Genomic DNA, 135,073 nt, shown 5'->3' with positions numbered 1-135,073 from the left:
GGCGCAGGGTATTGAGTCCATCCAGTTTTCAGTCAAAGGCCCACGGGACGCTGCTTGATGAGGTTTCTTTCAAATGTGGAATGTCCAAGCGGCAGAAAATAAATTGGGCGATGGTAAATAGACTCATGTAGGAGTAAAGAGACACCCAGAGAGGGAGAAACAGTGGGGGGTGTTTTGTGCCGCTCTTGAAAAATGAGTTAAACTCTACTTCCTCACCTCTCGCTCTCTCTTTCTTTCTGGCAAACCCGTCAGCCCCCCTTTTTATCTGATGGCTCTACTGGTGGAGGTGGAGATGGGAGAGGAGAGAAAAACAGACGGGGAACTTTTCATTCCCAGTCCAAACCTTTACCTCAGAAAAAGCCCTTTTCAATATGAATGGAAGAGTTGTCCCTCCCTTATTTGAAAAATAGAGGACAGCTTCAGCAGTGCAATTGAGATAGAAAATAAAGTGTTAGTCTTCTATCCTGTGCTGCGTCTCTTTCAGAGCAGAACGCCTGAACCTATGAGGAGGACAGCTTGAAGCGATGGGAGACCAGCTACAGGGGGCCAGCCTGCAGCATCTCTCTGGGTAACGGTGCAAGATCTGAAAAGTTACTGCCTTCAGTTATTCCTAATTCCCATAAAATCCTTCCACTTGTCCTTTCCACTTTCTTTCTCATCTTTCCTGTTATCACATACTGTGTTATGTAAAATCAACCTGCAAAAGACCTGTAAATAAAGTACACCGAAAGGCATTTCATATATATTCCTGCAGATATTCTGCTGCTACAAAGTGCATATGTTGCTAGGGTCTTATTTTCCACACCATCCGTGGTAGGCATAATAGCAAAGTAATGGTGGACTTGTTGAAGTGTCATGAGCAAGACTCTAGGGAGGCAGCATGTCTCAACCCTCATCTCATCTCATAATTTAGCTGTATCTCAGCGTCATATTTAAACTCCATTGCAGAGGCAATAACTGAATTAACGTAAAGCTATAGTCATCTATTATATTACTTTATAAAATATAACAACGATGGTACTTGTTAAGATGACATCTCGTTATATTGTATGTCCTAATTTTGTTCCATCATTTCTGATAATTGTTAGGCTGCATGGATTGCTCCATAATAAATCATATTTACATATAAACTGATGATATACTCTCTGTACTAAGTCTGAAAGGTAATTTAGCTGTTAATACTTTCTTTAAATATGCCGCTTTTTTGTGGTACTCTTTGGTACTTCTTCCTTCCTTGGAAACTCGTGTCTGCGTGCGTCCATATAAACAAAGGTTTGGATGTCGTGCGTCTCGTCGTGCAGGTGCCACGCCTCTGCCACTGGGGGGCGCTGTTAAAGCGGTCCCTCGGTCCCGGAGCGGAGCGGGGGCCCCAAACGTTTAAGCGAGTAAAGTTTGATGGGCGGCGGAAGGCAGGGCCCAAAGGCACTGCGGCCAGGAAGCGGCTCGAATTACACTTGGGGTGCTTGGGGGTGGGGGGGAAGGGGGGGGGGGGGGTGGTGACACCCACTGGAGTGAAGGAGGAGTGCAGTGTGTGGAGACGTATGGGAGGAGAAAAATCCTCAGTAAACCTGAGCAGCGTCTGAGGAGCAGTGCGAGGACCGTCGGCGGAAGGACAGAACGCGGCTCTTCACACCCGAGGGAACGCACACTGATGGGATTTAATGCAATTTTCCCCCGGACGACTACACCCCCCGCCCCCCACCCCCAGCACATTTTTGTTCTGTAAACCCCGTCTCGCCGCCGCAGCGGCTGCGAACTTTCTGTCCCGTTAAGACGTGCGCCGCCCGGGGAACGCTGGGCATGTTTTGCGCCCCAGAAGGAACTTGGTGACGGCGAAGAAAGTTTCGAGTGGGGGTTGAGGGGGAGCGGGGGTGTGTGTGGGGGGGGGGGGGGGTGTACAGCGGTGTGATTTTTCCAGAGGTGTTTTGATGGATAACTAACGCGTGTGAACTGGGATTTCTTTGCATGGCGTTGGACTACGCTGCCGGTCGTTTGTGGAATATATCCTGTGATCGGATTGGATGCCGGCTTGATTGTGGAATAATAAACCGAAAGAAAGACAGCGCCTCGCAGTCCCTTTTTTTATCCTTTTTTTGGTGCATTGTCCATTTGGAGACATTCCTCCCCACAGATTCAGCTCATGCTTTCTCAACCCTTGTCTGCGCATGCTAAAACAGAGATCTCCATGATTTCTTCCTCCCTGGTAAGTCTTTTCTGTTTACGCGCTCTCATCTGTCACTGTTTGGGCTGTCATGGCACGCGGGCTACGTGGTTTTACAACTGCGTTGCGTCTTCCTGGTACTTGTCTTACTTTACGGCTGATTTGTGCATCAAAAAGGATTTCACTCATTCTAGTCGAAATAAAAAGTTTTGTCATCGACAATGTTTTTATTTCACTTTTTTGTAAAATGTAAAGTTGTCCATCAAGTTTTTTTTTTAAACTTCTGGTTCCATGAATTTAACAAAACACCCCAATGTTATTTTCTACCATCCTCCATTAAAGTGGATTCAGAGAAATCTACCCTTGAAGTAGGCAAGGGACGTACACAGCTCTTTGCACCATCACTTTGGGGCCGATTAACAAGTGCCCTGGTTATTTATTACTTTGCTTAATTTTCTACATTGCATTTCTGGTGCCAATTATCCCGTGACCGCAGTTGTTTTTTCACTGCTCGGTGCCGGAGCTCTAAATCACTGAGCAGCTCCAAACGAGCCCCCCATTGTGGATAAAGCCAACTGATTTGAATGTCAATAGGAATTCAGTCAGTGCCAAGAAATGTCATTCAACAGCCGGTTTAAATGAAAAGCGGTGGGCAAAGTCCCTCATGTGTCCAGATGTCATGCCGTCAGCAAGAGGACAAAATACGTTAAGCAGCACATTGTCAAGTCAATGAAACCTTCTCTTCAGTGTTATGTTAGCTTATTTATTGATATCCTCCTCTTTCTTTCCCTTCACTCATTCAGTACTATACGTTTGCTTATATTGAAATCTTTTTTTTGCACTTTTAAATGATAAGACGCAACAAACTAATGGAGGTTTCTAGGTTATTCTGGTTCCTACTCCTCCTGCTGACGTTTCCGGACGGAGGTGAACTCACTGGTCGATCCCTGCACTGGTTTACAATTAGTTAATAACACATACGTGTGCGCTTTAACTATGCGGAATTGTCTTGCTTTAATTGTAACACTAAGGCGGTGCAGTACGTCATGATAGGTTCACTGTCCTCCTGACGTCTCTGCGCGCGTGTCGCGCGTGGTCCCCGAAGGCAAGACATCACCAGAAATCAGGTTGCACGCTTTCAGAATGGGCTCTCTCCAAAAGCTAAGATACATGTGTCCTTGCGGGTAAAAAAAAAAGCATCGATCTGTCCAGCTGGAGCAGGAGGAGCGCCGGGAAGCGTGACTTCACCAAACCTCCAGAGACGCGGTTGTACCGCAGATGTCTGGCTAAACAGATCCCTGTGTGTGTGTGTGTGTATGCGTGCGTGTGTTCAATTTACAATATTGCTTTTCAATTAAAAACTAACTGATTCCACAATCAAGTCACGCACAGGCAAAAAGAGCCTTTTACTGATACAATTGACACGGATGCAGCCGCGCGGGCAACAGGTCTGGCGCATCTGTGGCGCACGGGCTCACATGCTGTCCAATCAGCTCCAGGGATATTTCCAAAACATATATTTCGTCCACAATACAACATATATTTTGATACGAATTTGATGGAAATAATAAATATGATAATGATGGAGAAGACACTTCATTTTACTTAACTTTAGGGAGGCTCTAAACTGGTTAGACTGTGAACTGCTTTCTCTAATACATATTTCAGAGCATATAATTATCGATGAGCACAAAGATAGTTGACTGCTTGTGCCTCACACCTTCGGTATGTCTGATGGTGAAAGGCTTGTTTGACAGCGTTCTGAAACACCGTCTCTCCGTTTGCTTTCTCTTGCTTCATTTATCTCACCTTGCCGAAAAATGAAGTAATTAGTTAAAATGGTGATGAAAAAAACGACAAAAAAATAAATGATTCCACACTAACAAATGCCCCCCTTCTTCTTCCCGTCTTCTGTCCACTTCTACAATCATCACTGCGCCACCACCTCCCCATCCCTCTGTATCCCTCTCTCATCCACCTCTCAGCCCAGGTGATTGGGTGAATTCTGCTGAGTGACAGGCTGACCGACAGCAGTTGATGGTTGGGCAGACCCCCTCAGATGGGATCAGTGTCCAGGGGGAGGTGGAGACGGGGAGCATGGGGAGCCTTTGCCCCCACTAACGGGATGGCCTTGTGGACCTGGCTTCTGGCCGCTGTCCTGCTGTCCCTGCTGACCGTCAGCGTGGCCCGGCCCCCCCTCACCGCCACCAAGGAGGAGGAGGCCGCCCTGAAACCTGAAGGTAAGCAGCGGGGGGCGCGAGGGGACAGAAAAGAAGAGTGTGGGAGGTGGAGGAGGAGGACTAGCCATTTGTTTGGGTGGTGTTGGAGAGCAGTTGAAGGTCTGTCATGGTTGTTTTCCCTCCTTAAATCTGACTTCAGAGCTTTGACAAACTTTTATTGGAATTCCTTTCTTTATCTCACTTTAATGGGAATGGATTGGCCTTCAAATGAGGGATATTTAGCTTTCTATGTTTCATCCCTTTGAAGATGGAATAGTAACAAATAACATGTTTTCCTATCATGTTTATACATTTACATCACAAATGTTTTCCCCAGACCCTAACCAAGTGGGAGGAATAGAGATTATGTAAGATTTCAAATAAACCAACCAGGTGGAGAAAAATAACTGACCTCAGCATGACTGGTGTCTGTTCACAGTGAGGCGATTGATTGACACTCTCTTTTCGCCCTATTTCTCTAGCTGTCTGCGGTAGTTCAGGGCGTGCTTGAATAGTGCAGGCAGGTTTGTGACCCCCGAGTGGGAGGACAAGGGAGAGCTGTGAAGGAGGGTGGGACACTGCTTATGCTGCCATTTCTCTCATGACTGGCTGGTCTGGGAAGAGGATTTCTTAATTTGACCCGTAACACGCCCCGTTTTCTGCAAACTCACATTTTGTTTGGACAGAAGTAAAACTTCTTCAGAAAAGTTTTTGAGAGCTTTTCTGGGGGTCATAAAAATGAATGTTTCCCCTTTGTATCTCCAGTCTGGTCAGAGAGAAGCTGATTAGAGTTGTTGTGATGGATGGTAACTCACATTCCAAAGCCCTTTGTTCCCGGGCTTTAATCAGCATGCTAATTGTAAGTTGGGCCAACAACAGAGCATCACTTTTCTTAAGCCACCGAGTCGACCTCTGTGTCTCTCAGTTTCTCTCCACACGCATTCATGCGCTCTGTAACACGTCTCGACCTTTGCCCCACGGGTCAGGTCTCATCCTTTCCTACCTTGACGAGAGCTCTCCTCTCCTGCTGATGCTTTAGTCGGCCTGTCGCAGACAGTGTGGCTCCGAGCCCCACATGGCCTTAAAGCTGCATTACATGGCCACAGTTACACAATCCTCCAGGAATGGTCTAAGAGGATTTGTGCATATTTGACTTCTCCTTTAGATGGAGAGATTACTGAGCAGCGGTGAAGTCATGTGACTGAAGATTAAGTGGCTGGACCTAAGGGGTCACATGATGAGGAATCAACCGGGCACACAGAACCTGCCTGCTTATCTGAGCCTGAGTCAGTTTCCTCACTGCACATAGCTAAAATAGATTTGACCGCAGCTGTGTGTGTCTGTGCGTGAGCGAATGAATGTTTGTCACAGTCTCCATTCGTTCACTGCTCCTGGTGGGCTGCCCTGTATGTGTCAGCTGTAGGTCATACAGTATATGTTAGCTGGTCCCACCCTCTACAGAGATGTTTAGGACCTCGCCGCTGTAAATTCATCAAATAGCATATCAATGGTGTCTCTACAGAGCTAGTTTGTTTACCTGCGGCTGCTGTAACACTGGAAGGGAAGCTCTACACAACAGACCTATTGTTGTCCCTTTGGCCACTACAGAATCTACAGTGTTTACCTTGTCGCCGTCTCTGTGATTATAATAATCGGACCGACCAACAATAATGGCAAACACAGCAGGATTCCTCAACCCTTTGGTTGGATCACGCCAAACTCTGTTCTACAGAAAGATCGCTGACTGGCTTCAAAAGAGTTGCGTTGTTAAATAAGGAAAGGCTACAAGGACGTATCTTTCACGCTCAGGGATTCAAAAGAGGAGGAAGGATGCTTGTTAACAAATGGTTGGTTTCTGGGCACAGTGCAACTGTAATTGCTTTCCTGGCACGTTTCTCTATTGATTTGCTTCATGGTAGCTACTGTTAATCAAGTTTTTACTGCCTTACTTAATACAATTTAGTCAGCTCGTGTTGTATTGTGAACACGGCAGCGATTGACAAGACCATTTTACCCGACTGTTGATAATCCGATGTTAAGTGGGGAATCGGAAGGAACTGCAAGCTGTGACGCTGTGCTCTGTACACAGTGGGAGAGGGCTGCTAAGGTATAAAAGAGTCACCTGGCAGGTTAGCGACACACATTGAATGTGGCTGTGGCGATGGCAATGGACCTGAACTCAAACGAATCGCTGGTGTGACTGAATCCTCCGGCCTCACACAATGACTTTTAATAGCCAGCCGTTGGCCGCTGTTAATCTTCAATGTAGGGGCTGGTTGGGGGTTTGTTTGCGTTGCTGATATGCCAGAAAACACCTTTTCACTCCACCCAGATCTCACAGGCTCGTATCAGCTGCTACCTGGCTGAGCGGGGACCTCTTGAGTAAAACCAAGCACGCCTTTCAAGGCTGGCACTCTCCAAACTTGGTTGTTATTATTTGGTGATCGAGCGATCATGGGCGTCACCTTTTAAGTCATTGAGCAAACATGTGCGTCAGGTTTAAAATAAAAAGTCATAAAAAACGCTGTGTGTGTGAGGATTTCCTGCTTCTCTCCTTCTCCCTTCTGTTTTGTATCATTGTAAGCAGAATATCAAAAGGAGCTTCAACTGTCGGATTCATCTAAACAAGACATTTTCAGGCGTCAGCCTGAGCTCTGCTGTGAGAAAAAAAAGCATTGGCAGATTCACCAAAAGGGAAAATAGAAAACAGATTCATATCTAGACGCCAGAGTAGCGGAGCTATAATCGGAGGGCAACTCAAGCCTCAACCCGAAGAGGATCCTTGGAGATAAGAGGTCAACCAGCGGGTTAAAGGGGTTGGGTGGGGGGGGTCGCGATGAAGGGGTCGCTGAAAGCAAAGGGTGCAGTTGCCATGGATGCCAGCAGCAGCCAGTTCACGGAGCTGCTCCTTTGTCACAATAAAAAAAGCCAAGGCAGGATTTGAATGTGAAAAGACACTGCCATCAGAAAAGAGGGAGAGGCCAAAAAAGGGGTGAAAATTTGCGGGATTTGACTATGTGAGGAAGATACAGAGGAAAGAGGAGAGGGAAAAAGGAGCGAGAAGTGTTCATTTCCAGAACAAGTCATTCAAATACTATCAGTGGCCATCTCCTTTTAATATACACATCTCTTTTCTCAAACAGCCCACGTGGATAAACTGGGTTTCCTTTCATCAACACAATGTGATTTGGTGTTATTGGCTCAAGGTCATTAGGATCATCAGTCAATTGTGTAAAAGGCTGATCAATCTGTATTGATTCGACTATGCATCAAACGTATGATGCGCTCCCAAATGCTGCCATGATGGGATCTCTTATATTATTATATTCTATTTTTCAATCCCCTTGAGGCTTCATCTGCTGGATTTTGAGCTGTCGGTTTCATAAACATTGTAACAAACAAACGGCTGGTTTAGTTAAAGGAATCAGCTCGGGAAGTTTCATTTTTTTAATCCTTTTTCTTTTTTTGTCTTTATTCTGTAGCGAGTTCAAATCTATGAAAGAAGGAAGGCCTACGATATCATTTTTTTATAGCTGTTGACTGCATTTTCTGCTTTATATAATATAATGAAAAATTCCCTCTGGACTAATCTTGGGTTTTGAAAAGGCATAAAAGTTTCTCACCTGTTCTCATATATTTTACTCTATCGATGTGAATGAACGTTGACATCCTCTCCAAAGAGCTACTAACTGCTGACAAGTCAAACGTGTCAAGTCAAATTCAAGGCATTTAAGATGGGGAAGCAGGGGAGGGGCGAACCATCTGATCCAACAGATTTCAGAAAGATGGAGCAGGAGGAAAGGCAGACATATGGGAGAAGTTTCTGCCTCTTACTTTCTGCACTTCCCATCTGTTGATCCCTCTCTTCCTCTTGCACCCATTCACTCTCCCTTTTGTAGCTTTCCTTCTTAGATCCAAGACCTCCATGTCTGACCACCCCCCCCCCCCCCTGACCCACTTGCGACACACACGTACACCTTGAGGCTTTGTTTTGGAAATGCAATGCAGCTTCCGAAGCTTAGTGATGTCATTTGGTGTGTGTGGTGGTGGTGGTGGGTGGTTGCTGTCAGCGTGGGGGTTGTTGGCCTCCTCTCTTTGGTTGTGAGGTTCGGGTAGAGTTTTTTAAATGAGGCATTGTTTAACAGGTCTTCCTCTGTTTGGATTTTCAGGCCAAATGTTTGCTTGTAAAATAATGCAGACGGTTGGAGATGGGTTGCTACGAAAGTGTTTTTCCTTCCAAAGCTGGCACCGTTTTTTGAGACACCTCCCCAGCTGGTCGACATATCTCTTTACTCGACCAACCGGGCTCCTAAAGGTCATATCCCCTTCCCTCTTGACAGAACGGTCCCCCCACCGGCCCATTCTCCAGGCCGGTCTCCCGGCCAACATCACGGTTCACGTTGGGGAGGACGCCCGCTTCGTCTGCAAGGTCTACAGCGACGCCCAACCTCATATCCAGTGGTTGAAGCACATCAGCCGGAACGGCAGTCGCTACGGCCCTGACGGACACCCATATGTCCGAGTGTTAAAGGTACCTTTCCGCACTCCCTCTTTTAGTGGTTTTTCTCTTGATTCAGACTTTCTGTTTTGGTTTTTCTGCTCTGTTGGAGTTGTCAGATGGAGAAAGTAATCACCACATTTCACCCCTCATTGCTTTGATAGGTATTTTTCATGCTGCCTCGAGGTGCTGGTTCCTGCTCTCTCCTCTTTCCTTTGTATTGATACAGTCACAGTGTTTTCATGTTTGTATTTGTCTGATTTCACTAGTTTCTAAGTATTTGTGTGTGTGGATTTCAGCGCTCAGGCATTAACAGCTCCGACGTGGAGATGCTCACCCTCACCAACGTGACGCAGAAAGATGCCGGGGAGTATATCTGTAACGTCTCCAATTATATAGGCCACGCCAGCCAGTCGGGCTGGCTGACTGTCATTCCAGGTAAACCCTCGAGACCTGACCCCGACCTACCCTTCCTCTCTCCCCGGGGTGGTTTCCTGGGCTCGGTCCCTGACCTGCTGTGCTGTTCTGGTCCCGCTGTTGGTCTCTTGGTGGTCCTGGGGCTCACGGACCTTCTCTCCCGTAGTGTTTGTAGGATGTGATCCAGCTCTTCCTATTTTCTCGTATGGTGTTTTGGGTTTCATTTTTTTTCTCTCTCTCTCTTCCCCACACCCCAACCCCTTCTCTGTGCCCCCCCTTCCTTTTTTGCTCTCAACCTTCACCTCCCTCCTTTCCTGTTCCTCCTCTTCTCCTTCTCACCAGATCGCAGGTGTTAACACCACAGATAAGGAGATAGAAGCTCTCGACTTGCCCAATGTAACATTTGAAGATTCTGGGGAGTATACGTGCTTGGCGGGTAATTCTTTTGGGATCTCCTATCACACTGCTTGGTTGACGGTGCTTCCAGGTACATACACTCGTCTACTGTCCTTTCTTTTCTTTTTCTCAGGCTTGTCTAAAACAGTTTCATGTCAATGACCTCAGTGAAAGGCATCCCCTGCCCCAGTCTAGAGACTCACAGCTCACACTCTAAGCCCTGGGTGGAGAAGGAGATGAAGGAGGTGAAAAAGAAGACAATACAAGAACTGTACCCTTGTGTGTCTACTTGCCCATGTGGAACGTTTAGAGGCTTGCACACATGCCTCCACCGCTTGCTTGTGGCGGAATGACTTTCCCTTTCCAGCAAGCCTGGAGTGTTTCTGTGTGTGTGTGTGTGTGTGTATAGTTTACATTTAAAACACACACCGGGCAAATAAAGGGGCTGGAAAGTTGTTAAAAAGGTGCATTGAGTCACAGGAAGGGCTCGGTGGCACGCCTCTTTAATTACACCTATCAGACTTTAGTCAAACACTACATACAGTATACCTTCATTACTGGCTTTTTTTCTTTTCCATTGGTGCAACTTACCTCCCCCACCCCCACATATCTTTTTAATCCATCTCTTGTTTGCCCCACTGCTTCAGTTCCCTCTGAAAACAAATGTTTGGGACATTTTTGTACTGCATTAAAAATAATTAGATGTTCTTTCTCTTTATGGTTGGTGGACATCTGAGCACATTGATGGACACATTTGTGCGTGTGTGTGCTCAAGTCTACCAGAGCCTTGGCTTTTTTTTATGTGGCAGTCGCCATGTTTCATTTCAGGCGGGTTTTCACCCCTTCTGCTCAACATTCACTCACAGTTTAGAGTTAACGCATAAAATGTGTGCTGATATGAAAGGGCCACCTCAGCTCCAATCTGCCTTTGATGTATTGGACATTCACCTCGTTTGCTCCGTCGAGCTGTACGAGTGAGGGGACACGGTGTACACACATGCACACACAGACGGACTTGGATTTTGTCCCAGAAGTGAAGGTTTTATGCACTTTGGAGTCGACAAAGGCTTCTTGCTGTATTTGTAGAGCATCCATGGCTGTGTTTTAAGAGAGAACCAGGAGGGAGATGGAAAAACAGGAGTCAGACCCAAGCGCCAGGCTACAGCCAGGTCAAAGTTTGGTCTAAGCTTTAGTGCAGAACCAAATGATCGTCCCCACACCCTCCCAAAAAAGTGAAAGTTCCCCACCTGACACCTCTGCTTTCCTTTCTTACGGACAGCCATGCTGTAGTTACCTTGTTGTTTGGGGCTGCAGAGATCTGTCTGGCTGCTTGTAATCTCTGCTAAAAGGGATGCGGGCTGGTACTGGTGGTGGGACACCGTCTCTCAACACAGTGATGTCCAGTTCACACCTGCTCTCAAACCACCCTGCACATCCTGCAGTGGCCGTAAATGCATGCTCTGAACCTGTCAACAGCAATCACACTGCAAACTTGACCACTGAACAGTGGTGTTTTCTAAGGGGTTTCATTTCAAAGGACTGATCTGTGGTTACGACTTTTTGCTGCTCTTATGTAAGTTGATTTAAGTGCCTCTGGTTATGTCGAGATTTGTTTCTTACACTATGGTTTGCTCCTCTCCCACCTCTTCCTCATTCCTGTGCACCCTTCTCCTTCTCCAATCCTTTCTTTGCCTTTCCACCCTCCCCTCCCCATCCGCTATGCAGAGGACGCAAACCGAATTTCTAAGCCCACGGTGTGCTCAGTGCACCCAGGGGAGTTGCTGAAGCTGAGCTGCCCTCTGCCGCCGTCTGGGACCATCACCTGGACCAAAGACGGCAGCTCTGTGGGCACCAACAATCGCACGGTCATAGAGCAGGAGCTGCTGCAGATCCGGGATGCCACGGCCAAGGATTCAGGCCTGTACACCTGCACCAGCGTGGGCAAAAAAACAGTCTGCTTCATAGTGAATGTCACAGGTGAGTCAGGGAAGAGCCAGGTGAAAATGGCACAGGGAGTTAGGAAGGTTAGGCTTGGACAACACAACTCGGCCATGGAGTAGATTTGATCAAGCATAAATAGACTGTATTATGTTCTTCCCGAACGACACGGTTCCAGGGAGTGTGTGTGTGTGTGTGTGTAAAGACAGTCAAATACAAGACGCATACAGGAAAATTTAGCATTTTATTTACAAATTCGCCGGAAACTGCAGGAACATTTGTGCATGCGATACAGTACGTACAGTATCTGTACGCCGGAGGTGAAACGGATGACAGTAACCATGGTTACTCTGTGCAGATGCCATCTCGTCGGGGGATGACGAGGACGACACTGAGCGATCGGAGGACACCGGGGTGGACAGAGAGCAGATAAGTGAGTATGGGAGGAACAAAAAGAGGGATAAAGCAACAATAGTAGGCCAGTGGCTGTGCTGGTCTGATCATTTTTTCAGGAAACGTTTCTATCATTAACTCAATCCTCATTCTCCTAGTAACTACTGCACATTTTTTAGAAGTTGCAAATGCATCGTAATGAAATGAATCCTGCTTTACTTTCAGAACATTTGGCAGACAAAGGGAAATATTAGGAAAATAGATAATGGTCTTTATCAGCACAGTTAAGGGTTAGCTATTATGATCAATACAGACAGCTGCAATGGCGAAAAAAACACATCTTTGCGTTTATATACCTTAGCATTTCTGTCAAAGCCTAAAGAGTGAGCTATCGGAGTGTGTGTTGTATTGAGTGAGTGAGTGAGTGAGTGTGCGTACGTATGTCTCCATGGGATACAGAGATTCCTGAAATTCCTTTAGCTGGTGTCCCTCAGGTATAGTCAGGCCTCATGGAGCCATCCAGCCAGTCAGCTGGGCTCATCCATTATAAAAGACAATCCATCTGGACCCAGTTACCCACCTGATGGGCCTGTGCATGTGCGTGTGTGTGTGTGTGTGAGTGAGTACTATCGGTGTATTCACACGCACACATGGATGCATTCATGTGCACATACATTCACTGAAGTAAAGGGCTTCTACATCAAATTCTCCACACGCATCTCATCTCACCGCGTGTCCTCCTCCTCCCCGTTTGTCCTGACTGTAATTGCCTGAAAGCCATTAAATATGGGGGAGAGAGAGGAACTCCCCCACAGGGAAAAGATGCAGCCAGTTTGGTGATAAGAGCTGTTTGGAAACAAAGGTGAAGCTGTTGAGCTGTTGAGGTTGCATTTTCTCGCTGTGTCTGTTCCTCAAAATTCAAGAACCCAAGATTTTTATTTAAAGAAAAGAGGGAAAGAAGAGGAGCTGGAAAAGAGGCGGGGGAGGGGGGTTGGATCCCAACCAGCACTTCTCTTATTACGGCGTGGAGCCTGGGCCAAGGCCCCGTGGACTTGAGCGAGGGAGGAGGGTGGACGGAGGCGTGGGAGGGAATGAGAGTGGAGACTGCGGGGTGTAGCTTTGTATTTGTGGCTTTTCCTTCTTTTCTTGCACTCAGAAGTGATCGGGCTTCAGGCCACTGCAGAACACAGCGCTTTGGTTGGACTTTGTATAGAAGATTGAACCACACAAACTGTTTAGAGGAGACATGGGAGAGCCTCCACAGGGATCCGTGAGGGGAGCTGTGTTCTGAGGAAGGGGGAGGGGGGGTAGCACTGATGCCACTTGAAGGCGTTAGAAAGCCACATGGAGTCCAAAGCATTGCTTTGCATTACTGTTGTTTCAGAGCAGGTTGACTCTGATCTCCTTATTTTACATCGTCAATCATCATGGAGGAACAGATCTATCTACTTAAAAACATTAAATCCTCACTAATGTTCTGTTGTATGATGTTATGGACACCTAAGTGGAAATTTGTTCAAAGGAATAAATAATTGCTTTTCCAGTGTGCTGTTCCAACTTTAAATTGGAAAGATATTTCTAAAATAATGTCGGACTATTTTGTAAAGAAAGTTTTATTACTGGAAAAAGGTTTGAGAAAAATATCCTAATATGATGTTGCATGAGATTTTAACAAAAACATTTTAAAGGAAACCACATTTATGTCAACTGAGCTTTTAGGATGGTTAATGGCACCAAAGGGATTTAAATGTTTTATTTTGTCTGAGGTCATCCCACTTCTGTGAAGTGGGTGGGACTCAATCAGACACGAAGTCCTATATATCTATAAACCGATCAGGATTATTTGTCAGGGGAGAAACAGAATGTTGACTCATTTAGAAGTTTGATAACCTCAGCTCACCTCAAGCCAGCTTTGGATAAACAGAGGTGAGTGAGGATCTGGATGTTTAGGATTTTGGGGCTTCCTGAAGTTCACAGCAGCTGGGCCAACTAGAGTTTGGCGTCATCTGGAGAGAGGTCTGGGGGTCGTCTCGTTTGAAGTGCTGCCCCTCCGGACAGAGAGCATGGGAAACAGTACCGTTCACCTTTCATGTCCTAACCTCATCCTCCAGACCCGGCTGCCAGTTTGTAAGAGGTCAGAGGTTGTTTTGAAGAACCAACCGTGCAATGGGCCAGTCCCCACCTAATCTGTCCCTGATCTGACAAAGGGATGGCAGAGAGAGAGAGACTGAATGGGGAGAAATGGAAGGGGGACTGAGAGGTGAAGGCGGAGGAAGAGAAGCACATATAGTGAAAGTAACAAGGCAAGGGGGCGGGACTAATTATAGTTTGAGCACTCACCGTACTAATCAATTCAGGAATGAAGCGCCCTGTTTACTGAATTTATGTATGTGCAACTTGAACGCATGTGCGTGCCAGAGAACACGCCGGGAGGTGTGTGATAGTATGCAGATGCAGCGGGAATGAGAGTGAAGGAAATATTCCCCACGGAGGTTATCTCATGTTGGATGGTCGTTAGTGCTCTTATCTGTGGGTATTCCCAACATCGCTTGTCCTCTCGCTACACGGGGAGGACCGTTTTTGGTTGTTGTCTGACTTAGAGTTTTTCTTCCCCTCTGAGTGCCATCTGCTGAGGCAATCACACACCCAGGTGCAAAGGGAAAAGAAAGGGGGGGGGGGGATCTCAGAGGGAAATCCAGCTGACTGAAAGACATTGGGAGCAAAGACTAAACCTGAGAATGGAGGAAACACAAGGAGCGTGACAGGTTTCTACAAATGCAAACACAAAACTTTTGACTTTCTCCCCTGGCGGCACATCATTCCGAAGGTGATAAGCATGCCAGGCTACAGATAAACAGGGGAGCTACGGTAATTGGAGGAAGTGGGAGGGAGAGAAGAAAGAGCTGAGTTGAAATTGAATGTGATGGTCTAGTTACCCGCTTGGCAACGCCCAGGCACCATCTCCCTCCAGAGTTGTGTGTTTTCCCCCCGTCTGCAACACCCTGCTTAGCCTACAGGGAATGCGTGCGTTTTTATGTAACTGTGTGAGAGTGAGCTCTGGGTTGTGTTATGGAGACAGCGGATCAGTCAGTGCTGCCAAGTAATGGGGGAGGGGGTATTAGGAATGATTCAGGTTTTGCTCCTCTGCAGTCATGCTAACCCAAGGCCCTGGAGCCAGGCCATTAATGCCGAGGGCACCTCAGCCTGACTGAACACAAAGCGTTCTCTGATTGTAGGCGCTCCGTTTTGGACCTCGTCAGCGAAGATGGAGAAGAAGCTGCATGCGGTGCCAGCTGCCAACACAGTCAAGTTCCGCTGTGCCGCGGGAGGCAACCCCCGGCCCAGGCTGCGCTGGCTTAAAAACAGTAGGCCTTTCCGCCAAGAGGACCGCATGGGAGGGTATAAGGTAGGATAAACATTACACGTCATACTTTCTACGTGGCTTTTTACGTGCTTTCTGTGCTACTGCACCTCTGGCTGTTTTGCGAATGCATTTACAAGGTACGTCGATCTGTCCTTCTCACAATCATTCTCTGGCCGTCCTTCCACCACTTTTCCACCCTTCACTGGAGAGACGGGAGGAGAGTAGACTTAGAAAAAGAGGGCAGGGTTCTGGTGCCAAATTGGAATTGCTCATCCGTGCGCCTCTTCCCACCGGGACATTGTGCAGAGCCTCTCACTGCAACTCCAAATGGTTCTTTACCCTCAACAATTAGAAAGTCTAGTCAGCGACTTAAGGGTTAAATGGCGCCAGACAGTCACGTATAGACACGCTGGTTAGTGTCAGAGTGGAAGTGAGTTGAGAATGCTGAGGTAACTCAATCGGGGAGAACAGGTTCCACTGGCTCTGGTCGGGAACTTGTTTGTGATTCTAGCATGCAATTCTTATGTTGGTGAATTGTGATTGACAAACACTATTACTGAGCTGGTAGGAGCCTAAGCTGAAGGAGCTCAGTGTGCTGCTTCATTTTAAACATTCTACATACAGAGTTTAGTTATTTTGTCTTTAAATGCCTCCCTTTGTCTCTGTAATCAAATGGCATTTACTGCATATGCTTGTGCCGTGCTGATAGAGTGGAATAACAGTGGAATTAGACAGCTATGAAATAAAACCACTGCAAGATGCAGTGATGCTGAACAAGTCGGAGTTTCCTGGTTAATGACTGACAGCTAATGAGGAAACACACCTCCCTGCCTGGAAAGTTTAGGAGCAGATTATGTTGATGTAGTTGCTCATGCCGCGTCTCTTTCGGCGCGATCATTACAGCGTGACAAAAAACCGCCACGACACGACGGAAACTATCCCGTCGGGCTGTCAGATACACTGCGGGCAGCTCATTTCTCTCTTTTTGTCAACAAATGCTGGACAAAGGCGTACCTGAGCCCAGCCCTGTGGCATAATCTCTCCATTGTGTGAAATGTAGGCCTGTACAAGCAGCAGCCAGTCTCTCTTCAGCATTCAGACGGAAGCTCTTTTGTTAACTCACACCTGTGGATTCCACAATGGGCGAAACCCTTTTTCCTTTGCAAATACCTTGTTGTGCGTGAAACTACTCCGTTTTCTCTTCATTCTTCATTCTCTTTATTCTCATCTTCATCTTCCTCTCTAGCGCCAGCTCTCCCTGCCTTAGCATGCGCATTAGCATGCGTAACATTGACTGTGCCGGTGTAACCCCCTGCCTCTTGTTCCCAGGTGCGTAGCCAGCACTGGACCCTGATCATGGAGAGTGTGGTGCCTTCGGACAAGGGCAACTACACCTGCCTGGTGGAGAACGAGTTCGGAGCCATCAACCACACCTACACCCTGGATGTAGTGGGTCAGTACAACACCGCCTCAAGCTCCGAGTACGCCTGCATCAGGCAGGGGTTCGTCACAGTGAGAATGGTGTCTGTGCTGATTGATGTCACTATGTGAGGACTCATCGTGCTGACTACTGTATTACAGCAGGATCAGATCCAACACTGTGACCTTTGGATCGCACCAAGCAAAGCAAAGAGTGTTTTTCTGCTCAGTTTGCAGAATCGATAGACAGTCGGGTCAACAGGGGGGGTGGCATGAAGATGGATCAGTGCGTAAGAGCGCACAGCAACTTTGGCGTCCAATGGTGGCGAGGGCGCTCTACTTTGGCCTCATTCAAATCATAATACAAACAATCAAAGTTTAATTTAACGGCTTTTCTTTTAAAGTAAGCTCAAGAGGAGCGTTCAGGTACCAGAGCTGTGTGTCGGCATGATTTCCCCACTGTCACCATTGTTCTGAGCAGACCTACTGTAACAGCACACTTTGGTTTGATGAAGTGTTTCCTTGGTAATACGTATAGTTATTTTCCTTATATAGATATTCAAGATGCATTACCTGATGCTTTTTACACAATGAATTCATTCTTTAGAACTGAGTTTACTCCCCGTCAGCTCCTGCATTTACAGACATGGCAACATGAATTACAAAGGGATCCGTTTACGTAGTACGGCAAGTCGAAAAAGGCTTAAAGAACCATGCACACAAACACGTGAAGGTCCTCGCACGCACACATGTGCTCCCCAACTGCGGCCCCTGCTCTGCTCCCCTCTGGAGTAAACTAAAGCTCTCCTTTAGACTGCATATTTCAGTTTTTTGTTTTGTTTTATTGCAAAGCAGTAAACCCCCGCCACGCTCTGCAGCCACTGCCCCCTGCAACTTCTTGCCTCATTTTCCTCCATTATAGCGGCACGGACGGAGGAAGGGGAGAGGGAGGCAGGGAAAAGGAGGCAAAACGTAAAAAAAGGCTGTTCTTATCACTCACTCACTTTTTTTTGTCCAAATGACCTGCTGGATCAGCTATTAAAACCAAGAGGAACCAGTTCAAACTGGCCGTGATAGAAAGGGCCACAGTGGAACGCCCACGAGCAGACACACATGATGAGTGGACACAAACGAGGAGTCAAAGCTCATTGGCTCTTTGGCACCCAGTGGCCGGGCGGCCCTTTGTTGGGAGCCCCATGGCATCCTGTGCCGTGCCCTGCTCTCTTCCTCTGCCTCGGATCCTTAGGGCCCTGTGTGCCAAGCCGCTAGGTTACCCAGAGTTCAGCAGTCTCGCATGGGACACCATGGAATGCCCCTGGGTTTGCCTCCCCACGCTTCTTTCGACCTGCATCTCACTGCCGCTGACATGACATTTCTTCACTAATGACTTAATTGACAGATGGATTCGGTTTTGAAACGGGTCACAGCAAAAGAGGAAAAACCTGCGGCATGGCCTTCTCTTTTTTTTTATTTTTAGTTCACTCCATTTCCTTCATTGAAAATCCACAAACTTACTTTGTATCAAAGTATCCAAGTAAAAGTACTCATTCAGCAGTAAAATGGCCTGTGACTGATGTACTGTTTGCATGTTTACTTTGGTAATAATAATTTGGTATAATAACATAATATTCTCTATTCCACTTTTTGTGGAAAATTGGATGACTTAGCCTGTTTAAGCAATTGCATTTTTTAAATGATCTGAGATGTTTAAAGGGGCTACAACCCCCCCCCCCCCAAAAAAAATAATATATATATATATATGCACCCTAGTAACTCTGGTAAAGGTAAAGGATAAAAAAAAAACATGCACTAGTATTTCACTTTATTACATTCCACCTGTGTGCTGTTTCTTTCCCTCATTTCAAGCCTCAGACGGAGAGGACACGCCTTTCTTGACCATTCATTTTCCCGTTAGTTTTTTTGTGTGGTTGATGGCCAATGAAGGAGCACCCGCCCCTCCCACCCCCCTCACAACAGTTTGTGGAGTTAGTGCTCCACAAACTTTTATAGATTTGCGGTTTCTCCATATTCATGATGTGGCCTGTTTTATCGCATAACACACACATCTGGTCTGAGGTGTAGGCCAGGCCTCTCTAAATGATCAAGTTACCATTTGAATCAGCTATAACGACGGTTAGAATGAAAGTCTCATGTCCATATTTATATTTTGTGTTTTAGTTCATCTATAACATATCTTAAAGTATTCTATGGTTGACATGACAAAGATTTGGAGATTTAAGTTCAGCATCTCTCTCTGTTTGCGAAATATATAGAATATGAGGAGATGGAGATTGGGGCGGGGCAAAAACCAAGGCAGACCCTAGGAATGTAGAGGAAGGAGGAGGGAGATTGGGAAGCAGGGGAGGGAGTGGGCCCAATCATCTGATCCAACATATTTCAGAAAGATGGAGCAGGAAGAGAGGCGTACAAATGGGAGAAGTCTCTGCTTCTTACTTTCTGCACTTTTTCCCTCATCGTGTTTATTCACTTTCCCTTTTGTAGCCTTCCTTCTTCAACCAAGCCTCACCCTCTGACCCTCCCCTCCTGACCCACCCGTGACCTCACACACACACCCACACACACACATACCAATTCACTGCACCTACCTTGAGGCTTTGTTTTGGAAAGGCAATGCAGCTTCTGAAGCTTAGTGATGTCATTTAGTGTGAGTGGTGGTGGGTGGTTGCTGTCAGCGTGGGGGTTGTTGGGCTCCTCTGTAGAGTTTTGAAAGGGGGCATTGTTTAACAGGTCTCCCTCGAAATCTGTTTACTCGACCAACCGGGCTCCTAAAGGTCATATCCCCTTCCCTCTTGACAGAACGGTCCCCCCACCGGCCCATTCTCCAGGCCGGTCTCCCGGCCAACATCACGGTTCACGTTGGGGAGGACGCCCGCTTCGTCTGCAAGGTCTACAGCGACGCCCAACCTCATATCCAGTGGTTGAAGCACATCAGCCGGAATGGCAGTCGCTACGGCCCTGACGGACACCCATATGTCCGAGTGTTAAAGGTACCTTTCCGCACTCCCTCTTTTAGTGGTTTTTCTCTTGATTCAAAGTCCTTCTTTCTGTTTTGGTTTTTCTGCTCTGTTGGAGTTGTCAGATGGAGAAAGTAATCACCACATTTCCCCCCTCATTGCTTTGATAGGTATTTTTCATGCTGCCTCGAGGTGCTGGTTCCTGCTCTCTCCTCTTTCCTTCGTATTGATACAGTCGCAGTGTTTTCATGTGTGTATTTGTCTGATTTCACTAGTTTCTAAGTATTTGTGTGTGTGGATTTCAGCGCTCAGGCATTAACAGCTCCGACGTGGAGATGCTCACCCTCACCAACGTGACGCAGAAAGATGCCGGGGAGTATATCTGTAACGTCTCCAATTATATAGGCCACGCCAGCCAGTCGGGCTGGCTGACTGTCATTCCAGGTAAACCCTCGAGACCTGACCCCGACCTACCCTTCCTCTCTCCCCGGGGTGGTTTCCTGGGCTCGGTCCCTGACCTGCTGTGCTGTTCTGGTCCCGCTGGTGGTCTCTTGGTGGTCCTGGGGCTCACGGACCTTCTCTCCCCTAATGTTTTACCCTTGCGTTTCAGCTGTTCCCTCCACTGCTGAGACAAGCGCAGCCATGGAAGCACTGGTCCGATCTGCATACCTAGACACAGCTGGCATCTCAATTTGCCTCCTCTTAGGTCCTCCCTATCTCTCCCTTACAAACTGTGTCAAGAAGGTGTTGCAGTGCAGTGCTTTCCATGCCTTCTGCGTTTGTTCATGCATGTTTCCAATCCAATGAGTGGATTAGACTGGCTTCCCTTAGCAGGTTCTGGTGGTGATGGGAATGTGTTGGTTTCTTTTTTTTCTTTTGTTTTGTTGGTGTATTGGTGTATTGGTTCTCATGTTTTGGTGGCATATTGGGCTCTATCTGTGTTCATGAAGCCTCTTCCTTCTCCTTTTTACCCTTGGAATCTCTCAACATCCTTTGCTCTAGATTGGACCTCAACAAAGGACGTCATCCAGCTTTTCTTATTTTCCCTTTTGGTGTTTTGGGTCTCATTTTTTCTCTCCATCTCTCTCTGCCCCCCAACCCTTTCTCTGTGACTTGTACTCTTTTCTGATTTCTGCCCCCCTTCCCCTTTTGCTCTCAATCTTCATCCCTATTTGTCTTCCCCTTCACCTCCCTCCTTTCCTGTTCCTCCTCTTCTCCTTCTCACCAGACCGCAGGTGTTAACACCACAGATAAGGAGATAGAAGCTCTCGACTTGCCCAATGTAACATTTGAAGATTCTGGGGAGTATACGTGCTTGGCGGGTAATTCTATTGGGATCTCCTATCACACTGCTTGGTTGACGGTGCTTCCAGGTACATACACTCGTCTACTGTCCTTTCTCTTCTTTTTCTCAGGCTTGTCTAAACCAGTTTCATGTCAATGACCTTGGCGAAAGGCAGCCCCTCCCAACCCCCCAGAGTAGGCACAAAGCTCAAATTTTACAACTGTGAACTAACTCGTCAACATCCGCGACTATGTAACATAAGAGCAGGCTTATATTCTATAATATTATCTGGATTGGCGAGCTGTCGAAAGCTCAGAAAGATAACGGGCTATTTTGCAGATGACTTATTATTACTCTGAGACAGAAGTGGAGATCCCAGAGCAGCTTGAGTGTCTCGGGACTCCAAAAGGAGGGGGGGGTATGTCGTTCGCCTTCTCTTTTCCTTCTCTTACATCTCTCTTCTGCACCTTGGGATTTTGGTTATGCATTTCAAATAAAGTATTTCTCACCCTCCACCTTTTCTATGGCTCTGATAATTGACTTCTTTTAAGATCCTTATTTCAGTTTGGAATAAAGATTGAAAGGTAAAGCTTCATGTTGGCTTGCCTTTTTCAATTATCAGGGCCAAACCTCTCTACACGGCTACACACTCAGGCACTCATGCATGTGAATGTTCATCCATAAAGTGTGCTCTCATATATCAACTTCTTGACTGTCGCTGTATGTGTGGCTTGTATTGTAAGACCTTAGTGTCAGCCTCCTCACTGCAGGCTGCAGAGTGTAGGGTAGGCTTCAAACCAATCGGTGAGAGTAGTTTACTGTCTGCAGGTTGCAACAGACAAGTGGTATGAACCCTCCCTTAATGTCGCAAGCAGGCAATATTTTTGTTTTGTCTGTAAACAATACAGTTAATAATCACTGGCGTGCCATTTCCTTTTTGGGAGCAATATGTAATCTTATGTTATCGATGATGGAGCCCGTCTGTGCGCTTTGGGTTTTGGGTCCAGCAGCTCCCACAAATACACACAAACTCAGAACAGCCCATTTCCTCGACAGGAAAACAGGGCCACATGCAACCACGAAGGACACCGCTCGCCCTTGTTTGGCGCAGAATGCAGACATGCACAGGCCCAGTTGTACTGAACAAGTTAAGATACAGAATCTTAGTACCTGGTTTAGTCATGCTGCTGTGCGAATAGGAGCAAGAGAAGGATGTTACAAAATAATTGCTGTTTGGTGTGCTTACATTTATGCACGATCCATCTTCAAAGCATTAGTGTCTGTGCTTGCCTGCCTGATACCTACGTTCTACGGTCGATTCGAATGGAGAACGCCTGTCACCCATATGTCTGTGTTTGTGTGTGTATCTGTAGGAGTCTTTCCTTCTGTCTCACTGCTCACCCTTCACTTTTCCCTCAGCACTCGAGAAATCCATAGGGCCCCTTTCTCCGGACTATGTGGAGATTGCAATATACTGCGCAGGCGTCTTCCTCATCGCCTGCATGGTGGGCATTGTGGTGGTTTGCCGAATGAGGAACACCGCCAAGAAACCCGACTTTGGGGGCCAACCAGCTGTCCACAAACTGAGCAAGCAGATCCCTCTGCGCCGCCAGGTAACAGAAAGTAGATAAAGAGTTCTAAAGGCATTTAACACCCCTAGAGGAGAAAATCACACAATGCAGAAATGCAAGACTATAAACTATAGAAGATTTAACGTAAAAACACAAGAAGCTTAGGTTGCATGGTTGATGAAAATATTGAAAATACTTTACTGTTAAAAGTGGTATTTCAAACAAGCCACCTCATTTAGAGGGCATGTATTTCTGTGCAAGTTAGCACTGTTGGCCAAGTTCTGTTTTTCTCTGTATGAGCCATGCTTTTCCCCTCAAGGGAAACCAAAGCATATGCTCCAAAAGGTACTAAAAGTATTGGATTTCATTCTGCGGAGAGACGGATTCCTGTGTCAAGGTAAGGTTAGGTCGGAGAGTCGAGAGATGAGCCCTGAGGACCACGGCAAGGCTGGATGATCCACACACATTCATCAAAAGGACTGCCGTCCCTTTCTTCTCAGTGATCAATGGAATGTATCTCTCTGGTCTAGAGTATAGGATCTACTGTAATGTTAAAGCGTGGACACTTAGGATGTATTCATTTGAACAAAAATACCTTGTAATTCCAGTAAAAGTACCACAGTCAATCACTTATATGCACATCAACCCTGACTCCTCTAGTGATGCCTTGGAGCTTTATCTGACCTATGTACCAAGACTCCGGTGATCAGCCAATCTCTCCCCTCCATTAGGTGTCGGCAGACTCCAGCTCTTCCATGAACTCCAGTACGCCGCTGGTACGCATCACAACGCGGCGGAGCTCAGCGCACGACGAGCGGATCCCTGAGTATGACCTCCCTGAGGACCCGTGCTGGGAGTTTTCCCGAGACAGGTGAGGAAGATCTGTCTGTCATGTGTATGGTGGCTTGCTGCTTGGTCCTGTGTTGTCCACTTATGTGGTGTGGTGTTTTAAAAATGATGACTTTGTCCTGATTTCAAGTTTTAACATCTTCAAAAATTCTGAATATATATATGTGTAAATCAGATTTAGGTCCTGCATAAAGCATTAAAATACTTTAAAATGTGGTTGTACTATGCATGTATTCATAAGAACACACTCATCCATGGCGCAATACGGTTCCTGTTTGACAGTATACATTATAACTTTCAGCTCTACACACAAAGCTATTGTCTTCCATGCCCCAAGATTCATCCATAAAGCACATGTGTTTAATATTGTGTTGGGCTACTGAATGATTAGATAACGGTTGCTTTAAGCGAAGAGGACTATTAACGCCACATCGACAGCAGGCAATAACGACTAACTGCTGGATAATGCTTGTGGTGTCTGAGATAAAGGCTGCTGATTCATCTGTTGGTGCGGTAGTAAAATGACTTGAAGCTGGCACCGTGCCCCATGCCTCATCTTTACAAGTGCTGCCTGGTCACGCTCTCGCTCACACACAGTCGCACACAGGCTCGGACGCTAAGTGAAGGGACGGTGCTAATTACTGTGTTGCACTCGCAGCCTTCGACAGCATGTTTAGAGCTAGGAGTGCTCGGCTTCATACCAGAGGAATTAGCACCACGGAGGTTTCCATTGGTCACAGTTTTAGCGGCCGGTGAAGCTTTAGGGTGGAAGTCTTGTAATCCCTACATACGGTCTCTGGTTTTGAAAGAAAAGGGAAAGTCCTTAACTGTAAACACAAAGGCCTGTTATTCATTCAAAATAGTTAAATGTAAAAAGATCCCTCATAAGTATAAACATTTTAGTGAACATCCAGGCAAAGCTAGACTTCCTTGTGCGTATAGAATGGCATTGTGGGAAAAGGTTATGATTCTAATTGATTAGACCAGCAAACAGGATGTTTTATCTAGGCTGAATGGATCTATGTGTGCCTCTTTGTTGGGTCTTTGTTCCTCGCCTGTCATGCCTGCGCCTGAGGGATCAGCAGAACGCAGAGGAATGCTAACATTTGCGGTTTGCACGGAGGAAAAAATAACATTGATTATGTGTGGCTGGATGGACAGAATGGATGCCATTGAGCGTGGCGAGCGTGTGGACAGATAGGGGATTGTGTTTCTACGGCCGGGCGCCGGGCCTCGTACTCTCGGCCTTGCGGCATGCGGTGTGAGTGTTTACACAGCCATAGAGGAGGGCTTACACCTGTCAATCACACCAAAAAACACAGAGGTACACTGCTTGCTCAGGGTTCAGATGGGTGCTGCGGCTCTCATGGATAGTTGTAGAGTGAGGCTCATTTTTTCACCGTATGAATCAGTGTCACATAGTTGGACATAAACGTCGAACACACCAGCGACTGTGTCATGGCTGACTATAAAAGAGCGGTTAATATTCCATCTGGTATTGTATTCAGGCCCACCAGTACAAAAGAAAGCCAACATCTCATCTGTCACAGGCCGGTGTGTCAGGCTAAGCTAAGCTCTGTGTAATGACTTTTAAAGAGTGTATATTGGAACATGCCAAAGCGAGGTAAACAGTTTAGAAAAGAGCACCTCTCCCTGGCTTTATCAGGTGATTATCGTTGCCATGTCTTCATTCGAGTTCCTACCTACTGCCCTGGCACGGGCTGCAGTCACCAAGCCAACAAAGCACTCTCACACACACACACAATCTGATTGAAACAGAAAGAGCGATGCAGTAAAAATATTAAACAGGTGCCTAATTTCATTACCCCCGTGGCACGATCTAACCTGTTTTATTCCTGCGCGTGGAGGGAATCAATGCTAGGTCATGTCATGGCATTTCAGTGTTTGTTTCAGCAGCTAAACAGGTTCCTGTCTGTTCTTCTTGTCCCTCCCTCTTTCCACGTCTTCTTTATGCTGACTGCAGGCTGACCCTTGGCAAGCCCCTCGGCGAAGGTTGCTTCGGTCAAGTTGTAATGGCAGAGGCCCTGGGCATCGACAAGGACAAAACCAAGGACGCTGTAACGGTTGCTGTCAAGATGCTGAAAGGTAAGCAAGGTCTCCTGCAGCTGCACAATCACGTCGACCACTGGGATGAGACCCATGGTGCTTCATTAAGACTTGTGAGCAACCCGAGAACATATCATAGGCCGTTCATGCTACAGTGGGGGTTCAGCAAAGGTGCGAGGCGAGGCGGAGCCCGGGGCTCTCATTATGATTCGTTATTGGTGGTTGCTGAGTGACGGCCAGGGGGAAGCGGGTTGTGTAAGTGAGGGTTAGGGGCGGTCACATACCTGACCCCAGAGCAGCAGCTGGCCGGAGCTCAGTCAGCACCCACACAAAGAGGCAAGTCACACTAGCAGCACTGCTATGATTAATGAAATCAGGAGGAGGGGGCCCTGGGTTTGGGGTGCGGGGCGGGGGTTAGGGGCTGTCAGAGCAGGTACAGCAGCAGACTGCTCCAGGTAAGGTAATGGCCCACAGGAATGCAGGCAATGCCATTCTGCCCTTCCTGATAACCTGCCCTGGCTCAGTCTGTCCCATGAAAAAGGAGCCTGTGGAGCAAATAATGAATTGTGATTGAGCGTCTTTAATTCCTCCCCCTGGCTCCCCCTGTCACTGAAAGGATGCCTCTGTAGTCTGTGTGAGGAGCTTTGCTTGCTGCAGTAACTTAAGCCCACATTGTCTGTCAGCCGCGTTTAATCAGAAGCACCTACAAAACAAGGTGTTTTCTCCCGGGGCAGATACTGGCTCAGAGGATTCAAAGAAGGGGCCGAGTTGTGTTTGTTTTGTTGAGGTTTTCCTGACCACTTTCCATCCTACTCCTTCTGTTCTTAGATGATGCCACTGAGAAAGACCTGTCTGATCTGGTGTCAGAGATGGAAATGATGAAGATGATCGGCAAACATAAGAACATTATTAATCTGTTGGGGGCCTGTACACAAGAAGGTGAGTAGGATGTGACACAGTGTGACACATCGTAGAGGGCCTTAAGAGAGGGGTCCACTTAGAAGTGTTAGCTAGTTTAGTATTCAGTCTTACCGCCTCGTTAACTTTGTTGCAACGCTGAGTTTAAGTTCACCACACACTTCTATCACATGAAAGGTTTCCTCGGATCACATCAGACACGAGTGAAGGACAAGGTGGCAGCAGCTAGAAGCATTAGTATCTCATTTGGAGAGTCTAATTGGTTGTGAAGGGTGGATGATGAAAGGCAATCTCATTTCCCTTGATAAAGATCATCAAAATTGAGAAATTAGAAGATATGAAATGCGGTACACTTGCAACTAACCTTTTCAAAGGCAGAAAGACTACTACATTGTTAGACTTAATTAAAAGTTCTGTTACCTCAAGTACTCAAGTAATGTATCGTATAAAAAGTAGGTCAGTTAAATTGTGTTGCAGCAACATCAAAAATGTAATGCTGCAACACAAGAAAGGCAATTTTCCAGGTGCCTCTTTATGTACAGTCACCTTCTTTCATTGATTGCAATCATTTATGCTCATGAGGTAATGTGGGTCCTACTCTCCATCTCAGGTCCTCTCTATGTGATAGTGGAGTACGCCTCCAAAGGCAACCTTAGGGAGTACCTGCGGGCCCGCCGTCCGCCCGGCATGGAGTACTCCTACGACATCGCCCGGGTCTCAGATGAACAGCTTACTTTCAAAGATCTGGTCTCCTGCACTTATCAGGTGGCCCGGGGCATGGAGTACCTAGCATCCCAGAAGGTAACAGCCGACACACAAACACACACACAATACATCTGTTTTCCTTCCTCATCTGGCTGCCAAGACAGATCTCAGATCAGCCGATGCGCTGCACCCTGCAACTTTTGCATGTGCGTCACGGTGGGAATGTTGTCTCCTAAAAACACTTCACTGACCCCCCCCTGCCAGGACCCGTGCATTGTCTCTCGTCCAACCACAAAAGCCCCTCTGTGTAGAAGAGCTGCGAGGTCACTGCCAGTGGGGGGTACAGCCATGTTGGCCAAACGCAGCCTCACGCTCCCCCTCACTGTTGGAATGTGACAGAGCGTACTGTCTCAGCCACACACTCACACGCACACAACACACACACAAACATACGTTTGTGACAGATGCACCGTGATGCACAGAAACCACTCATTTGCACTCAAGTATGCAAGGAATGCTTACGTATCCTGACACGACTCGGTGATGATCGTGGCGTGGTATGCAGTCGAGTGGCTCTGTGCAGGAGCTTTTCTTAACACCATTCCTGATTCAGCATACACCTGTTTCACAGTTTGTTTATTAATGGAATGAGCTAACAAATCCTCTTCTCTCACTTTTCCTCCCATCCCAAATCTTGTCTCACTCTCTCCACAACAGTGCATACACAGAGATCTGGCAGCCAGGAACGTCCTGGTCACAGAGAGCAACTTCATGAAGATTGCTGATTTCGGCCTGGCCAGGGACGTCCATAACATCGACTACTATAAAAAGACAACCAATGTGAGTCCTCGACCTGCGCATCAAACACTCGAGGGAATAGTATTCCACTCTTCCCCTCGGCTGGTGTATTGGCAGAAGCTGCAGGTTCCCAGGCCGCCTGTGAATGCAGTGATTCGCGAGTCCTGTTTATCCCTCTCTTGTTCTTTTGGTTCCACAGACACTTGTACAATTAGCCAGAAGAAGAGCGACAGAGCGAGAGTGAGAGGGGAGGGGCTTAATCATAATTGACATTTCCATGGTGGCCCAATGGTGTCTTTCTTTCCCACCGCAGAGCAGCATTGCCTGCACATCCTCATTTAGTTGGCATGGGTGCCTTCTCATCGCATGCAGAGATCTTGCTGACAACAATAACAACAATATCCCATGATGTTGATGATAATGATGATTAGGACAGTGACAGCAGTGGCAGTAATGATTGCGTTAAACTAAGCAGCGCTGTCATTGTAGTGACACAATTGTTTCATTTCAGTTTCCTTTCTGCTGTCTTTGTGTGATGAATGAATAGCTAGAATATACTGTATATCTATATATATATATATAGATATATATTTTACATATATATTATTTTGTGTTCCTAACCATTTTCCTTCATATTTTTGTTGAGCTTAGTATTTAGGGCCGAGGAGGGCTTATCTCCCCATCTAGTTACTTGTGTGTCCGATTGTCCTTGCCATTAGTCGACCACACTGATACTGACCAAGGTCGCCTTGTCAGCAAGCTCACTTTCCCAGCCAGTATTTTAACAGCACACAGAGATAAACTCTCCTTTATTTGTGACCCTGTTTATCAGCTCTATTGCTCTAACAATGTAAACGTTCCTCTGGGAAATCCTCCTCCCAGGCTGCTTTTACGTATCAGCATTTCCTGCAGTAATGAGATCTCCCTGCACCAAACTGATTAAAGCGCCAAGCAAGACATGAAGAATTCCGGGGATGGGTTGTGCGTTGATTTCAATTGAGCTCACATGGGTTTGTTGTCCTCAGGGCCGCCTCCCGGTGAAATGGATGGCTCCGGAGGCGTTGTTTGACCGGGTCTACACACACCAGAGTGACGTGTAAGTATATGGGTGTTGTGTGTTTGTGTGTCCCACAACCACAAGTACATGACAGAAATTCCACACCAGTGATGCAGATGAACCTTCGCATTCATTAAAACACTCTTTTCACTGCTGTTCTCAAGATTTCATGGAGTTTGGCTAAAGCCTGCAGTCACACTCGGAGGGTTGTTTTTCTGGGGGTGGTTGAGGTGTTTTGGTGCAGCACTTGGTGAGTGTTTGGTGGGGTGGGGGCTGCCTATAGGGGGCCGCTCCGTGGCAAAAGTGAGGATTTCACGCCAGACTTGAAGCCAATGCCGTGTTACTAATCTGACCGGCTTCAAAGGGCAGTGCAAGGAGCCCCGAGCCCACCAGCGCCGCCTCCCCCACCGACTCACCCCTCGCCCCTCCAGCTCAGCTCGGAAGTCTCCCCTCTCGTCGGGGCCCCCGCACATGTCTAAACGCAACAATGCTGCGGCCCCCATCCTCCCTACGCCCTCCTCCTTTAACCCCCTGCCATCCCTCTTCACTCTCCTCCACTCATTCTGCTCAACACTTTGAACATGTGACTCATCGTTTTGGAGCCGTTCCATGATCAAAATAATCCCCCCCCCCCCCTCCCTCCTCTTTTCGCCCCACCGTTCTTGTTTTCATTCATTTGCTATGTGAATTGCAGACCCGTCTCTTTCTTAGTCTCTCTCTTTTTTCAAGTCCAGAGCGCTCATTCTAAAAACAGAACAAAGGCAGAGCCTCCCCCCTTTTATTTGCAGTCTGAGTCTTATGTGTCCTGACAGCGCTGTTTGAAGTTTGTGCTCCAGACACCGGCGGCAGAGAGCGTATGTGGCAATTAGATAAATGCCTTGCATGCTGACCCTTGGAAAGGAGGATTCTTTGTGTGTGTGTGTGTGTGTGTGAGTCAGACAGCAGTAGCGCACTAAATATAGCGCACATCCAGTTAAGCACTTGGATTGAGGATCTCTCTGGAGCTACTGTCCATGCTTGTGTCTGCTCACGTCCACATCGTGCCCTTCGGGTTTCATGGTGCAGGATCAATCAATAACCTGGGGGAGCACAGAGTGGGGGGAGGAGGGGGGGGGGGGGGGGGGGGCAGACATGAACTGCCTACTGTGGTCCTTTCTATCAGCTCGCTGCTAATTACGTTTCGTCACTCACTTTTAGTAATTGGCTTTTCCACATGGCGCATGGAGGCATAAAAAAGAGGGGGAGAGACCGATGGGAGGGGGAGGGCGGGTGGCCCGCACTCAAACCGCACCAGAAGCATGGTCGATCCATACATGACATCAGATTAAATGAATACATGAATTCCAATGGAAGTTGCCGCTTGCCGTTTTTTTATAAGTGGCCCAAGGTTATAGGGAATGGCTCAAGCACCCGGGCCAGAACTCACCTATTTACCCAAATAAAACCAGCACTAATGGACATTGAGTATTGACGGGTTATCTGACATTTTGTTATTGAGAACATAGTGCTTGAGATATGAATGTAATAAGATGTGAACACGCCTCCGGAATACAGAGCCACTTTTAAACTGATAGGTCGTTTTCTAGTAAGGTTGTCTCTCTAGTAAAGCCAGATGCCAGGTCAGTTAAAGTGACCCGAAGCATGTTGGTCTGCGTGTTTATTTGTCGAGTCAAGGTTGGTTGGAGGCCGACTGCGGGGATCAACAGCTTGACGAGCACTGACAGACGGTTACAAAGTATCACAGAAAGGAGGGATGAGTGTGTCAACAAGTGGAGAGATACAACGCAGTGATAGGAGAGAGAGAACGAACCCTGGGCTGGTTGTATAAACAGATGGAAGGAGCTGATAAGCCCCATGTCTCCCTGGCCTAGATGAACCCCTAAGGTGGCCTGAAGGATGCCGATTGCATACACAGCAGCGTGGCGCTGGTCCGCTTGTGACAGTCGAGCGTGCTTTCAAGGATAGAATGATTCTCATTGTTTAACATGAACATGAGGTGGTAGAGAGCGTACAGTGATATTTTACGGCCAGGACACAGAGGATGAGGAAGTAGTTAATGGTTAAGTGTCACTGGCCGTCTCGAGGCCTCTCCCTCCGGTGTCGTTGGCTGTGGGTGGTCTACTATTTGTTTTGCTGTGGTGTGGCTGGACAATGCCAGCCTTTGTGTGCGGCCAGCCGCCTACAAAAGCCATCATTGATGTGAGCGCCCGAGTGGCACTGGGAGCGGGTTTGCCTCACAACCCACCGGATGGCAGAAAGAAGGCTTTGACACCACTGCGGTCCCACTGTTTAGGTTCTTTTCCAATCTCTTGCCAAGTGACTATGTAAATGATCTGAAAGTTCAATGAAACAAGAGTCATATGGCCCACTGCTATTTAAAGTGACATGAAGCTCCTGAACACTATTCTTTGTTTTTTGGTCATAGTCATAGTATCTGTGTTTATCTGTCTCATCAGCTGGTCATTTGGGGTGCTGATGTGGGAGATCTTCACCCTCGGGGGCTCCCCCTATCCTGGCATCCCTGTCGAAGAGCTCTTCAAGTTGCTCAAAGAGGGACATCGCATGGATAAGCCTGGCAACTGCACCAACGAGCTGTAAGAGTCCTTTCTCTCAAAGTCACATCCTCGCTGATCACACAGTCGCCCAAACAAACACTAGCTTGTACACACAGTCTCTAATGCCACCCCAGCCTTTCTAGGACCCATGACACCAGGGCTCTGTGTGCGGGCCGTTGCACAGCTGTGACTGGCTGCTATCAGTGTCCTCATTCAAAAGAGACAACGGCACAGCTCTGCCAGGGTGCCACACGAGGAGAGTTGATGGAGAACAAAGTGCAGACAGTTCAAGACACATACACACACACACGCACACACACGCACCAAAAGACACACACGCACGGACACAAAAATACTTTTAAAATGAGATGGTTCACTCCTGCTGCTTCGATTTATTCAATGACATGAATACCGGAGTCCAGAGGCATAAAGCCTTCAGCCAGCAAATGTTGAAACTTGAATACAAGTTAGATAAGGAGAGGCACAGGTTGAGTTTGGATGGGCTAAATAAGGTGTGCAACACTGTGAATGAGCAGCTACCATTTCTTTTCTCTCTCTCAGGTACATGATGATGAAAGACTGTTGGCATGCCATCTCATCGCACAGACCCACCTTCAAGCAGCTAGTAGAGGATCTGGATCGCATCCTTTCCCTCAACACAAACGAGGTGAGCTCTTCATTGCGCTTTTATTCCATCCAAGTTCTGGGATTCAGGGTGGTCAGAAAATCACGCTACGCGAACCTTAACTTTTCCTGTCAAGTGTGAGTACGGTAATAAAACTGAATAATATGATACATTCCTACACAGAGTAACATGCTTCTTAGTCCAAACTAAATCATTCTTGTGCCAGTGCATGCAGGGTTCAGCAGAATGTTTAGCATCTACAAAGCTGACAAAAGACCTTTGTGGTGACCGAAAAAATGTGCAGATGGTTTGATGCAGACCCAACATGGCCGCAACGGCCCAGCGAAGTTGCCCAACTGTCCCATTCTGGCCTCGCTCCTTTCAATGGCCAGAGTTTCTTTCCATTCCCCCCTCTTGTCTCATGTGATATCCGAGTGCAGACCTGAGAACAGCTAGTCGATGGAAAGCTGTCAAGACTCGTCTGCTCATGGAGCTGGAACTCCATGAAATGAAACCAAAAAAAAAAGCCAAGTTTTAGTTTGAACTTTTGAAATGTAATTGGGTGGCTTTTTCTTGCCTTCTCCTCTCCCTTCTCCTTTCCCTCTGCCCCAAACCGCTGGCAGATGTGGAGGACTTCAGTAATATGAGACTTCTGTGTTGAGCGGGGAAAATGGAAGCCAGCGCTCATTTTCTAGAAAATCCCAAGACACATGTAACAGAGATGAAGAGACACATTACAACCTCACAACATTGAGAATCAAAAATGAGTAACAGGATTTCTTGAGGTTTTCATTTTCCTTCATCTTCATTTTTGTGGGGGAGGGGGGGGGGGGGGGGTAGTGGGTGGCATTGTGTTCCAGCTTTTATTGTTTACGTTGGATGTTTCATATGTCAGATTTGTTTGGACTAAACTGATGAGAAGGGATGTCGTAAAGGCTTGAGTGCCATTTCCCTGGTCTAAATGTATCCCCCCCCCCCCCCCCCCCACCACCACATTAGACCACTTTGTAAGAGGCCAAAACCCCAACTCGGCTGATCCTGCTATCCTGACGTTCCAATTTAATTTACTCATTATTCATGCAAATATTTCCATACATTATCCAGATTAAGGTTGTACGGTTCTGTTGCATGAAACCCTTCCAGGGTGATTTGGCATGGTGTAGATAAATATCCTGATGAAGGTGATACTCTCTCACCCTCCTCCTCTGGAAAGTCCCCGGTCTTGCGGACTTGGTTTGAGAACTATATTTATGTTCTCTGGTCTTTTTCCTCTCCTGGAAGCCTCTCTCCCTTTTTGTAACATACAAGCTTACGTCTGAGTGTCAATCCTCTCTCCCTTCCTGGGTCTGTGTTGCAGGAGTACCTGGACCTGTGTGCCCCTGCAGAGCAGTATTCCCCCAGTTTCCCCGACACCCGCAGCTCCTGCTCCTCCGGTGACGACTCTGTGTTTTCCCACGATCCCTTACCGGAGGAGCCCTGCCTCCCCAAGTACCAGCACGTCAACGGGGCCGTGAAAACATGAGCCCCCGGGGGGCCCGCCCCTCTCTACCCCCACGGTCGTACCCCTCGGCGCCCCTAGACACGCGGAGCACAGACACCCTCTCCCAAAACCTCCCAACCACCTAACTCCATCACTCCAAGTGGACTAATGGACAAGGATGGGAGGGGGGGGGGGGGGGCAGCGCTGCTGTCACACACTCGTACTGCCATGCACACACACTACGTTCTCACAAGAGGTCTTAAAGGAGAGGACGGGGACCCTGCAGAAGCTGTTTGTTTTTTTAACTGACTGAATGATATGACTTTCCCAAGGGACCCTCCTCCTCCCCCTCCTTCCATTCTCCCTTCATAACAACACACAGATTGGAGAGTTTGGTTCTCACGTTAGGTTGCTTTTTTGTTGTCTCAAAGACCTTACTCACTGAGTGATCCCATTCCAACGGCTGGCATTCCAAGACTGTTGTTTGCTCCTGGAGGGACGTGTGGACCTAGAAGAAGATGACGAATAGGAAAAGGACCAAGCTCCAACTAACAAAACAGAGGAATAGAAGAAGAGCACATATAGAAACTGTTTTCCTCTTTATTTTGTAATATTGATGCATTTCTTTTTTGGTTCTCTTGATAAAACCTTCCCAATTATTCTGGAGAGAAATACACAGTATAATGTATAGTGCTGGGTATATTTGTAAATATATTCAAAATGTATAAATATATATTATATATTTACAATGAACTATTTTTTGTATGGACTCTGAAATAACCCCAACCCTCTACATCCTATTTTGAGTCTGAGGCAAGTATTCTAACAGGTTATGTGTCCTCTTCACACACAAACTCACACACAGACATGGATACACAAACACCTGTTTTACTCCCACTCAGTAGCACAGAGTATTGGCTTTCAGGGACTGAGGTAGCATGTTAATTTATTGACTTATGTTTTTTTGAAATGAATCAAAAAGAGCCTGGAGAAAAAGAAGAACAAAAACAACATGGTTTAAATGATTACATTAAACATAATAACCCATTCAATTTATGGTAATTTAAAATGATCTCTCAGCAATAACAGAAAAAAGCTATTTTAGTGGGTTTGAAAGATCCAGGTTTTGTAAGTTTTATATATATGAATGTGAATATTAAGTTAAATTTCAAACAACTGTACATTTTATAGTCTGCTAATCCCTTTCTTATGTAGATGTTGATGCCATTTCTATCCAGACATTTTAATCTTTCTAAACTTTCTTGGTTTAAGGAAACAAGATTTAATCCTGGATATTAATATACGATTGATGGAAAATAATGGAAATGCCTACTAGCAATCCACTCTCTCATTTTGACAAAATATAGACTCCAAATTGACTCAACAGAATTGAAAGCTGAAAAACAAAGTATTAAATCACTCAAGTGTTTTTTTGTCTTTTTCTACTGGACCAACTTTAAGATGCCCTTTTGCAAGTGTTCATGCCACATTTGCGAAATAAAAGATGGAAAATATATATCCTCGTCCTAATCTCTGACTAAACTGAGAGTTGTGCATTGTTGCAGTGAATGGCAGAGATAATCCAAAGATAAAGCTGGATTTGGTTTTTTTGCTCAAGCAGGAAGAATGTGTAATCATTAAGTGCACATTTCTCCCAGCTACATTTATTTTTCTTTGTGTTTGATATGGACGCTGGAAGATTTTGCTACTTTTTCTGAGAAACTTTTATTTTCCTAGTATGCTTAGATTCTTTACTATATGGCTTTGAACTGGAAAACTGGACGACTCGGTAGGGGCTCTAACCCTTTTTATTTACCTCGGACTAACGTATCTTATATAGGTGACGTACTTTTACTTGATAAGTCAGGGCTTAATGCTAAACTTCTAAACTGCTTGACTCAGCACAAACACACATCAATGTGATCAGGTTATGTACTGAATTCATGCTCCCGGCCAAGGCAATCTTGTTAATGAACAGGGAACTCGTCATCATCATGATAGTATGTCTCTGTGAGCCGGTCTGTCTGACTTTGATCACACAAAGAGTCTTTGCTGCACTAATAGGTGCTACGATTAGCTTATCAATTTCCTGTTTCTCTCTTATCAGAACAAAATCAATTCTGTCCTCTTTTGGTAATTGATTTATCTGATTTAATTAAGTTAATCAAAGTTAATCGATGAGCGAGGGCGAGTGATAGTGGCAGCTGTGGATGCATGTAGTAAAGGCGAATGCTTATCAACCGTGGAGCAACAGTGTTCTCAGTACACGACAAAGACAGAGTTTCCATCACACTGCAGAAATAGCACAAAATATACAACTCATACTGGGAGGAACATGGATGTCCACGAGAAATTTTTCGGCAATCCGTCCGACAGACATCAGAGTCAAAGCAACAATGTACTGTAGGTAATGATCATGAAACGGTTCTGTCACGAGCATTCTGTACCCATGACTTCTGTTGCACTTCCGGCCATCCTGATAGAGGGATTCCTCCTTGGTTGCTCTCCTGAAGGTTCATTTCCTCCTTGTTTTTTTCCGGTTGCAGAGGGTTTTCTGTGCCTATACAGTATTTAAGGCTTCCAGGACAGAGGGTGTCACATGTGAACAGACTGTAAAGCTCTCTGAGGCTAATTTCTCAAAGTCAAAGGGATTATCAAAATGATCAGAGTAAGCACTCTGGGATCCATAAATGTCCAAAATTACATTACATGTCATTTAACTGATGCTTCTTTCCAAAGTGATTTACATTGCATCTATTTAACCCATGGTAGACATTTTGCATGAGGAGCAATCAGGGGTTCGATGTCTTGCTGAGGGACACATCAACATGGCACATGGAGCACCCAGGATTTGAATCGGCAACCTTGTGGTTCCCAGCGCACCGCGCTACTCCGTGCGCCACCATCGCCTCATGAATGAAAACATAGTGATTGATAATCTGGCCATATTTGGCCAGTATGGGGTTTGAACCCATGACATTTGCGTTATTAGCACAATGCTCTGACCATCTGAGCTAACCGGCCTTTTCAAAAATGTTGTGACGGTCAATTAGGTTGACATGGAGATGAGATAAGTTGGACAATTCACAGCCTGCTGGTGCTAGATAAACCGTCTGGGGATACCCACAGTAAGCAGGGTTCATGCTCAGATACGATGAATGTTTCTGCAATCAATCCAATAGTTATTGACATATTTAAGTTAACCAAAGTGGTGGACAAACCGAGAGACCAGCTGAAGATGACAGCATGCTGAGAAATGATGGTTAGAAGTACACTAAGAAATACAAATCTGCAAGTAAAAAAACAGGATACATATTAAGAAGAGCAACAAGTTGAGTAAGTTAAGTAAAAGAAAAAAGAAGAGCTTTAACATAAATCTTGAGTCTTTTCATTACCTTGTTTTAACTTGTTCTAAATAAACACACACACACATACACATCACTAAGTCATCCTCCAGTAGACGTGTCCTCTCATGTCTCCGGAACCAAGAAAAGAGGATTGGGGGCAAAGTCAGTCAGAAAACATTCCTGTTTTTTCCATTGAGTAAGGAAGGGGGATTGGGAGCAGAGGGGGGGGGGGGGGGGGGGGCAGAAAGCAGCTACAGCCCTGGAGGATCGGAAAGAAAGAGTGGCAGGATGAAACCACAGCACCATACACCCTCATTAAGGGGGGAGTGGAGAGAAAGGCAGCCGGATATCCACACTGGCTATTGCAGCTCATCTCAACGCTGGTCTATTGTGCTGTTGGCTGTTGGCACACACGAGCAGACAGGGAGGGGTGAGCTCCTGGGGGACCAAAGAGGGGATTAGTTTATTCCTTCTTGACAAAATGCCCTCCAAGGTGCCATTGAGTTTATGTGAGACAAATACACTTCATCCGACATCAGTGATGTGACGCAATGGATCTTAATTTAGATCAGAGCTGGCTCCTTGCAGAGACTCATTATCTCTTCTGTTTACATATTGATTGTGAAGTTAAAGTATATAAATAGACAGTCAGTCCTCATGTGAAGGTAACAAATGGCTTTTTTGGGGGGGGGGGGGGGGGGTAATGGTGCAGCGAAGCAGAATATTGATCGTATAATGAATATTTAAATTGCTATATCTGATTGCATTATTAAACATAACATTTCAATTGGCTTTGAATAGTTTTGCATAACTTTCCTGTGCCAAAACAAAATTATAGTTCAAGTTTTGCTGTCATGTATTCACTGCAACGTGAATACATTCTGATGTTGTTCTTTACACATCATGCCAATGCCCCGAGGACTCATGGGGCGGTGACCCTCGTCTTATAAACACGGCCCACCACGCTCAGTCAAAGCACTAAACGACTTTTTCATTTGGAGGGGTTTTTACTCCACGGTTTCCCTAATGCCCTCAAGATTAACCCAGTGACCCTCAAATATTAGCTTTGACTGGCTTCAGGGAGACGGGGCATGAGCTTGAGGACAGAGGAACACTATTTGTTCATTCTGTGTGTATTGAATTGAAGCCCTGATGGATTTCAGCGTTTTTTTGCTCAAGAATTGTTTGTCACTGGACGGAGGGACATCTGGCAGTGGGACAGAGTTATGGACTGCTAGGGCAGCCTGACATTTCTGGCTAGTAAAGCGATTTTCATTCTGATCCTGCTGTTTCTTCCTGTCCTTCCTAGTCCTCCTCTGCGTCCTTGGTCCTAGCCCTGTCCTCCCTCGCCTAGCCATCTGGTGGGGCCTGGTGTGTTTGCACAAGGCCCGGCCCTCTGGAATGTCAACACAGGGCTTTGTGTGAAGCCAGAGGAGCCCACATCCACTGGAGATAAGACCCCACCAACCCGGGGAGAGGAGGAGGGGTCACAGGGTGGAAGCCTGGGGGGTCGTAGTTAGAGTGACTAAAAGTTTAACAAAGCTGACCAATTTGCCCACGGCTCAATCCTGCATGGAACTTTCCCTCTCGACAAACTCTCAGATTTGGCAACAACTGAGAGTAGAAAGAGTAATTCCGCGTTCAAGACGTCTGCTCGCCAGTGTGACCCTAATTCTTTTATTCCCTGCGTTCGATATTTCTCTAAACTATTTACCACCGACCAATGAGGTGAGAGTATGAATCTCCTCAACCTGCCATTTGCGTCGAGTAGCAGATAATGAATGGTTCATCGCCAGGTCAGTGCTCGTGAGAGGGAGGGGTCTGCTTGTGTTTGATGGGCTTGCAAGGCCCCATGTCTGGTTCTGCATGAAGGCATAAACAAGACGAGTGTGTGTTTTGTGCGTGCGACTGTTGCAACGATGTGTGTGGTTTGCTGCCCCCTGGGATCCTCTAAACATTTGCTAATGGCGCAATTGTGTCTGAGCGATTGTAATTCACTTCCAGTCAGTTTATGTACTGACTTTTGCTATGTCTGAGGGTCTGAGGTAACCGACCAATGGGGTGAGAGTATTAATCTACTAAATGTTTTGTAGGGGATAACAGGGTAGACTTGCCAGAGCTCAATAACTGACATCTTTGAATGACGTTTAGAGAGATTTTTGTTTATCAACTAAGAGCAAGAAGGAGTAATGTGCCCCCATTAGTAGTGTTTAGTCAGTAAGTAGGTTAAATATTCTACACACACACACACACATGCGGATCTATTAACACACAATGGAATTTTTTACACCTCTGGGTGTGTTCTATAAAGCAGCTTAGTCATAATGTTCCCTTCCCAGTTATGCCAATCACAACACTCGCCCCATCAGTCAGCCCTGTTCCCTGCGTGATGATGTCACTGGTAACATCTAAAACCATGAACCCTGACGCATGCTAATGATGCCCTGCCAAGGGGACAAACATTGGCTGGAAAGATGTTTTTATGATCCCCACTCTTTTAGTACAGACTCATTTGCGCTTACGAGTAAAGCCAGAGGCAGAGATGTTATGTTTCATATAAAAACCAAGCTCAAAAAAAGCACACGCCCGATCAATAACTGTACTTTCACATAGAGAAAAAAAGAATGGTTAAAATGAATGTAGTAGAGGTCCAGAAAGGGTTGAATGCAACTGAATAATGTCCATCGTCCTTGCATGATGGAAGACAATGTCCTACCCTCCTTCCTACCCTTTACCGGATGGTGACACAAAGATCGGGACGCCCAATGAAGCCACTTGAGTCAATGTCTCAGACTTTACAATGAGGTTATACAGCTGTTTTCACAGACTGGAACTACTCTCTGTGAGAGGTACTTTCCTTTATGTGCTCAGATTTAATAAAGGAACAGGATTCCCATTCCTGTTTTTTTTATTTACATGTTTCAGTTATTGGACTTTGCACTCAATGTGTTGAAAAAAAAGTAGATAATAGCAAACAACTGAATCAGAGATAAGCTGTTCTTCTCCCCTCACACAATTAGAGCCGTATATATTGCTGGCAGGAGGACAGCGAGGTGACAGTAAAGAGTCTGTTGCCTCTTCTGGCCAACGTGTCAGGAGACGCACCGGAGAGAGATATATGGCACGCAAGACAGTTAACCACTCCAGCACTGTTACTGTCAGGAGTAAACACAGGCCAGTGAAAAATAAATAAAGGGTGCCCATAAAGGATGTATGATTTAAACTGTGCAGGAGGGGCAGTCAACCAGAGCTATTGCACCCAAGAGTCCACAAACTGTAGCTGGGAGGCAGAGGAGAGCAGAAAGTGGAAGAAGGGAGATGGGAATTGATTGGAAAGGTTGGTTAGGATTGTTTTAGTCTAATTTATAGTAATTAATAATGTATAGTAATTAAAAATTTAGTCTAGTTTATTACTTTGTTCAGAGCAAAATAACTGCTTCCTAAGGTGTCATTCAAATATAAACATTCCTAATGGGGTGAATAATATCCCGATCCCATACCATAACGCATTGCACCCATCATTTCTGAATGGTGTGAATATAATGTTCCCTGCAGTAAAAGCACATGCACACTCAGCTGCTAAAGATTGGCGCCTACCTTTTGTCAGGGGGTATATTTTCACAATTTAAATGACGGACGATCGCCATGACAACGCCATGGTGACAGACGGGATATAAATCACACAGAAAATAAATCACAGGCAGACCCTCCTCCCCTTTTTATTTGCATCGCTCTTTCCATCTAACAAGAAGACCAGTGTTCCTCTGAATGCCAACACAGCTCATTTCCCCCCCCCCCCCCCCCCCTCTACTCAATTTGTCAATTTCAAATATGCTTTCAACGTTTTGTTGGTTCTTTCTGTGCCTGTGTTTACATAGCCCCCTACCCCCCCACACACACTCTTCACTTTTTTATTTACCCTGGTCCGTCACCTCCTCTCTCTCTCTCTCTCTCTCTCTCTCCCTTCTCTGACTTGAATATCTGTAATTGTGTGCTACTCAAAGTTTGGCGGCAGGTAAAGGAAAACTTCTTTCTCTTTCGCATTCTGTACATTTAAGGAGGTTGTTAAATAAAAGTGTGCATTGAGTGACGTGCCTCTACACCTTCCTGCCTACAGAGATTCAACAAGAGCCCGCTTTGTCCTGCCCGGGCAAGACGGTGTAATTGCAGCTACCAAATAACCTCAAAGCCTTTAATTTCTACAGCGTCTTTCCTCTCTGCCTCTCTTTCCCTTTTTAGATTTGCCCGCCACTTTCCTATTGTAAAGCATTGCAACATCATGGCTTGTTACTGCTCTTTTCATTCGGATACAATGATGGGCGTGCACAGGGTGTTGCGGTTGAGTTTGTGCATGCACAGCAAGGGGCAGGTGGTTCAAGGTGTGCTGCAGGCTTAAACTCACACACTATGAGTTTTGGGCTCACTTGCAGGTTAGACTCCATCTCCTCCACGCTTGACACATTTGTCCATTTTCTCCCATTTTCCCGGAAAGAGGTTGGGTTCTGGAGCGAGGTAAAGCCGCTGCAGTGAGCCTCACTCTGAGTCCTGAATCAATGCCGATCAATAGCACATTGCTGCTGTGCTTCTACGTCCTCTGCTCACTAAATGTGTACATATTTCAATGTATTGTAGACATGCTCTGTAAACTTATTTAATGATGGTTTTCTCCATTAGTCCCATCTGGGAACATGTCAATCTGTTTGTTGAACTTCAGCAGGTTTCTGCTTTTTCGGCCGGGCTCAGACACACCACAGAGGGCTGCAAAAATAAACCTTTGGTGCTTCGCTGAAATTCCTTGGCTCCGGAGCCTCAACTTCTGAGGATCATTCCTATGGGAGAGTAACAGTTTGGTCTCACTCTGAGCGCCCCGAGTACTGTGCTCGTAACCGCATGGCGTGAAACTCCTCTGCAAATCCGTGTAGGTGACCTGGATTGTTGCTGAATCTGTTGGGGGATGATAATGATGCGTGAACTGCACACAGGAATCCGCTAAGGTTGCATTTGGCTGGCCGTGGGGTAGAAGACCCAGTCAAATGACGAAAAGAACGAAAAGGAAAAAAACAGTATTGGTGTTGGAGTCACCATCATCAACAGTGATTTATTATGTTTACAGAGAGTCTGTGCCCTAGCTGTCATCAGCGGAGGCAAGTGGGAATGATCAGCGGTCCACATGGCGCGGCAAACACAATCAAGCAGAGAGGGAGGCAGCGACAGGCCGACTCCTGACCCACTCACTTCTTTCATGGGGTTTGTTTAAGTTTGAGATGTAGACCTCGGCAGTGCAGGAGTACGTATGCCCATCTGGAGAGAGAGGGAGAAGTGTAGCAGGGGGAGATGCCTGGCGGTCGGAGTCACACAGACTCAGGTCCGCTCTGTGGAGTGGACATACCGCGTAGCTCTGTGCTGCGTTGCAGCCAGAATATAAGATAAAATCAACGTTTTTTCCCCCCTCGACTGGACAGCGAGATAATTCACGGTAGAACGATGCAGAAGAATGTGAACCATATTGTGTCAAGGGTTTCATTGGGGCAGGTTTCTGTTTTCACACATCCCCCCCCCCCCCACTCCTGCAACAGAAGAAGATTCCTCAGCCTTTCTGGAGCAGGCCCAAGCAAAGCAAACTATAGACTGCTGCAAAAAAAACTAAGCCTCATCTCCAGCTCTGCGGCTGCTGGATCGGGCCCTGGTAGATCCCATTCCTCCGAGCCAGGCCATTATATTGAATCCTTGAGGCCTCTCCCTAATTGAAAGGGAGAAAACACAAACAGAAGAGCACAAGCTCAGACCCTGCAGAGACACTTTAGAGACTTTGATGAAGAGCAACAAAGTCCCAACGATGGCACGGACATTGCAAGCCAAGTAATTGATCAACATATTAATAGATACACGTCTTTCCTCCGAGGCTTTGGGATGGAGTCACAAATCCCTGAAGCTATCATAGCTAGAACCGTCAAGAGGTCCAAAATATCATACAAACAAATAAATGAAGGAAAAATATAAGTAGGTAAGTTGTTTTTTGTAGTTCCATCACTGAAATAAAAAAAAAGAAAAGTCCAATACTGAGCAAAAACATGAGCAGTGCAAAGATGAGACTGAGTTTTAGTCAAACCATATGGATAGGAAAGCGTTTGAAAGAGAAAATTAGGTCAAACAGGAAAAAGTAACTTAAACTGTACGTTGTAAATATCCACGACACTGTGGAAAATTCTGGAGGGATCCCTAAAACCTGCTCAGTCAGAGATTCAGTAGCTAAAGTAGTAATTCAGTAGAAAACTTGTCCTCCTCAATGCAATGGATTTTTTATTTATCTGTAATCTTCATCCGTCCCCCAGCTTTCACCCTCATTGTTCAGCGTGGTGTGAGCCACTCAAATGGCCCCGTTGTTTACAGTAGTGTTAAGTGCGTCCCCCTCCAGGATCAGTCGGAGCCAATATCCCCTCTTCATTCCCACTGGGGCCCAGAGTGTGTGTAAGTGGACATGGGTGATGGCAGACAACAAACGGCTCAACAGCCCACCCATTGGAGCCAGCACCGCAGCTTCAAACACACATTCAGAGACGCACACGAACACACACACACACACACACACACGAACACACACACACACACACACACACACACACACACACCACGACAGAGCACAAGCCCAGATAGTAGACGGCAAAAGAGAGCAAATAAAGAGTTTTTGTCTTTTTTCCTACCATGATATTATCCCCTTCCCTTTGATTTTATGTCATCTCACCTTGTAAAAAGGCTTTATGGTCTTCCCAGACCTCATGACTACCACTGTGGCAGGGGGGATTGTGGGAGCTTTAGAACTCCTCAAGGAACAGCACTTAGTGCGAGTGACAGGAGAGGATCTCCAGAGAGCTTTAGCTTGCAAACCTGGAAACTCTTTAATCTGACTTCATCTACACAAGCAGCATTACAGAAAAGTCAGATACACAAAGTGCAGCCATCAGAGTCATACAGTCCAAAAAGATACATTACATGCAATAGAACGTACCGATGGCCTCCAAAAAGCAGAAATGACTTCAGAGAGGTTATTGTCACATCAGGGAGTGAATTCACCTGCAGCGCTGAAGTGGAGAACACTTGCCTGGCCACACAACACAGGACATCATTTATATGACTACATGAATATAATGTAACTACTAAAAGACGCGTAATGGGAAACCCATATGATAGTAAAGAGAAAAAAAGAGAAAGGAGGGCCTTCAGTGGTATGGTAACCTAATCAGGTGTTATCCATTAGCCCTGAGGTCTCGTACCAGCACTGGAACTTCCTTATACCTCCATGTCCACCTCCTCCTTCCTCCCCCCCCTTTCTATCTTCCGGTCCGTGCACAGGTCTGCCTGTATAATGTCCACAAAAAGGCACCTTGGGGCCTCTCCGAGATGTCCAACAGCTATGCATTAAATCAAGGAATTAGTGCTCAGGCGGGGGATTCTTTCTTCTTTGGCAACAGCACTTCTTTAGCTTATACGTGGCCTTGGGGAGACGACCCTTTGACAGCAGTGCAGAGGTGAAAAAGAGGAATCTGATTTCATGTCACATCTCACTCCGTATTACATACCGTATATTGCATGTTGTTAGGGTTAAGGTTAGTTCTGTTCTTGAACAGTTTTGGGTGAGACTGGGTTTTTCTGCACCACTATTGGAACATAAGTATGAAGTATGATAGTTCTGTTCCATGTATTTTGACCACCTTAGCTGCACCCCTAGATTTTCTCCTCTATCCTCTATCCCCCCCCCCCATGTATGAGGCCTCAGTCCTATTTCGTGTCTTTTCTCAGGACGAATAACTAAATCAATATAATCAAGAGTAAGCAATGACTCAATCAGCAAAACTGAATTTTCCGACATGGATGTCAGGTGTGTTTTCTAACTTTAGAAGGAAATCAAACACAGCAACAGCCTCGGGTCCAAAACCAAATCCAGGAAACATACAAGAAATTGCAAAACAAAAAAAAAGAGATTCCATTTCCTGCACATGCGCGCACACACATTACCTACTATGAACTAATTCACAGTACCAATCCACAGAAGGAGACCCTGTGTGGAGACAAAGACGGCTGTCACACGAACACGTTTCGACCAAATTGAATCATCATAATGATCGTTGTCCATCACAGTTGAGGTAAATAGGAGTTTGTGTTGGGGATGAATCACGTCTGATGAATTGAATCCATTTAATTGGGCAGGCGTCCTGAAGATGAGTAATGGGCTAATTCCCCAGATTTGATTTGCCATTGGCCTGCTGAAGTGAATGGGAGGGGTCACAAGTACCAGCTGGAGAGAGCTCTACAATAAAAACGTATGATTCACATGAATGCAAGTAAATGTAAAAGGGCCTGTCTAAAAAATTGACTAAGTAAAAGTAAAAAATAACACTTTATTCTGAGTAATCGTCACTGCCTTATAGAAAATGGGTAAGTATGATGATATATAACACTGTTAAAATAATGAAGATCTTTAGGCTGGAAAGTAGTAGTACATTTTATTCAATTGTGTACACGTGGAACCACATCGGCGACAAGATCATTCTCTCCAAATTGATTATGAATTATATAAACATCTGAAATCCTGATCCCAATATGACATATGCCTAGTCGCTAATAAGTTTAACCAATTCATCTGACCTATCTTTCCCAGTACAACCAGTCCACTGGGCCTCGTGTTCCTGTATAATCCATCTGGCCTCTCAGTCCCAGTATAGTCAATCCCTCTGCATTATATAAGCACACAAAACAAGAGTAAATGCAATTTGTACCTTCCGTTACTGTAATTAATACTATTGTGATTGGGGGGGATGGGCTGATTTATGTTATCTTTTGTTTGGGAAGTAAAAATAAGGTCATAGTAACTCTCGAAATCATTTTTGTTTGAGTAAGTAATAAATTAGCAAATAGACTGCTGCTATGAAAATCTTCATATGTGCTCATAGTATATCATGCACTTTCTCCCCTTCCCTACCCACCCCCTGTGTGTGTGTGTGTGTGTGTGTGTGTGTGGCATACTCTCCAGGTTCTGCTCTAGGACAAAATTTACGACGGAGGATGTTTGGTCTTCCTCTAGCTCCAGGGCAGGAAAAGTGAAAGCAATAAAAGACACCAGCATGTTGTGTTACCACAGAGCAAATATAGTAATGCAACAGCTGTATGCAATGCAGAACCACACACATGCATGCGGTGAACCACAAAGCCAAGGACAAAGAGCGATGAGGAGAGGATACTGCACAGTACAGACAGTACGTGTATTTCTTGGAACTGTATTCACAAATTGTTACATCCCTCCCACAAAAGAATGCAAAGAGTATAAAAGTCATTAAATGTAGAGGTCCTCTAGCGGCCTAGCCATTTTTGTGTGCTATAAATTACTGCCTTGTTAATTATCTGGCTGGATTAAATTCCAGGTTTTGACCAAAATTGGGACTGGTGTGCTTGAGTGCGGTTTCAGTCTGTCTGAAGGAGTTATTGTGCAAAATGGCTCGTTTTCCATGGGTCATACACATACCTCTTCTACTTCCTTTTTCTACTCGTTGTCAGACGTTGGAGAGTAAACTTCTGAGCCAAACAGACATGAAAAGTCATATTTGTGATGGTGTGACACTGGAAACATTGTTTTTTCAGCAATAAGACAACTGGATGGGCTCCGGTGAAAATGGCATGAAGGATGAGATGGTCAATCTTTTTACCCTATTTTCACGTTCTTTAAGCGGTTGGGCTCACCTTAGTGGGGGGAAGCCATTAAGCACTTTCTCCAAGCTGATGGCAAAAGCATACTTTAATTCCCGAGCTGCCGTTGTTCGGGCGCTGCTTTCTGACAGCTATTGATCTAAAACTGGCCAATCGTATTGAGGAATAGTAACTCACAATGAAACAAAACATTTGTGGGTGAGGAATGACAATGTGAGCCCAGTCAAGCCGCTGAAATCCTTTAATGGGACTTCTGGAGCCCCTGTTAAACCCCTGTTCCCCCACCTCCCTCTTCCCACACTGTGGCATACAGTAAAATTATGGCATAATTAAGTTGGGGAGAGAGGAGGGGGAGCCGGTGGTTGGGTTACAGGGTCTAACTGCTTCTGCTCTTGGCACGATGCTATCGGTTCATGGCTCAGGGGACCAACATCTAGAAGCTAGGGGTGCAGACAGTTTGGTGCCACAAGGCCCGGGAACCAGTAATGGACGGAGTGGGGGTAAATGAGCTCTCTAACGCACAAACGGGAGCATGTAGTGCATGTAGTGCCACATCCCTCTGCTTCTTCTACAGAGTGCAGTGACGCTAACGCTCTCTAACGCTGTAACCTCAGAAGTATATAAGATTGTATTAGATCGTGCTGTGGCATCTTATTGTTTGTGGTGTCTTACTCCTTTTTCTTGTTATTGTTGCACATACTAAATAAAACACTTCTTACTTACCGGATGATAATCTTAGAAACAAAATGTGAAAAGAGTACTGCTGGAACCACAGCTGTGGTTGACACACTTGACATATTTATATGAAAAATGATTAGGAGAGAGGAATCATTTGCTTGCCAGAAGCAAAACAAAAAAGTCCCCTATCCTCGGCTCCACCACTTCCTGGCACGGCCTGGGCCAGCGATCATCAGCTAACCTAAACCCTGATACAAAGGGATTTGGATGACATCTAATAGCGTGTGTGCCATTTGTTGTATCACTGACACCCACAACAAACCAATTCCCTCATCATCTACGCCCTTCAGCGGGCTCCTTCCACAACCCCAAACACATCAGTTCATTCCGGACACAGTCATGACGGATTACAAACCGTTGGCGCGTTTGGGCCGCGTCGGTCAGAGAGCCACATGCAGTGTGTTTGGAGACGAAGGGCTGCAAGCCAAGCTGTTGTCAGAAACAGACTGAGCACACAACTACTGTAACAATGCTGAGATCCACCGCTGACCATATGGTGGCCCTTGGTTGAACTCTTTGTCAACAACACATGTTTAAGTTCATATATTCCTGCTTAAGAAAGAGAGAAATATGTTTATGTTTACTCCACTAATGGAATTTAGGATTTGTGCAATGGATAAATATTTACAGCCCAGATAGAAAGTCGTTCATCAGGCTTATGACGGCTCCTTAGCACGCGGCGAGTTTGGCTCAGCACAGTTGGTGGGATTTCTTAAACAAAATGTTTTATGAAATAGTTAATGTAGACAAAGCTGCCATTGTTTCAACATCTCTGTTTATTTTAAGGTGACATCACTGTGGCTTCATGGCTTTGGTGAGCTGATCACCCAGACTGCAGCCATGTAGTGTATATTGCCACACATCCGGACACATGGACAAGCATCAACGGAGTCCTAATGAAATTCAACATCCCATTTTATTCTCAGCTGAACCCAATCCACAAACAAGCGGAGGTCCAGTGAACCCCGGAGCAGCAATATCTGAGTTTTAGGTTACCAAGTGGACAATTGTCCACTCAACTAACAGAGACTTGATTCATTGAAGGGAAAGAAGGTGATCAATGGTCCATTGCACCAGATAAGCACCTGCCTGGGTGGCTGGATGTATCCTATCTTGGGAGCCGAGGGTAAACAATGCAGTCCCAGAGTCACCCAAAGGCACCTGAGAAAGAAGGGACAATCAGAGCTTTTCAGAGCGGTCAGTGAGGTGAGTGGGCATGTCGTCACGGGTGAGAGGGAGGCATACAGGCAATAGAAGTTCTGTGACTAAAAGGAAAATTACTAGGTTGATAGGATTGAGTGAAAGTTTGCATGTGTGTGTGAGCAGAAGTATTCCTAGGCAAAGGAAGAGAAAGACCGTGTTGGGCATCACTGATGGACGATGTGGTAATGGGTAGAAGATGGGTTACAGAAAGCACTTCAAATGAAGGGATGAACACCACCTACAGTGTAATGCCTCCCCCCTCGAAAACCATGATCTCACACGTGTGAGTACGAACACCTGTTCAGAGCTGGCTGTCCCGGTGGGATCTGAGTACGTAGCTGCAGCCAGAGACGATCTAGAGTCGCTGTACCAAACATCTGCTTAGCTCACGGACGTGACGTCACATTGAAGTGGCATGGATTAAACACATGACTGGGGCCGCTGACATGGAGAGTTGGAACAAGTCACAGTGCAATAATCAGTCCCAGCTGACAGAGTGCAGGACTGACCCAAAGAGCTGGACAGCCCTTAGTGCTCACCTTCTCACCTGTGAATGCACCACTGTGCAGCCCTATCGCAATCCAGTATGAGAAAACACAGGAAAACGTTGCTTCTATTGTTACTGTGTGTACAATCATTTTGTTCAAGGTAACAATAAAATCTTGCATATTGGCAAAGAATAAATCCAACTAAATTAAATGAAGGTCCCCTTAATCCATCTAATAGTTGTTTAATAAAGTACAGTAAAAACTAAACTGTCTATCTCATACCAGTGCAGGTCGGAAAGGTCGGGGAATCACAAGTTGCTGTGATTTATCCTTGTCTTCGCCTCGGCAGAATTTATGAAATGATTATCAAAATTTACATGGAAACTTTTTTAAATACACCTACAGCATGTCATCCACTTCTCTGACAAGAATTATTATTCTTGGAATGCTTAAAAAAACATTCTCTCTAAATAAGTCACTTCGGGGATAGTATGACTGCTATGAGGCAGTTGCCTAAAAAGATTTCAATAAACAGAATTTCAATAATCTTTTTTCATTCATTTCTGCATGTGTTTAATTCAATTCAATTCAATTCATTTTATTTTGTATTGCCCAAAATTGCAAATTACAAATTTGCCTCAAAGGGCTTTACAGTCTGTACACATGCAACATCCTCTGTCCCGAAACCCTCACATCGGCACAGGAAAAACTCCCCAAAATATGAAAAAACCCTTCAATGGGGAAAAATGGGAAGAAACCTTAGGGAGAACGTCAGAGGAGGGACCACCTCTCCCGGGATGGACAGACTGCAATGGATGTCATGTTTAGACATATAGATAATCGGTCCACTGCTTCAGAGACTGTACATTTATATTCCTATCCTTGTATACTGGGTTAAAGGAAAGACATGTGTGTGTGTGTATTTTAGTTATCCACTAACTTTCTTTTCAATTGGCTTTGACGTCTTTGTACACCTCATGATGTGAGAACACACACACATCACACCAAAAAGTGTTTTTAAACACCTGCACTAAAGTCACTATATAAAATAATGACTTGTGGGATGAATACATGATTCAAAATGAAAATAAAATGATACCTATTACCTCTGTGCTTGGGTCAAACATTGTTCCGTCACCTGCAACTTGTTGGCAGGCCTTCCCAGTCACACTACCCTGGGACAGTAGTGTGTGTCATGGTGTGACCTTGTGCATTCCTTTGTATTATGTCCTGTCAGGCCTGAGTTCAGAGGCACGCAAAAGCACAATTACACACAACAACATGGGAACATGGAATCTTAAAAAACGTGTGCCGCTGTGTGAGAATACAAATCCTAGAACAGAGGCCACGCTTTCCTCAAAAGAAGAGGAAATTGCAAGGAAGAGGAAGACGAAGAGGTCAAGCTGCCTGCTAACACAGAAACATGATCTTAAACCAACAGCTTCCTTATTGGGGGGACAGCTTTGTTCACCACTTCACCGCCTTCAGACACCCCAGTAAGACCTGCATGTGCTCATCCCGCTCTGCTACCACAGATTCCCTTTTACTTTCAGGACGTGCTTTTGTTTTGTCTCCCAGAAGCAGCCCCCCCCCATGCCTCTTGCAGCTCTGACCAGAGCCCTGATGTTTGCAGTTAACCCACAGTGGAAGTCTCTCATTTAACAAACAGCCGTTGTGCTCTGGGAGGTTTGGTATTCGGAGAAGAGGGCCTTTCCACATGAGGGCTGATCCTGGCAAGGAAAACCTTTACCGATCCCACAAAAACACACACACACACACACACACACACTCTGGCAAATGCAGCTCCACTAATTGATAACAGTGTAGTTTATCAGTCATACTTTTGCAAGCGGTTTAGCAACTCTCAGCAGGGGGTATGTGCTGGGACACACATTGTTTAATGATAACTGGTTTGAGTAAATCAATTGAAAGCCCTCTTCCCCCAGGGTGAGTGGGGTCAGCAAGCCCTTTTCCCAGCACTCAGTATAAATCTTCCAATCCAGTGAAACAATATACAGAGAATAGTGAATCCTGCTTCCGGTCAGGATGCTGTTGTTTGAAGTCGGAAATGTTTTTTCTCCACTGCAGCGGTAGGGTATTTGACGTGTTTTGATTCGCATTCATTATCATGTGACAGAGAGCAACAGAGGCCGTATTGAAAGTGCTGTAGATTGATTCCACCCACAGGTGTAGTGAGAAAGGAAAGGGCTTTGTAGTGTTATCATCGAGTTGTAAAAACATGTCATGTGTACGGAAGCTCCAACATCTCAAATCATGTAAGAGCAAGAAGCTGTCTCCAAAAACGAGCCATTAGTCATATGTAAGTTAAACATCTATAGTGATGTGATTGACTGTTATGGGCGGCATAACCCTCAGTTTCATTCTGTGACTTTGACCGAGTTTCAGGCCTGCATATGTATTCAAATGTTTAAACATACATAATAAGCGGAGACCACGTTGGGAGTAATGAAAAAATGAAAAAGCATCAAGAAGTCATCCTGGTCATATGACTGAAATTATACGTTTTTTGTATTTTTTCTAATATCTCTCATCATGTTAACACTGAGAAAAGTCCTCTTTATTGCACTTTTACCCTTTTTTGTACCGTGTTTCGTTCTCACATTACATCAGAGCTTTCATATTTTTTCAACGAGTATGCACACGATGGCTCACCTTCTAAACAGCAACAGCAGCGGTAATAAAATACTGTCACATGACAAAAAATGTGGCAATAAGCTGCATATTCTGGGAAACTACTTAATAGTTTTAAGCACAAGTCAGGACATTTTTTACACCATCAGCCCAAAGATTACATTACGTTTCCAAACTGACAGATTTATTTGCTACAGTAAAATTGCTTCATCAGCTCGGGGAACAGAAAAGGATTAGACAAGCAGTCATTGGGAAATATACAACTCCACACCTGCTCACTACTGCATCAGGGGAGAAACTGTTAAGGCTGGTGCATAGTGATGGACCATGAATTAAAACAAGTCCATGGGCTTGTTTCAGCTCTTACACACACATACACAAACACACACACACACACACACACACACACACACACTGAGGTTGGAGTAGAAAAAGATTAATACGGAATAGATGCTGCACACATCCACTGCAAAGTGGATCAATAACCCAACCAGGCAGCAACACTGCTAAAGAACAAATAAACACTGAATCTCCTCCAACTTTCATCTCATATGCCACCATGCAGCCAATTTGTCTTCCTGAGAAAGGAGCCTTTTGTCCCTCTCTGTTCTTTGGGAACCGCTAAAAAGTCCTAAAGCAGAGACAATCTGAAAAGACTCTCCAGCACCCGAGGCGAGACGAGCTTCCAGAGTCCCCCTGGAGTCCCCCTGCTAGACTACAAATGCAGCCTCACCAGCAGACACGCAGCAGGCTACAGAGAGGAGCACTGCTGTCCCACTGATTAAACGCCCATCGGGACGAGGGAGACGACAGAATTGGCTTCAAAATGATCACTGCATTGAATTGTCACTGAATCTTCAAGTGTCCCTTCACCCACATCAACACTACATGTCGTACCACTTATTTTTCTTTGCTAAAATGTTTTTAATCAGACTATGGAGTAATGGGGGGCCAAAACGACACACAAACCACAAGGACACACACACACACACACACACACTCACTCAGATACTGAACAACACCCCTGAAAAAAATACATTTCACACCAATCTCACACCCTGAGATTGAGTTCCGAAAGCGGAACAGAGAGTGGGAGAAAAAAAAAACACTATGACTTTCAATGTCCTTGAGTTAATGACACCTTAAATCACAATGTACAACCAATAGCATACATGTGGTTACGCACACATCCATCCATTACACCCTGCAGCCTCTCAATGCAACAGTCTCAGTACATTCCCAAATCAACCCCACATTTAAGACCACTTTACGAAAACAACTGTCTGCCTGCTGTACCGATCTTTTGCGTATAGCTTATAGAAAAAAAGAGGCATAATGGAAGGGAGATGGACAAATGGCATGTATAGTGTTTCTGTAGTCTGCTAAACACAGATGAGGAATCTCTCTGGTCAACGACAAAGGGAGCTAAAGTTACCTTGTGACTAATGGCCCGTCTTTTCCCTTCACATTTTCTCATCTACTTTCCACCGATCCTTGTATCCTCTCTTGCATGTTATGTGGATCTCTCTTCCTCCTGCTCTGTACACAGCAAACTTCCATCCGCCTCGATGCCACAGATACAGAAGGAAGAGGTGAATGCGAGTGCTGAACCAGGCTCAGGAAAGAGTCAATCCTTCCGACGGTCCGCAATCTCTCTTGTTTCTTGGAAAACACACACATCTTTTTTAAACATGTGAGGACTATTAACTAGAATCATACAGCAACATATTAAATAAAATAAAACAAACAAAAATCGTCTAAGAAGTCTAAGAACATGCCCTCCAATAGAATAGTGTCCCTGATGCGTCACAAAGACAGTTCCCTCGTTCTTTGTTTTGTGGGTACATAGAGGTACTGCACTGCAACAATGTGAATATACTATACATATACAGTCAGTCCGCACCACTATCATGGTGTATTCCTACTATAAAGAAAATCCTAAAACTCCGCCAAAAGGACACGCAAAACCTCCCAATTGTGACCATAGATTAACATGTGCAAGTACACACACAGACTTTCTATTCAGCCATGTAAACATCACACTGTTTTTTTCATCCTCTTACACATAACATTATAAAAGATTATTGGCAAAATACTTTTCTTAAAATGTAACAAACCCTCCACGTAATCTTTATCTTTTTTTCCTTGCTGGAGCCAGAGTGAGGCAGAGACTGACTCTCAAGGATCCACAGAAAATCATCCAGTATGTGTCTGTACTCAAGTAAGACGTCTCTGAGCTGCAAAGAACTGGGGCGAAACAGGCCCAAATAGGCACACCAACCGAATAAACTCCCTTTATAATAATGTCTACAATGTGTGGGGTACACCTTCTGTACCCTGGGGCACACCCTTTCCTCCTGAGATGTTAAACCAACAAAGGTGAGGGGAACGCTCAGTGCTTGAACAGGCACGCTCACTGTCTGAGTCAGGAAAAATCAGTGCAAACATTTGCTGGGTCGATGTGACGAAAAGCGACACTTCTTGTGTCGAACATGTCCCACTACCGCGGTGTGAAAAAGCCAAGCTAATTGTCAGTGTGTCAGGTCGCACTGCCGTTTGCACAAACCAGCGGTAATGGTAATAGAGTTCAAGGTGTGTGTCGTGTCGGGTTGCCCCGTTGTCTTGTGTTTCGATCTCGCCCGTGAATCCGAGGGTTCAGCTCTGTGATCACGTGGCCGGTCCGCTGGGAGGGAAGGCTCGCGATTGGCTGCGAGAGTGAAAAGCGCCTCTACAACAGCGGCTTGAGTGACATTGCACAGTTTTCTCTTGACACAGCTGAATGCACTGAAAGTGGGCCACTAATGTCTCTCATAATTACCAGCATGTGTACGGGTGTAGCCGGGGATGGGGGGGGGGGCGGGGGGGGGTTTAGCAGCATAAACACCACTTCAACAGACAGCGTGAAGTCACTCTCAGGTGTTGTCTTGGAGCTGTAACCCTCCCCCTGGGACTGGGGCAGGTTGAAGCCGTCCTGCCGGTCCTCAGGTGAGCCACCAAGGCAGCAAGGCGGTAAGGCGATCCACATGAGAACTGCCCAGGGAATCGTAGGTCATTGTGCCGAGGAGAAAGGCAGGGCCCTCCAGCGTGTGTCTGCTGAATAAGAGCCACTTGTGCCATTTTGAGCACAACACACAATAACACCACCACAAGAAGGACTAATCGAATCAACAAGATATCATTTTCCCTTTTCCTGTGACCTCGTGTACAAATAGCCGCTATCATCGCTCCCCGACCCAGCTTAACGGCACTGCTGAACAATACCAAGGTAATCTATGAACACGTTGTTGTGCACAGAAACATTCTGCCTTGAAAATATAGATTCTAGCGCAGTGCATATTTTTGTGAGGCAAGGTAACTTAAGCTTTTTGTGTGTGGTGAATACAATGGTTTCTCTAATGTCTTGAAATACAGAAGAAAAGAGAAGATGCTGCTATACCTCAAATCAGGGCGCAATTAAGTTGTTTCATTTGTCTCATTTTCAGCTTTGCAAACTTAATCACCTGTTGCTGTGGGTGGCCCCCGTGATGGTGGCAGTCATCGCAATGGCTTTAATCAGACTAATATTTACCGCTCACAGAAAAGACAAAAGACAAGTATTTGGGTGGGAATAGGGGAATGAGAGAGGTATCACTTTGGGTAGAGAATTCCTGTATAGCCACAGCTGGCACTTCTCACAGTGTCTCTCTTTGATATCAAATAGAGAGAAGCAGGGAAGGGAGGCTGCACAGCCATAGGCGAGCACATTCTCTGCTATTGAATTTCTCGTGTTTTCAGTTCACATTGGTGCACACTCTCAGAAGTGCCTCGGATGCATTTTTGGTCCGTCTTGTCGAGACACTTTCGGGTGTCTGAAGGAATGCTCGCTGCGATGATTTACAATCGGCTTATGAGCGGCAGGGAGGTTCTAAGAGGGGCTTGGGGATGAGTGGAGGGTGTGCTCATGATGGGGGCAAGACCAGACAGATGTAGGGTGGACGTGGTAAAATACATCTTTGTGTAGGTTGTAAAGACCCCGCTGACTCTGGATCATCTTCGCCTCGTACTACAGGCCAATGTGAGGCCACACTTCTCCACACAGACTGGCCTTTGTTTCACTCTTCAACCTGCGCAGGGAGCCTGTCACTCACGACAACAGCACGGCAACACAGAGCGAAAGAAAGAGGGAGAAGGACAAGGGGGGCGGGGGCGCCGTTAATACATGCTGTCAATCTCCCCCCCCGACCTCCGCAGCACATTCCTCCCCCTCTCTGCTTATTACTCATACATTAGCTTTTCCATTTGTCTCTGCTCACCTTCGACAGGGTGTGTGTTGTCCTACGGACAGACGGCCACATGAAAGCGTTTGGGAGGTGGGTACAAAGGTGGCTCTGTTTCGCCAGACGCAAGGCAGCCGGGCAAATTGAGGCGTCGGTTGAGACTGTGACAGCAAAAATGCGCGTTTGCTTGTGTGTGTGTGTGTGTGCGTGCGTGCGTGCAGATGTGTATGTGCAGTTCAACCCCCACTACCCTGAGCAGCCCTAACCCAAGCCAGCCAACACCTGAAGCTTATTAAGCATAAATCTCCACAGCGCCATAGATGTAACTTGAAACTCATATTGACTTTTAGGGGGAGCTTCATAAATCTTTGTGCGTCTCTCCTTCCTCCCTCATCGACATTCCAAACGGATCCCACGCAACGTTGTTCCAAAAATGAAAACATTTGCCACTCTGCTGTTGACAGAATGTTCAAACTTTAGAGGAGTGCTAAACAAACGTAGCACATTCAAAGGAAAATGGATAAATATTTATTCTGTGTGAAACGGAATGTGCATTCATTCAAAGAAGGGACTGATGATTGGAGTACTTTCATATGGAGAACATACTCAACTTTTAATTTTGACTGCATTCATAGAAATGATGTCATTAGAATTAAAAAGGTATTACCACAAAACTACAGCATATTGCTTCTCTGCAAGGAATATTATATTATATATATATATATATATATATATTCTGAGTAAGGAAGATTATATATATATATACTGTATATATATATATATATATATAATCTTCCTTACTCAGAATCGTTTTCAAGTATGAATGATTAAGTATTGTATTAAACACAGTCCCTAGCTTCTAATTGGCTGATCCACTGAACTCGGGGCTTGTTTAATGACAAAGAAAAACAAGCACTATGTTTTCTTCACACTGTCTGAATCACTCTGCAGGCGCCTTCTGCTCAGCAGTGGACCAGTCGCCTGGACTAGCTGAGTTATTTGCTCAGACAATGCGCCTCCTCTCTGTCTTCAACCAAAACAGACATACAGTCTTGGCCACTCAGCCAAAGTTGCTTCTCAGACTAAACGCTATTGCTGGGGCTTGAGAAAAAGACATAATAATCATTTCTGTTGAGTAGTAAGACGATATTGACTCGACTCAAACCCCTTTGGCAACATCCCCACTTCACGCCGAGATGAAGGGGAAAGAAGTCTGACAGGAGCAGGAGGAAATGCAACAGGCGATGACTGGTCGGGGCCTCCAGGAGCATTCAGGGTACTTTTGACATGAATATTTAGCAGAGGGGAGAAAATCTATACCATGATTTGCAAAGTATGCCAATGCATTATAATACACCTCAACATCTGGGTGCTATTCCCATCTGAGTAAGACTCACAGCGGCAGGATGTTCCATGCGGAGGGGACCCGGTTTGAATTTGTGGCTTCATCACAGAGCGCACTGCCAGAGCCCTGGGCTCAGAGCCGCAGAGCTCACCATGCGCTTCCCTCCCTGGAAAGAATGAGCGATCCCTGCGTACAATAAAAAGCAGTTTGATGTGTGTGCATGTGTTTATGAAAGTGTCAGTGGGCAGGGTTGGCAGCGGCTAAAGAGAAAGGGAATGGCGAAAAAAAAGGAGAGCAGTGAAGAGCGAAGGTGTTATAAAGCAGGGCCGTGCACAAAGAGCCCTCTGTGCAGGGGTGGCCAGTGGGTCACACGCTCACTTTCTCACATGCACACACACACACACCTAGGGACACACGTACGCTTTCCTCGACCTGCCGCCACTACCTCCCGGGGGAACCTTCCATTATAAAGCTGCCCAGCGAGAGTGGGGTGAGCTCATATAAATAACACGACAAATAAGGAAAAAGTGAGAACGGAGTGAGGAGGAAAGACATGAGTGGCAAGAGGGGAAAAAGCAGCAGCTTGTTGAACAGGAATTTCTTCTCTCTAGGGACATTGTTTTGAAGAAAAGGGGTGAGTGGAGTGAGCAAAAATCACTGAAATTGTAGAATGTATGAGTCTCCTTCATTACCCTCTTTGAAAAAAATGTCCTGTAATAATAGTTCTGCTCGCACACACAAATACAACAGTGATTTCCTTTGGCAGGCGAAGCCCGTATGACATCCACCCCCAGCAGGGACAGGGAGAGACGTCTGTGTGGGAGAGCCGTGCTCTCACAGACTCTGGCATGCATTTGTGGGCCTGCGCACTGCAGGAAAATAGGTGGTTGGCACTCAATGCTCAGACCTGCTACCACACAGTGCTGCCTCATGCTAATAAAAACCTGAGGCATTAAACAAACATTTTACGGGAAATGAAGAAAAACGTATTTGTCAGTAGATGGTTGTTTTCTTATAGTGACAAAATCTCAATAGCTGTTTCTCTGAAGTGGCATTGTTGTTCAGCGAGGAGCCTCTTCTGGAAAACCACACCAAAGTGAGCCTCAACATCCAAACGTTATGGCTAGAGTCACACACCAAAGAGGACAGGCGTCCAGAAAGCGCTGTTGCCTGACTAGACAAAGAAATAGAACACAGGAGAGTAGGGGGACGGGAAGGGGCGTCAAGTCAAAATGTCTTCTGACTGCCTGTCATGACAGGCCGAGGCGAGCCAACACGAGCCTTTTACTTTGGTAGACAATTTTCATTACGGAGCCCCTCCAACCCGTAAAGATTAACTATCTGAATCTCTCGGGACAGAATGCTTTGTGAAAGGGAAGCACACATGAGAGGTGAGATTAATGGAGCATTACCCAACGACTGCAACAATCCAAATAGTGCGCCGTTTATGGGGCCCCACCCGCCCCCAAGCTCATTTTCCTCTCTTCCGATACAGTAGGCCTCTATTCAAGAGAGTTGGACATAAATATTTACAGTAATTTGATGCAGGCATGTAAGGGCAAGACTTATATCCGCTAAAACTCAAAAACAACCACCAATAGGCGATAATGTTTGACTTAGGAAAGTATCGCCATGGATTTTTCCACATTTTTGGTTTGAAACTTAAAACATGTGAATCAAATGAATGAATTCATGTGGTCCACCCCCCCCCCCCCAATGCTTTGAGACATATTCATTGGGAATGTCTTCTTAGTTCAGGGGTCGTAACTGATTCCCGGCTTTATGGGAATGTCACGAGTTTGTTCTGGCTTAATGGTTTTTTTTTCTGGATGAATACACCTTAGACAAGCTGGGTATGTCTCCAGGGCAAAGAGGCAAATTGCTTCGTTGAGCCCTTTGATAAAGATTGACCTCTGACCTCGTACCAAGATGTTGTCTTGCGGTGCTTGGGTTGGGATTATTTAAAGTGAGATGTGGTGGAGCCTCGGCTGGCTAAAAAGGTTACAGATGAAGTGACTTGCCTCTAATGTCATAATTGATATGTAGAGCCATGAGTCTCAATGAAAACTACCAGAGCTATGAATCAATGCTGCTTCACATAGGTCCATGTGGCTGCAGCTCAGACCCGCCAGAGGAGACGGAGGAATCTTGGGGAATGTTTCACCAAGCTCCTGAATAACAAAACACACTCAGCTGAGGTGGCGGTCTGGGCCGATGATTGCGTTTGTACCAGCGTGGACAGGAAGTGATCTGGAGACAGAGACGAGGGCCTTTTACTGATGCTGACATTCTGGGAGAAGGATGGTTCTGGCGGCCATTAAAGGAGTAAATGGCTATCGACTTAAGATTTTGTCTTATTACAACTTGAGTGTTGTAGTGCTGCTATAATAACCCCACCTGGACAGCGCCACGGCAACACCAGACAGTCCACAAACAAGAGATCAGAGTGCAGGTTTAAAACAATCCACTCCAGCTAGCTCATCTAAACCACTTTGATGCTGATGAACCTGAAAGTGGGCTCAGCATCACTTTATGTGGTAGGTCAAAGGTGAACCACCAAAATTCTATACAGGATTGCACAGTGAGATATAATTGTAGCACACTTCCATGCTACACAGTTAGAAAAGTGTAATACTTGTAAAAAATACTACTAATAAAATATAATTTATATATATAACTTATTCAGAATAGTGTGCAACAGAACATGTAACGTATAGAGCTGAGGATGTCGGTCTTTAATCTGTGATGACAGAAGGAAAAAATGTATGTATTGATATGAATATATTATATTACTGCCTTTGTTTGATTTCTTAATAGTGATAATGTCATAATCCTTGATCTCTTCACTTTTTCAGATTCTGTCTACACTGAAAATGTAGACAGTTGGGAACATTAGGTTTTAAATCAATGAATGAATATTCACATGTAGACTTGTGATTGTTTCCAAATACAAAACAGTCCACACGATAACTAAAATTGTGTTTTTCACTAGAAAAAAAAGTATGATTACATGATCAATAGAAACCAATCAAGTGTGTCGCTAAGGCCTGCAGGGCTGTCTGTCAGCTGATGAATCAACCTGTCTTACTACTGACACTTATGTCATAAGTCATTTCAATCAGCCTTGGCTGGGCTGCTCAAAGGACCAACTCTTAATCGGGCTCCGTGTGCTGAAGCTCAGCCTCTCTCTCTCTCTCTTTCACACACACACACACACACCTGGTCCAGCTCCAGGGCCCTGGCTATAAAGAGCTGTCAGTCACAAGCCTAAGCTCCTGTGTGCAGGCTCGGGGCACCACTTAACCCCCCCTCCAACGACTGCACCTGACTGAGCTTGTGCTGGGACGACACCTTCCCTCTGGGGGATACAACACTGCACCGGAGCCCCCCCCCCCCCCCCCGGGAGCCAACCACCGTGCCACAGAGAGAGGGCTCCTGGTCACTCTTTATCGGTCAGAGTAAGAGTTGGATGTTAGAGTGGGAATAAAGCTGCGCCTCGCACATTATCGTGCACTCCGGTTGCCCCCGCAGATCTTGGCAGTCTACGTTGAAGCGAGATACTGAGAGAAAACAAAACACAGTGCTGGACCCGAGACCTTCTCACTCGCTCTGTGTGCTGCCAGAGCATACACCATGGCTGTTATTGTAGAGGACAATTACAGCTAAAAAGTATTCTCCTCAGCCAGCGCAGGCCCGTTTTAAAACCCACTGTGAAAAGAAGAACAAACAAAGAGAGGAGCGCTCTCTCTCTCTCTCTCTCTCTCTCTCACACACACACACACACAGTCCATGCTTTTAGCTGCAGCCAACTGTGAACTCCCAGGCATCCACTTTCCCCCAGCCTGACTGTTTGTCTTGCGACCCCGCTCTCCGACATCCAAATGGCACAATTATCTGCAATTTATGCTCGGACCAAACGGATCACTTCCCTGGTAAATGAAATTCCTCATTAAGAGGAGCAACAAGGGGGAGGGGATAAGGATAGTAATGCCTTCTCTCGTATGGGACAGGAGGAGAAGCAGCGCATTTCCAGTGCCACCACATTCCCACAAGCACAACCATGCAGAAGTATCAAGGATCAGGTGTTGAAGGGATTTTCAATTTTAAAAAAATGTCAAAAAGAAAGTATGGAAGTGGATCCCCGATGAAAGGTCAGAAAGGCTCGTTAGGAAAACCTTTAACTCTATCTCCCTCTGGGAGAGCCTCAGCCATTACACTGCAGCTGACGTCTCACTGGGAGACAGGAATGAGTGATGCGAGGTTGAAAAGTTGTAGAAATCCATGCTATGCTGCGTTTCCATTAGCTTCTTAGAAAAATCTATTAATCATGTTAATGAGCCTGGAGAAGTTAAAAACCAGAGAGACAATGTTCTGCTCAGAAACTGAGTGTGAATGTGGTTGGGTCAATCTCGCGATTCTTTTTGAAAGACTACAAGTGAAAGTATAGTTGATTCATTCTTATTGTGAATGTTTGTTTTAAATAATTTTTAGGATGTTGCCCAGGCCTTTCAAAGATTCAAAGATTGTTTTACTGTAGCTTTCATCTCGCTGACTCGGTTCTCGTTGGGACACGAAGGCTTTCAGCTTCTTAAGTATATCCCTGGGTGTATTCAAATGTAAACAGAGACACACAGAGACACACAGAGACGCGCAGAGACGCACAGAGACGCACAGAGACGCACAGAGACACACAGAGACGCACAGAGACGCACAGAGACACACAGAGACGCACAGAGACGCACAGAGACACACAGAGACGCACAGAGACACACAGAGACGCACAGAGACGCACAGAGAGCCACAGAGACGCACAGAGACGCACAGAGACACACAGAGACACACAGAGACGCACAGAGACACACAGAGACACACAGAGACGCACAGAGACACACAGAGACACACAGAGACGCGCAGAGACACACAGAGACGCACAGAGACGCACAGAGACACACAGAGACGCACAGAGACGCACAGAGACACACAGAGACGCACAGAGACACACAGAGACGCACAGAGACGCACAGAGAGCCACAGAGACGCACAGAGACGCACAGAGACACACAGAGACACACAGAGACGCACAGAGACACACAGAGACGCACAGAGACACACAGAGACGCACAGAGACGCACAGAGACACACAGAGACGCGCAGAGACGCACAGAGACGCACAGAGACGCACAGAGACACACAGAGACGCACAGAGACGCACAGAGACGCACAGAGACACACAGAGACACACAGAGACGCGCAGAGACGCACAGAGACGCACAGAGACGCACAGAGACGCACAGAGACGCACAGAGACGCGCAGAGACACACAGAGACGCACAGAGACGCGCAGAGACGCACAGAGACGCACAGAGACGCACAGAGACACACAGAGACACAAAGAGACACACAGAGACACACAGAGACGCACAGAGACACACAGAGACGCACAGAGACGCACAGAGACACACAGAGACGCACAGAGACACACAGAGACGCACAGAGACACACAGAGAGCCACAGAGACGCACAGAGACGCACAGAGACACACAGAGACACACAGAGACGCACAGAGACACACAGAGACGCACAGAGACGCACAGAGACACACAGAGACACACAGAGACGCACAGAGACACACAGAGACACAAAGAGACACACAGAGACACACAGAGACGCACAGAGACACACAGAGACGCACAGAGACGCACAGAGACACACAGAGACGCACAGAGACACACAGAGACGCACAGAGACACACAGAGAGCCACAGAGACGCACAGAGACGCACAGAGACACACAGAGACACACAGAGACGCACAGAGACACACAGAGACGCACAGAGACGCACAGAGACACACAGAGACGCACAGAGACGCACAGAGACACTCAGAGACGCGCAGAGACACACAGAGACGCACAGAGACGCACAGAGACACACAGAGACACACAGAGACGCACAGAGACACACAGAGACACACAGAGACGCACAGAGACGCACAGAGACGCACAGAGACGCACAGAGACACACAGAGACGCACAGAGACACACAGAGACACACAGAGACGCACAGAGACACACAGAGACGCACAGAGACGCACAGAGACGCACAGAGACACACAGAGACGCACAGAGACACACAGAGACACACAGAGACGCACAGAGACACACAGAGACGCACAGAGACGCACAGAGACGCACAGAGACACACAGAGACACACAGAGACGCACAGAGACACACAGAGACGCACAGAGACGCACAGAGACACACAGAGACGCGCAGAGACACACAGAGACGCACAGAGACACACAGAGACGCACAGAGACACACAGAGACGCGCAGAGACGCACAGAGACACACAGAGACGCGCAGAGACACACAGAGACGCACAGAGACGCACAGAGACACACAGAGACGCGCAGAGACGCACAGAGACGCACAGAGACACACAGAGACGCACAGAGACACACAGAGACACACAGAGACACACAGAGACGCGCAGAGACACACAGAGACGCACAGAGACACACAGAGACACCCAGAGACGCGCAGAGACGCACAGAGACACACAGAGACACCCAGAGACGCGCAGAGACGCACAGAGACACACAGAGACGCACAGAGACGCACAGAGACGCACAGAGACACACAGAGACACACAGAGACGCACAGAGACGCACAGAGACGCACAGAGACGCACAGAGACGCACAGAGACACACAGAGACGCACAGAGACACACAGAGACGCGCAGAGACGCACAGAGACACACAGAGACGCGCAGAGACGCACAGAGACGCACAGAGACGCGCAGAGACGCACAGAGACGCACAGAGACACACAGAGACGCACAGAGACACACAGAGACACACAGAGACGCACAGAGACGCACAGAGACGCGCAGAGACGCACAGAGACGCGCAGAGACGCACAGAGACGCACAGAGACGCGCAGAGACGCACAGAGACACACAGAGACACACAGAGACACACAGAGACGCGCAGAGACGCGCAGAGACGCACAGAGACACACAGAGACACACAGAGACGCACAGAGACACACAGAGACACACAGAGACGCACAGAGACACACAGAGACGCGCAGAGACGCGCAGAGACGCACAGAGACACACAGAGACACACAGAGACACACAGAGACACACAGAGACGCGCAGAGACGCGCAGAGACGCACAGAGACACACAGAGACACACAGAGACGCACAGAGACACACAGAGACACACAGAGACACACAGAGACGCGCAGAGACGCGCAGAGACGCACAGAGACACACAGAGACACACAGAGACGCACAGAGACACACAGAGACACACAGAGACGCACAGAGACACACAGAGACGCGCACTGCAGCACAAAGAAGAACTTGCTGCAATTCACTTTTGGAGTGTTCCCACTTTCCTTCACTGAGCCTCCTCTTCCCCTGCTAGTTATTTCCATCGAATCCAAGCCGGAATGTGTCTAACTGGGCTTCATTTCCGTCCACACAGAAAGAGCAGTTGGAATATCAATAGCGTAGCTAAAGCTTACCCAGTTTAGAAAAAGTGACAGCTGTGTATTTGAAAAAAGAAAACATGGACTGCATTCTGGTCTATTTAAGTTTAAATGGGTGAATTAAGGCTTTTCCAACAATTACTGTCTCTGTCTGTTATGGTCAAAGTCTAATATTCACTAATCTATAATGTATAACTCTTTTGCAGCAGAATATTTCACCCTTTAGCTGCTGAAGTTTGCTGTCAGTAGTTTTTCAGAAAAACAGCTGCTTCCTAGGGCATTACAGACGGCCTAAACAAGCTAGTTACCACAATCAATCATTTTAAAGTTTCACACAGTCATTAAATCAAATATTAATTTGCAAATTAACACCAAGCATCACAGCTCACTTGTCATTTGAGGTGAAGTGGATGAAAGAGTTTTTATTTGAACAAAACGCACACAAACGCACATTTCCTGCCATCAACAGCCCCGCTATGCAAACAAAGCTGAAAGAGCATCATGGTCATGCGCGTGGATCCCAAGGTCACCTGTCTATGACAGATTAAGAGTATAAATGGCTGCTGTGTGTAATGAGCGATCCGTCAGCAGTTTTCATTAAGCACCACAGGTCTACCAAGGTGAGGTGGCTCCGTCTGCACGGAGACGCCGAGTCGTGGGTCGAGCAGAGAAAGTAGGAGCAGCAGAGGGACCGGAACTTCCAGTAAAACACTGGAGCAGCAAAGGGACTGGTGTGGCGTGTTTGGCATGTGCATACAGAGGCGGGGACTCGGGTCGCTGGCGCCCTGTGTTCTTAAAGACCAATTCCAGCAAAGTCATCTCTTGGAAGAAGAATAACACGCTTCATAAACTCCAGACTGGTCTACAACATGTGCTGCCCGGGCTGATCCTGTCCAATCAGTAGGAGATGATCACAGATAAGAACTGAGGTTGTGTAAACCAAACTATGACAACATAATGAGAAAATGAAAAATGAGAAACACATTTACACATAAACTACTAATTGAGTTATTTATTTAATTAGAAGCTGGCTAGCTGCCTGTGGGATATCAGCAGGCAGCCAGAGCCAAGGTCATGGACAGGAACCAGAGCTTCCAGTGTGTCACCGCAGACAGAACACACAGACCTTTCTCCAAAGACCAGGAACACTGCTGACAGTGTTTAGACATCTGCTTAAGTCTCTGTTTCCCTCAATAACTCTCCCTGCCTCCTCTGGGCTCATCAATCCCGCAAGGTGCCGGAAACCGGAAGGAGGACACGGAGTGAACAGGGGCAATAGATACAAACACACATTCTGTTCTGTCACTAGATGGTGCTGAAATCTCCTGTGGTTTAGTAAACAAGTGTCAGGACTTGTAATTTGTAAATACTGTTTAAACCGTCTGGGAGGAAAAGCTCTCTATAACTCTGCTTTTCAAAAAGAAATTCGTTGGGTTGAGATAAACGGAGATTTGAAGAGAGCCATTTCCTCTTCAATTAATATTAATATTGCAGGCAAATATTCAACATAAATGACTGATCTAGTTTAGCAAATTAAATAAACAACAAGAAGACACCTGGAACAGTAACTATCCTAAAATGCCATTTCATAACTGCACATAAATAACCTTTAAATCAAATCCCTAAGAGCTAAAAAAAAAAGAAAGAAAAGGGAGGAAAAACAACCAGAAACTGAACGCGTCCCCAGTTCCAAGTATAGGCTGTAGTACAAGGTCCAGGATTGGAATTTATGATAAGCCCGCCATATGAGCTTCATTCTGCTCTGACCCGGCTGCATGTGAGCCGCAATAACAAAGGCGCTCGGCAGTGGGCCCCTGGGTCCGTTTACTCAGTGGTGTAATGTTTGTGCTCTCATGGCCCTCACAGCACCCCTTATCAGGGGCTCCGGCCTGGCTCGCCACAGCCCCCTGGAAGGCTGCGCCTAGACCGCACTGTGTACTCTACCACTGCAAACAACCCTCGCACAAAGGAGAGAAAAAAGCATACAAAGGGCTGAGGAGGTAAGGAGGAGGACGGAAAACACAGAGATCTGATGCCTGGGGTCTTGGTTATTTTCCATAAAGGGGCCGCCATCCCTGCTCCTCAGGAGGGAGCGAGGAGAGGAGGGTGGAGGGTCAGAGTGCATTCCTCTCTCCTCATGCCCTGGAGGGGTGTTGGCTTTGGCTGCTGAAAGGGGAACGAAGACAGACCTAAGCCCCTGCAGACACGCAGGCCTCAGCTGGCTGAATCCCTGTTGGCCTAACAGTGAGCAAGCCAGAAGGTTCTCTCGGTCCATCACTGGCCCTCGGACCGAAGCTTTCACCGCGCACAAGGCCCCTCTGGTCCGTCCCTCTCATCACACACACGCACGTGCTGCACCACATTCGCCCAATCTCGACCATCTTTTTTTATCAATAAACCTTTATTTAACCAGGAGAGAATGAAAGCCTTGTTTAAGAAAAGCAAGAGAACAACATGGGGAAAGTGTTTACTGAAACCATTTCCTGCTGCGAAATGAGCTGAACTCATTCCAGTTGTAGCGTGAGTCACCGTGCCACTCCAGCCAGGGGAGAAAAGGAATGTTCTACATTTTCCATCTTTTGGGCTTTTCTCATCGAATGGCAGGCACACAGGCTGGCATGGCCATTCTCATTTCAAGCTCTGTCCTTTCTCAGAACGCCTGAGCTCATAATGTCACTCATTTTCATTTTCATTTGTGTTTCAGGCGTCGAGTGAGTGACAAGACCTTCACACAGAAGACCGCTGTTAGTGTCCTGTGTGAAACCAAAAGTAAACATCGTTTTGTTACATCGGGCTGTTGAGCTTGACACGTTGTGAAAGGAAGTCCACCAGAGATAATTGTCCTCTATTTACAGCCTGGCGTTGAGACATTACAGTATTATATTATCATTTTAGCATCTAAATCTAAAGCCGAACCAATAATTTCAAAATGTTAACTTTGCAAGCTGATATAAAACATACGTAGTCAAACATATTTTTGGTTCGGACACATTGATTTTCATTTTGTACCATGATCTGCACAAATATTCTGGCGTCTGGGTTGAACAACAAAAAAGGAAATCAAAATTTCCATCTGCAGAATTCATTTTAGCTACGGGTTAGCCAGTGATTGATGCCGAAACCCACTGAAAATCTGTTGCAGCTTAGTAGAAACGTCCCCACACTGACCAAAAAGTGCCTTCCTTCCATCGAGCAGACGACTCGCCAACCCACAACTCTGCTTTCCCCTAAAAACCAGCAGAGAAATAGGATGCAGGCCTACAGCCCGTTCTGCGGAGCACCCATAAAAACAGCAGACAGTGGGACGAAGTGCTCTTTTTGGACCCCAAAGGCAGTGGAATGTTAAGCGTACCCCTAAGAAGATTAGGGGTCTCCTTGGTGTAGCACACAGCTTTCCATCGATGTGCCAAAGGACCCGTGCAGATCAAAGCCACCTCGGACTTCCTCGTCATTAGCCGTGGCTTATCCCCAAATGCTTTCACCCTCTGATACTGACCCCCCTCATTATCCCAGCACACCCACATCACTTCTGCTGGCTTTGGAAACGGAGTGCAGCAGGGCTCCAGCACAGGATGTGATCCCCTCTTAAAGACCCCCTTCCTCCCTCATCGAAAAAGTTACACTCACTCAATCAAATTTGGATATAAACAGCACAGGCACAGATGTGCGTCACAATTTGAGGGAACTTTTAGAGAGTTGCCTTTGTGTGCTGTTTCCACATAATGATAGTCATATCTATTTGCTTTCTAGTAATCAATAATACATACGCCTAGAACATTAAAATGACTCATTCGATAACAGGCAAATACATTAACAGGGAAAAGGTGTTTTGTACCTGCAGTCGGTTCAATCGACAACATCCGTCTTACTGGTCCGCTATCACTAAAGTCAATACAGCTTGCTTATGCGTGAAGGAAGCAGCAAACGGCCTTTGTTCAAGCATTTATTGACTCATTCATGCGTACTGTAAATTATCCATCTACAGCACAGGAGCAAGTCAGACAGAGAGGGATTTTCTCAACAAAGTATAAAAGAATGATGTGTGGAGCAATAGAAGTCTTCAGTGTGTTTGCTAAGGGTGGGTGAGGCCCGCCATGGCGGAACTAGGTTGTGGGCCGCTTGGAACGCCATCTCAGCGGCGGAGAGGTTGCACACCTGTTCTCTGTTTGGCCAACAGCGCAATCGCCGCCCGGTCACACAGCACAATGCTATCGCGGGCGATCTGGAGTGCAATCCTGCGCTTATCTCTTATTGGGTCTGATTGCAGCCATTGAGGTCAATTAGGAGTTCTCCATCCTGTTCAGTGAGTTCCTGCCCTCGAGCAGAGCTGCCTCGCTGCACGGCTGCTACAGTTCCTAGTCGGGGCCGGGTCAGCACGGGCAAAGACATCACAGGACCTCTGTCTGTAGAAACAAATAAGATAGGTGTGCAGCTGTGGTCGTCAGAGTGCGAACCTTGTCACAGCAATTAAGTAAAAATGTTTTCATCATAATAGAGTTCCTGCTGAGTGGTTTGCACTCTTCCCGCCTGGCTGGTTTCAATTTACAGTAAGACCCAACAACCCAACAACGTGACAGTGTCTGTGCAGTCTGTGTTGGGCCCACACAGCAGCAGTCACACAATGATTAAATCAAGCTCTCCCGCTGCCATGGTAAGGATCAGTTCTGCTAAAACACGGTGTGCAAGTGCAGCTGAGAGAAGGCAGGGAGCTAGACTCTAGGTTCTCCAATGTGCCAAATTTAGCCAGCGCCTCCAAAGCCCTCCAGTGTGGTCGAAGGAAGCAGAATCTGGCAGTGACCCTCAATACACTTCGTTGCCGACTTCCCAGGAACCAGAACAACGGGAGGGCACACACACACTTGCTATTTTCCCTGGATGGATGTCAACAGCCTGGCCACGTTTGACCATTGCCTTGGTGACCATTTGCAGCCCAGCCATTACCACAGCGTGAGTACTGGAAATCTTGACACAAGCCTGGCAACATGTACCTATCGTCCACTCACATATCCCAGCAAAAATCCCAAATTAGACTACGTGCTGGTCACTGATTGTGTGGGCAGGTGACAATGTGTGAAGCAAGCACCAGCCACATTATACACTGTAGCGCCAATGCACAGGGTGGGGACGCGGCCCGCTCGTGCATCACAGAGGTGTTGATGAAGAGGAAGTAGATTCATCTCACTTTTCCATCCTCTCCTCATGCCTGGCAGAGCTGTGCAGCATCGTACCCTGACAGCTCAGCGTGCTAACGCCGAGATCTGGAAAAATAAGACGCTAGCCAGAGACGGAGGGGATTTTGAATATGAAGACGGGATTTATAAGGGAGAGAGAACTCTGTCCAACCCCTGACAAGAACAAGAACAAATGTCTCAGGGTATTCTAAAGCCTGCTCAAACAGTGTTTTTACCTGGCATGGTGCTTCCTGATAGGAGGCTGTCAGCAAACAGATGGTCAATGTAACAATGCCAACTGATACTAACACTGTGTACATATTACTACCTAATAATAATGGCTTGAACTTGGCAACACACCTGTCAGTAATAAAGCACTAATTAAGGGCCCCACGAGGACCTGGGGTGTGCCAATTAACAGGTCATTAAACCGAGATTTATGACTCGGTTGGACCTATGAACAACATTGTGGATTCACCATGGGGGCACATTTCAGCTCACCTCAAAAGAAGATCATTATTATGTTATGAATATTGTCTTTAATAGAAACATTGGAACATGAGAGTGATGGAACAGTGGAGAACTTTCAAAGAAAGAATATGGTGGTAATACACATCCAGGCTGAGCAACTGGCTCTACGTGCCATTTCCAAGGAGAGCAGTTGATTAAAAAAAATTGTCCGTGACCTTTCTTACAATACCTACGACTATCCCCTTTTTTTCCTTGGGGTATTTTTATTTGTCATCATGTCTGAGATTTTGACAATGCTGGAACACTGTGTTTTACATTTGACAGGGTTGACAGCCACAATTCTGAACCTTTCACCAAAATACTCAAATGACAGGGAAGAAAAGTCTGAATAAATGAGATACATATGACTATCAGAGTGCTGTGATCTGTAGAGTCATAGATCTACTGTAGTCATGGAAATTATTTTTGGGTTGCTTTGAGAGGCAGCCAAACCATCCTGCAGTCCCTGGAAATCAAACATGCAGGGCACAGGACACATGCAAGTCTTTATGGGACCCTTTAGTGTGCCTCCTTCTCTTCTTCACTCACCCCTTCCCTTCCCTTCCCTTTGCTCTCTGTGTCTTGTCATCCTCAGGGCTGTGTAAGCTCTGTGGTTTTGGCAAGTCAGTGCAGAGAACCCAGTAGTGCCTATTACAACCCCTACACTGCTACAGTTCACAGATCAATTATCTTAATTATCAGTTCACCAAACGGAGCCATGATACCCAGGGATTGGGCTGCCGTGGGTTCTGAGTGTCGGCTCTATTGGCCTGAAACGTTTCCACTTGCAGTCTGTCTTTGATTTAGTCTTTTTGTGTATTCTGTCGTGGGAAGTGGAGACACGGCCGTTCACAGAAAGCATTCTGTGTGTCGTTGGGTTTGGCCATTGGTGAGATATTTATGAACTAACCACTTTCTAACTTGATATACAAAAAAGCTTCCTGGAAAACGTGATGAACAGAAAGAGAAGAGAGCAAGAAGATACGAGGCGATTGGTCTCCAAATCAGAGTGATGGAAAATGTGAATATTTAGTGTCAATACATCCATCTTTTATCCTCCATCTCCATCCAAACCCTCTTCTCTCTCAGCCTCAGTGGCTCCTGGAATAGACCGCAGAGCAAGCGATATATCTGCAGTAGTGAGCATCAGACACCAGCCTCTCTGCCATCAAGCTGTCAGTGTGCTGCCGGGGTGAAAGGTCACATCTGACCACCGCTGAAAATCGCTGCAGTCAAGGGAAGGGGGATAAAGGAAAACCAACGCACGGTACTTATGTATTCCCTGGCAAAATGATATGAGAAACTGTGGTTGGACAAAAAAAAAGGATGACATTTTAAGTAGAGGTTTGGACCCTGTAGATGTTCATCTTTTTGGCCTGCGATTTGTTTGCTTTGTGTAGTCAGATGACATTAATGAAAAATATTTTGTGCCTACTGCCGCGTGATACTTCATTTGCTCTACAGTTTGGAGTATTGAGGACATGGAACCCACAGGTAGAGCTTATCACGGCTGATTTTATTCAGAGGGACTTCCAAGGAAATCCATAGAACAGCTGCAGCGATTATTTAAACTGCAGAGACTCGCCGGTGTCCAACACAGCCAGTTGGAGCCCAGAAAAGCTGCAGTTACCTAATGAAGACAGCAAGCTTTTGAAGAATATAATAATTTAAAATCTGAAACAATTACAAGACCTAATGCGCACTCATTAGCATCCTATGTTTTTCTGCAAGGTTATTGCTACTAAAGATAAAAATGCACACAATGCCCTCTCCCATTCTAAACTCACCCGCCCACACTACATTAACAATTGTGTAATTGTGGGAGCTGTCCCAGTGAATCCAAATGATGTTTATTAAGACACATTTCACTGGCAAACAGTCCCGGGTGCAGCCTGTTTCAGTAAGACCCCAACAGACTTGTTTATCTCCGTGAAGGAAGTGCAAGGAGCCAGGCGACAGGTGCTGAAACCTGCTTGCAGAACTTTCCCTGTATGTGGACACATAACAGCATCTCTATCAGTATGTTGCACGGTGGCCGAGATGGGAGGAGCTAATGATGAAGTCAACGGCAGGATTTTCTTTTTACAGGCCTTCAAGTGTACCAAATGACCTGTGGAAAATATTAAGATCAGTTTAAAGTGGTTGACCAAAACTTTTTTAATCAAGCAGCTAAATACCGCAAACCTATTAGTCTAAACATTGTAAAATTTGTGTAAACACTGTTTGACCACGGTCTTTTTCTTGATTTGGAGTTGTCACTCGATCTCTAACTTCAAATATTTCTAAGAAAAGCCAACCTGGTCTCCATTTAAGCACTTAATTTAACTACATAATGGTTCCTCAAAACCCTAATCACCACAGCTCGAGATACGTTTCTCGGTTGCTCCCAAAGAAAACACATCTCTGATGGACTTTTGTTGCCAGGCGTCACACTCTAATTTAACAGCAGGACAATTGGCTACGGCTTCCTTTCAAGGAGGAGCAGCCCTGAAACATCTAGAGTGAAGAGTTCATGTCATGACTCGTGTCTATTCAAACTTAGAAAAGTAATTTTACTGTTTGTTCTGTTTTCTTTTGGTTGAGTAACACGAGGAAAAGTCTAAACTTGCTTTAGTGTCCTTGGCAGACAGTGTGTGTGTGTGTGTGTGTGTGTGTGTACCCAGCAGTCACCTCAGCGCTACCTCCTGTGCTCAACTTTAAGAATCCGCCCTCACTTTCTTGCTAGACCTGCACCAGTGTCCTTCTCGGTGGAAGGTTCCAGGTGTGTACACCCCCCCCCCCCCCCCCCCCGGGCCCATGAGTGAACATGAAGCGGAGGGCCTGCTGCAGTCGCCCAGCCAGCCTATCCTGCTTTATGGCTCATCTAATGGGCCTCTCACCTCCTCCTGTCCATGCAGCCATGTAATGAAGCCCTAATGAGCCTGTCACTCCAACTGTCACTTAATCTCACCTGACGCAGCGGCAGCAGAAAGTGGAATTCATCAGTGGGGATTGAGAGCAAGTTAACTTGGTTATGGATGGCATTTGAAATATTACACATTATTGAGGATTGATACAAATGCCTTCACGGAAATACCCGTACGCGTTTTTAAGTTTTACGCACTTGTTAAATTGAAATGTGATTGAGCAGTGATTCTCCAGTCATTTGTCTTGTGAAAGGCTCACACTGACGGTAAAAGCAACGTACCATTGTTTCAGTGGAGGAGTAGCTACTTTAGATATCTCTAACTCCTTTATATATCATATGTATCGTCTAGTGGTTCCCAACCAAAGTGTCACAACATAGATTGGAGAGATCAGTAGAGGAAAAAAAATGAAAAACTCAAATGTGAATTGATTTTATGGAATACTCTAATTTATGCTTTTTGGAGTGATTGACCTCTTGACCCTAAAACCGTTCTTTAACAGCAAACATCTGGCAAGTGTGGAGGGGGACCCCTCTCTGGTGAAACTACTTCCAACTGACATCTGAATTGTGTCAAAGAGCCCCAACCGGGGCCCGCTTCTTCTGTGAAGGGTTACAAGCCAAAAAGGTCCTGGAACCACTGGTTTAATCATTAACAACTACCTCAGAATTTGTATCAAATGTCAAATAAATGGTGTGGAGTAAAACACAATATTTCGTTTGAACTGCAGCGGAAGTACACAGTAGCATGAAGCAGAAACAATCAAAGTTAGTCAAAGTGCCTCAACATTGAGTGCCGAAAACATGGTTAGTTTACAGCAAACAAATAAAGACACAGTAGGTTCTGAGCCACGTGGGAGCAGCTGGTCTACCACGGCGTGGAGCCAGTGAGCCGTGGCCTCTCCTGAGTTACAGAGAGGGGAGGGAAGCACTGAGGAAAGAGTGTGTGTGTGTGTGTGTGTGTTTGTGTGTGTGTGTGTGTGTGTGTGTCCCATGTCAGAGTGCCACCGACCCATGGGGTGAGGAACTGAAGCGAGCCAGCAGATAGCAAACAGGAGAAGAGAGCAGAAGGCAGGAAGGATGGAGAAAGAACCGCAGAGTTTGAACCCTGTGAGAAGGGAGGGAGCCATCAGGGCTACGTGTCTTGCTCAGGGACACATCAACGTGGCACATGGAGCAGCCAGGATTCAAACTACCAACCTCACAGCTCCCAGCGCATCACCCCATCACCAACAGAGGCAGACTGAAGAACATACTGCATGGGGAGTGGGGGGTTGACAAAATCATGAGTGTAATAAAATGAATGTATGCGTTTCTTCTTTATTTAAACTTTGCCTGTTTTGTGATCGTTCACTGTGCTTTTGATGTGGCCTGGCTTTGCAATATTCAATATTTATCCAGTCCTTGGAACACATTGTTTAGTCTTTTCTCACTGGTGTGGGTTTCAAAAGCACACATGCTGACTAGTTTACCTCTAAGAAAACATGTCAAAAGGTGGTTGGTGGGGGTGTATGGGTGTAAGAGCGCATCCATCTCTGTATTTCAGCGCTGCCCGGGCAGGGTGGTGATTTGGAGCCGGCAGCAGCACAAGCAGGAATGTCTGATGGGGGAAGTTGGTTTGCCACGTCTGGGGCTGATATGTCTGTCCAGCTCCCATTCTTATCCTGGTTCTCAGACACCTCTGCCAGCACTCTCACAGTCCATTGCACTTTGCCCGTCACAACTTATACGTGCTATCTTTGATTAGTGGCCCGTTTGTTAGCAACGCGTCGATTGAGAAGTGGAAAAAGGATGACGGGTTCGATTTGAGAAGCTCGATCGCTCCTTCTTGTAACATTCAGTGAACAGTAGAAGAGGCCCAAGAGTCTGCGTGCTACATGTGCGTGCTACATGTGTGTGAAACATGTGAGGGCTAAGGTCGCATTGCTACATCTGAAAGAAGCCCAACCAGCTGTGTAGAGATCCTAAGAATATTTTAAACCCTTTGTTTGTCAAAAAATACACAGGAACAATTAAAAAATGCCTTTCTGAGAGTTTGTTTTCCAAAATGGACGAGGATTTATTTAATACCTGGAACAATTTACACAAGCTCTCTGGTTAATTTAAGCACATTTGGATTTGAATCCTTTTTCTCTGCAATAAAAAAATTAAACAAATCCTGAAAAATGCAAACAAACTACTTTTATGTCCACTTAGGGGTTATTTTATTTTCTCGAGATAAACCAGACAGCTACTTACAATAGATTATTTTATTGGCATTGTGAAGCAAAGTGGGAAATCCCAGCAGCGCATGTCAACAAGAGCGTTTCCTTAATCTCCAACGCAAACCCCATGACGGCTCTGCTCACCTGTCCCAGCATGCACTGTGCTGAGAGAAGCTCCAACAATGCGCTACCTTTGTCTAACTATTGGGTTGCTTCTATAAATATTTTACAGAGACACTGTGTTACTATGGCTTTGAGCAAGTATCTACAAGAAGTACATTCAAATGAATAATCATGTAGACCTGTCGCTGTAGGGCATGCGGTGCTTCAACACGCCAGGGAGGGGAGGAAAGGTTTCCCAGGTATCGTCCCTGCTGCAGCGGCATCAGAGCTGTAGTGGCCGTGTGCGTGTGTGTGTTTGTGTGTGTGTGGTCAGCTCAGCTGCACATCCCCCTGCCTTCTGTCATGGCTTCCCTTCTTCCTCACTGTGAAATGGGTCATCTATCATGCGATTGGCTCTACTCCATCAAAGCTCACCGTGTGGCGCTTCTCCCCACGGAGAGGGACCCAAACTGTTCACTTGTGCAGCTCAGCCGGAATCAGCCCTCTCCCAGTTAGCACTCTCCCCTCAAGGCTGTACGAGTAGCTGCATGTGTGAATCTATAAGCCAGGTGCCTGCAGAGCAGAGATGGTCCACACATTCGAAACAAGTCAGCATGTAACCTCAGCCTTATCAGCGGAGTCATACAGCTGGTATGTAGTAATGCACATTCGTGATAACCCAAAAGTGCACAAACCTATTGGCCTCTGTGGGCCGGATAACAAGTTGGCGCCACAGCGGAGCCCCTCTCACGTGACTGGGGGAGTGATTGGGAGAGTCAGAAAGGGTCCGTCAAACATATGAACAGATAGATAACTCTCAGCTTGAGCGCCATCATTCACTCTTTATCAATCCCAGCAGCCTTCCCTACTGTTGCCCTCACTTGCCAACTCCCCCTCCTCCAACTGGGGCTGACCACGGCTCTGTCTGGAGACTGTTCTGCTCGGTTCCCTGCATCAGGGGGACGGAGAGGGGTTATCAACCTAAGACACTCCCTTTAATTCCCCTCCTCCAGTGGAAAGGCCTGGGAAGGGAGCGAGGCTGAAGAAAGTGGAGCTGCTGGCCTGACCGGCGGTCAGAAGTGATGGACAGGTCCTTTGAAAGTGATGTGTTCTGCACGTTCAATAGGTGACTCGAACAGTACGTCTTCAAAGCACATCCATTCAATGAGAGTTAACGTTTCTCAGGCTCGCTGTGATATATCATGAGATTATGGAGTTTCTAGACAAAATACTTTTATTGCACATAGCATAAAACAGATGGAAATTCCCTTTATGTTTCAAATGATGGCATATAGTATATAAGAGTTGAGAAAAGGACATGGAACAATGTGTCAGTGTTTTGGTGTCATTTCATTTTTTTGTTCACATTGCTTAAGACATAAGAGTCAGGCCAAAGCAATAGAGCAGTCTAAGAACGAGCACCTCTTCTGTTTCACACACACACAGATATATACAGTAACACACATATAAATACACACACACACACACGCACGCAGAGGTCACCCAGCTGTGAAAAGAAGCCAAAATACACTTAAGTAATCTGCTTGATCTAGCAATTTATTGACGATGAAAATTTCAAAGGAGTTGAAACTTGAGATGCATGCGTCTCCTAAACCGCGGCCAATGCAATTTCCATTGGCAGGCGGGGGTCGGTGGGGGTGGGGGGTATGTTTGTAATGGCCTGACTGGTGGATGGAGCTTTATTGGTTTCCATTCGCCTCGGCATAAAACTAATTCACTCTCGATGACAACCCACGGCGAAGGGGGCGAAAGGCGAGATGCATTCTTTTCACCCCCTCCGTTAAACTACCTACTTTATTAGCATAACCTTTCTGTGACAGAGCTATTCATTATCTGTCCTGCAATATACTTTCTTCCCTACTCTCTCTCTGACACACTGACCCATGCGCACTCACACACACACACACACACACACACACACACACACACACACACACACACACACACACACACACACACACACACACACACACACACACACACACACACACACACACACACACACACACACACACACGTCCTCGCTCCCCCTCACACACACACACACACTGACCAACCAACCCAAACATGTTACATTACCGGCTGGGAATCGAAAATGAAAAAGCAGCTTGGCCTCCGCCTGGGCGTCAGGGCTCCATTGCTCATGTGCACAGGCTTCTGCACAGTGCACAGTGCCCAGTGCACAGTGCACACACTGGGCTCAGAAGACCAAAAGAAGCTGTGGCACACTGCACAGGGGCTTCAAACAGGGCGGCTGCCTATGCGCACATCGATCTGGTCGGCCAGCGTATTATCTAATGAACAGAGAGGGGAATGAGCATGAAGATGCTTGTCGTGGATGAGTCCTCGGCTCGTCCCTTCTGGATCAATAAGTCATTGATCAAAGCTAAACATGGGTTACTTGCCTCCAACTCTTTGAGTCTTATTGAATAAAGTCACCCTTTATCTCCACCAGGGTCGCTGTGAAGGCCAGGAATGTGACCCTCCTCCGTCCTCCCAGGGTTAGGCACCAGCAGCTTTACTAGCAGTCCTGCCTCCAGCAGCTCTGCGGGTCTATCGAGTTTCCTCAAATTTGGGTCAGCGAGGCCCTCCTGGTTCCACTTAGAGCCTTGTTTCATTATTTCAGATTTATCACTGCCATGTTTGCCAGTTGCCATGTTTCCCCAACCATACGTCCCCATGTGTAATTCATAGCATCTAATAATGCACAAACCAAGACATTTTAAGGGACTGTAAGTTGGAGTGGTTCCCAGGCTGGAGGGATTAGCGGCTCTCCGGGGGCCGCTGGGTGAAGTGTTGCCCAAAGGAGAGCAAAGCCAGTCCCAGTGAAGTGAACATTACTGGATATTTACCGAGTCATTGCGTGGCCTAAGGGTCCGCCCTGACAACCCCCCCCCCCACCCACCCCATTACTCCCTCCCAACAGCAACGTAGCATTGGGGATGATTTCAAAATCTTTTCAAAAATCATTCATGATAGCGTTTAACTTACTGAAGTGGAAAATCATCTCTGGATCGTTATTTCATCTGCTGCTGATTCGCAAACAATGACAGAAATGTGAAGAAGAGAAAATTAGATCAATTCAAAACTACTCGGGACTCAGATAAATATCGAAAAAGAAGACAAGCTTTTTCACCACAACTAGGAGGCCTCCGGGGGCCATTTGACTGTTGTGTTCTTGTGCCGGAAACTCTCTGGCGAGGGTGTGGGGACAGGAACCCCGGAACCAGGATGGAGCAAGAAGGGCAAGAAAGCGGGGGACGCACCCCCCATTTCCATAATAGAATTACGGGGGGGACAAAGCAAGCATTAGAGCGCCCACGGTGGCATTTGGAGAGGATCCATCGCTCTTCCCTCGGCAGGCCGGCCCCATCGCCGCTTGAAGAAAGAGGAAAATCTCCCCTTTGTCCCTCCCTTCGGCGAGCCTCGCCAGAGAGCAGCAAGGGGCTCAACGGACACACAGAGTGTGTGTGTGTATGTGTGTGTGTGTGATGTCCCCCACTGCGTGTGCCGGCTCACAGCCTCGCCGGTGCCTCAGCGTTCAGCGGGGGAGCTCAAGCTGCCCATCAGAAGGGATTACATCTACATAACTGTCAGCGGGCCGGGCACCTCGCTCCTGTCGTCCTGCCCCCCCCCCCCCCCCCCACTCCGTCCCCTCGTCACTCGAAGCGCTCTTTCTCCTCCCCGTCTGGGACACTTGTGTCCGGGCTGATGTAACGCACTCCCAGTGTGCCAGCAGGTCAACTATCACTCAAAGAGCGAGCGGTTGAACCTCCACACATCCACGGGGATTTATGCCGGTGTTTCTGAGAAGACGGTTCCCCCCCCCCCGGGGGCTGTGAGGGACGGCTGCTGCACACCGATTCAACAGATTGGGCCACAGGCAGCAGTGCTGCTGTGTCAGATCGTCTCGGTGATAGAGGGAACATGGCGCCGCCACGCACAAACACTGAGCTTTTATGAAATGGACCCGCCGCTGGCTCGCTCTGTCACAGACACACACACGCACACACACACACACACGCACACACACACACACACACACACACACACGCACACACACACACACACACACACACGCACACACACACACACACACACGCACACATGGTTAAATGCAGTTTTTCTTTGCCATAACAAGTTGTTTATGCACAGTAGATAACAAGTTTGAATGGGATTATGAAGTAGTTCATCATTTTTCAAAGTTATTTGAACATATAACAGCATTCATCCGGCACTTGGTGCAGGAGATCTTAAGCCCCCAAACCTTAGATTTGGAGTTGGTGGATACCGACACACACACACCTATTCTCCAGCCCTGTGGCGCCACCTAGTGTTGTAGAGCTGTAGGTCCAATACCTGCGCCTGTGACTAGTGACCATTAGAGGACAAACTCATTTAAATGTGTCCTGTTGACCCAACGTCTACTGGCTTATATTTCACGTGTTTTTGTTTTTTTAGCTGTGTCTGACTGATTTATGTATTTCACATACGCCACGTTTCTTTCTTAAGAATCATCCTTTCATTTGATTTGCTTTATTTGTGTTGACTTCGCAAATTGTAAAGCGTGAATATTGTATCTGTTTTGGGGTTAATATTATAACATCTGCCTCTTGGGACTGGAGATGAAAAATGGCCTTTAAGCTAGCTGGCGCATTTACAGAAACATGTTTTATTTATGTTTTATTTATCTGTTCCGTATCAAATAAACCAATAAAATAAATACAGGGTAGTAAGTACAGTATACTGTGTGTTAGTGTTGATACTGGATTGGCCAATTACTACTTATTTGAACTCAAACAGTGAAATAATGGATTGAAAATGTTTAATTTGATAAACATTATCCAGAAATTATTTGTTTCTGTAGATTAACTTTTAGATTTTGACTGATATTGGGACACTTTCATCCAGTGTTTCAATAAACGCAGCTGTAAACAACCCCGCTCACTGGGCCAAACTGCCTCGTTGGACACTAGTCACTCGTAAGAAATATTCTCTATCAACAAGGATGTCCTTTTGAAAGCCCCTGTGGAACAGACTGATCCTGGACCCGCTTGTCTCTTATACAGCACATGCCTCCCGTCCTGGTCGGTGTCCGGTTGGTACCCAGCAGGACGGCCTCTGAGCGCTCAAAGGAAGGAGGCCGGGCGGCGCGCGTGTCCCCGGGTACGCAGGCACATACGAGGCTTCAGGTAACGATGGACGTCTACACAATACAGCAAAACAGGAAATGGGGCAGCGCAGGTATCCTTTACATCCTCCACTGGCTCCCAAAGGTCTTGTTTCCTTCACGACCCCCCCCCCCCCCCCCCGGCCTTCCCCCTCTCTATTCTCCCAGAGGACAGTGGCCCGTGGGCGGGAAGCGAGGACTTTTATTCAAGGCATTGATATCATCAGATAAACTTCCTGCTCCTATAGGTCCCAAACATGCCTCGGAGCTATAGGTCTGTCAGTGTCTTCACAAGTCTTGACCCAAGAGGGAATCCCTCGCCTCATTCTCCCTGACATTCAGTAGTGTACAGTCATGTGTAATCCTGAGCCGGGGCTACAGACAGAGGCAACCCCCCCCCCCCCAGTTGTGACTCAATGCACCCATTGATTCCCTTATGATTCTGTAAATAACACACAACATGCCAAGAAAGCCACATAAAGAGCTGTTTTTGAGAGATAGCAGTCGCTCTTTAAAAGATTATCCTCATTACCAGAGCTTGATAACAGTTTGTCATCATGTGGTAATGTTCCCTTCATCCGCCCCCCCCCCCCCCACCACCATATGCTCCCCGTAACTCGCTCCTCCAACCCGCATTACCCTTTAGCGTATGACGGTCTTGAATGGGAGCAGTGTGGTGTTGTGGCGAGTTACGCCATGGTCTGCAGAACACTGTGACATTCATCTAAATGGGATCAGATAAAGCCGGGGGCCTGAATAGCTTCAACATAAACATCACCTGGAGCCCCCGACTGGGGCCCCTCAGCGTGCAAGGCCCAGCCAACCCCAGGCTGCAGGCATAAGCAAACCAATAGCAGAAGCTAAAAGGAGGGAGTGGGGAGTCATTTTCTACCCAATCAGAGGAGTGCGCGGATGTGGATATCAGCCAAGATCAGGCCTGTGGGTTCCTTCCACGCCAGGCGCCCCTGCGAGGTGCGGGCGAGGCGAGGTGATGTGGGGGTGAGAGGGATAGTGTGAGATTTACAAATTCCAACACGTGTTTAACCGGTTCCCTGTGGGGCCGACTGGGAGGGAGGGAGGCGGGAGCTGTGAGACATTTCAGTGAGACAAGGTGAGAAAAGTGAAAACAGGATGCAGGCCAACACAGAGGAGAGGTCACGCTATCAATGCAGGTCAAAAGGACAAAAATCGGTCCTCTTCCATTTGGGGTCCCCTAATGAACGCTTCGAGGCGTGCTTACAGAGGAATGAACACAACGTGGCGTGAAGCAGGCGTGGACCTGCCCGTCCCTCAGCGCCCAAGGAGAACGCACCTGTGGGAACCGCCTGACCTGCTGCACTCCTCTGCCTCCCCCACACAGACACACTGTGCAGTGTGCGGCTCGCCTGGTTGGATGGCTGCTTGAAACAGACGATTGAGGCTGCGTATATGATTGATTGGGAGCTTCTGGCTGCGTGGAGCGCGAAGACAGGTGAAGGCCAGTGATCTCCAGTTGTTAAATGAACACAAGTGCACCTCACAGCCCGGATCCTAACACACTTAATCTTGGGGTTTTGCACACTACATTGAGTCTTTAGTACAAGACTGGGGGGACCCGGGGGAGGGGGAGTTGAGAGGTGAAAGCCAACCAGCAGATTAAAACAAGGCATCAAAGGAATCAGATGCGCTGGCATGGTGTTAAGATGGAGAGAACAGAATGGTAAAGTCTACATAAGGTGGAGAAAGGCAGGAGGGGGGGGGGGGGTTGTTAGGAGAAACATTCAGCTCCCTGGGGGGTGGCCTATAGTACCAGCAGTGGGACAGAAGAGAAATCCCAGCGAGGCAGGGCATACTGATGACGCCTCTCAGGCAGTCATTCATTAGGCCATTAAAAGGAACACCACCAAGTCATTTGTGTGGCCTTCTGTTTCAGCCTGCCTTTCTTCTCCCTGTGCTCTGCTATTCTGTGGAAGAGCGAGAGAGAGGCAGCAGAACACTCCCCAGTGAATAAATCCAAAGCCGCGTATAGAGGCGAACCCTGGCCAGCGAGCTGAAGCCAGCTGCTGGCCCTCCTTCTGAGCGCCGCGCAAGTAATTAATGGTGGAAGCGACTCATGCAGGAAATAATTCTCCCCCGAAGACAGCTTGATGAATGAAGGAACATTCAAATCCAATCTACCTGGCTTTAAAATAAAGGGGGGGCGTTGCAAGGAGTACTTTATTTTAACGGCTCCTGTTCTCTAGAGGCTGCCATTACACGTGTTCCAGCCACAGCCAGCTTGTCTCAGGGGGGGGGGGGGAGAGAGCGCCCCCCTGTGTCAACATCCACACACAGAAAACAGCTGAGAATGCTAATTAAAGTCCATAATATTGATTTTATTGCCATCCATATATACATATATCTTTTTGGTGAGTTTGTAATAGTTATAGTTGACAGCACTGGTACCACCGCACAGACAATGAACACACGTACACACCACAGTAGTAGTAGAACCACATTCCAACAGGACATGACAGCGTCTCCACAAGGAGATTGCAGGAAGATACACAGCATCAGGTGGCCCACAGATGATCATCTACAGGGGCGTGTGATTCTGCATGCTGGCTAGTGCACGTGAGAACAGATCTACCGCAACAACGGGGTGTCCCCTAAAATGGGCCAGGGTTGCTGTAGCGATTCCGCCTGGGGGTGGAGGACACATGAGCGGTCTAGAAGGATGGGGCTATTGTCTCTACACACGTTACAAGGCGACGGAACACACACTCTTTAGTGCATACGGCTGATCAGTGAATATTTACCATGGGAATACGGGTTCGAAGGCATAGGTGAGGATACGTGGAGGCGAGTCTGAACTGAGTGGCAAACTGGGTGTGATTTGAGCCTCAGGGGGATGTCTGTGTGTACATGATCCATCGGAGGTGGGATTAAAACGAGTTACAACACATTCTGACAGCTCTTCTTACAATATACCTGCCAGAGACGCAGCTCATTACAGAAACATCAAAGACCACGCAGAGGAAACCATCCCATAAAAGTAAGAAATGAAACATTCCATTTGGATTATTGGAATGGATCAACTGGCATTTATTTAACTTTAACCACACACACCGTGGTACCACAGGTGGAGATTAGGTCCGATTCGTGTATTTGATATTACTATTAAGAGACCAATAAGCGCAGCGTGGTACGACTTCACAGCCAGGCTTTGGTCAGTCAATTACCCAGAACCACCTGCCGCAAACATAATGGACCCTCTGTTGTGTGCTTGCCTAAAAACTAATGTGTTTTTGGTTAAATCAACGGTGCTAAAGATTTTGGAATTCACTCATTAGGGAGGTAACAGAAGTGGGGGGGGGGGTTCTTTTTGGGCAATGCCTTTTCAAAATGAGAGAGGGAACTTATTATTTTTTGGGGTGAATTATTTATACCACAGATATTTATACAGGCACACAAAATAAAGCTTAACAAGCAAATAAAAAGAGTTAAATTCATTATGCAACATAAAACCTGATGTGCATTACTTCACTTGTTTGGAGGAATCAGGACAGAAGTGTGTTTCTTTTGGGGCTGTTACATGCATACACATGAACACAAAATCACCATCACCAACATTAAGAAGATGTCGTTAAGTCCCAGGCGGACTCAGTGACGGACTGACAGCCTCCCACGGAGGGACCTCCTCGTCGTGGCGACACAAAGTGAACTTACAAAGGTCACGCGATTGATTTTAGAATGAAGGAATGGCCAGCTGACTTCTACGTCCCTCCGAGGTCACTCGGCGCTGTGCGGGCCCTGCTCGGCCTCCTCCTCGCCTTGGGCAGCCTCCGGCACGCCCGCCTCCGCCTGGAACAGCTCCTCCATCAGCTGCTCCCCGGCGCTGCCGGCGCGCGATGCCCACAGAGCGGCGCCCTCACGCAGGCCCAGCGAGCGCAGCATGCGGGCGTACTCCAGGAACGCCGACTTGATGAGTTTATGTGCAGCACACGCAGGTCAAGGACAACTGACAACATGTCGTGGTCATAGGACATAGAATAAAACAATGTGAGTGGATAAAAGGTGAAATGTGTGACATCATTCGAGTGTAGCAGTTATCATTCACACCCAATCACACACTGATGACAGGAACTACCATACACAGTGCCCCCTGCCCATCAGTAACTAACATTCACACACTGTAGTCACAGCTAGAGGAGCAATGCTGGGGTTAAGTGTATTGCCCAAGGATACATCAACATGCGGGTTAGCCGGGCCTGGGATCAGACCCCCAACCCTCTGATTGGAGGACGACCTGCTCCCCACTCACCCAGAGGTGCAAGCTAAAAGCTTTAAAGGCAACCTTTAATAATCTATATATGGTGAGGTTCAACAGATCTTAGACACTCAACATCGCTCTAATGCTGCTTTGACATGAGCACGTCTTAACCACCTTCATGAAGGGCGGATTCACTGCAGGACTGCAGCAATAATCATATTAGCTGCATGTATTGAGCCTCTTATCACACATGTCGGCAAAACTGAGATACGCAATCTTTTGTGACTGAGGCTTTGCATCCAAGTTTGTGTTTTGCAATTGCTCTTACCCTCATGTTTTAAAAATAAAAGTACAAAAGCACTTTCAATGCTCATTAAATTGAAAAAAGGATTTAACTTTAGAAAGATGCCAGGGTTGACCTCGGATTAGCTGGCGATGAAAACACATTTTCCTCATCCATTTCATGACATACTCAGTCAGCATCGGCATGGTCAGGACTGATTTAAAAACACATGTGGAGCCATTTCCAACCCGTCAGCGGCACAGAAACGTAGACTAGACAACGTCTAGGTTCTAAAAGTCCTCTGGTGAGTCTGCGGGCCAGCTGAGCTCTGTGATCAAAGTGGGACAGGACGAGCCACTTCAAGCTCTCTGCTTTTCGAGGGCACGTCTGTGGTGGAGACGGACAGAGGCACCAGGGGAGCCAACTCCGGCTGTAAATGGCTCCTTAGAGTGCAGTAATGGGTTTTCAAAAAGGATATTGGATGAGTCGTTGGCCTCCATCACCCCGTGCTGCAGACAGGCTTCGATGAAGAGGGCGGCGCGATCAAAGTGCCTCATGCTGCCCAGCAGAGAGAAGGAGGAAGAGAAGACACATCAACACCGTCGCCCTGCTGCCCGCTCGACTTCTGCGAGCTTTTACAGCCCGAGGCGTTCAAAGACACAAGAGGTCAAGGAGGAGGACAAGTAGATCATCTGGTAATGGAGAAACGAGGGGAACGCGTAGCACACACTGTGCCAACACTAGGGCCCTTTATGAAGGGAATAAAAAAAGTCCTCTCTTTTGCGCAGCAAATACATTTCATCAAATTGAATTCAGTCCACAGGGAGAATAAAGGCCGTCAGAGGTGGCCCTTCTCTTTTTTTAAAAATTCAATACCAAAGTCATGAATATATTGTAACGCTCGCCCGCAGCATGCTCCGGAACGCCTCTATCTTACTTGCACAGCATCTCTCCCACTTTGTAAAAGCAGCCCAGGGACAGCAGCACCAGAATAGCTTTGGACTTCTGGTTGACCTGCGAGGAGCACAGGTGCTCCGCCCAGCGCTTCAGCACATCCGAGCTCTCTGCTGGGCTCAGACGCACCTGGAAACACACACGCAGCCGTCAGACTCCGGCCTCCGGCCTCCTTAATGAAAAATGGTGCGTGCAGCACCAACTCAATGCCCACACGGCTCCGCACTATCCAGGCATGACACAGTATCAGATGTCTGCTGCTGACGGACGGCGTCACGCTGAGTTACCTTGGCCAGCCAGGCGGCGCGGTTCCACTCCCCGTAGGTCTGCAAGTAGCGGCAAGCATCCGCCGCCTTGTCAATCAAACACAGCAGCTGCACTCCCTCTGACACACAGACAAACGGGGAGAATTGGTCCATGAATGTGAGATGGAGAAATGACAGCTCCGTCACTACGGAAAGAGAATCACTCTGCAGAAATTAGGCCTGCACTGCCCCCCCTCCCCGGTGATTAATATCTGCCACCATTTTAAAACATTTAGAAAGCATACGTGTTTTTTTTTGTCATGGCTTGAAGAATAAATTCATTATTTAAAGCTGTAGATTGCTGCAGCTAATTGATTGAGTGGCAGACAGTAACACTACCTGCCAGCTTGCCGTTGGCAATCATGTTGGTGGCCACCAGCTTGATGGTGGACTGGGAGGGCCCCGACGAGGTGATGGTGGTCACGAGGCAAGCCTTGAGTGAATCGCAGTAGTAGCTGCTGTTGTCTGCGCTCGTCTCCAACAGCAACTGCACCGCCCGATCCGTCTGATGGGACAACAAAGACATCGGCGCTGTGTGAGCCCAACAGGACGCAGCAGTAAGGTGGGGAAATCACGATTATTATCCGCCCTTTCATCTGGTGCTGATGAAGGCTCGAGCTCCACCCGGGTTCGGCTCAAGCCGGCCTCGGCCTGTCTGCCCGTTGAAGGGCCGCGCCTCCAGCAAAGAGCAGGCTGATTGCAGCCTGTGATTAGAGGGAGAGTGCGGACATTGAGGGGGGGGGGGGGTCCATACCCACAGGCTGAAAAGCAAGGGGCACTTATGGTCCTTCTTGCTTGATTAGGGTGCAGAGCTCCGATATGTCCTATTTACAAGTATGGCAGCATGCATGTAGGCACAGCTGTGGAGCGTGAAGGTGCGAGTGTGTGCGAGTGTTGGAGAGTGTACAACAGAATAGAGAAAAAGTTTCTAAAAATGGCAGGATACATGTCACATGTATCTTTTGACATTCCAAGAGATACATATGATCATATGATAACTAACCGTCTTGTGGGTTGAACCCGTTTTCAGCAGGAACTCCCGTATGACGTAAAGGTAACATGCAGACATCAGCACTCACCTGACCCAGCAGGAGGAGCTGGTCGGCACATTTCTTGGTGTGTTCATAACTGGAGCGCTTCACCTCCTGCAGGTGTACCCGATCCAACTGGAACTTCTGTAAGGGCAGAAAATGTACTTTTGGGGGCTTTTTATCTACATGCTGCTGTAGTAGAGTCACTGTCATAGATTCTACATGCGTATAAAGGAGTGAGTAGGAAGTGGGTGGGGGGGGTAGATTATTGGACATTATTCAATGATAGAAATATAAGGAGTGGAGATGGAGAGTGTAATATCAAAGGCTCTAAAATATTCAGGAGCTTTCAGTGTTTGGGGTGCAAAGCTTCCCATACTTATGGCTTACTTCTCCTCATCGTTTTATTAAATGGTCCCTGATGGGAGCCTTTTTTATTTCAGCGAGCAAATGAAAAAACAGGGAAGATATTTTTGAGCATCGGTTTTCGTAGGAGGACTAGATGGGAGGAATAGTGCAAACAGGGGAGCGATAGCAGCATAGTGGGGAATTAGTTACATCAGCTTAGTGTGTGTGTGTGTTCCTGTCTAAAACTTTTTTTCACTCCATTATGATGAATTCTTCTGAACCATAGCCGTGGGCACGAATCCCTGGGAAGACACCAAATGAGTCCGTGGCCACATGCTTGGCTTCTGAGTCTTGGGTTTTTGTAATTGCAGTCAGGCTGCTACCACTGATGCTGTTTTGTGACAACAAGATCCAATTCTATCTGCAGACTGTCTGGCGGCTCTATGAAAGTCCACACTCTGTGATCCCTGGGTAGCCCCTCATTAACAGGGAGAAGTTTTACACAGACAGAATTGTGAACGAGCCATTAAAAAACAACGGGAAAACTCTCATAACAAAAAAGAGACTTTCCAATGTGACAATTAGCATCTGAAATGATTTGAGTTTTATGCTAATTCAAGCTGCAATGCTTGCTTTAAGCTGCATGACTTTTCTTAGCTGGCCACTCTGCTTTCATCCGAGATACATGGTACATGTCCCCTCTCTGCTCGGCTTTCTTGGGAATATTGATGTAGCCTTGTGGGTTAAAAAAAAAGGCCCACAGGTACCACAGAACGTCTGTCTTCATGCACGGCGGGCCAACTTTTTAATCACCATCTACAGTTTGCTTTTTCTAAACTATTCCTTTCAAGTGAACTCCACAGAAGTGTTCTTGCAGCGTATGTACTGCACACGTTAACTAGCCAACAGAAAAAAGCCATAAACCCCCCCCCCTCCTGTTTCCCTCTGGTGACATGAGGTGCACGCCTTGTTTCATCAGGGAGGTGCAGCTGCCGTGTTGACCAGCACAGAGGACGACCGATTAATGGCCATCTTCTGCAGAAACTTTCTTAGACGTTCTCCAGAACAAACCAGGTTGATGATGGAGGTTGCAGGGAAAAACAAACAAACAAACAGGAGATTTAAGCCATTGTTCATAAGAGTAATCAGCGAGACGCATTGATCCAAGCAATGACACGGCACACACTAGAGAGATTTACTTCTTGTAGTTGAGCGTGTCCCGGCATAAACTCAGTGTCTGGTAGTGGGGCGAAGCGAAAAGAATCGAGGATAGTAACCGTCCCTGCAGGGCTCCTATGGGACTTTGGTGTGTGGAATGCAGGGGTCATATATTTGTCTCTATTCTCCGAGTTCACCAGAGACAGACCAGCACCTAAACATCCTCTTTTGTTCCGCTGACCTGAAAGTAGGAGCTCTCACACAGGATGTCGTGGCAGATGTCCAGGTGGCCCTGAGGGGACGGCTGGACTCCTTCACTCCGGGCCGGACCCTCTGCGGCGGACACGCTCAGCTGACGGGCATGGGCGAACGACTGCAGGTAGTGGTACGCCACGGTCCAGAAGTTAAGATCGGACTCGTCCCCGAACAGCCTGCGGGTCACCACAGCAAAAACGAGGCGTCAGCCGAGCCCCAACTGGACGGCGTTCTCCCAGTTCTGCAGTCTGAGCCGCCATGGCGCCTTCTTCCAGTAGCTCTCTCCAAATCCTCCTGCCTTTTCTTTCCTTGTTTACTTCGCTACGCTTCATTTTAATATATCTGCACGGGCACACAGCTGTTGCTAGGTTACCTTGCTGCATTAACAATGGTGTGAAAACATGGACATGAGAGCTGCGGAGGAATCACTACTGTACGGATAGAGCAAATATGAATGCTGCCATTTAGGGAGATGCCAAAAAAAAATCATCCTCTTTCCTCAAACTACTACATCATCTTGTTCATATCTAAAAATCTATGAAATATTCTGAATATATTAATGCGGCACAAATAACATGATATTAAAATCATTATTTACACACTCATGGGGAGAAGTCCCTCCTAATCAATCCACTTATTTCCTGCTCAGTCTGAACCAGCTTGTGACACAGTGCAGCATTCAGTCTTTGTAACAGGTGGGAGAAGGTAGAAGAAACTTTTGGATGGGTTACATTATTAATAAGTTTAAAAAAAAGTCCCAGCATCATGCCACTTCCAGGGAAGCAGCTCTCGGTCTGATTTGATTTCGCCAACATAAACTGCATGTGAACACAAACTCGTGCACTGTCTGAATAACAATCCAGTTGTCATGCTGAGGTACCAGTAAGCCACCAAACTCCAACCTGTGCAGATAACAAGCATTGGGGGCTCCATGCCGGGTATTAACCCACCGTGAGACCAGGAGGCAGCGCTGCAGCAGGCTGAGCTCTGGGTCCTGGAGCACACTCTTCATATCGCTGGGGGGCCAATCAGAGACAGGGAATTAGAACACCGCCAGAGCCAATTACACGCCTCCGACACAGCAGGCCCCGTGTGCCAGTTGTGTGCCATTCCTCTCGTCAGTCAACCCACAGACGACATGCTCGTGGGGCGCGCTGTCTAAACACACATCTAAAACCACATCAACAGAAATGACACTTGGGCGACTCCCATGCATGAGGAGCACACAGACTAACATCACGCCATTCATAGAAATATTGTGTTCAAGTGTGTAATGAAAGTGTGATAACTCACTTGGACAAGGAGTTGAGCTGCTCCTGGATGAGCCCTTTTATCTCACCTTTCTCATTGTAGTCTCTAAAACAGAGGGATCAGACTCAGTCAAACGGCTCCTCCACGTCTACTGATCAAATGGAAAGCCGAGAAGCTGCTCGTTAAAAGGAGTGGATCCGAGGTGTGAGGCAATAACAGATCATTCTTTTCCAACATTTATTCCGAGGCCATGTCCTGCGAGGCGAGCGCTGCTAACATAGCTGCCTGACTTATGATTAGGCAGCCGTGTGTGTGTTTAAAAGCCAGAGGAGCTGCTTACACCCACAAATTGTCTTTCTTATTATTAAAGTCATAAATGAAATGCACAGAGGTTCGACACAGGCGGAAGGTATGGTTTACACCTTTCCTGCTCACAAGTAATCATAGTTAATAACCTAAGTCTGAACTAAACTCAGCCTGGAATCCAACGTGAAACTGTATTAAATTGGGGATCTCTATTAATAGATTTAGCCTCCGGGCGATATTGAATACTGGCCCAGGGCATCTTGAGCCTTAAAAAAAGCTTTCACTTTATTTATTTTTCTAACCTGTATGGTTAAACAAGACATGATAGATATTGGGTCTTTGAATCAGACCTTCAGCCGTGACATCATAAGAGCAGGTTGAGTTTAGTGGACACAGGTGACTTACACTTGAGTGATGTCCATGGTGAAGCTTCCTGCCCAGGGCTGCAACAGGAGGAAAGCCTTGAGAGTCAGGGCAGCCCGGGGAACCAGCAGGTAAGGGCACCACACTGGATCTAAACATCAGGGTCAGGGAGAACATAAGGTTAAACCCGGGCTGTGTAAAGGATTTAGTTTCTTCCTAAAACCTCTATGTGTAATTTTCACACTTGTTGTTGTTCCTCGGCTCACCGGTCAGGTCTTGTTCATCCATGCGGTAGCTGGCGGACTTCATGGCCATCTCCAGCACTCGGATACAGCCGTCGTCAGAGGCCAGCACCACCTTGTCTGACGTGCACCAGTCTATGTCTATGATGCGGTAGTTCACGTTGCGCCCTATCCGCATGCTGCTCACCATTTGGACCTGCGGGAGGAGGAGGGGCCAAAGAAGTTCATCCAAACTGTCCCAGAAATGCTTTTTTTTAAAGCATCTGCAACCGGTCGAGGTGGGAGACAGCGGCTGGAGCACAATTTATGCTGAGTACAACAGGACAGAGTGGAAGACTTTTTCAGAGGGTGTGCTACACAACCTCTGGATCTCTGGCTTTTTACAGGACTGTGTGGGTGTCAGCAAAGCCTCCTGCTCCTCCTCTCCTCCAGCGTTCACTCCATCTTCCTTTTCCTCTGCAGATTGTCTGAAATGTTGCGGTTGGGGAATGAAAAGTGGGCCTTGTCCTTCACCTCCACCCCGACAACATTGCTCCCGCGGGACCTTCTGGCTCCGCCCCATGCTGCTCAAAACACCATAGGATCTATCTGTGTCCACATCCATCTGCTTTTCAAGATGTATTTCTGCTGCATAGGCCAACAGATACTGTGGCTATAGATGAAGATATATAAACAAACAAGAGAAGTCCAGTCTGTGAGCAAATGATGAAGCACAAACTCAGGATTCCCAAGTGAGGGTTGTGCAGAGAGACAACGTGTTGGACATGGACAGCGTCAGTGAGGAAAGTTAAAGAGGATGAATGTCATCTATCCTGCAGTGGCTGAGCTTATTAATGGGAGTGAGGCTCAATACTGCAGCGCTTCAGTTGTCCCTGTCCACTACTATCAGCCTGCAGGCCGTTGCCGTCATTCATTTCATCCGAGTTGTGTGGTCAGGCGATGCTGGTAGGGAATTTATAGTGTGCTACAAAAAGTGCCAAAAGTCTGTTGCGTGGAGCCTCACCTCTTTGGTGTCCCACACCTCCGCTCCATCGGTGTACATCACCAGCAGCTTTTGGTTGCCCTTTCCCGGGGCGAAGCGGATCTTCTTCACCCAGCCACGGTGCGTTGGGATCCCCCTGAAAGCATCAACCGCAACCATCAATCTATGAAACCCTACAGAGCACGTCTGGATGGGGGGGGGTTTGGAGAATACTATGAGTGCAGTGTGGGGAGAAAAGAGCCACTGCTACCTGGACAAACGAGCTTTGAGGTCCCAGAAGTTGAGATTGCCGTCCACATCTCCGAGCACCAGCGTGTCGCCTTTCCAGGCGATGCATGCGATACTACCCATACTGCCCTGCAACGCAGGAGGATTGCACATATTCACAGGGAGGAAAAATAAGGACGGGCAGCTTCGTGCAAAATAACCTTTTTTTTTAAATCATATTTTGCTTTTACCCTATCCTAACAGTAGTACCTTAGACAGATATGTGTCATCTGACCCATTTTAGTACTCAAAACGGTATTTAAAAGATTGCGAACGTCAATCAAAATGAATCAAGATTCAGCAGACAATCGGTCTTGTATGTTATACTGACATTGTAGTGGGAGTTTAAGTTATAAACTGCAGCTTTTCAAAATCTAAACCCCTTTCTTGATCATTTTGAGAGTTGATTTTACTATCTTGGCTGTGAGGATTCTTTTTCTATTACTTGCTACCATAAGCTTTCAATGACCCAGCCTCCACATGAGTACAGACATAAAAGCAACCATGATGAGACATTAACAAGCTCCCCTATAATACAGCCGACCTACTATAAAAATGTCCGTCTCTGGCTGAGTGGTAAACGACGCCTGAGGTAAGGTGAGGCTGCTGCACCAGACGGAGGCGCTGATGTGAAAACATTAGCTTTTCATTCAGCTAACCTTAAGTTGCACCCAGTGAATTCCTCTTCCTCCATAGAATGTTTCGCTCACCTGCTCACTTTTTTTTTAGAGAGCTGTTCATCCTGAAAGGACTGTAATACCTTTAAGTAGGCAAGTGGTTGAACAATAAACTCGGATGAGGCTTTTAAATCAGCAGGTAAAAAACGGTGTCTGTGAGCTGCTGATGGATGCAAGGAGTGAGCGGCCAAAACACAGCCTGTCAAACAATCCCATCAGCTCAGAAAGAGGGACTTCCACGAGCAATTATGGCCTATCAAATGAAAAGAAAGGGAGAAATGACTGCAATATGCCATGAAAGCGTGCGGTGTCTATTACTGGATGTGACAAGACACTATCGACTCCGTAGCATGACGCAGCACGACTCAACCCCAAGTCACACCAAGATAATGAGTCCAAGGAAGTTCCCAGAGGTTTTCTTAAGGACATCTCAAACTCTTGGGGAGCGAAGCACCTTTTTTGTGTCAACAATCGTAGCGCTCTTCGTTAGTGGGGATGGGCAGACTAAAAACACATCCTGCAGATATCATTTCACCAGTAAATCCTGTGTTCAGTAATAGCTGGCAGTCACAGCGAATGAATTGGTTTTTTTAGAATTATCATGAGAGGCTTTGCAGGCAGCCAGTTTCAGGGTCAGTACAAAACGCAATCTGCTAACGGGACGATGAAACGCACGAGATCACACACATTCGCCATATTTTCACATCCAGATCTTTGTGTTCAGAAAGGAGGGAGGAAACGAAATACAAAATTCCCTGGGTAAGAGATGAGAAGCGAGTAGGACTGGCTTTGAGCGGGGCTCTGTGAGGATGACCTAGAAGTAGTTGAGGAGCGTTTGAAGTAAGAAGGGACTCACATCAGGGGGAATACGTGCACCGTCTTTGACTGTGTTGCCCTCTACGGTGATGTGGTAGACCTGCCCGTCGGTGTCAGTGAATACAAAATGCTCCCTGGCAGAGATGGCTTGTCTGGTCTCCGACTTGCTCTCAGCATCCTGCAGTAGGCTGTGGCAGAGAAACGTGTAAGTGGATTCAGCGGGAAATGACTCCAATCACTCCCAACCAGGAGCAGGGCAGGCATTGTAGAGACAGAAGTCATGAAAAAAATACTTTCTGTAATGAAACAATAACATCCACACTTTTTTTATGTGTTGTGATTGGTTGTGTGAAAACTATTTACTAATAGACAAGACGGTACCTTGATGTTGGCCTATGGATAAGTTGTCAAAATACAGCTAAAAGTACCAAATAGGTCATCGTAAAACAATAAAGGATAAAGATATATTCCAATAATTATATAGACTCTACTTTTAGATAGGACTTTTATTCCTTATCCCCAGCTCAGTCCCCCCCCCCCCCCCCCATCCTGACGCTTCCCAGAACTAAATTGTGAACTTAGTGCTGACCTGATGACCGAAGACTCAACATTACTCTGCTCTGCGTCTGACACCGTCTGTCGAGCTATGGCCTCCCTCGCTGCCATCTGCTTCTTCTTCAGACTCTTCAGGTTGTGGGACGGGGACCACTCCTGTAAGCACACGCGCGCACACACACACACACACACACACACACACACACACACACACACACACACACACACAAACCAGACACAAACACATTTGCTGCCATCAGGGTGCAACCGATGCAGAAGGAACAGGAAGTGATCAATCTTTCAAATGGCCATCCCCCAGCATCAGAGACTATTGACAAAAAGGAAAGCGGCCAGTATCGCAGCAGTGTGTTCAGAGTAAATATTTGTCTCGATGCGGTTGTCATTTTCAATGAGCAACCTCGCACATGTATTTTGTATCTTCAGTAAGTGTTGTATGGTTTTTTATGCGTGTCGGTAGTAGCTCAGAATCAAAGGCTGTGTACACTTGTCAGTACCAATGCAGTGACAGTGGGGAAGTTCTTAGCCATCTCCCGGAGAAGTGTACCAGTCCTGGTGTCCCACAGCTCCAGGGGTTTGTCTCTGAACACCACCACCAGGTACTGTCTGAGGATGGACATCCCACAAAAACACACAGCTCAATACACACAGTACTGCACTACGAGCCTTCTTCAAGTTTTGTATTGTTTAAAAAACGCTGTCCCAAATTCAAGAAACAACACATGAGTATAAACAAACTATCTTGCACACATATATGAGTGAAAGGGAGTTTTGTCACTTACGAATACAGAATAGTAAGAGCTGTCACTTATAAATACAGAATAGTAACTATAGTAATAGTTGTCACTTTGCACCATATTTGGAATTTACCCACAAGCTTGACTCTCAAAGTATCTATCTATTGGATATACGAAGGACTGCTTTCTCAGAAAATGTGAGGGGAATGTTAATGCCATTGCATTATCTATTAAAAAATTGAACAATGATGAACACAGGAATTTTAAAAATGACGATCCAAACCACTTTGTAAAAGTTTTGGGAAAAAATAGAGAAATAAGCAAGGACTTAATGCTAGATCAGTGCCATTCTAGACTTTCTCAGTTGAGATTTAAATCTGTGTATTATAACACCTGATGCAAATTGGAATTGCTAATTTCAGCGACAGAAAGAGCGAGAAAGAGGGGGGGTGGGGGGGGAGGCTTCGGGCAGGTGATAAGAAGGAAAGTGTCTGGGTGTGTATTGTTCGTATGTAAATGCAGAGATTGTGTGTGTCTCTCTCGGGTAAAAGCACTAGAAAGCAAGGTGTTTCTGGCATTTGGTTCTTGCCAGTGGTGGTGGAGAGCGGGCAACTAACTTGAGATGAGACACTTTAATCATCTCGATGGGGGGCTCGTCGTTTCCTCGCTCGCCTCTGAATGCAAAGCATCTTCCTGGAAAACACAACAGAGAGACAGAGACCAGGAGAGACAGACATGAACGTTAGCGTGTGAGGAATGGGTAACTAGCTGGAAGGCAGGAGACGGTTTCCTACGTCTTCTTCTCACTGATTGAACTCCTTCCCCTTTAGTGCCGGGCGTCCTGGTTTCATCTCCTTCGCCGAGCGAGAACAGAGCAATCCGCTACAATCGCCGCTTTCTATTCGCACACCGTGTGTTCCAGCTACGATAGCGGCCCATTATGCAGCTCATCAAGGTGCCTCATCGAACATAACAAGGACACCCCTGTGTCCCGTTAGGGAATGTGTCATATGTACAAGTGACACGGCAGTCTGCGGCTGTTTGGGTGGGGTCGGGGTGACCTCAAAGGTTCAGTTGGCGTTAACCAGAGAGAACGGGACAGCTGAGCCCATCCGCACCCATCATTTCCTCTTCGGGGGCCATTATCTACAAGTGTCGAATTTGAATCCTCAAGAGACAGACGCACACACACACACACACACACACACACAGAGCCAAATTTAGCTTGATCTGCTGTGTGCAAAGGGAGGCGGGACGGCCATTCTAGCTGGCACAGCAAAGTCCCACTCATTCCTTTTGAAAGACGTGTTGGGGCCGGATCAGAGCTGACCAGGAATGTACAAGTAATATTGGTGCAACAACACGTAATTATCATCTCTGCAACGTATGTTAGTTCACTTCCCCCATCTACTGCAGCCCACTGAAGATACACCCACAGCCGCTGTCAAGACCGGCTCTCGTCACAGCACAGGACGACCAGTCTCACACTGGAGGGCATAGCAAGTTTCTTCACCTTGTTACCGTGGTGCTATGCTAAGCTAACCCCACCACAGGCCTGTTGTGTACCAAACTCACACTGATGTACAGCTGTGTTCCACCCTCTGGAATTGTGACTTGGAGATGATCAAATGTGGGTAGTTTAGTGTTTAATATACAATGAACAATTAAATACAGTTTCTAGTGAAAACTCATTACTTGTATGATTTTGTCATTAAAAAAAAAACCTGATTGTGATTAATACATTTTAAAATGTGTGATTGATTAGTTCATTTTTTCTATTGACAATCCTAGTAAAATACATACAGGGGTTAATATTTGTGTGTGTGTGTGTGTGTGTGGCCTCTCACCAGTAGGAAGGTCAACGTGCTGCAGTTCATTTCGCACAAGGCCCATGTTGTTGGGAGCAGAAGTCGCAAAAGATAAGAAACTGGTAAGACTGACCCATTCAATCCCTCTGTGGAATAAGCACACAAATACTAAGATTAGTTAAAATTATAATGCTGCTATCTATTACACTTAGACTAGCTGTCAAATATTGCTCCACTACACCTAAAACTTCATCAAAATCCATTGGGAAGGAAAAAGAAAATCAAGCCAGAGATTTGAATATTTTTGCAAAGTGGGCACAGCTGAAGGAGCAAAACTACCTAGTAATGAGATGGTAAATAGCCACATGACTAATTAGTCTACTTCCCCACTAAATGTAAATGAGATGCTAAATAGACAGGCCACTTTTGGCGTGGCGGCGGTCGGGCAACGGATTCATTTCCATAAAGCACCTCTGCTATCTCCACCACAGTGCGCTCACAGCTTTGATCTGGATTCTGGGAGTCACAGCCGGCTCATTCCAAGCAGGTGTTTTCCACCCCGATGGGATGGCATTACTTTGATGTGCGGTTGGGATACTCATTTACTTTGTTTGCTTTATCTTTGATGGACACGTGTGACACATTTGATACACAGTGTGTGGGCACAAGCAGGGCTCGTGATGGGGACAGAGGTGTCCCATCCCAGTGTGGACTCGCAGAGACAAACCAGGCAGACAATACCAATGCTGGTCACTCACTTTAATCCACACACACACACACACACACACACACACACACACACACACACACACACACACACACACACACACACACACACACACACACACACACACACACACACACACACACACACACACACACACACACACACACACACACACACACACACACACACACACACGCTGCACAGCCTTCAGGAGACGTGTGTGGACACCTTAAAGAGAGCCGGGCTTTGTTTCAATGGATGCCGCTTGCTCCCAATCTTTTAACTGCAATGATTGATTCAACCTTGTGATTAATTACTCCTGCTGAAATAGTTTTGCTGCCCATCAGAGACGACTAACTAATGAAGCCCAGAGTGCTCGTTGTTGACGTTAGGCTATTGCATTGTGGGGGTTTCATGAGGCGGTCTTTTCCGCGTGGTCCGGCGTGCGGACCATGATTAATAAGATAACATTTTGCAGGAGCATAGCAGGACGAGGCGATGTTTAACACAACCATTTAAACAGAGCTCATTTACATGGCGTAACTCTGCAATGCCCCCTGAGTTTTGTCCCTTTTTTGTCTATGAAAATGAAATTGGGCTAATAATCCTGCACCGTCCAGCAGTCAAGGGGACTAGTGAGATGTTGGTTGTAACAACTTCCTGTTTCGTGGCAAAAGGTGCCTTTTTATTTTCATTCTATGGCTTTTTGCACGTTTCTTTTTTAGAAAGTCCTTAAATAGAACTGACGTATTTGGTAGACGATCCGATTAAATCTGCATGAGAAGTTTTGTTCCAGTGCTTTAAATGAAAAAGGTGAAAACGGCCTAAAATAACTTTGAGACTTTTATGTATATCTATTTTTATGCGATAATGTATTATCTGGGAAACTTTAGGGCCCCTCATTGATCCCTTTAATAATCATTCTAAAATACTTTTTGTGAGTGCAAAGATGTTCTTTTCACAATCCAGCTGCTGTCATGACAACAGAGAAACAGAAAATAAATAACAGTCGACGGTTTCAAGCTACCACGTATCTAACAGAATATATTTCTTTTTAACAGCTTCAATACGCATCTGGTACTAATGTAATGTAATGTATGGGAGAGTTGTACAGCTCTTAAACGTGTCGTCATCAACCGCACAGAAAAGTAAACCTTCCTAATTAGGACTTCTGCTTTCCCCATAACGGCCTTTTGATATTTTATTGACAGCCACATTAATAGGATACTTAGACTGGAATGGAATGAGGGGATGGTTTGGTGAACAAGCATTAAAAGGAATATTTCAATTTCCACCATACAAACATGAAGTAATTCATTCCAAGTAGCAATCTAATAGCATATCTATAAACAGCATACATTTCACCCAGAAATCAAGAGGCCTTTTTCCTTGCTGACATTTTGGCTTAATGAGATTGATTTTCGGATATTGAAGTCTGGACAGAAAAACACGTCATAAGAGCCAATGTAGAGGCGTCTGGGCCATCAAGATCAGATTCATGTGTAAGTGCTGATCCTATATGCTTACATTGGGAAAGAGACGTCTGCATCTTGCTAATTATTTTTTAAATCAATCAACATTCAAGTACTAACGCTTGAATTAAGCAATATTCAAATGATTAGCCTTGAGTAGATTTGCAACATTGGACAACCCAAATGTCACACACAGAGTTGTTGTGATTTATATGGTATGCAAAGCTGATCCCTTTTTAAAAATGCATCTAAGCGCTCTGTAGTTTGTGGTGACAGGGTCCTTCTGTTACCTTCACCACTTTACATCTCGGGTTACACACTTAGAAAAGAATAAGCATTTTCTCCCCGATTTAATTAGCCTATAACAGCAATGCAACTGCTATCTTAGCATTTGCACACTTGGATGTCAAAAAGATTATAGCTTTATGGTAAGCTCAGGGACACAGGAGCAAACAAGGTACACACACTATGTTACTGCCAATGGCCTCTGAGAACTCTAAAGAGCCTGAAAACAAATGAAGTGGGAGTGATCTGCCTGGTTGTACACATAACTACACAGGAACTTACCTGACTTCACAAGAGTGCACACTCAGTTCTTTGTGGAGAAGCCCACTGGTCAGGTTGTAGACCAGTACAGAGCCATTGCTGGTGCCTGAGAAGAAGACACAAGAGAAGAGCAGTGTGTGATCATCACAGAAGGCCACGTGGTGCACAGTCCCGTTACCTAACAGCGTCTCCTCTCTCCCTGCAGTGGAGACGGCGTGACAGGAGAATGCTTCCATCACTGCGGTGGGTGTGGAGTAAGGCGCCACGTTCACACCGCGTGTCACTGAGCTCACAGCCTAAGCACATGAACCGTTTCCTCTGCAGCTACCTGCTTCCCCAAACTCTGATTAAATACCCCCCCCGGTGACATTTGACGAGGTTTGACTAATGACACAACTTCTTTTTGGTGTTTGCCGATTGGGGTAAAACGCAAAAGTATAAAAAGATTCAGCAACAAGGGAGAATGTTGAACAAGGCAAGGCTCCAAAGGACCAACGGAGCAAAAGGCACTGTGAGTGCACTTCTATATAGCGTTGATTATTTGTATAATGGACACTTATTTTTCCATCAAACAAGTAATAAAAAGCACTTATCTGCACTTTCAAACTTGCTTGCTTTTTTTACATTAGTGGAGAAAACACGCTGCTGTAAAAAGCACAACAAAATTGAGGTTAGAGCCTATGCAGGGAAGCTGAAAGGTGCAGTAATTAAAATAATTACTCAATTCTGGAAGCATTGCAAAATACCACAACAACTCTACAGCAGCCGTGAAAGCAAATAAAAATTCCATCGTCACGATGCTTTGATCGTGTTTAACAGGGGCCGACATTCTTGTTTTTCATGTTCACTGTGAACACACACAGGTACGGGAGCTAATTTACTCCTATGAGTGGGAGGGCACCTGGTTTGATGTGAAAAGGACTGCTCATTCTGTACCACATGCTGACACAACATCTGGAGGTGGGGATGGGCAGTGCCACAGACTGTGTGTGTGTGTGTGTGTGTGTGTGTGTGTGTGCAGCTGGTAGATGTCAGGCATGCAGGACGTAGGTGTATGAGATAAACATAGAGCCTCCTGTCCCTGATTGCCTCACAGGAAACACGTGGGCCTACTATAAACATGGTGATCAATATGCTGACTCTCCGTATGGTCTGGTCAGGTGTGAAATGGAAAATCGTTGAATGCAAATTGAACCATTTGTGCTGTTTTGAAGAAGAAAAAAAAATCACCCCTTCACTTTCTTTTTTCTTTCTTGTTAAAACTAATGCAAAGACAGAAAACCAGCAGAAATGGCTAAGCTGGCCTCGGGTCCACCAGTCAGTGAAAAGACAGTGAGCCTTGTACCTCTCAGCAATAGAGCGGTCAGGTCCTGGCTACTCCGACCCCCGCGGTGCTTTCACACCATCAGCAGGTAGAGCTCATCTCTTGCTTTATTGGCACCTGGTGAAAGGTGTAACGACTTGATGAGTCCCCGAGTTTAACTGAGCTACACATTAGGGACAAACCCAAAGCAGACCTGAACCGAGGCTCTGGATTCAATGATCAGGTGTGTTCTTCTGGGTAAACAACAAAGGCGACGCAAGCTGACCGTCATTATAGTATATTATCATGGTACGTGACATTTGTGATGATTTCACAATGTGTTGTATTGTTTGAAGCCTCCAAATGTGTCAGTTTTCCATGTAACTTGTTGCATTATTGTATATTTAATTTCCATCCTTGATAACGCAAAAAGGTTTTTGGAAATGAAATACAGTACCCTGAAGATACTATTTTAAACATACCTTCTAGCAGGTATCTGCCATCCTCTTAATACCCAAATATAATATCATTTTTCATTCCCCCATGTTTACTATTCGCAAAGCTCACATAAAGGGGAACAAAAAGCACAATTTGATAATTCAGAAGGAGAAGGTTTGACTTTGAAAATTGACCTGAAAATGAGGTGCAAAGTAAATTGCCTCGTTCTAGTTTCATGCTCATTGGGAGCCAGCTGGGACAAGCCCCCCCCCCCCCCCCACCATCTGTAGCGTAGTGGGCTCTTACTGCCCTCTGCATTCACAACCCACAAGGGATTGAAGAAAAAAAAGAAGTGTCTCTTTGAAAGAAGGGTGATTGTTGTTGTTGTTGTTGTTGTTGTCTGTTTTGTTAGGGTTAGTTTTTGTTCCGTGGACCCACACTTTACTTAAAACAAAACATGTCTAAGATGGAGATTTTAAGTAATGGATGGCCTCAGGCCTTGGAGGTCTCTTAGTCATTCAGTAATAATTTTTAGTGAATTTAAGAGGTCTCTGCGTCCCACCGTTGTGTCAAAGTGACACGAGGAGAACGAGTACAAACGGTTAGAAGACGTGCAAGGACCACGGTGTTATTATTCTTCTGCTTGTCTGCGGGTGGCGGCGGATCTTTAGGATGGGATTTATATCTGCGGGCTGTCAGGGAGATGGAACGCCGCCCATTCTTCAGCTCGACAACTAACCTGAAGGTTTGCTAGGCACAGAACAGCAGCGCGCCTCACCCGTCACAAGTATGCACACACAGAGAGATGTAGAGATAGACACACACACACAAATGACTCAATCTAGCTATTAATTTGTCATTCAAATTGAAACTTTCATAATGCTATGCATCATTACTGTGCAGAGGACAGGAGAGCTTCTGAAGCAAATGGCTTTGCTAATCTAAAAGTCAGATTGGGTGGACGGTTACTTACAGACGGTCTTAAGGAGGCAACTTAAAAAAAACTGTTTACTTGTTACACTCTGCATACTTTTATCAAAATGTTTTTCAAACTGAAAGGTGAGAATTTGCTACGAGTCAAAAGGGCTTAACGGGTGAGTAGGCAAGTTTTTGCGCAATCTCAACAGCTTACATTAATGGCACGTCAAAGAGAATAATAAAACATTAAAAGACATTTTAATTAAAACCTACATTCACAGGCCACATCATTTGTTCACCGTGACCGAGTGTGTGAATTGATATATTTAATAACGCTCTGAGGTAATGGCCTGCTTGGCTCGATGCTTGCCTTCACATCAGTAGCTGGTGATTTTGTGTCCTGTGATGAAGCAAAGATTCAGCGCTCGCTCCGCTCTGTTTACTCTTTCCAGTGCAGCAGTAAAATCATCCCGCTCTGTGCCCTCAAAAGCACTCCTCGCTCACTGGATGCTCTGATGGGCAACGTGTCAGTAATCAAACCACATATCAAACCATCAGTGGGGGCTGGCAGAGACGGCACGAGGCAGAGGACACACGCGACAGAATAAACCCAACCGAGCAGGACTGAGAAAGCGTGACGTCACCTAAAACACACTTTGCTGTTGAGTGTGTCAAATGTGCGCTTTTGGCAGGTGGAGAACCTGAAGCCGAGTGAATGGAGAGATGGCATCTTCATCTCCATGGAGAACAACACTGGGTCATTCCCACAACAACATCTGGATGAATGAATAGCGCTGCAGATAAGGGCACACATATACATATGTTTGATTTGATTCGGGTGATCCTGTTTATGTTTTTACTCTGAAACAAAACACATGATGATGAGACCTCCAGATGTTGAAGGCTTAGACCCTCGAGGTTTGTCAAACATGATTTCATGATAATGGGCAGTATCTTCTCCGAAGGGACAGATCTCCTTTACAAAAACCCAGTGAATTTAGTGCAGACTGGTCTGCTCAGTGAGTTTTGTAGCGTGGGCGCTGTTACCCACCTATGGCCAGCAGGGGCTGGTAGTGGTTGATGTTTTTGGTGGTAAGAGGTGGACACATGCGGAGGGCGAAGGGTGGCAGCGGCAGCCCGGACAGCAGCCCCGTCAGCAGGAACTTCAGCTGCACCTCCTGCTGGTTCGAGGTGGGAGTGAGAGCTTCGCCGGATATCAACGTCTGACCTGGAAGTCAAGAGAGAGGGACAGGATGTCGCAGCCTTATTTGTCTGTGACGGTAAGTGGGTCACACATTTGCGAAAATGTGCATTAGGAATAGACTGCACCATTTCAGGAGAGCTCCTCTTCTTCCTTTAGAGCTGGCACGAGAAGGCGCGTCAGAATAATCTAACACTAGCACATGAAGCAAGACTTGAGACATACTGTGAACTGAAGCTATCCGACATACCGACAGCATTAACTCTGGATATGTCGCTCCATGCTACAGCTCCTGATTTAGTGCAGATGTGAGTCTTCGAGTGACACAGTCACCTGAACACCAGTGAAGGCATGAGTCTATTTAATTAAGTGAACCCGGTCTTCTGTTGCTCAGAGAGAAGTGTGCGGTTATCCCCCTTCCCCTCCTTTTCTCAACTCCACACAGACATTTGTAACAGAGCTCATTAGGCCTCTTACGAGAAACACTTCCAACGTGGCTTCACCGTAATTCTTTGGCCACAGTGGAAAAGCTCACATTATTTGACTGTAGCTGAAGCAAGCAGAAAACAGCCAACCATGTTTATTTCTAGCACTGGATTTGATGGCAAAGACAAAATGAGCCTCTTGTGTGTTTTCTGCAGAGCAAAAGGAGACCTTTGTTGGTGCAAATGCCTCAGTGTTGGAATTGGTACTGGCTGAAGAAATCCATTTAGTTTTTTTTCCTTGGGCCATTATAGACCTCTTTACGTTGGGAATTTAATGTCCCTCCACATGAGTGTTCATTGCAGCTTGAAGATGTAATGAGATGAGGGCATAACTCCACCAATTAAAATGCACAACCAAGGAAAACACGGTTTTCTCTTAAGCAACTCTTGCCGTTATCCGTCTGGCTTCCCTTCTCACGTGAGCCAGCATCAGATTTTAACATTCAGCTTGCATTTAGCAAAATGTTGGAAACTGCAGGCCAATAACGTTTGCTCATAACAGGAGCCTAAGTCACCAACGGTCAGACAAAGCCCTGCCTCTGGGTATCTGCCTCTGTGTGTGTGTGTGTGTGAGACAGCTCTCCCCTTATCCCAGTATAACCACCACTGTTGCTCCTCCCCAAGGCCTTCAGCTCACAGGCGCCTCGACTCTCGCTGACAAAATATAACAAAAAACCCTGAAGACGATAAAGGATTATTGCATGTCATTACTACTTTGTAACTAAGCTCAGTTCAAAATCAACAGGGAGGTGCGAGAGAGATGGAAACACAGAGAAAGAAAGAGCGGAGGCCCGAGCCCTTAGGGAGTCTGTCTGCGGATGGGGGAATGAGACTGGGGGGGGGGGGGGGGAAACTCACCGATCATGCTGCTGAGCGAGAGATCCTGAATGGTCTTCTGGTTCAGACCCAGCGGCGCCCCACAAAACGACACGGGAGTGAAGAGCGGCGAAAGACCGGAGCTGACACAGAGGGGGAGAGAGATTATTAATCAAACATTTTGACAGCTGGGTACCCGGAGAGTAACAAATTATTATTGCTTGTGCGAATGATGAATGTGTTCTACCTTTTAATAAATGACCAAACTAGAGGGAGGCAGGAGCATTCATGAGGGACGACATGTCTGCTGATTCTTGTATTGATTAAAAGGCAGATTAGTATTATTTTTTTCAAGCAGTAATGATTGCTTGAATGTTTTTTTTATTTCCATGCTTGTGTTGGAGCTTATACAGCTCAAGACTGAGCAGGTAGAACAGCGCAACATTTTCCACTGTATAAGACTTCAATTACATTTATCTCGACACCACGACTACGCAACATCAAAGAGAAAATGTGCCGCAGAATTAGAATTCATGTCAGTGTATCAAACCTGAGCCAATCCACCTTCGTAGGATTTGTCAGGGGACAAAAATGTTAAAACCACCACACGTAAGCAGCGGCTTATTGATTTAGTGCAGGGCGAAAGACAACGGACATCTTTTCAGTGGTCCTGAAATAGAAAACCTGCAGAGCCAATGCATTCAAACAAGGCTTTAACAAGATAATTCATCATAAAGTGGCAAACGGCCAAAGCGTGCCATCCCTCATCCTGAGAGCTCGCTAGTTCGCTCAAAATACATCCTGGGAGCGCGCAGGCAGACACACCTCTCCCTGCCCAGAACAGGAAGCCAGCTACAGAGACAAAACACACAACTGTCTCCCTCGACTGTGAGGGAGCGCTCCATCAAAGGGGAGCAGGGCTCATCAACGATAGCTCCCCCCCCCCCCTTCCCTAGAAGACGAAATTTAGGTCAGGGGGATTATGTTTAAAGTCAGTTTTCAAAGTATTCAAACTTTGAGTTGCCTCTGACTGCTAGTTCAGGTACAAAAATGTAATGATATCTGTGTGGGCATGTGTGTGTGTGTGTGTGTACCTGGGATTGACAACAGCCTTGCCGGTGTGGGCTTTGAGCTCCCACAGCATGGCTCTGCCGTCGCTGACCATCAGCGCAGCGTTGTTCTCATTGACGGGGCAGATCACCATGCGGTACGGCCGGACTGTCTTTGTGACTCGGATGGCATCGCACTGGGAACGCAGGTCGTACATGAGCTCGTACACGCTCTGCTCGGGGTCTGGAGGACAGGAGAGAGAAAACAGAGACATTCAAATACACACATCAGTGTTTCCAGATTAAGCTTGGGGGTGCGGGGCGCCCCCTTAACACCGTACATACATACACATGCTAAATGGAGTAAATTGATCAAAGGAAGGGGACAGAAGTAAGACAGAAGGAGAAATATGGAGGAGGCCATCGAGTAGACAACTATAATGAAAGGAATAGAAGCAGGAAGAAGAGGGGAAGTAGCAAAGAGTGTGACAAGGTGGGATTGAAACAGCAGCTAAGATCAGTAAATGAGAGGAACAGAGTGGAGATATACACTAAAAGGCCACTTTACTAGGTACACCTTGCTAGTGAAACGTTGGACCCCATTTTGCCTTCAGAAGTGCCTTAATTCATGTGACATACTTTCAATAAGGTGTTGGAAACTTTCCTCATAGGTATTGGTCCACATTTACATGATAGCAACACGCAGCTGCTGCAGATTTGTCGGCTGCACATCTATGATGAATCTCCCGTTCCACCACATCCCAAAGGAGCTCTATTGATGGAGCTGTGGTGACGGTGGAGGCCATTGGAGTACAGTGAACTCATTGTCATGTTTAAAAAAGCAGTTTGAGATGATATGAGCTTTGTGACATGGTGCTGGAAGTAACAGAAGATGCTACACTGTGGTCATAATGGGATGGACATGGTCAGCAACAATACTGGTAGGCTGCTCATATGGTATTAAGGGGCCCAAAGAATGTCAAGAAAATATGCCCCACACCTTCACCAGAAGAAGAAGCATGCATGCTTTCATGTTTACGCCAAATTCTGACCCGACCATCTGAACGTGCGGCTGAAATCAAGACCTATCAGACAAGGAAATGTTTTTCCAATCATCTATTGTCCAATCTTGGTTGTAGTGTGTTTACTGTCGAGTGGCACCTGGTGTGGTCTTCTGCTGATGTAGCCCATCTTCTCCAAGGCTCCACGTGTTGTGTGTTCAGAGATGGTACTGTGCATTCCTTGGTTATAACGAGGGGGTATTTGAGTTCATGTTGCCTTTTTTCATCATCCCCAACCAGTCCGCCCATTCGCCCCTGACCTCTCAAGGCACTTTTGTCCACACAACTGCCGTTCACTGGAACCACGTTCAAAGTCACTTAAATCCCTGTTCTTCCCCATTCTGATGCTCGGTTGGAACTTTTGGAGCAAGTTGTCTTTACCTCGTCTACATGACCAAATGCATTGAGATGTGGCCATGTGATTAGCTGATTAGCAATTTGTAGCCAATAAAGTGTGAGGATTGATAATTCATGAAAATGAAATGATAGGAAGAAATAAAATGAGGAGTAGAGAGAAAAGAGTAGGGATGTAAAAAGAGAGGTTTTGGTAACAATGGACTCCCATCACTTAGCTAAAGATAAACTGCAACGTGAAAGAAAGATGACGACTGCAGTGCAGCTTGGAAAGATAGAGGGAAACTGGGGGAAATCCCAGGAGAGTGGTGTGTGTGTGTGTGTGTGAGAGAGAGAGAAATAGAGAGAGTACAGTAGAGCTAGCGTGTGTCGTGAGTGCGTGCACACGTCTCATACCCGCTGCCTCGTCTGGAGTGATGGTGCAGCGACACACCCGCAGGGTGATGCACCCGTTCTCATGGAGACAGTAGAGGGCGTCCCGCTGAGCGCATGGGATCACCTGAACACAGAGAGGCAGGGAGACGGGAACAGGTTTGAAGGCTTTGCTCACAGCATCACATACGGGAGAAAAGCACAAGAAAACGTCTTCATATCTTAGTCTAGTATTTTTGTGACATTATTGAATCACTTGTGAAAATAGTTTATCATCAACTAGTCAATTAAGCACTTCACCTTGAGATAGAATTACATGTGATAATGAAAGTATTCCAGCTCATTGCAAAAGTCATCCATCTTTGAGACTAGAAGACTAACTGCGCGAAGCAACACCATTAAAATGAAAGCATCATCCTCAGTTTATAATTACATTTCAGATAGAAGAACATAGTTTGGGTTATGATAATTACATTGGATCATCATTTGAAACCCAGATCTCCCCCTCCCTTTAATGGCCAACACTGTGGCGTATAGATGTGTCTACACCTCCCCGTCCTTCACTGGCTCCGGAACATTCTACACTCTGGCCTGGACTGTTGCCCCAGCCATGGCATCAGTTAGGCAAATTGCTGTTTGACAAGTCCTTTGAAACACTTTGCTAAGGGCGGCCGGCTGAGTAATGCCCTGCAACTCGGGCTCCGTGACTTTAGGACTTACTCCTCGACTGCAAAAGGTTTGTTCCCCACCTCTGTACTGTACAACCACGGATACATTTATCAAAAGATCACTGACAACCCCAAATAAGCATGATTTATGGCAATAGGAATACAGAGCTGAACACAAACTGTCGGTCGTGGTGAACTTGAGGATCAATGACCTGTTTGATGCATTTGCATGCAGGCATAACTTTGCAGTGTATACATTTCCAAGGGCATATTATCGCTCAAATAGAGTAGAACCCCCACGGTGAAAACTGTGAGACCTCCCGGCCTCCCAACAGGCTTTTATGTGGACTGAACAGGGTGACATTTAGAGACAGTTTGTGTTCCATTACTGCCTCTGTAGCCGTAACAAATCCTCCATCTAATACCCCCACAGCATTCATTAATTTCACATTAGAAACCCAGGCTCCAAAAGAAGGGGGCGGGCACTTAAAGGTCACCGGGGACTACTGAATGTGACAATAGAACCTGATTCAGACAATCTGGAGGTTGGTGCAGGGCTTTTTTCTTTTTTTTTAGCTGTGGACTGCACCGTGCGGTCGTCGGACCTTGATGAGAAGCACCGAGAGGGTGGATGAAAAGTGGAGAACTTTATCAATCATGGCAGGTGGAATTGCATCGCGGAAGATTCATCCATACTAAAAAAAAAAAATTAATAAAGGGGGTTAAGGTAAAGTCCTCGAGTATTATAATAAGTCACACCTGGGCGCTGGGTTCATTTGAGGGGAGGGAAAGATGGTCATGTAGGAAGCGCATTGGAGCGCCTTCCCTGCAGCTAAGGCATTGGGAAAAAAGGATGTGGATTGACTTTTTTTTTAAAAATCAATGCAATTGGCAAATTATCCACCTGCTGGGGTTTTCAACTCCCTTTCAGTTAGTGATTTCCCCAAAATTCGAGCTTGGCTGAGGTCCCGCATACACGTTTTAATAATAAAACAATAACACGATGCTCCAGTTCTGCGCCAAGCCGGCCGCAACTTTATTTTCACTTCCAAAAACCCCCTCTGTTGAACACTTCCTCTCCTTCCATCTCCTCCTTCACAATAAAACCACCTACACCGGAACACAAGTAATAATAGCTTACACGTGGATTCGGACTCTCGCCATGCGGGCGTCTCACCTGAACGAAGGGCACCCCGGAGCGCTCGATGGCCACCACCCCCACCGTCTGGCTGAGCTCCAGGTCCAGGATGAGGATCTCCCTGGGATACAGCAGCAGCATGTGGTTCCTCTTGGACGGCAGGTAGGACAGCTGCAGGCAGTCGTTGAGCGTCACCGCCTCCGCTCTGCACGCAGCGCACGGCGAGGAGGAAGAGGGAGTACATTTCAGTCAGCGTGGATACAAGCCTGGAGCACGTTTATCCGTATCATTAAACATATGTATTCCTACATTTGGCTGCTGTTTTAGACTGAATTTACTGCATCTAATGACTAGAAATGAATAAGTCTCATTTAGCACACACAAGAATATAATGGGACTCTGGCATACCAACAGGCGCATGTGAAATATGCAAATACACCAATGGGAGGAATGATGAGAATGTCTTAAAACATGATTACTAAAAAGTATCTTGTTTGGATGATCAAATGATCTTTAGTTACGGCGTTTCGTGACTGACTGAATGTGTTATTACAGGGAACTTAGAAGTGAGTCCGGCCTCTTGATGAATAGATGATTTAAGCGTCAGACATCAGTAATCCCTTCTGTTATTTTGTAAACACGTTCAGCTCCGTCTGTTGCGATTGAGAACCTATTACAGAGCTGCAACCAGGCGCCAACCCACCATTCAGAAAGGAAGGAACAGAGGTTCATGAGCGGTGGCCCGGGCAATAAGTTGTTCCTACAGCTTCATTCCTCCAAGAGAGACAGACTTTATGACATGACCAAGATCATTATCCTGTCAGGGAGGGGGGAGTGGCTTCAGGATTTGCTGCAGTAAATCATGCCGTTACCGGCTCACTGAAGTCAGGCAAGGCGGCAAAAGGGAAACGTCTGAGTACACCAAAGGAACGACATCAGAAAGAAACAGTAACGACACGAAAAAAAGAACAACTTCAGAGAGAAAAAGAGAAGAAAGTTGTGTAGCCCCAAACTCTCACAAGCTATTAAGCTGTGCAATTACCGAAACATCACTCGCGCCTCACTCTGTTGCTGCTGAACAAGCCATGAAGACCCTTACATGGGAGACACAGGGGACTACATGCCACGCACAAAGTAGGAGCCGTGCTACGTGTGCACGATAGCAGCGTGTTCATTGAGCATAAATGACCTCAACTCAGACCTCAAATCACTTATATTGAGGTTATTACCTCACCTCAGTTATTATACATTATTTAGTCTAGCTTGAGCGACTCATGCCCTCCCTCCCCAGCTAAGAGTGGACCATCAGCAGTCGGCACAAAATAAAAGTCTAAATGTCCTTAAGATAGGGCAAACAACCAGAATAATGGAGGGCTGATGGCACACTAATGTGCGTGATTTCGTACTGTATTCAGTCCAGGGGAGCAGAAATTTGTTCAAATCATCTATCAACCGCAAGAACAAAGGGCTAGAGAGAAACTGCAACATAATGAACATCCAAAAAAAGACAAAAAGGCAGACTACAGCCACCTCTCTCTCTCCTCTGTCCTCATCCTTCTGGACCTTTCTGCAGCATTTGACACAGTTATCCAACAGATCCTTATTTCCTCCCTTCAGGAACTTGGTGTCTCAAGCTCTGCTCTCTCCCTTCTCTCATCCTACCTTGACGGCCGCACCTACCGGGTAACCTGGAACCATGTCCTCTTACTACTGGAGATCCTCAGGGTCCCGTCCTCGGTCCCTTCCTCTTCTCTCTTTCCACCAGGGGTGCCCACACTTTTCGCACTACTAACCAAGTCATGGCGATGTACTCCCTCCACTCCGAGGACCGTCAAGCTAGGGGCTAGGGGAGGGTGGGAGGAGGGGGGGGGGGGTGACCAGCCAGTAAGTAGTAGTAGAAGCGGTGATCAGCGCTGCTGTTAGTGGCAAAATGTCAATATGAAGAAAACAATGAGCCTCTAATCTGTCAGAAGGAGGAAACCAGACATGCTTGGTCATTACCGTGGGTTGGTTTTGAATTAAATTAAAGTGTCCATTAGTGAGCATGGGGCGCTAATTAGCATTAGCATTAGCTTCGGTGATCTCCCGCGGTAGACCGTGGATGCGTGATGTGCCGTCCCAACTAATTCGCTCCTTCCCTCACTTGGACACTCAGTTGGCGGCACAGATCTCTGCCTGTCTGACTGACATCTCTCAGTGGATGTCTACTTACCATCTGAAAATCAACCCCGACAAGACTAAACTACTTCCCTTCTCCGGAACAGATTCTCCTACCCAGGACCTGACTGTTAACTTTGGCAACTCCGTGTTAACGCCCACTCTGACTGCTAGGAACCTCGGCGTGACACTTGACTCCCAACTCTCCCTGACTGCCAACATCACAGCAACAACACGATCCTGTAGATACACGCTCTACAACATCAGGAGAATACGACGCCTTCTCACTCAGAAGGCGGCACAGGTACTGATTCAGGCTCTTGTCATCTCCCGCCTTGACTACTGTAACTCTCTCCTGGCAGGTCTCCCTGCTGCCGCCATTCGACCACTGCAGCTCACCCAGAATGCAACAGCTCGACTGGTCTTCAACCTTCCGAAATACTCCCTCACTTCTGTTGAAAACTAAACACACACCTCTTTAGACTCTAACTTGACAATATATACTAGACTAAAAATACTAACAAATTGTAACACTTAAATTGTACGTATAAGGACTCTTATGTATAGTGAGTTGTAAATTATTGTTAAAGGCTTATTTGATGAAATTGTTTGTTTCTTGTTCTTCTGAGTTTTTATCCTTTCTGTGGGGCCAAATATACATTGCAAAAAAGATGGGGGCAGAAGTTGTCCCAGAGCAAAGAGGACAAGGTGAGAGGGACAGGACCTGAATGACATTAATGATTATAGAGGTGGCTGAGGAGGTCAGCCGGGTAGCTCGAGGGCGTCGCTGCTATGAATAAGCGGAGGCAGCCAGCAAACAAGCCTTTGGTCTCTGATCCGGTGAAACTTTTTGAAAAGCATGACTTATGTTATTTGTGACTTAGAGGCTTTAAAATGAGGTTAGTCACTGCTTCTTATAAGTCGCGGTAGTGAAAAATATGCAGAGCCGTAAAACATCCGTCACATTGCTTTGAGTAATCACCAGATAAATAGGATCAATCGCAATAATAGCTTGCCAAAACTTAAACTTCAAATCATCCCACTCCAAATTTAAAGAAAGGAAACCATTTCCGGCTCAACCAAGCTCTATTGTTATTTTCACTTATCGAAGGCTGTCATTTCATCCTCTTCAGGAAGCATCCCATCTGATGGATCCCTCTGTCAGGTGCCTTAGGCGCGACAGACAAACACATCATCCCTCCCAAACAGACAAGGTGTCAGGGTTCACTTTCCACATGTCAGTTAACTGAAAACGGAGGGGGAGCAGCCAGAGTAGCAGAGGAATAAAAGAAGTATATATTTGGCAACCTGTCAAACTAACACGCAGGAGGGCTGACAGATCTTTGGAACGCTCTCAAAGTGCAATCAATGTAATCACTTACGTGGGTTTCTCATTGGTGATGAGCACTTTGACCTTGTTGAGGGCCTTTTTGGCGCCGGTAGGGACCGGGGCGGCGGTGGGGGCCGGCTTGTTGTGGGCGGGGCTGGCGTGGGGGCTGGCGATGTAGACCTTTTTGCCGGCGCTGCTCGGTGGTTTGGAGTGGGAAAAATCTGTGATGAAGACTATCCCTTCGCTGGTCAGCACTGCCAAGGAGAATTAAGATGATGAAGCATATGGTAGTAACAGCTGTCAGCATAGCGTTAGCTGCCCGTCACTGTCAGAAATGTCTTCATTTTCTGCATTTCCCAATAGAGTGTCGCATGGAGGATTAGAAACTACCAGCGGGTAGCATAACTGTATCTCTGTAGCAGTCTCTGCTGTGTGAGAGCCCCTGGAATGAAATAAATCTAATAATTAAAAAAAAAAGCTACAACATAGAGGCACGATGCGTATATGTATATATATGTGGGAGGGAAAAATGACACACTCTTGTTTTTTTTCTTGGACAGTGTGGTTCACCTACATGCCATGTTGGAGGAGTCAAAGGGGTCAAAGGAAAAGGAGAGGATGTTCTCGGCGTAGCTCTTCTTCCACAGCTTGGTGCCTGTGTCTCCGTTCCACAGGACGACATAGTTGGGGGGGTGGATGGCTAACAGCAGATCACGAGACGCGTCCTGATTCCACAGCCACTCCAAGTCTGGTGGCAAAAGGCCAAGACGGAGAAGAGGATGAGCGAATGAAGGGCACACAGGCGTAAGGAGGCAGGGTGGATAGAGTTTCTTCATGAAAACAAATCCACCAATGACAGGGTTAGAGCCAGGGTACTCGTGGATAAGGAATCAATGTAGGCCCACGACGGACTCTTACCTTGGATGGGTTTCGAGTGCTCTTGGATCTCACAATGGGGGGTGCCACTGACCACATCCCACACAATGATCTTCCCTGAGGCATCGCCCGAAGCCAGCCGCAGACAGTAGGGAGAGCTCAGGTTGTGGTAGTAGTTTTCCCTCGACCATCTCACCTATCAGATACAGAAATGGTTTGACCATGTCTTGCTATCTGCAGGAGAAGATGGCGCATTTGAACCAACAGCGGGGGGCAAAACATCTCCTGTTCAGCTGTAGATCGATACAGAACTTTTAATTAATAACTGGGGTCCATAAACACGTGGATTTAGAAGAACAAAGAACTGAATCTGCAGAATCTGTAAGAGACATTGAAATGCAGCCATTAGAGGACCTATGGACAAGGTGGTGGCTTTCAATATTGGATCTTCATTTGCTCATGAATAGGCAGGCTCTTTACTATGGCTACTTCGTTCCTTTCTTTCTCCTCTTTTTTTCCAATCTATCAAGCTCTCTCGAAACAGGCAGCGGGGGAGGGGGGGTGAGCAATGGCCCGCTGCTGCAGCCGGGGTGTTCTGAGAGATTCAAGTGTGCCTCAGAGTGAGGAATGAGAGCCTCGGATTCTGTCCATCCACTGATAATCCCCATGGAATTTATTGCCCATTACTTACCTTTCTATCAAACAGAGAGGCATCAAACATAGACACACCCCCCCAACACAGGAGCAACCTTCACAAAGGAAAGAAGAGCTGAATGTGTCTGCCAGGGGAGGACGACAACTTAGCTCAAGGTTACACAGTGCTTGTGTTGCTACATGGTGATGAAATACTGCTGTGTTCGGAAAAATTATATCTATTTGCTTGTTGCCTTTTTAACCTCTCCCCTGTTCACTGAGGGTGCTCTGGAAAAAACAATGATAAAAAGTTGAATAACTGTAACTGCATTTTCTATCTGGGCTTCTGTGGGGAAGAAATAAATCAATACAAACATACAAATCATTTTGTGTATCGCTTGACATACAATCACTATAAAAGTCCTATAAAACAGGCTAGAAGCCTTATGATTATAACAACTTATTGAGATATATCCAATTATAGCCTAGAGTAGGGCTAAACGTACTAGTCAATAAAATGATTAGTCACATTTAATAACAAATTACTCAGAATTTGCTATTTACATCTCAAATAGGAAGATTTGCCCTTTCCTTTTTCTCCCTCTGGCATTCATTTGGGTTTGTGATTGGCAAGTTTCTGATATTTTATAGACTAGGGTTTTATATATGAACAGAAGGAGTATAATCAAAGAACGTAAATCTTGTGATAATGAAATAAAACTCACTGAGGACACTCACCTTGACCACATTAGCTTTGTGTCTCTCCAACACCTGGATGGTCTGAGACGTCTTTGGATCGATGATGAGAATGCTGGAGTGACATCCCTGAGCGATCAGCCCTTGCCAACCCCTTCAGTAGATAAAAGTCAGACAGAATGACAAGAAGAGCAGATGAGTCATTCAGCCGCTGTGAGTCTAAGAAAACTTCAACTTCATTGTTGCTGAGGGGAAATTTATCCTGCAGCCAACTGAGCCGTAAAACAGGTCACACACACACTGCCTCAGGTTCACAAATACACATAATAAAACACATGGATACATTAAACGATCAAAGGAAATCTAAAGCAGGCCATTGCTTAAACCATCATCATCATCAGTGCCCAGTAATGGAAAACGAATCATTGTGAGCATTTCCCTGTTTGGTGAGCTTTGACGAAATGGACAGCCTGTTAGACCTGTCCTTTGATCATTTAAACCAGACTTTTGATGATCCAATGCTCCACACGGAGCTCAAGACCCCATGAAGCCACATTTTGATGTGCAATCAAACATTATATTCTACGAGCCAGCATCAACGATCCTCAATCCAATCTGTGTCTGCATATGTCGTCATCCTTTAAGTGCGCATGGGATATCTTTTATATCTGCACATGTGGCTGGACCATTTTCTCACAGGACAAAATATATCAACAACAGCAGTTGTTGTATACACACACTATGGATTGATGGAAGGGTTGCACTGAATGTTTCTATTAGAGGAGACTAATGCAGTGAGAGGAATCAGGAGTAACACTCGTAAAAAAAAATAATGAATATTAATTACGGTCTGGTTAAACCAAGTTTGTTTTGGTTTTACAAGCAATGCCATGACCTAAAGGGACACCCCACTGGATTCCTTTGAGGCGAGGAGGGTCAAGGGAACCCAGCAGGCCCCATGGACTGTCACCGCGCATCACGTGACAGCTCCCTCCCTCTCTGAGAAGAAGCTACACTGTGGCCATCGGTTAGCACTGCTGTCTCCGCAGGCAGCACGCAGGGGACAGTGCAATGAAACGCATGCCACGGAATAAGCAGTCCGCTGACACCGTCTGTCATCACTCTGCTGCTACATGAAGCTAACGGAAGAGGGACACTACTCACCAGTCTACAGCCGCTTTGTTCTGCAGATTGAGAGTGCCAGTCAACGTCCGAGCCGCGAGTTTGATGTTGACCGTGTACGGAATCATTGTTCTCCAACAGTGTTTATGCTACATTAATAATTTTAGTCCGAAAGCTGAAACAATCGTTTAGCTTCTGTGGTTTGTCTGTGAATTCTAACAGGAAGTATGACGGTGTTTGCTAAAGGATCACCGTGAGGAAACAAACAACAGCGGAACCAATGTGTCTTTCCGGAAACAAAATATTACGGAATTGAATACGTCTTCTAAAATGACTTATGGCGCAATTAAGAAGACAAAATGGAATTATGGAATTATCATTTTTAAGTAATTCAATATTTATTTTTAACCCAATTCTACCCAAACGTTGAATTATTTTTGTGGATGATTTTATGATTTTACACCGTTTTATGGGTTGGTTGATGAATTGTTGGACAGTATTAAATGATTTTTATTTCTGTTTAGCATAGTTGCTAGTATTCAAATAAATGTCACCAACAACGTTTAAATTAAACATACCAAATATTTCTTTTTCAAATAGATGAACCAGTTTCTAACAGTACACTTTGATGCCTTAAAATCTAGGAACTTAAGAAGCACATTTTTCTATCACTGTCAATAGTGTGGTTTATCCCATCATTTCACAATGTATAATAGCTTTATAATTGGTAACAACGTCTAATTATGACCAATTGTTCCAGCAATTTTAGCATCAACAATTACAATCTGCCCCCTGCATGATTGCCTTCAGACACGGATGATTGCATGCACACTGGGTGTATTAGAGTCTTAAATACTAGAAAGACCCCACTTGGCTCAGAGTGGGTGTTCTGCTCACAGCAGTTTCCAACAGGAACGTTGTGACGTCATATTCTAGTCGAATGGTCTTGGAAGCTACACACAAGGGGGAGCAGTCTTGCGACGAATGTCGGGCTGTTCAAACCGTCAAAGTCTATCTGCCTTTTATTTCCTCGCACTTCCTCCCAGCCGTGACACAAGCTGGCACAATGGTTTATAACACACAGGCATGAGCCAAAGGAAGGAGAACCGGGTTTGGATGAGTTTTGATTAAATTCTGTCTGCCTGTATGACCATACTTGCCAACCTTGAGACCTCAGAATTAGGGAGATATTCAAAAGGACCGGGAAGGGGGGGGGGGGGGGGTGCTAGCGGTCGACGCGGGGGGGGTGCTAGTGGTTTTCTTTGCAGCGCGAGTTCGGTCTGAAACGGCGCGCCCAGTGACGGATGGAGTAGCAATATTGTTGTCCCGGTGGAAATCGGGAGAAAGGTCGGTCCGGGAGATTTTCGGGAGGGGCTTTGAAATTCGGGAGAAATCCCGGAAAAATCGGGAAGGTGGACATGTCTGTGTATGACTCATGTTGACAGTCGTGTTTGCAGGACAAATCTTCTTTGTTTCATGACATGCATAACTCACACTAACCCTAACCCTATTTAACAGAAGAACTATTTTAACTTTTAATTAAGATTTCAAAAATCAATTCCTTGATTCTTCTGTTCATAATGATGGTGGACTATGACATTATTGAGATGATCTCTTATGTGGAATTGGGACAAATTTACAGTGGATTGCAAAGAAAATATATAGTCAAACAGTAAGAGAGAACAAAAAAAAGATTATGATTGAGCCACTGTAAGCATATTGACCTCTGGGAAAGTTACAGATTTTGGTTCAGTCGCTGACTTTGATTTATTGAACAAGTCACATTTACGAAATATTACCAATGAAGAAAAATTTTTATCCATAATGTGGAGATTATGGAAGAGGTTACAGTATTGACGTGATGTTATAGACGTCTGTGTAATGTGTTGCAGAGATTTCAGCACGCTAACCATACCCATCTGTGTAGGGACGTTTGTACCTCAAGGGGCAGCATCTAGTCTTCCCTCAATCCAACATGAGAGGATGGAGAGGTAGAGCTGGCCTGAGGGGACGGTCAAAGATGTTTAAGGTACGTTGTTTCTATGGAGTAGGTGCAGGTTGGTGAGAGAGGATCACTTGTGTTTCTTTTTGTCTCCCATACTAGTTTATCGGGAGGATAGCAGCTGTGGCTCCAGGAGACAGAGCTTCATTTGGGAACTAAATGGAATTTGGCCAGCACGATGACCCGCCCCGGTGGTCTGATTCCTGACATCCCGACCATAGATGTATATGAAGGCTAGATGTACCGTCCGCATTGCATTGCCCATAACATTGTGTTGGAAGTGGTACATATACTTTTTAAATAACCATAGCTTGCTCAATTTGTAGTAATGTTCCTATTATAAAAGTATACGTATATCTCATGTTGACATTCTGTATGTTGAGTTTTAGTAGCCTATATATTGATTTAACATAAATAATAGTAATAAGAAATAATAATGTTATTTTCATATGAAAACCCATGATTATGATTATAATTATTCATATACAGTGTCATAAATACATCTCTGTACAGGGATTTCAACATGCAGCATTTCCTGATGTATATTTATAAAGGGAAATCTTGTACCTATTTTCCAATATCATTCGTTTTTTTAGAACATAACATAATTATTCATAAGTATGCAGTGTCATAACTACATCTCTGACGTTTAAAACAAACCAAGCCGTTTAGTAATAGGTTGAAAATTGAGCAAGTTATGGTTATATAAAAAGTACATGTATCACTAACAACACTATAAAATAAAATGTTATGAGTGAGCGAGCTGATGGCCTCAGTTGGCTTTTTTATAGACCCAGTCGTGAAGATAAACTACTGGTTTGTTGGCTTGTACCATTGCTACCATTACACAACCTGTTTAAGGCTGGGTTAGGTTTGGGCAAAGATTATTGTTAATACAATGTAACTCGATGGCTAAAGCAATAGTTTGTCATTTTGGGATTATATGCTTAACATGAAGCTACCACAGGCAGCCCATTAGCTGCAAATTACTGCCTTTAAAGCTTATCAAGTAATACATCACATTCATTTTTATTTAATCTGCAAGAAAACATAAAAAGGAAAAGTCAGTTTGGGGCCTTTTATGAAATGACTGAGGTGCTTTGAACATTTAAAAAAATAATATAATGGACGCCCTGTTTTCAGGTCTGATTCATAGCACCAGTGTCTTGCTGCTTTCTCAATCAATTACTCGACCTCGGCTCTCCCCTGGCTTGTGGTTGTAAAGAAAAGTTTTAGTCTTTCTAGCCTCACAGGACGGGTCTTATTTGAAATAGTGAAAGGCAATAAATCACTCCTCTATTTCTCTCGCTTGTTATTCTTCCTAAAGCCTTTACCTTTCTCTGGCTGTGTGGCAGCAGTGTGCAATGAAGGTTCTGTAATGAAAATGGAGAGCAGTGATAATCCCACTTTGGGTCACTTAAAAACCCAATTAGCGCCTGAGTGCTCTGACCGCATTTGACCCCAGACCGTCAGCTGTGTGAAATATCCACTTTATTTCCACTCGCCATTTGTCCATCCATCCTTAATTTGGATATGTTCATGTTGTGTCATGCTGTGATATTTTATTAATATCCAACATTTATTGCATACTTGCTTTCCGACAAAGAATACATGATGAAAATAATGTTGCAAATTCTGGGGGATTTCCAGATCCCGAGTTTCAGTTAAAACACATTAGTGCCCTTATGTTAGAAAGAAACGCTTGAGGAGCGTCCTCTTGGATGCCCCTAGGTAAAACATAATGGAATGTCGTGTCAGGTGCCCTTAACATTAAGAAGAAACTAGTGCCAAATAGGCAGCCCTAAAGGGTAGATAACGTTCTGCCCGTTGGGGCCCTTTTGCATAGTTTTCCACTCTGCCCCAGACAGAATGAGTCTGCACTATAATAGAGAACCAACTTTCTTTAAAAGGGAACTGTGTAGCATTTTAAAGTAATGAAATATTGCCATTGTGGAAAAGCATCCGGTGGCTGTGCTGCAGTAGGCTTACTTAGTAAGCAAAAGGTAAGCAATAAAACACCTCACACATTTCATGAAGTGCCTGATCATTAGTATGGCACCATGTGTAATGTTAAAGATACACTTTGCTATTTATTATAATATATTGGTCAACTATGAGATGAAGCGGATAAACATTAACACGTTAGGTTGAGAACACAGTGTTTTCCGACCCATTTTCTTAATGCATACTTACAAGAAAATGTTCTTTTACTAGAAAGTAACAGACTTGCTTATTGCTTTTAAAACTCATTTTCACAGCAAAAGAAATGCTGTGAATAGGGATTTTGAAACTGCAATGTATGTAATATATTTGGCACCATGTTGAAAAAAAGGGAAAACCTAAAAGCAACAACAAAATAGCAATGACCTAAAGCACAACAACAGTTTCTTACTGATGTGCTGTCAGAGCTTCTCATAATCATCATCAACTCTCTAAACTTTTAACACAACAAATTCAGCTCACTCAGTTTGTTTTCGTGTTGGATTTAATGAGACGCTGAAGCTCTCCCCCCCAGAGTCTGCATGCTCCCATTTCTGCCAGCCCGCCTGCCATCTTCCATGACTTCCCATCAGCGGACTTCCTCCTGCGAGCACAGCGAAGATAAAACGGAATCAACAGGGCCATAAAGTCTCATTGATTTCTCCACAACCGTAGCAAACCATAAGGGAGATTCAAGTTAACCTTTTGCTATGTCACATCACGGTCAAGGCAGCTGGTAAAAGCCTAAGTATTTTTATTTTCCGATGTTGTCGTAAACAGATTAGACTTTCTACTGCCAAGCGGAGAGAAAGATTTAACGCTGCACCTCCATATTTCAAACAGTCTCATTTGACGGTTACAGCACTAAGTGTCAAAATGAGTTATGATGTCCCAATTTGAGACCCAGACATCCCCACAAGATGTCCCTGATTTATTTTTATCGTCCAGCCAATTGAACATCTGCCACATGAATAATAAAGCGTGAATGAGTAGAGTAGTGAAAGCATTGTCTGTAATTGGTAAATTCTAAATTGTGACCAAAATGAGTAATTTTATCATCAGGCTGCGTGATTTCTTCAGATTGAGGGATTTATTCTATGTATCATGAATACACTAGAATCCAGAGTGAAACTGAGTTTACATGATATAAATATGAGGGTTATAACACACATCATCACTTTGAGCCTGTAGAAGATGGAATTGATAACCTCACAAAAAACCATTTGCATGTGAAAACTCATGTTGGCATACAGACGGTACGGATTACAGCAAAGAGCTGAATCAACGAGAGGAGAAACTCTAAACATGAAGATTCTTGCATGCCTCTGCCATGGAAATGTTATATATGCTGTGGAGGCGGTCCCTGCAATCACCAGATCTCAACCCAAATTGAGTCATAGCGTCGTTAAAACAGCAAATAAGCGATTGTCTTTTGGAAGAATATATTTTTATCCCTGCAGATTTTCCTATATGCAATAACCCAACTCATTTCATAGGCAAATGTTTTATTGCTTCATTTTTTCACCCAGACGTATCTATTACTCTTACATACGTGTTTGTGAACACGCATGGAAGCGACTTGGTTAATCAGACATGGGATTTTTTCCTGTGCAAAGACATTCTAAGTTAAACTCTATCTTTGTGAACTATGAACATAAAGCATTCAAAACCATTTCAATATGAATAGGAGGGAGTGAATGAATGAATTAACCTTGTAATCCATTTGTGTAAATATGCAAATCTTTTTACTCTCATTCTACCTCACTGCAAATAATAAAAACAAGTGCAAATGATTTGCTCACTTGTCTAATTAATACAGGCTGTTATCCTATGTCTATAGTTTATGTTCTAGTTGTAGTGAATTGGTATATTCATATATTATTCTAATATATCCTGTCTGGCCATCCAAGAAAAAAGGACAAATTAATTATAATTTAATACACTTAAACCTTTTCAGAGCTTGAAGTAATAGTTAATGTTGCAGAGACAACCGTAAGGCTGGTTAGAAAACCAACCACGTCATGTGACCGTTAGCATACAGTAACCATTCTTGCTGTCGCTGCTCTCTGAATGTGTCTCTTAACATGTTAAGCTCCATACTATACATCTAATCATTTTGGTTTTTAAAAATTCATTATGTGTCTATACAATTTAAATCACGCATACATTGTACCATTGGGCTCACACACATTCTCATACTATTAATGTACTCACACTAATGGAACTTTATCTGACCGTCTAAATCAGTGTTTCTCAACTGGTGGGTCGCAGACCCGTTTGTAGTGGGCCTTTGCATGGGAAAATAAAATAAAAAATAAAAAATTACAAAATTTCATCCTGTGCTTTTATTTTGAAGGGACAGCGAAGTGTCGGTTTTTTCTCCGGCTAGTCTGTCCAGTTGAGAACCACTGGTCTAAATGGTTATTCGGCCCCCTGATGTAAACTTTGTACAGCGAGGTTTCTCTTTTACAGAGAAGAGAGTGAATGAATACATCCCTGGCAACCTTGTTGGTAATGACAACTAACCCAGTTGCCAAGGATACACTTAAATCATAGATATGGCGCAATGACAAAGAGATGGAAACGATGTGAAAGACCTTTCTCAGTGACCTTGCATTCCGACGCTGTGGAAGCTTTGAATGTGCAGGCGAACAATAAAAAGCATTGATTTTGGTGCTACATCTTCACACAGCTAAATACGTTGGAGAGACTGGAAGTTGGATGGAAGGCAGACAGAGCGCAGCAAGCTCAAGGTGGAAGCCTGCAAAGAAATTCCAAGAATCCACAGTAAACTGAGACGCTCGTTAGCATGATGTAGCTGCACAGAGAGACGGGGCTGCCCTCCACACTCTTGCACCCCCAAATCCATGTACCCAGCTCAGAGTGCACGTCTTGACTGAGTGTACAGTTTTGGTCCAAAGTTTACATACACTTGTAAAGAACATGATGTCATGGCTCTCTTGAGTTTCCCGTTATTTCGACAAGTCAGATTTTTCTCTTGGTAGCCATCCACAAGCTTCTCGTTGAATCTTTGACCACTTCTCTTGACAGAATTGGTGCAATTTGATGGCTTTCTGACATGGACTTGTTTCTTCAGCATTGTCCACATGTTCTCAATGGGATCCAAGTCAGGACTTTGGGAAGGCCATTCTAAAACCTTTTCTCCTTCAAAAGCTCTTTGTCCATGTGATCTTTGTCCATGTGATCAGCAGCAAACTTCAGTCGAGGCTTAAGGTGCCGCTTTTGGAGCAAGGGCTCCCTTCTTGCACGGCTGTGTCCATGTGCATATAGCAAACACCCATTACACGCGTGTTCACTTGTGCGGGTTTGAATTAGAACCACTTCGTCTGCGAGTTATTTACTAATTATCCCAGTTTTAATTAAGCCAGATATTTTCCGAAAGAAAACCAGCGTGGCAGCTCAATATTAACGGACCAATCAATACCTTGATGTAAGCTTGATTGTGTGTGTCTCTGCCAGCGAGTTAGTGATAAGAAATAACAAAATGTGTGTCAAGGACGGGAAAAGGCCACCAGAATTAGACAGAGATGCACAGCAAAGTGTTGGTTTAAGGTCCCTAAAGTTAAGGTAAATCAATGTCAATGTGTCTCCACTGTCAGGGCCTCTCCAGACATTTTGTTTTTAATGCAGCATAGATCGGGAGGAGGTTTTTTAAGAATTCTGGACTGGATTCACTTGACATTTGAATTTCTTTGTCCGACTTAAGTGATGTTATTCATATTTGACCTCGGGTTTAACTTCTATTCTTTGCATGACTGCAGAGGGATGCTAAACAAACAGGAGTCATCTGAGGTTTTAGGATTGCCAGCCACAATCTCTTTCTTTCTCCCCCCACTCAACTGGGACCCACAACGTACAACCACTGATGTAAGACATCCTCCCTGTGCTCGCTACATTGTAAATAAATCATTCATCAAACTTTGCGTTAAGCTCCAAAACAATCATTCTTCAATCATTATTATTGAACAAAAAGGATCCATCTGTCAAGCAATCACCACTAGCACAATAATCACGGTGAAATATGTGCCATGTCCTAGCAGAACACGTCATCATTGCACCTGAATATGAATATATCACAATTTAGTGTAAAAATGAAGCACAATGCTTGATAGTCATTTTTAATGAGAGTCACAACCGGATTGAAATTCCAATAGCATGAGACAAAGCAGTGCAGTTGTGACCAAATGTTTTAACTGCTTGTTCTGTAGGCTGAGAAGTGATTCTTCCTTTCTTCAGTGGGAACGTCATTCAGCTCTTTCAGAGACATGAAGTAACAACCGAAATCAAAGCACTTTTCTAACACAATTTTGTTTTTGGCTCTGGCAACCTGCTCTTAAAAATGTTAGCGCTGGACAAAGTGATGGTCAGATTGGAGGAGTCTGGGTGCTGATGGGTAATCAGTCATCCTAACTGCTGAAATGAGAGCAGGCTCCACAGCAGTAATCCCGAGGCAGTGATGAGCAGGAAGAAGAGGGGAGAGGGGGGGGGGGGACACCGGGGTGGCAGGAGAGAGGAGGTTAGTGAGATATAACGCACCAGAGTAGAAAAGACAAGATGGGGACAACGCTTAGTTCTAACTTCAACCTTAAACTTAATCCTCAATAGCGTCTTAATTGTTTGTATAAAAAACTTGTGCAACGTTCAAGAGTTGAGGCAAATCTGGAAAGCTTTATTAAGGGCAGAGGGGAAGGGGGGGGGGGGCGCTGGGCGCTGAGCAAACAGTTTGGGAACGGACAGCTGACTGGAGGAAAGGAAAGAAAAGGACTATGAAGAGCAATACATTGTAACCTGGATGTTGAGTTTTGTTTCTTTTTAGGAAACTTCAGGACCTTTTAGGTTTATTTCTTGACTTTTGATTTTGCAATGAAAAGGGACTACCTAAGCTGCCTGTAGGATAAAAGAATAAATCTCCTTTTTAAACCAGGGGTTTCAAACATACGGATAACATTGCTAGTGCAAGTTGCAAGTGTAAAAATGAGAGAAAGACATAATTGCATTTTTATAAAAGTAGCTGCTATTCCTAAAAAGTCCATTGTGGGTTGCACGGGTTCCATTGAGTGAGAGCCTGCATTAGACCAGGGGGATCGACGACAGGGTTCCTTTAAGGCAGCAGTGCCCGCTCGAAAATGACGGAGTGCAATAACAGTAATCTGTAATGGACAGTAATCAGTGACAGAGGCCATCACAACGGATACTGGACAACAAAGGAGTACAGTGTCCATACTTTACTTTTCAACTGCTGTCAGAAATAAGCAGATTTGTACTGACTCCCTTCCCTGTTTTCCCTTCAGTGTATTTTCTTTTCAGGAGTGTTGAATAAAACATGACCCCCAACTCAAATGCGTTGCTGATGTACTGTTTTCTGTAACCTGTATTGATGCTGAAGTGTGCACCTCAAATTGTAAATAGACTGTACTCATAGCACTTTTTTTCTGACCACTCTGAGCACTTTAACACTTCATGTCATCATGCACCCATTCACACACTGATGACACAAGGTACCACACACCAGAAAGTAGCATTCACACATTGTCACACAGTTGTCCCAGCTACAGGAGCAATGTTGGGGTTAAGTGTCTTGCTCAAGGACACATCAACACGCGGGTTAGCAGGGCGTGGGATCCTCTGATTGGAGGACAACTGTGCTCTTGACACGCGCACAATCTCCCCGAGACGTCACCTCTACCTTCACAACCCGACTGTTGACCAAATATTACTGATTTAGTGTCCTGTGTACATTCATAATACGATTAGAATATGCATCAGCCTTAATGCTATTCCATAATATACTGAATTTGTTTAGTTTTCATAGGGGGTGTATTAACAAGCAGGGATGAGAAACCTTCCAAAGGATGTTGACTATGTGAGAGCACATAAAGACAGGATGCTGACTGACACTGTCAGTAGAAATGAACACAAACAAGCCTCATCTTATCCCCTTGAAAGGCTGTTCTGATGTTAGAACCCATTACCATGCCCTAACAGATAGCAACATGGCGTTTTCACATGAATAATATATAGCAATAACGCTGTCATGAAAATAAGATTGCAAATTGGAAAAGCTGTTGTGGTGAGATATATCAATTAAACATTCAGATGGACAAACGTAAAGTGGCACGTGCAGACCAATGTTTTCTCTCTGCCCGTACTGTATAAACCAGCAAATATGTGCTGATTTTGGATCTCAGCAGAGTGCTTTCTGAAGAGAACTTTGGGAGCCAGGTTGCAGCAGGAAAAAAGTTTCATAGCAGCAAAACTGGTACTTAGGAAATGTTTATTCTGTCGGTCCACTGCTTTGAACCTAGCTCAGTTTTGTGTGTATAATATCATGTCATCAAAGGATTAATCTATTAAACTTTAGCAATCCCAGTGGCTTTTCCTACACTCCTCATTATTTTTCAGAGACAAGAAAGACAGTAGGGAGAAAGGCAGAAAAGGTCTCTTTTCCAGATGCAAATCCGATGCTCCATCTGCATGAACTGACGCCATGGTTAACCATCTGAGAAGTCATTGAAAACCCTATTTCTGTGCTCTTCTTTGCTTGTGTTCAAAGGATAAATACTCCTCAATTCAGATGTGATGCTATTCAGCTTTTACACTAAAATAATTAGCGATATAGCCCACTTCAAAGTGAATTGTTATTACCATGGTGATGCTCTAACTTATTATCTAGCACCATGGCTTGTCATGTTTTCCAGTACTTTTTATGGTTACATAAAACTTTACACACAACTTTAGCAACCTCAGCTAAACTTTTTTAGTCTCTGACCAAATACGGCCTTTTGTCATCATTACTCAGCATCATTATCAGTAATTGCATATAAAACAATATGTCTGTTTGAGCATTGCTCTAAGTGCAGGTAAAAAGAAAGTCGGGTTTTCTGTCATCACTCCTGAAGTGCTTATATTTGAGTACTAGTTCCATTACCCTGATTCCGATAAAACTTGACTCCCCCAGTGGAAAACAACATGTTGTTTTGCTTGAGAGAGTAATGCAATTTTGAAATGCTCTCTGCTAAAAAGTGTGGTGCTATTTAGCTTTTTATGTGTTCTGTCACGACGCAGGGTCCGAGGGCAAGGAGGGAGGACTCAAACGCAGAGTTGAAAAATAAAAGACTTTAATTGTCAAAAACTCAAAATCAAAATCGCTCCAACCAAAAAAGGGAGGAAGGAGGAGAAAACAAAACAGACAAAAACAGGGACCTAGACTTGAAAACACGAAACAGACTTGACTTGACTTACTTGACACATGAACGCTGACATGTAATGACGCCACACCAGACAAGAGACTCACAGGGCTTAAATACACAAGGGAGGTGCAGGTGATTGAACACAGGTGGAAACGATCAGGCACGGCAGACAATTACAGGGGAAGACAGGACAAGGCAGGAAGTGAAGTTACCCAGGAACACCAGAGACATGAAAACTACAAAATAAGACAGAGCAGACCCAAACCGTGACAGAACCCCCCCCTCAAGGACCGAATTCCAGACGGTCCTAAAGGGGGGCAGAACCATGAAAATCAGACAAGGGGCGGGAGGGTGGGGACCCGACAGCTATGGTCCGGCGGCCTGCCGGGGCGGCGGCCGGGCGTGGGGTGCTCTGGGGGTCTGCCGGGTCGGCGGCCGGGCCTCAGGGTCTCGGGGGGTCTGCCGGGTCGGCGACCGAGCCTCAGGGTCTCTGGGGGTCGGCGGCCGGGCCTCAGGGTCTCGGGGGGTCTGCCGGGTCGGCGGCCGGGCCTCAGGGTCTCGGGGGGCGCCGAGCTGTGCGGCTCCGGCGTCGTCGTGGCGTGGGGCGCCGAGCTGTGCGGCTCCGGCGTCGTCGTGGCGTGGGGCGCAGAGCTGTGCGGCTCCGGCGTCGTCGTGGCGTGGGGCGCAGAGCTGTGCGGCTCCGGCGTCGTCGTGGCGTGGGGCGCAGAGCTGTGCGGCTCCGGCGTCGTCGTGGCGTGGGGCGCAGAGCTGTGCGGCTCCGGCGTCGTCGTGGCGTGGGGCGCAGAGCTGTGCGGCTCCGGCGTCGTCGTGGCGTGGGGCGCCGAGCTGTGCGGCTCCGGCGTCGTCGTGGCGTGGGGCGCCGAGCTGTGCGGCTCCGGCGTCGTCGTGGCGTGGGGCGCCGAGCTGTGCGGCTCCGGCGTCGTCGTGGCGTGGGGCGCCGAGCTGTGCGGCTCCGGCGTCGTCGTGGCGTGGGGCGCCGAGCTGTGCGGCTCCGGCGTCGTCATGGCCGGGGGCGCCGACCCAACCCCTGACCCCACCCCCCCTTCAAGGACCGACTTCCAGGCGGTCCCAAGAGGGTGGGAGGGAGGGGTCATGGTCGGGGGCCGTGGGGACGGGGCTGGACGGGTCATGGTCGGGGGCCGTGGGGACGGGGCTGGACGGGTCATGGTCGGGGGCCGTGGGGACGGGGCTGGAGACTGGAGTCTTGGGGCCGGAACGGGCGGAGACTGGAGTCTTGGGGCCGGAACGGGCGGAGACTGGAGTCTGGGGGCCGGAACGGGCGGAGACTGGAGTCTGGGGGCCGGAACGGGCGGAGACTGGAGTCTGGGGGCCGGAACGGGCGGAGACTGGAGTCTGGGGGCCGGAACGGGAGGAGGCGAGGCTCTGGGGGCCGGAACGGGAGGAGGCGAGGCTCTGGGGGCCGGAACGGGAGGAGGCGAGGCTCTGGGGGCCGGAACGGGAGGAGGCGAGGCTCTGGGGGCCGGAACGGGAGGAGGCGAGGCTCTGGGGGCCGGAACGGGAGGAGGCGAGGCTCTGGGGGCCGGAACGGGAGGAGGCGAGGCTCTGGGGGCCGGAACGGGAGGAGGCGAGGCTCTGGGGGCCGGAACGGGCGGGGGTCTTGGGGCTGGGGGCCGGAACGGGCGGGGGTCTTGGGGCTGGGGGCCGGAACGGGCGGGGGTCTTGGGGCTGGGGGCCGGAACGGGCGTGGGTCTTGGAGCTGGGGGCGTGGGTCTTGGAGCTGGGGGCGTGGGTCTTGGAGCTGGGGGCGTGGGTCTTGGAGCTGGGGGCGTGGGTCTTGGAGCTGGGGGCGTGGGTCTTGGAGCTGGGGGCGTGGGTCTTGGAGCTGGGGGCGTGGGTCTTGGAGCTGGGGGCGTGGGTCTTGGGGCCGGTTCGGGCGGAGACGGGCGTGGTTGGCGCAGTCGCTGCGGCCGAATGCGGAGGTCCAGGGCGTGGGGGTCGTACCTGGCCTGGAGGCGGGCGGCCAGCTCCAGCACCTGTTTCCAGCGTGCGCTGAGGACTGGGGGCTGGACGCTGGCCTCCATCGGCGAGGCCCAACTTGGGTCTGGAGAGCGGCGAGGGCGGTGACCGGGGCGCTGCCTGGAGCCTGCTTTCGAGCCGGGGTTGGCGTTGCGCCGGGCAGCCAGCTGCGTGCCGTGTGGGTCCCCAAACGCCAGGCGAGTTCCCAAAAACGGGTTTCTTGGGTCAAACCCTGCTGAGTCCTTAGGTGGTGGCGTCATTCTGTCACGACGCAGGGTCCGAGGGCAAGGAGGGAGGACTCAAACGCAGAGTTGAAAAATAAAAGACTTTAATTGTCAAAAACTCAAAATCAAAATCGCTCCAACCAAAAAAGGGAGGAAGGAGGAGAAAACAAAACAGACAAAAACAGGGACCTGGACTTGAAGACTTGAAAACACGAAACAGACTTGACTTACTTGACACATGAACGCTGACATGTAATGACGCCACCCCAGACAAGAGACTCACAGGGCTTAAATACACAAGGGAGGTGCAGGTGATTGAACACAGGTGGAAACGATCAGGCACGGCAGACAATTACAGGGGAAGACAGGACAAGGCAGGAAGTGAAGTTACCCAGGAACACCAGAGACATGAAAACTACAAAATAAGACAGAGCAGACCCAAACCGTGACATGTTCAGTGTAAACTCAGTAATGACCACTGCTAAAGCTTCTCTTAATAATGGAGTCGTTGCCCTTATATAGGGGGGACAAAATGGACCTGGAGGCATAACTTCTAATGAGTGGCAATATAACCAAGGCGACAAACTAGAGCAGAACCATTAAAATGAACACCAAAACATGACATTGCCTTTTGGAATGCATTTTCCGGCCCGATGTTGGACCCAGAGGGAGAGGAAAGAACAATTCCAGCATGGCTGTTGTGTTGTACGTAAGTGGATGCCAGAGATGGGCAGCATTTCTTTTACTTGTGTTTGAAATATGTTTTCAATTACCTTTGTGTATTTTGTCATTTGTATTGAATAAAGGGGATGATAAAAGATGTAACTTAATTTGTAACAAAATGTTTATAGGGAGTAATTTTCTACTTGATACTTTAATACTCAGTAAATATTTAGTTTGAATGTGACAGATGTCAACTTGCTTGATGTCAAATGTATTTCGGGGTCTGTCTACATAATCTATTATATTAGATTACATATATATAAATGGTGATGATTATAATATCAAGCTAACAATTGATGCTAACATGCTAATGAGGCTAGCAGTTAGCCAGGCCATCACAGTAAATCTCCATTTGTTAAAAGGCATATTACGAAAGTCTTTATTAGTTCATTTTGCTTTTAAAGTGTGAGGTAAAGTTGTTGTCTTTTAATAGCTTTCACGTTCTGTGACTGTTCTTATTTTTTCCGGTTCACCCGTGCTTTGTGTACATAATATAGCCCACCTGAATACTCTGCTATGCCAAATAAGTGAGAAAACAGAAAATCCAGCAAAAATGTTTTCCAAATTTAAAATAAAAAATAGATGTATTGTATTTTGTTACATTTTCTGGTACCAGTATTTTCTATTTCAATATACTTTTATTTGAGGGGTATTATGTATCAAAGTACCCCTCCACCAGAGATGTTTTGCCCATGTCTGATGGATGCATGCTTAAATGGGGATGCTGATGAAGGGCTGTGTCTTTGCCAGATTACAACACACTCTGAGGCCAGTGTCTTCCAACCAGCTTCTCACAACTCCATAAGGCCTTAAAATAATCACCACTCCAATCAGCAGAAACATCCCATTCTAAATGATGTATTCATGGTAATACAAAGAACAAACAGCCCTGTGTGTTGTAGGAATTTATCCAATCTCGCTCAAATATCAGTATTAGTCATTATCAGTTTTTGCCAGAAGGTTTCTCTCAATAGTTAAGCAAATTAAGCTTCAGCAGTTGTGTGTGCATGCCTTCCTAAAGTTGTCATGGCAGGTGTTAGATGGAATACCAGAATATAGCGAAATTCTGCTGTGCTACCAGCTGCGACTAAATGATTACTGGCTGCATCATCTGCCCGGACACACTCACGAGATAAAGAGGGCTCCAGGAAAGGAGGAGAAGGAAATCACACAGAGGGTTATTCAACATATCAGCAGTCAGGTAATCTGGCTGGCAGTGGAATAAGAAGATTAGCAATGCATGCTGATGAGTGTGTACTGACAAGAAATATAGCTGAGGCGTAGCCGTTTCTTTGCAGTCGCGTCTTGATTGTTGCAAAAGTTGCAGAGATGATGAAACTGGGGAGTTTGAGGTGGATCTTTAATTGCAAAAAATCCATGCAGAACATTCAAGATTAAAGGTTCAATATATTTATTGTCAGGTTTACGTTTAACAAATTACACCTAATTACAATAACACAGTAAAAGAGTAAATGATATAAATATAAACATGGGTATATATGCATTTGGCGAAGACCGTGACATCATCTGCAAACTGGTGTTTTCCTCAGAGGCCACACAGTCGCATGTGAAGAGGGTGTACAGCAGGGGACTCAGCCCTACTGAGCTCCTTGTGCTCACATAGTGGACGTGTGGTGGCCAACTCTGACTGATAGGGGGCTGCCTGACAGGAAGTTCAGCTCTCTGTCACAAAGGCTCCGTCAGTGGAGCGGTTGTAGCGATGCGATGCGCAAACCACAGCGGGTCTACAAGGTCTGGAATGTTTTTTTGGAGTATGTAATATTTATACATCTATTGCTTCAAAGCAAGAATAAAGACAGTCAAAACAAGAGAAGGGAAAACCTTAATTGAAGAGTTGAACTTTTCACAGATGTCATCATATTCCCCAAAAGGCAGAATGCATTTCTGTGTGAGATCGTACAAGTCAGACAATGAGGCTTCAAGATGCCAAAAAGCATTTTTCACACTAATTAGCAGAATAGTTGTTTCAAATGCCAGATGAAATGTAACAAAGCACAGGAACTTAAAGGAATTTATCAAAAACTGTTATGATCCCTACACATTTAATGAAGCCCCAGTAAAAACCCTGGGCCAGTACATCTTGTGCCCTGCGTAGTAATAAACATAAGTGCATTAACCAGCTCGACGGTACCACCGCCCACTCACCCCTTCACAAAGGGCCCCCGATGAATGAGAGGCATGCCGGCCTAAGTGGAAATGAATAAGCCTTCCGGTTGGGTAAAAGGTAGGCATTTTCTATAACAAAGCCTTCTCCAGGGGGGTCATGGCTAATAATGTCACTTTACCCCCCCAATGGGGACCCTGACAGAAAAGACTTGGAAACCACTTCTCTATAGTAACTACTAAAAGGTTAAGCACGGTGGAAATAGTCTTCTCCCTTAACAGTACTGTGAGAAATACCATTCTAGCAGATCAACAGGAACGCTGATGCAGTAGATCTGCAGCTCGTTAACACTAACACAGTAGTAACCAAGGCAACAAGTTTGCTCCCCTGACAATTAAAGCACGGCTGTAAAAATGCATTGCCTCCATATTTTGTGTACGTGTGATTTGAACACGGGGGTAACTTTTCATTTTAATTAAATCATAAATTATAGAGCAAGTACAGCTTGCAAGAGCCCTGGCTTCCATGGGAATCAACCTTGCTGCATGGGGGGCCTAACTGGTCAATGCTTTCTTTACTTATTGTATTTTATTTAGACCTTTATTTAACCTGGAAAGTCCCATTTTGATTAAAATCTCTTTTTCAAGGGACACCTGACCAAGACAGGCAGCAACATAGAAATACATAGTTACAAACAGAGAATCCAGGGTTAATTAAAAAAAAAAACATCTACAGCTACAATAATTTTAGTATTACAGTTAGAGTCTATCATATCACAATTCTATGAGAAATGCAATCATTTACTAACTCTGCAGTTTCTCATAGCTCGTTGTATTGGATCACAGGCCGCATCTTTAATGTTGTCGTTTCGCCCAATGGTGAAAAAAAACAACTAAAAGAAGCTGAGAAGACAGAGATGAAATAATGCATGGTGCTGACTACTGTCATATCATAAGTTCATCATTCACATTATTTAACGTTTTGCTCAGCGCACAAGGTAGAATGAGACAGATTCAGCTCACTGTGAACTCATCTTCATATTCTTGGCTTGATCCGGGAAATGATCATCACTGTATCAGATTGCGTAAGATGTCTGCAAATGTATTGGGCAGTATTGTAAACAAAGAGAAAATCCTACTTCACAGTGTTTCAGAGAGAATGAAACAGCAGCATCATCAGCATCCTCAAAGTGTCCCTAGATCACCCAGGTTTTGCTATTCACATTGAAGTCAGGTTTGCGGTTGGTCTTGATTGAGAATCTTATCCAGGCCAGCTGTCGTCCCTCTCCTCATGCGAGCGCCTCATGGGTTTGCAGGGATAGTGGTGCCAATGCCCGTCAGTGCTGAACATCAGTCAGTTCATGCCCCAGATTCATACATCAACTCCACTTCAGAGGGCTGGACGACTGCTTGTGTGGGTGCATGTGTGTGTCAGTATTTGCCAGGGTCTGCATATATAACATTAACAAATCAAAGCAATTAAGGATTTTATGAATATCATTTTTCTCTGAAAAAGGCAGACCACTAACTGAGTCCACCTGGTTGAAGTAGAGGAGATGTGTTAAGGATTCATTCATGCCGTTATTGTTAAAGAACAACGTTGTTTAACAATAAGGAGATTGAGACTGATATCAATCGAATGTTTCTCCTAAAATGAAATTCATTGTTATAAAAATAAAACAATTACAATTGGAGGAAATTGTTCACTTCGTGGGAGAAAATCTTGTAATTTCTATCACAAACTGCTCTTCACTCCTCATGGGAAGACAAAAACGGACTGCAGTTCATCTCTGTTCATCAACTGCAACCAAGCAAAAGAACTGAGAGCCAATTAAACAGAGAAGGAATATATAAGGAAAGG

The 135,073-nt window shown here is 46.0% G+C and overlaps 2 protein-coding genes and 1 non-coding gene across 4 annotated transcripts; 1 reads left to right on the top strand and 2 right to left on the bottom strand.

The window, feature by feature from the left end:
• Positions 1 to 1,891: 1,891 nt before the first annotated feature.
• Positions 1,892 to 35,206, top strand: fgfr2 (fibroblast growth factor receptor 2). Of its 2 annotated transcripts, none has more exons than XM_037464921.2 (20): positions 1,892 to 2,203; positions 4,147 to 4,401; positions 8,721 to 8,911; positions 9,638 to 9,782; positions 11,417 to 11,668; positions 11,988 to 12,062; positions 15,259 to 15,428; positions 16,716 to 16,839; positions 19,623 to 19,813; positions 21,009 to 21,153; positions 22,485 to 22,678; positions 23,368 to 23,507; positions 25,470 to 25,591; positions 26,381 to 26,491; positions 27,081 to 27,271; positions 27,893 to 28,015; positions 28,999 to 29,069; positions 31,487 to 31,624; positions 32,147 to 32,252; positions 33,568 to 35,206. In XM_037464921.2, the coding sequence occupies exons 2-20, from the start codon at positions 4,221 to 4,223 to the stop codon at positions 33,730 to 33,732; spliced, it is 2,835 nt and encodes a 944-aa protein (XP_037320818.1). In that variant the 5' UTR covers positions 1,892 to 2,203; positions 4,147 to 4,220; the 3' UTR covers positions 33,733 to 35,206. The 2 variants fall into 2 exon arrangements, with proteins under 2 accessions (XP_037320818.1, XP_037320821.1); XM_037464924.2 differs by lacking the exon at positions 21,009 to 21,153 and adding an exon at positions 20,086 to 20,224.
• Positions 35,207 to 36,640: 1,434 nt separating this feature from the next.
• trnai-aau (transfer RNA isoleucine (anticodon AAU)) lies at positions 36,641 to 36,714 on the bottom strand. The gene has a single exon. It is a non-coding gene; the product is annotated as a tRNA-Ile (tRNA).
• A 46,620-nt stretch (positions 36,715 to 83,334) lies between these two features.
• On the bottom strand, positions 83,335 to 117,291 carry wdr11 (WD repeat domain 11). The gene is made up of 29 exons (XM_037465595.2): positions 116,993 to 117,291; positions 115,871 to 115,982; positions 114,542 to 114,695; positions 114,198 to 114,371; positions 113,676 to 113,877; positions 110,176 to 110,341; positions 108,355 to 108,457; positions 106,589 to 106,787; positions 105,537 to 105,637; positions 104,044 to 104,220; positions 100,355 to 100,439; positions 97,628 to 97,734; positions 96,398 to 96,473; positions 95,541 to 95,649; positions 95,060 to 95,181; positions 94,511 to 94,658; positions 92,961 to 93,067; positions 92,732 to 92,846; positions 91,753 to 91,924; positions 91,529 to 91,637; positions 90,860 to 90,922; positions 90,517 to 90,582; positions 89,553 to 89,742; positions 87,854 to 87,949; positions 87,114 to 87,279; positions 86,757 to 86,854; positions 86,453 to 86,598; positions 85,994 to 86,073; positions 83,335 to 84,954 (listed from the first exon to the last, which is right to left on the bottom strand). Exons 1-29 carry the CDS (start codon positions 117,076 to 117,078, stop codon positions 84,752 to 84,754), a joined length of 3,732 nt encoding a protein of 1,243 aa, XP_037321492.2. The 5' UTR covers positions 117,079 to 117,291; the 3' UTR covers positions 83,335 to 84,751.
• Positions 117,292 to 135,073: the final 17,782 nt, after the last annotated feature.

Source organism: Pungitius pungitius, chromosome 13 (assembly GCF_949316345.1).
Source record: "Pungitius pungitius chromosome 13, fPunPun2.1, whole genome shotgun sequence".
NCBI classification, from domain to species: domain Eukaryota; kingdom Metazoa; phylum Chordata; class Actinopteri; order Perciformes; family Gasterosteidae; genus Pungitius; species Pungitius pungitius.
This window is presented reverse-complemented; position numbering and strand designations above follow the sequence as displayed.

Bases quoted from the DNA above. Each gene is read 5' to 3' on its own strand.
- wdr11 (XM_037465595.2), bottom strand. From the start codon at position 117,078: ATGATTCCGTACACGGTCAACATCAAACTCGCGGCTCGGACGTTGACT. The intron at 108,458-110,175 runs GTGAGACGCCCG...CTCTGTGTTCAG, and splicing joins CCGGGGTGCCCTTCGTTCAG to GTGATCCCATGCGCTCAGCG. The intron at 92,847-92,960 runs GTAGCAGTGGCT...TGATGCTTTCAG, and splicing joins CTCAAAGCTCGTTTGTCCAG to GGGGATCCCAACGCACCGTG.
- fgfr2 (XM_037464921.2), top strand. From the start codon at position 4,221: ATGGGATCAGTGTCCAGGGGGAGGTGGAGACGGGGAGCATGGGGAGCC. The intron at 8,912-9,637 runs GTACCTTTCCGC...CCTTCTCACCAG, and splicing joins CATATGTCCGAGTGTTAAAG to ATCGCAGGTGTTAACACCAC. The intron at 23,508-25,469 runs GTGAGGAAGATC...TGCTGACTGCAG, and splicing joins TGGGAGTTTTCCCGAGACAG to GCTGACCCTTGGCAAGCCCC.